Source organism: Hyla sarda, chromosome 3, assembly GCF_029499605.1.
Source record: "Hyla sarda isolate aHylSar1 chromosome 3, aHylSar1.hap1, whole genome shotgun sequence".
NCBI lineage: Eukaryota > Metazoa > Chordata > Amphibia > Anura > Hylidae > Hyla > Hyla sarda.
In genome coordinates, this window is record NC_079191.1 from 358553006 (window position 1) to 358697184 (window position 144179).

The following is a 144179-nucleotide window of genomic DNA, read 5'->3' on the forward strand; positions in this document are numbered from 1 at the left end:
TACACAACTTTCTTCAGGACATATAGCAGCTGATAAGTACTGAAAGGCTTACGATTTTTAAAGGGTACCTTTCATCAAAAAAACTTTAGATATATTATAGATTAATGTATGCAGAATAACTTTTCAATAGCAGGTTATTAAAAAATATGCTTCTTTCTATTTAATTTTCCACTTTGAAAAAATGACCACTAGAGGTCTCCCTACCAGTCCTTTTTTTTATAGATTTCAGACTCATGCAGGAGTCCTAAATCTCAGACTGCAGCCGGGACACAGACAAGCGCAACATTGCTCCCTGGCAGTAAGCAGTGCTGAGTTTGTCTGTGTCCCGGCTGCAGTCTGAGATTTAGGACTCCAACATGAGTCTGAAATCTATAAAAAAGGACTGGTAGGGAGACCCCTAGTGGTCATTTTTTCAAAGTGGAAAATTAAATAGAAAGAAGCATATTTTTTAATAACATGCTATTGGAAAGTTATTCTGCATACATTAATCTATAATATATCAAAAGTTTTTTTGATGAGAGGTACCCTTTAAATAAAAGTTAATTACAAAGCTGTATAACTATCTGGCACCAGTTGATTTTAAAACATGTTTTTTTGAGTACCTCTTTATATCTGAAGCATATTCATTTCTGCAGATGATTTGTTGCAGAATCTAAATGAATCTTTGTTGTTGCAAAATCTGCCAACTGCAGATTTTAAATACATTCCATTTTCTTTTTACATTTACATATTCCATATTAATATCCACAGTGGCAAATCGGCAATAAATCTGAATCAAAATCTAGTATGAATTTGACGCAGATTTGCCTGCAGAAACGCTACATATCTTCAGCTGTGGAGAACCCCAGTGTAGTGTAACCCTCACGTGTGGCCGTACTTTTAAGGGGTTGTCCTCTAATCTCTTAAGAAACTACAGCTCCCAGCATACCCTGAGAGCCGCACACCTTCAGAGCATTCTGGGAGATGTAGTTTGCCTAAACGGGACTGTAGATGCTGCGACAATTAAATCCAGGATGGAGCTGTCAGCATTTGATTTCTACTCACATCTGCAGATCAACTGTTTGATTTTCTAAGTAGCTCAAAGTAAATCCCACTGGTAAACCCTAGGCACCCCAGCCCAAATCTATCTATCTGTCTGTCTGTCTGTCTAAATTAGAAAAAGAGCAGCACAAGTCCCAACTAAAAACTAAACGGGTGCATGTAGACCTTCCAGCTCTGGTCAGTGGCTGATATATATATACAGTGGTCCCTCAACATACGATGGTAATCCGTTCCAAATGAACCATCGTATGTTGAGGGATCCGTGCAATGTAAAGTATAGGACAGTGGTCTACAACCTGCGGACCTCCAGATGTTGCAAAACTACAACACCCAGCATGCCCGGACAGCCAACGGCTGTCCGGGCATGCTGGGAGTTGTAGTTTTGCAACATCTGGAGGTCCGCAGGTTGAAGACCACTGGTATAGGAAGTTGTACTCACCTGTCCCCGCCGCTCCGGACTAATCACCGCTCGTCACCGCTGCCCTGGATGTTGCCCTCCATTGCTGTCGCCGCGTCCCCAGGGTGTCCCCGACGCTCCGGTAAGGCCTCTGCTTCCCTGGCATCCTCGCTCTCCGTCGCCGCCATCACGTCGCTATGCATGCCGCTCCTATTGGATGACGGGACGGTGTGCGCAGCGACGTGATGACGACGATGAAGAGTGCCGACGATGCAGGGGATCCCGAAGAGGACGCGCCGGAGCCCCGAGGACAGGTAAGTGATCATCAGTGGACCACACGGGGCACCGTAAACGGCTATCCGGTGGCAGCTGAAGCAGTCTGCGCTGCCGGATAGCCGTTTATGCGATGACCCCGACATACAAAAGCAGCGTATGTTGATGCTGCCTTCAACATGCGATGGCCTCTCAGAGGCCATCGTATGTTGAAATGATCGTATGTCGGGGCCATCGTAGGTCGGGGGGTCACTGTACAGATGTGGAAATCTCTCCACAGCACTCCAGTGTAGTGAAAAAAGTGTTGTTTATTCCTTAGAACAATTGTCTTCAGAAGGCAATGTTTCCACTGGCTCACACAGTCTTTCTCAAGCCCTGGGCAAGCCAGTTGAACAGACACTTTTTCTATGGATTAAACAACACTTTTTCACTACACCTGAGTGCTGTGGAGAGATTTCAGTTGCTCTATCTATCTATCTAAATACAAGAAGATAACTGCGGCACTCCAAAATAGTGATTCAAGTGAGTAGCGTTTATTCCATCCAGACATGGTATAATTAAATACAACAAAAATGTCCCTGGAGGTTTCAGGGCAAACTGATACTTAACAACCTTTAAGGGGTTGCCCCCTATCTGGGAAAACCCTTTACTAGAACCCCCCTTTCTAAAATATAACCTTTATTGGTATTTGGGTAAAATTGTAATACCCCACATAAAAGTTAAAAATTCCAGCGGGTCTGGTATAATGTGTAAACCAGTATCAGTTCTACACTTAGATGGGATATATGGGTCCAAGTATGTGTTTATTTTTTTTTGTGCGCTGCCTGTCCAACACACATTAACTGTTGGTACCCATTCCCTATACTATCGGTAACCTCCGCTGATTTAAAACCTAACAACTACTAGCCTACCTGACGTTTCGCTGAATGGATCAGCTTTGTCAAGGGTAGCATTTGCCTCGCTACCCTTGACAAAGCTGATCCGTTCAGCGAAACGTCGGGGAGGCTAGTAGCTGTTAGGTTGTACCAATGTACAATAATAAAAAAAAACATAAAAAATCACTTACAGAGGCGGGGTATGGGCGGGCGCTGCATGCTATTGTAAACGCACATGCCGACAGGAAGTGGCGAGGAGGACGTGCGAGCCTGGGAGGCGCAAGTGGAAGCGCATCAGGCTTGTTCAGGCGCACATCAGAGATAAATGCTGTGTGGCCATGTCAAATAAGGGAAAGTGCGCATGTCCGTGGTAAGGTACGCATGCACACATAAGTTGCGAGGTAGTAGAGGCCATATTAGAGATGGTGTTGTACTGTATATGGCATACAATACATGAAACATGTTATATATATGAAACATGTAATGTGGTTCAGTATCACTATTGCATCGATGTTCACTTTGATCACTGTTATACATATATGTTATGATGTATATGTAAATATATTCTATAATTAATTGATGACATCACTTCCTATGCCTTATAAAATGTATCACTTGCACTATTGACTTTGATTAAGAAAGGCTGCATTGTAGCAGCTGAAACGTTGTCATGTGTTTCTGGATGGAATAAACACTACCTACTTGAATCACTATTTTGGAGTGCCGCAGTTATCTTCTTGTATTTGTGTTCATCTATAGTGGCCCATAACCAGGGATTTCCGCTCTGACGTGCACCCTGCTTCTCCTTACCTTTGGGAGTGCTGCTGCCTTCTTTTGTTTTGTATCAATCTATCAATCTATTTATTTACCTATTCAGTGAAAAAGTCTTGTGAAGTTATTAAACAATGTTTAGCACTGTTTTGGCTGCAGTCTTTTTCATGCAGTGGGCAGTCAAAACGTTCCTAAACATTCACAAGACCTTTTCACTGAATTTGGAGTGCTGCTGGATTCTTTTTACAGTTTTCTACCACAGCCCGTGATCTGGGCTGAATATCCTGCGTGCACTCACTCATCATCTTACCAACCTACAAGGTTGAGCAGCTGATGTTGAATGCAGCACTCCAATATTATTGAAAAACAGTATAAAAAAGGTTTTATTCCACAGCTGTTTACATTATGATGGAATAAAACCTTCTTCACAGTTTTTTTTTAACCAATATTGGAGTGTTGCAGTCAGCTTGATTTTTTTGTATCCTACGGTCACTGTTTGTGGACCTTACCCTTATTTTTGCCTGCACCCATTCTTCTTTAGGTTCACACGGCCGGAATGTCTGCATGGAAAATCTCTGTGTGGACGCTGCAGTGACTGCAGGCGCCAGCATAACATGCCAGCACTAAGACTGCATGGAAATGACCCGTCTCATAGATGACAATGTGTTCTGTGCAGAGTCTGCAGAAAGAATGGACAGGTTCCTTCTTTCTGCAGACAATGAAATTGTAATATCAATGCCAGAAACATCTGGCTCGAAAATTCCGCCATGTGCACAGTGCAGCAGAAGCCCATTGAATACAAAGGGACTCTGCTGCTCCGGAATCTCTGACAGAATTCCAATGCAGAAATTCTGGACGTGTGAACATGGCCTCAGTCTCCTTGGAGGAACTCCACCCTGAAAGAGTGCTGCTGAATTGATATTATCTATCTATCTATCTATCTATCTATCTATCTATTTCTTTCTCTTTCATATCTATCTATCCATCTATCTCTCATCTATTTCTATGTATATTGCTCTCTCTCTCTCTGTATATACATACACATAATTATCGACCCACTCAGAGTATAAGGAATGATAATCATGAACCAGCTGTATAATCTGCGTTTGCTACAATTCATATACAGTACAGAAAAAAACCAAAGCACTATGGACGACTATAGCGGTAATTACACAGTAATCATCATCTCATCATTTCATCCACTAATTACCTTAATTGCTTGCCAAATTTGTTAATTTTTTTAATGTGCCTTGCACTGGCCGGTGACATAGTTGAATGCAGTGATTGTAGGTAGGCTTTCCTCCTGATTCCGACTTTAACATTCGCTAACAAGCTGTAATTATATCCAATCGCTTTGTGTTTACACCAGGTAAATGACGACTCTGCCGCAAACGCCGAACCTTGTGTATCTGTGTCTAATTGTCCCTGAGTCAATATTGACACCACACAAAAACTCTCATCTTTTCTATTGCACTTCACCTCGGCAGCCAGAGGATGGCAGCGTAGACCACATTATGGCGATGGACGGGCACATTCTCTAGACACATTAAACCGTCTATTACGTGCACGGCTTGGACAACGAGCCCTATGAAACTCATCCACTTTTATTTCTAAAGCTACTTATTCCACTGCACAATGCAAATATGAAATGATACGTAGAGGTTGGCGGTTCTCACAAAGTGCAGCACTAGCAAGGACAATGTTTTCGTTGTCTGTCTTTCTGCTTTCTCGTGGGGTATGTTTTGCCTTCCACTCAATGATACACTTCATCAGGGGATAATATAGATACCTAATCAGTTACTATTCATGGATCTGCAAGGATGGGTGGGGGGTAATGACTGGAAATGGAGCATGCAGAACACTTACCAACATGGGGGAGGGGTATTTGTGTGCATACATACTAATAGCCTCCTTTCACCTTATAAAAGGGCCTAACTTATTATAACTGGTGGTTCTCAAATACTTATAGAGGGGATACACAGATTTCAGGGGATTCTATACTTTTTATAATGGTGGCTCATATACAGTGGTCCCTCAATTTACAATATTAATTGGTGCCAGGACAACCATTGTATGTTGAAACCATTGTATGTTGAGACCATAACTCTATGCAAACCTGGTAATTGGTTCTGAAGCCCCAAAATGTCATCCAAAAATAGGAAAAAGTGAGAATTAAAGAAAGATAAGTAGATAACTAATATAGATAAAGCAAATCCTTACATATAAAAGTAAGAAAGATCTGCTGGGAGCTGTAAACCACTGTCTATGTCAGTGTTTCCCAAGTAGGGAGCCTGCAGCTGTTGCAAAACTACAACTCCCAGCATGTCCGGACAGCCTTTGGCTGTCCGGGCATGCTGGGAGTTGTAGTTTTGCAACAGCTGGAGGCTCCCTGCTTGGGAAACACTGGTCTATGTAGAGGACAGGAGATTCTTCAGGATCCTGTACAATACATGCAATGTCCTAAAAAAGTAACATGGAGTCGCCCTCACCTGGTGTCCAAAGAAGCAGGTAACCCTGTACTGTAGGGGGCGCTACCAGACATCAGTCAGTGCATGCACTTCAGTAATACAGGGGTTTTACCAGTAAATTGCCCATTCTGATTGGTCAGATCTTCCGGCCATTGACACGTTTCACAGATCTGGACTGTCCGTAACATTGTATGTTGAGTCTGGTTTCAACTTACAATGGTCCAGAAAAGACCGTTGTATGTTTAAACTATTGTATGTTGAGGCCATTGTAAGTTGAGGGATCACTGTAACCTCTAAATGGGGTGTATGTTTGCAATATCTTAAAAATTGAGCTTTAAATGTATATTTTAGTGAGAAAACATTTACAGTTTATATATATATATATATATATATATATATATATATGGTAGCCTATGTGGATGTGATACATTTACTGCATTTATTGCATCCCCTGTAGCAGTGTTTCCTTCTCCCAGCATGCTGGGAAGTGTAGTTTTGCAACAGCCGGAGGGTGGGAATCACTGCCCTATAGGTTTCTATGGGGTATATGCAATATACCTATAGGTATATGCAATAAAACACTGCTTCTTTTTGTCACTAGGACATGGCATCTCTGGTCGAACCTCTGAAACCCTGATCAATTTTGAAAATAAAAGGACAGCAGCACTGATGCCCATTCATAGTGTAACAGATAAATGGGTCTGTCTGCAGTTCCCTGCACAGCCACTGGGAGTGCTGCTGTGAAGAAAAAAAACTTCAAGGATCACTTCTTTCTTAGGATCACTAGGGGTCCCAGAAGTCATTGCTTAGTGACATGATATCTAAAAAAAAATAAAACTTGGGTTGAAGGCTACAGAGCCTTTTGATGCAAAACAGAAGGGATGTATTTAAAAAATAATAATAATTGTCCACTTTGGATGACTATTCACAATAATGCAGTAAATTAAGGATTAAGGATCTGAGGAACACCCGTGGTCCTGTAGAGCCTGATGAACTCCTTGCAGCTCTTTTCTGCCTCCAGTAGGTGGCACCAGAGCTAGCTCCCTTTCTTCTGCAGGATAGCCTTTTTGCATGTTTTTTCCCAGTAGAGCTTTTAAGGCTCCACACACCTGTTTGGTGCTCTCCCCAAAGAGAAACTCCATAAGGAATACCAATAGGTGACTCCTAATAGCACAAGAAAGGGGGTGACCAAAGTGGACAACACTTTTTATTGTACATGGATCTTTTCGGTTAATATTATTACAGCTGACATGTATTGAAGCATATATATAGGGGTGGGCAGTTTTATAATTACAATTGCACAACCCTTCTTGTTCAATTTGTGCAAAAAATTGTGTTATCTCACTTGCAATATATTTTTTTTTATGTGTTGTAGACACTTTTTGCCCTATGTTTGACAAGGGCACTAAGTATTGAGAAAGATTTGTGGCTTTGTAGAAATACATTTTGTATACCATTCTGGCAATGGTATGCCAACTAATAGTTGGGCTAAACTTAGACTAGGCATTCTATAGGCTGTTCATCTAAATCAGAACTGAGTATCAGGCTATATTTGTAAATTCCCCCCATAGTCTGTAGAACCATATAGGATTACAGAATTACGGATTGCAAAAAAAATTACAATGTTGAATACAAGTTGGGCTGAGAGCTGCACTACAGGACATAGACTGGGGGAGGTGTTCTCAAATACTGATACAGAAGGTAAATGGGACATCTTTAAATCAACTCTAAATAACTATACAGCTAAATATATACCAAAGGGGAACAAATATAAACGATTAAAACTAAATCCTACATGGCTGACAAATTATGTTAAAAGAGCAATAAACAACAAAAAAATAGCCTTCAAAAAATACAAATCTGATGGGTCAGCTATAACATTTAAACAGTACAAAGAGCTTAATAAAATCTGTAAAAATGTAATAAAAACAGCAAAAATTCAAAATGAGAGACAGGTGGCCAAAGAAAGCAAAACTAATCCTAAATATTTTTTTAGATATATAAATGCAAAAAAAACCAAGGACAGAGCATGTAGGACCCCTTAATAATGATAATGGGGAGGTTGTCACGGGCGATCAAGAGAAGGCGGAGCTACTGAATGGGTTCTTTAGTTCTGTATATACTATGGAAGAAGGAGCTGACATTGGCCAGGTCAGTGCTGGTAACACATCATGTAATGTACTGAACTGGCTTAATGTAGAGATGGTACAATGTAAGTTAAGTAAAGTAAATGTAAGCAAATCCCCAGGGCCGGATGGACTACACCCAAGAGTTCTTAGAGAGGTAAGTTCAGTAATATCTGTACCCCTGTTCATGATATTTAGAGATTCTCTGGTGTCTGGTATTGTGCCAAGGGACTGGCGCAAGGCGAATGTGGTGCCAATCTTTAAGAAGGGCTCTAGGTCTTCGCCAGGCAATTATAGACCGGTAAGTCTAACGTGCATTGTGGGTAAATTGTTTGAAGGACTTATAAGGGATTACATACAGGAATACATAGGGGATAATAGTATTATAATTGATAGCCAGCATGGGTTTACTAAGGATAGAAGTTGTCAAACCAATCTAATTTGATTTTATGAAGAGGTGAGTAGAAGCCTTGACAGAGGAATGGCTGTGGATATAGTGTTTCTGGATTTTGCCAAAGCGTTTGATACTGTCCCTCATAGACGTCTGACAGGTAAGTTAAGGTCTTTGGGTTTGGAAATTTTAGTTTGTAACTGTATTGAACACTGGCTTATGGATCGTACCCAGAGAGTGGTGGTCAATGATTCGTACTCTGATCGGTCCCCGGTAATTAGTGGAGTACCCCAAGGTTCTGTACTGGGACCGCTGTTGTTTAATTTATTTATCAATGATATAGAGGATGACATTAACAGCTCTGTTTCTATCTTTGCAGATGACACCAAGCTTTGTAGCACGGTACAGTCTATAGAGGATGTGCATAAGTTACAAGATGACTTGGATAGACTAAGTGTCTGGGCATCCACTTGGCAAATGAGGTTCAATGTGGATAAATGTAAAGTTATGCATCTGGGTACTAATAACCTGCATGCATCGTATGTCTTAGGGGGGATTAAACTGGCAGAGTCACTGGTAGAGAAGGATCTGGGTGTACTTGTAGATCACAGACTACAGAATAGCATGCAATGTCAGGCTGCTGCTTCCAAAGCCGGCAGGATATTGTCATGTATCAAAAGAGGCATGGACTCAAGGGACAGGGACATAATACTCCCCCTTTATAAAGCATTGGTACGGCCTCACCTGGAATATGCTGTTCAGTTTTGGGCACCAGTCCTTAAAAGGGACACTGCGGAGTTGGAAAGGGTGCAGAGACGTGCTACTAAACTAATATGGGGCATGGAACATCTTAGCTATGAGGAGCGATTAAAGGAGTTACAATTGTTTAGTCTTGAGAAGAGACGTTTAAGGGAGGATATGATAAACATATATAAGTATATAAATGGCCCATACAAAAAATATGGAGAAAACTGTTCCAGGTTAAACCCCCCCCAAAGGACGAGGGGGCACTCCCTCCGTCTGGAGAAGAAAATGTTTAGTCTAAAGGGGCGACACGCCTTCTTTACCATAAGAACTGTGAACTTATGGAACAGTCTACCTCAGGAACTGGTCACAGCAGGAACATTTAACAGCTTTAAAACAGGATTAGATACATTCCTGGAACAAAATAACATTAATGCTTATGAAGAAATATAAAATCCCATCCCTTTCCCAATATCGCTCCACACCCCTACCCTTCAATTCCCTGGTTGAACTTGATGGACGTATGTCTTTTTTCAACCGTACTAACTATGTAACTATGTATGTAACTATGTAATATCCCGAGAGATATATTTAGTTTAGGTCATTCCATGTATGCTATGTATTATATTCTCATTTATGAAGAAAACAGTATTAAAGGGGTTATCCAGCATAAGGTGATTTTAGTACGTACCTGGCAGGCAGTAATGGACATGCTTAGGAATGATCTGCGCTTGTCTTGGGGCTAAATGGCTATGCTGTGAGATTACCATAATACTGTGGCTAGCCATTTGTGAACTAGTATTTCCTGTTTGACTTTTCTTTTTCTTTTTCTGACTACAATCCCACAATTCCATCTTCCTCCCTCCCACACATCAGCCACCCCACCCATTGAAACATAAATGAGCTGCAGACCTGTGGTTTTCAATCAGAGGGCCTACAGCTGTTGCATTAGTTGCAGACTGATCCCTCCACCCATTGCAACCTGGGAAAAATCTGAGACAACAGTCATTTTGTATGCTGGTAAAAATAAATATTGGGATGAAAATCACAGAATAATTGTGAGAAAACCATCACACACAGGTACAGACACTATATTATGAACTAAAATAACTATACAACCCCTGTAGCATAGTCAAATAAAAAAAATTCCTGTAATACCCCTTTAAAAGTAACTAGCTGATAATATAGGTCCCGGATTGAGAAATTTAGAAAATAAGGTAACCATATAGTATTGTATATTCGTGTACTCGTGTACTTTCAGAATTCCCCCTAGAACATATATGGTACCAGTTAAAGTGCGCCTGTGATTTAATAAAATGTTTGACTGTTTGATTGTCCTAGAGACATGTAAACAATTTTGGTTGAGGCTGTGCACTTCATTTCCCAGCTCATTGCAATCCCCGTCTAGTGGTAGGAGACAGGCTCCATTATAGGTCTATGTTACCCATCTCATAAAACTCTATGGAGATTGCAGCAAGCCAGGGAGTGATGCATACATCTGCATGTTCTAATGATCGGTGGGGGTCTAAATAGCCAGACCCAGACCGATCCAATATTTTCTTTCTGCCAACTATCTTTAGATGCTATAGCACAACATTGGTGCCATTTTTCAATCAACATGGTCACCATTAAAACAATTTACCAACCAAACAGGTTTGAGGAGTGAAGGCAAGGAATTGAGGTCACTAGAGCTATAAGACAAACAGTGTATGCATGAGGATCTAGACCAGAGCATTCAGATGCATTTACATAAGGAGTGTGTGGGGGAAGTAAGGGTGCAAAATAAGTCATTTCTTTTCTAAAAGGAGAAATCATTTTCAAACTGTATGTCTGTATGTCTGTATGCTTAGTATGGTTCCTCAAGTGGAGCTGAGTAGACTGTAAACCAGTAGTGAATGGAGGGTTAAAAAGAATGGTTGGGTGGCGTAGATACGTTTATTGGAATAGTTAAAGGGAGATATTAGGATTGTTTTTTTTGGATCAAGTAAGGGCTTGCAATTAGGCTGGGGCAAATACATATGACTCAATGGCCGCCCACTGCAGATTTTCTATATATTGTATATTTAAATTGATATCATACCTAGCAATATTCTGACAATAAGGATTATTTTGCAAGAACACCAATATAATTTCTTGGCTGTTAAAAGATATTGATGGCTACTAATATAATATTCATTATTTAGAGGAAAATCTATTTATCTATCTATCTACAAATTCCAAAAGAACAGCTCAACTACTACTGTAAAAAAAATGCTGATGGTGTTGCAGGTGGATGAGCCTTGGTTAGGGGCTCTGCATCTATCTATCTATCTATCTTCTATCTATCTATCTATCTATCTATCTATCTCTCATCTATCTATCTATCTATCTATCTACAGGTGTAGGTAGAAATGCAGGATGGCACTATCAGGAATAAAGGTAGCTCATGGGTTAACTCCTCACAGGTCACTAGCATGTAGATGTCTGTGCAGCAATGGAACACTATCAATAGAGTCGGCGAAGTGCTGGAAAAAAGTATCAAACAGATATGTATCAATAAGTGGTAATGCCAGAATACAAAGAATCTCCGCACTCACGCATAGACCGCGACTCGATGCTCCTAGTTAGAGACGCCAAAGGACCCGGGTGTCATACCATGCATCTCCACGGAGGAAGCGCACACGGTCGCGAAATTGCCGGTAATCGCCTCGCTATCTGAGCGCTATGCATGGTCTGACACCTGGGTCCTTTGGCGTCTCTAACTAGGAGCATCGAGTCGCAGTCTATGCGGTGAGTGTGGAGATTCTATCTATCTCTCATCTATCTATCTATTTATCTATCTATCTCATATCTATCTATCTCATATCTATCTATCTCATATCTATCTATTTATCTATCTATCTCATATCTATCTATCTATCTCATATCTATCTATCTCTCATCTATCTATTTATCTATCTATCTCATATCTATCTATCTATCTCACATCTATCTATCTATTATCTATCTATCTCTCATCTATCTATCTATTATCTATCTATCTATCTATTATCTATCTATCTCTCATCTATCTATCTAATCTATCTATCAACGTCAGTGTTTTGTCCGAGTGGGTCACTGAGTCATAAAGTAGGTCACAAGATAAGCGCTTTTCTTGTGACCTACTTTATGACTCAGTGACCCACTCGGACAAAACACTGACGTTGACCGTGGTCTACACATAGCTTAATACATCAGACTGGCTGACACCTACTAACCCAGTGTGCTAATGCTGCAATAACATCATTAATATCATTTGTCTGTATATATGCATTGTTTTCTCTAATACCATTATCTTATGTACCCTATTGTTGTCTCCTCTTACTCTCTGATGAGCCCTTGCAACCAATGGGTGAAACGCGTTGGCAAGAGAGGTTCGCCACTTCACTGTGTATATGTATATAATTTAATCGCATTGTACTGATTTCCTCACCCCCATTCCACACAGTGATAGGACCCCCCCCCCCATCTAGGCAGAGTTGTCAAGCGTAGGTACTCCCCTGTACCCCTTTTCCCATCCCAGCACCTTAGTGGTATGCATTAATATAATTTGTTCTGTACTATTTTATTGTTTTGAAGTGAAAGCTAAGTTTTACTATATTGAGAGCCTAATTGGTGACTTTCTACTTATAGTCACTAATAAAGCTTTATTGGAGATTTGCATGTTTACAAATTCATTTTAACATGTTTAGCAGTGGTCAAGGAAGTTTGTTTATATGAATAGCAAAGATACTAAGAGTCATAATAATAACTTACATTTTATAACTTACATTCATTATCCGGTTCCTCTATCACTACATGTTTTCTGCTATTTCTGCTATACTAGATGAGAGCTGTAAGCGATGTTATGGTTCATTCTGTTAAACAAGAGATGGTAATATCCAAAATTGAGTGTTAAGCAGGATTTAATAACTATGTGTAATGTTCTACAAAATCTTCTCCGCTGCAAAAAACAGAGGAGAGTGTTTAATATGCACTAAAACTGCACACAAAGCTAAATTGTCCTGTCCTTGAGAATCCGGCAGCCAGAATATGAAGAAACATAACTGGTCCCTATTATCCTGTGTGCATTGTCTTGGTGTTCTTGCTGAGCTCTTTTGGCTGTTTGATTTGGGCGTTTTAGGACATTATTTATGCCATAATGATATCTGTGTAGAACATCCATCATTTTCAGCAACTTCAAAGCCATTTTCGAAATAACTGACTGCCAAAATACTGTGATTGCTGTGCGTTATCGAGGAACTAAAGTGTACATATATTTAGTTACTATATGGCATCCTGTAATACATGACTATATATTCGGGAAGGCCACTGCGGCAGGAGAAGAAGACGGGGAAATATGTGTGTTTTTACATTATTTTGTGAAATAAACAGTTTATATAATGTATCATTTCTATCAAGTCTTTAATGTTTCATCTAACTAATGAAATAAATATATGACATTATTTATGGTATACATATTATTATTATTATTAATAACAATTCTATTGGTGTTAATATTATTATGATATAACAATACTATTTTTATTTATTATTATTATTAATAACAATACTATTGGTGTTAATATTATTATGATATAACAATACTATTTTTATTTATTATTATTATTAATAACAATACTATTGGTGTTAATATTATTATGATATAACAATACTATTGTTATTTATTTATTATTATTATTATTATTATTAATAACAATACTATTGGTGTTAATATTATTATGATATAACAATACTATTGTTATTTTATTATTATTATTATTATTATTATTATTATTATTACTACTGTAATTATGATCTACCCCACATTTCCCAAGATCTAAAGGCTGAATCTTAAGTCTAAGAACTAAGTCATCTAAGAACAACATACAGTATATTGTATGGCATGCTGTAATGAATGAACACATACTGTGTAAGGTCAGGAGTGCAGCACTGAGATAGAAAGACAAAATAACTAAATATATTATTGACTGACATAAAGACATTTACTTGAACCCCTTTACTTATTTGTTGTTCCAGTTAAATCCAATTAGGAAACTAGACACATTATCACACACACAAATACACACACATACACATGTAAATTATTATTGCTACTACTACTATTTCTTAAATATTTTATTATGATAGACAATGTTTTTTAGTTTTGACAAATTCATTGAGGTTTTTCTTTTTAGGCTTTTTTTAATCTCCAGCATATGGTGTAATACACATTAATTGAGTAATTAATTAATTCATTTCAATGATTATAGGAATAAAAACAAATATATTTACTTCAACTTTATGAGCTAAAAATAAATCTTTTTCTTCCTTTCTCTTTATTATTCTTTTTTTATACTTTATACTTTATACTTTCTTTTTTCTCTTTATTATTTTAACTTTGCCCACAAGATAGTTATGTAAATGTTCTAAATGAAAAACAAAAATTAAGATTTTTCTTTAGGAATCTGCTCTGTTTGAACAATGGGATACTGAATTATTTTGATTGTATTGTTTATAAACATGTACAGTATATAAGTAGTCAGTTAAGATAAAAAAAGATACATTTATATTCAATAGAGACACTTAATTAACAATTCTTGAATTAGAGAAAAGCGAAAACCTTATGTTTTGAGCAAAAAAATAAAATAAAAATAATTTATGATATTAATATAATAAAATGTGATCAATATTAAAGTAGATAAATTTTTTTTTATAAATGTAAAGAGGTTTTCCTGAATTGATGTTTTCCTAGTCTTCTGTTAGTCTTTGTATTTCCTTCTAGTAAAGACAAGTCCTCCCAGCATATGATTGTAGTACCCAATCACTGGCCACATCGATGACCATGATCCATTGTGAACAGAACTGAGAGATGAGTAAATAACAAATCATGTGAACATTTTTTAATACTTTTGAAGACCCTTTTAACTAACCATTTTGTGATGCTTTAAAATTAGTGCAAAACCTTTATTTAAGCCAAGTGTGCAGGATTTTACTTAACGTATTCTGAAATCTACTGTATTATGTAGTCCTTAAAAATAAAATAAAACACGTTCTAATAAAAACAAGCAAGAAATAAAACAAACAAATAAAACTTAAGCTTTGAAATCCTGTTTTTGTACATCTTACTTATTCTCTACTTATTGACCTTATAATTTTATATAAACAAAACAATCCCATTGTAAATCGGCACTTAGCAGTATGTTGGATTGCACAATATTTTACATGATGAAGCTGCTGAAAAATAAGGAGAACTCTAGGTATGGCTGACGCTTTAATTTGTCAGAAGTTCATTGTCTGTAACACTTTCAGGGTGTTCAACTGAGGGGCCATATGCTGAAGTAAAGGTCTGTGTTATAATTCTTGCCAATATTCTGCAGTGATAAAGAAACAAAGAGGCACAATTCTTTACAATGCTATAGGAATGAATTCCCAGATGACCTAGAAATGGTAATAACTGAGGGTGGAAATAAATCCAGATGCAGAGTTAATCTAGGTTGGTAATTATAAGGTTCTCTATGGACTATCCCTATATCTATCTATTAAAGGAGAACTGGGAGAGGGCATTGTGCCACCAATCCCGGTAGAGCTTGGTTAAGTGATAAACCGTCATTTCTAGAAAGGTGAAATGGTGCAGGAAGTAAAGAGCAGTGGTGGGCTCTAATGTGCTTAACAAAAATCTGACATTACATACCCTATAAAAGCGTCATAAAGGTTACAAATCTCAAAGCTGGTGGGAGAGCTTGTGAGTTGCACTTTTGTATAGCAGCCAAGAGGTGTCAGCTCTTTAGAAAGTAATTCTATCTATCTCTTGTCTGTCTACACATCTAAGAAATACAAAAAAGTTCCCGGTACACCAAATAAGTAACATCAATCAATCTATAAATAATAATAATTTTACCCATATATACTGAACCTTTGTCAAGCAGTGTGTTTCAAGATGTACCTCTACATATCTATGTTCTGTCTATATATCTAGCTCATATTTAATATCTATTTATCTAGCTATCTCTCCATTCATTCTAATACATTTTTACCACATTAGAAATGATAATATCACAAGTCTAGCTTAATTGGAACCTATGAAGTGCCAGATTACAGTAAATTATTGGAGTCTCATAGAAGACAATCCCTACATTCACCATAGACATCCTCTATAAATTATAATGGATAGCTGCTGGAAATGATGGCTTTTGCTCTACAGGAATTGGTATGATCACATTTGCATAGTTGCCTATTTGCTATGATGTGTTTGGTTCGCGGGGAAGATGTGTTTGGTTGGACATTTTTTATAACAATATTAACTGATCATAAAAAAGTCTTAGCAGCGAGATCGCTTAAAATGAACTTGAGGGCTATTTTAGCTAAATGGATTCCTTTACTTGAATATCTCTGCTCAGTGTTTTACTTCTGGTCGTTCTATGTGACGTCTACCAGAAACAATCATCAATATTTCTGGATTACTGGATGTTACACTGACTAAAATAAGGTGAAATATCACCTGGTTATTTATTTTATGAATCAATTGCTAAACTTTTTTTTAGCTTTTTGATTAATTATGAACTAGGGATGATATTTATTTCTTCCTATTTTGTTTCCTATGCTTTTGGAAGCTCAATGATATAAGATACAAGAGAAAAAATATATATAAAATTTTTTAATATTTTCTTTTATTTTCTTCAGTTTTAAAAGTATATTTAGATCAGCAAAGAAGAGGAAAGTCATCATTTATGTAAATTCTTCGTTGGTATTGTCAGTATATTTGGTATAATTGAACATACCCAGATGGAATATGAGTAAGGAATATGGAGACATTGACTACAATTGAGGGTCAAATCTGATCTTCTGACAGAATTTGCTTATTCAGCAATTATTTGGACAAGTATCAAAACAAAAGGGTTTGTTTGATTTTTAAATGGTGGAACAACACAGGAAATTATCCCATTGTTTTTCAAGAACTGGTTCCAAGGAAACTCAAACAAAAGCACTCAATAGTAAACTAGAAGAGCCATTGTCTGTTAAAGTGTTTACTAATAGACAAGGGGACTTAGTATTGGGATTCCTGTGAGAATATCAATATATATATAGTTCAACAGAGATGTCAATCACAATGATAAAAAATGTTGATATGTAGCGTTTTTTTGTATGCAGGTGTGTACTAAATGAGTATAGTGCCCAGGGTATCCGCATAGAGATATTTTTTCCAGGTAGAGTGATCCAGAGGTCAAGGGGTGGTCAACCAATAACGTAGGCTGAGAGCGCCACCCATAAGACAACAGTGGAATTAAAATGACATGGCATAAGTAATCTTTATTTAAGGCAGATTTTAAAATGCCCAATTAACAGAAGACACACGCAAACCACGCCTTGTAAAGGAAAAGCCAACTTGGTGGAAAAGAAGATATAAGAAGAGAAAAAGGAGGGAGAGATTTCCTGCTGAGATCCAGTCCATTCTGATGTCATAGGAAAGAGGGCCATTCAAGGGAGACAGAGACCTTACTACACCAATACCTAATTCATCAGCGGTAAATATTGATCTAAAAAACACCTTTGGAAATTTTAGTTTTTCATTTTGAAAATACTATATGTTAAATAAGATGACTTAATTGACTTGTCATCTCAAGTCTAGTATAGATTTTGTATCTAGTTTCTTAAACTGCAGCATAGAAAATAAATGTAACTGTTCATGGGAAGTATATCATTTCTTTAACCCCTTAAGGACGCAGGGTTTTTCAGTTTTTGTATTTTCGTTTTTTCCTCCTTACCTTTTAAAAATCATAACTCTTTCAATTTTCCACCAAAAAATCCCTATTATGGCTTATTTTTTGCATCACCAATTCTACTTTGCAGTGACATTATTTTATGCAAAAGTCCATGGCGGAATGGAAAAAAAAATCATTGTGCGACAAAATCGAAGAAAAAACATCATTTTGTAATTTTTGGGGGCTTCCGTTTCTACGCAGTGCATATTTTGGTAAAAATGACACCTTCTCTTTATTCTGTAGGTCCATACGGTTAAAATGATACCCTACTTATATAGGCTTAATTTTGTCGTACTTCTGGAAAAAATCATAACTACATGCAGGAAAATTTCTAAGTTTAAAAATGTTCTCTTCTGACCCCTATTACTTTTATTATTTTCCATGTACAGGGCGGTATGAGGGCTCATTTTTTGCGCCGTGATCTGAAGTTTTTATTGGTACCATTTTTGTTTTGATCGGACTTTTTGATCACTTTTTATTCATTTTTTTTTTGGTATAAAAAGTGACCAAAAATATGCTTTTTTGGACTTTGGAATTTTTTTACGTGTACGCCATTGACCGTGCGGTATAATTAATTATATATTTAGTTCGGACATTTACGCACGTGGCGATACCACATATGTTTATTTTTTATTTTCATTTACACTGTTTTATTTTTTTAATGGGAAAAGGGGGGTGATTCAAACTTTTATTAGGGTAGGGGTTTATTAACACTTTTTGTAACTTTTTTTTTGCAGTGTTATAGCTCCCATAGGGACTTATAACATTACATACACTGATCTTTTACATAGATCACTGGCATGTATTAACACGCCTGTGATCAGTGTTATCGGCGCTTGACTGCTCCTGCCTGGATCTCGGGCACGGAGCAGTCATTCGCCGATCGGACACCGAGGAGGCAGGTAGGGTCCCTCCCGGTGTCCTGTAAGCTGTTCGGGACGCCGCGATTTCACTGCGGCGGTCCCGAACAGCCCGACTGAGCAGCCAGGATAGTTTCACTTTCGCTTCAGACGCGGCGGTCAGCTTTGATCGCCGCGTCTGAAGGGTTAATACAAGGCATCACCGCGATCGGTGATGTCCTGTATTAGCCGCGGGTTCCGGCCGTTGATGGCCGCAGGGACTGACACGATATGCCGCGGCATATCGCGGGAGCCGGCGGAGGACGTAAATATACGTCCTTCGTCGTTAAGGAGTTAAACATAGCATATTTTATTGACTATATGTTTTCAGAAGTGATTTATGATATTTGCACTTAAACGAGGCCGTCATTTTCAAAAACTTTTTATATAATGTAGAAAACATTAAATGTGTATTTGTAATATACATTGGTTAAAAATGTGAGCAGTGATCCCTCAACTTACAATAGTTTCAACATACAATGGTCTTTTCTGGACCACTGTAACTTGAAACCAGACTCAACATCCAATGCTACGGACAGTCCAGATCTGTGACACTTGTCAATGGCTGGAAGATCTGATCAATCAGAATGGACATTCACTGTTAAAACCCCTGTATTACTGAAATGCATGCACTGAAATTCTGTCTGGTTGCGCCCCCTACAGTACAGGGAGTTATTACATGTTCTGCACTACTCTTTATACTTTTTAAGGACACTGGGGGAGATTCATCAAAACCTGTGCAGAGGAAAAGCCAACCAGCCGCCCATAGCAACCAATCAGATCGCTTATTTCATTTTTGACAGGGCCTTTGAGGACAAGCAGGGCTCTATACACTGAGGACAAGCAGGGCTCTGTACACTGAGGACAAGAAGGGCTCTGTACACTGAGGACAAGCAGGGCTCTGTACACTGAGGACAAGCAGGGCTCTGTACACTGAGGACAAGCAGGGCTCTGTACACTGAGGACAAGCAGGGCTCTGTACACTGAGGAGAAGCAGGGCTCTGTACACTGAAGACAAGCAGGGCTCTGTACACTGAGGACAAGCAGGGCTCTGTACACTGAGGACAAGCAGGGCTCTGTACACTGAGGACAAGCAGGGCTCTGTACACTGAGAACAAGCAGGGCTCTGTACACTGAGGACAAGCAGAGCTCTGTACACTGAGGACAAGCGGGGCTCTGTACACTGAGGACAAGTGGGGCTCTGTACACTGAGGACAAGCAGGACTCTGTACACTGAGGACAAGCGGGGCTCTGTACGCTGAGGACAAGCGGGGCTCTGTACGCTGAGGAAAAGCAGGGCTCTGTACGCTGAGGACAAGCAGGGCTCTGTGCAGTGAAGACAAGCAGAATGTGAAAAAGACAAAAAACAACAAGGTGCGCTCCTAGTGTGGATGGTATAGCAGAGTGGCTTCAATGTGCACAAAAATTGAAGGCTTACCAAATCATGTTGTGCTAAGAGCACAACACCTCAGTAGGCATATAGACTCGCAGGAAGAAATGGAGGTCAGCAGCCACGGTTTCATTTCCAGGTTCCTCTCGGTCGCTGGATGGGCAATGAAAAGTGGTGGATAAAATCCAGGAAAACAGGAATTACCATACGGCGCTTTTACACCTTGGATAGATGCAGGCAACAGTCCATATGGCAGGTTAATTCTTTATTGTGCAACTTCAAGTTTCGAGCTCGTGCTGAGCTCTTCGTCAGGCATATGATCAATAACATTAAAAACAGGTGATTTAAAAGCCCGGGGAAGGAACATCTTCCGGGTCACCAGGTCATTAGAATCAATTAATTCAATTCAATACCATGTTTAAACTTAATAGAATTTCACAAATATCAATGTACATGTGAAACATAGGTTAAACTTGATTACATGTGTACGGCAGACCTTAAAATAAGGGGCTTTAAAAACACTATATAGCGCTGCTACCCCCATAAGTTGCCCACGCCAGCCACCTCTGGAGTTCATTCATCCAGAGGTGGCTGGCGTGGGCAATTTACGGGGGTAGCAGCGCTATATAGTGTTTTTAAAGCCCCTTAAGTTTTGCAACTTCTGGAGGTCCGCAGGTTGAAGATCACTGTTGGATGCAGAATCTTTTTTTTCTAGATTTTGCACCTTGCAATGCCTGTTGTACTGTTCACACAGAGGCATATACACAGTGTAGGGTCCGTCCCAGAATGAGGTCACCTTACCGTGGTTTGGACTGTCCACGCTATTTGGCGCCAAATTTGCAAGCTTAGTACCTCATATTTTCATAGTTTCATATCTTCATTTATTGCATTACAGCTGTATAGCTTTTCATGTTCTATCTATATACTCATGTTTCATCTATATCTTTGTGCTAGCAGTGTGCTGCTGTATTCTCCTGTTGCTGTATATTTAGCCCAGCAGCTTGCACTTGCAGGCCAGGTTTTTACAATAGTTTGGATCAATAGTGCTGGCCAATTCATCCTTTGGTTGTATTACACATACGGGGGAGTGGCTACCTCCATGTTGGCTCCTGCACCACACCCACCTCTATTAGGTGTATATAAGGTGCCTTGGATGTTTCAGACCTTGCAATGCCTGTTGTACTGTTCACACAGAGGCATATACACAGTGTAGGGTCCGTCCCAGAATGAGGTCACCTTACCGTGGTGGGACGGTCCACGCTATTTGGCGCCAAATTTGCAAGCTAAGTACCTCATATTTTCATAGTTTCATATCTTCATTTATTGCATTACAGCTGTATAGCTTTTCATGTTCTATCTATATACTCATGTTTTATCTATATACTCATGTTTCATCTATATCTTTGTGCTAGCAGTGTGCTGCTGTATTCTCCTGTTGCTATATATATATATATATATATATATATATATATATTTAAAATTATGTATTAACTGTGTTGTCAACTGGATGTAGACTTGGGAGGAAGTGATTTCATGAGTTATCAGTGTCCGATTTCATTGGCATCTAATAATTCATAAATTCATAATCCCTGACAGCATGTGAAGTGAAAACTCTATAAAAAAAATTACAGCAGCGTCTACCCACTTCAAAGCAATTAACAGCTCAAAAGAAGCAATAAGGAAAAGTAATATTGTTTCTTATGAGAAGTACTAATTAAAAATAACATTAATGCAGAAACAAAACAAGACAATTTTCAAGGCAGCATCCTTGTTGGGGATGTTGCAATAGTCAGCCCAATAAAACTTACTGGAATGATTAGGTTTTCACTATGTGTTATCAGAACTTATTGTGCAAACTTATATACGTTGTGATGATTATGTTTACATACATACTATATATATATATATATATATACATACACACATATATCTATTATCATCATCATGCATATGAGTTTTAAAAATGAGTTCTGATTTTAGCTTTTTTTCTTCCATAATGCAATGAAGTCCAAAGCAAAATACCATTAGTAGATATACAACTTCTAAGGCTAGGTTCACACCACGATTTCTGCCTCTAAGGCACAGATACATAGATAAAATCTCAAAATGACATGCTGTCAATTGTCCATGCTCGGACAGGCACAGGCCCCTTTCATTTTAGATGCCGGATTGTAGTCAGCTAGTGACTACTTACAGGTCATTTTCGGAAAGTGTCCAATTTTGTCTTGGACTGAGAAGTGCTGCAAACCACATTTCTGCAAACTTTTCTATGCTCAAAAAAAGGAACCCAACGTAGTCACAAGGGGGGGGGGGGGGTGGACATTTATCACTGCTTGCTAATTTTTTTAGTTATTTTTTTTACTTTTTTATTTTGCTTATGTGCGACTTATCAACTGGTTTCAGCCTGTTGATAAATTTCATTCATGTAAGCAATTTTATTTTTTTTGCTTTGGTAGTGACTTTTTCTGCTCCATGTCTGAGCTGGAGTAAATTTTGTAGGTTTAGTAATTTTCATGTGATGTGACTTTTTTGCGACTTTCGCCCTGCATCTCTGACCACTGTAAGTCAAAAATCACTTTTTGCTTTGGTAAGCAAGCTTCTTTTTTTTTGCTTAGGGCACTGCACAATCAAAAGTCGCACAAAAACAGAGTAGTCACATGTAACTTTTTTTGCGGCAATTTTAAGCAAAAAAACCTACTAAATGCTTTGTTAAATGTCCCCTATGGTGACTATGCCTGGGACATTGAAATGAATGGGGCGCATGCCTGTCCGAGCATGCACAGGTTGACATGTCATTTTGACATTTACCCAACATATTTGTGCCTTCAGGCACAAATCGTAGTGTGATCGAGGCCTAAGTTGGCTTTTCAGTAAGGAATAAATAATACCTTTAGACAAATGGCAGACCTTTAAGAGTGAAAATACATTGCGGCAGCCAATCACCGCACAAGTTTGCCAGCAAACTTCACCCCTTTTTTTGAGTTTGCACTTTCTTCTATATGTCAGTTTTAGTTGCACAAACCTTTTCATATTGTCACTAGTCACTATGTGATGAATTAGCGTGTTTTTTCAATGCCCTTTTGCACAATACATTTTGCTGTGTGGTTGTTATGCCACCTATTCAGTGGAGTGAAGTTGTGTAAACATTTTGCGTTGGATATAATTAATGTGTCTAGAAAACCCACATGACTTAAACCCTGCCTCCTTTTTTGGCCTAAAACTAAATATTTTGAGCATGGGGAAAACGGGCAAAAAAATGGCAGAAAATATTTAATAGCCTAAAAAGTCAAAGACAGGAAAAATAGTGCACAATGCATCAGAAAACTGGCGCAAAATGCTTGAAAAATTCCCCCAAAAACGTTTTCTAATCCTAGACAACCATTTTAATGATCATTTGGGAGCAAAGATGGTGGGGAGTGTGGGGCACATGATAAGAAATTATTCATATGGTACCCAGCTATTTATATTGATGAATTATTTTGCATAAATAATACCTGTTTGACAATGGGGAAGATTTACTGAGCACATCCATGCATACATGCCGCGTCCTACTGGACAGCTTTGAGAAGTGGAGTTGTAAAGTGCGCCAGATTTATTAACAGTGTGCGCCATTTTTTGGTGCAAAATTTGTTGTAAAGTGAACCAGCCAAGGGGTGACGTATGGAAGAGAAAAGTATTGAGCAAGACGGCCAACATTTATCACAAGACATGCACCTCTATCGTCAGTTTCTGCCTTTCTCATGGGGGTTTAGTCTAAGTTTAGTATTAATAAATCTTCCCGATTATGTAAAGCAATAATTTCCTTCATGTTCTTATCCATCATAACAACTTCTTCTAATCCAGCAGATGGCGCATGGAATCCTTCCCTAAATTCAGTTTATCACCCGGAGGATACAGCGTCACACATGACCTTTGGACCACGACTAATAGTCTTTTAAAAGACAACAGCTCAGCCAAAAGCGTGTCACTCTAAAGCAAACACCGGTTCTGCCTTTTAGTCATGGTGAGTTTTAGCTGTTGTCCATCTCCTGTAAGTGGAATTAATCTTATCATTTGGAAGGAGAAAGTTTTGTTTAATTTGATCCAAACAGTTAACAGCGACCTTCTCCTGAATACATGTCCTTTTCGTAACATTTATTGTACTCTCATAGATCAAAGCAACACTGCAAACTATGGAACGCATTTCCAATAATATAAGTGTACATAAAATAATCTTCTAAAACTTCTCACTCCTGTCGTTTGATATGACTTGCTGTGATATTCTTATGTGTTGCCTCTTGTTCTTTTTAGCAATGCAAATCTACTGAATTATTTTAACTCTGATATTTATCAATCTTCATAGGGGACGCAGCCCTAAAGAGTTAAATGATAAACCCAGCTCGGGGCTATGTATTTGGTTGAATCGAAGCAGCTACACTTTAGGTATAAAGACTAATGTTCTGGAGGTCAGCTAAGTTTAAAAAGGAGAGTTTATATATTCACCAATTCATGAACGCTTTATCCCTGTGACTGGATATAATCTTGATAGGCTGCATTTACAAATCTATCAGCGGCTTTGTAAGATATTCACTTCTGAAGTGACCAACTGCTCCAATATTTCTGGCCAATGTGTGTAAGAGATTATAGCTGATTGCAGTGGAGATGCATAATGCATTAACTCATCCATCATTCCTGCCCGCGCTCCATTTCTATTTCAACTATTGGCAGCATTTTTTATGTTTCTTACATTCTCACTTTTCATCAAATATTCTTACAAATAAGAAATGAAGATTAATTGTTTTTTTGTTTTCTTTTTTTTAATTGAAAGCTAGATATAGAATGCCATAAGCATCTCAAATATTCAAATAGGATAAATGGTCAATGTTGTTATTAATAATTATTATAATATTTGTTAGCAACTTAACAAAACATCTATCTATTTACTCTATCTATATATTTATATATTTATTTATTTATCTATCTATCTCATTACTTTCTATCATCTATCTATCTATCTAGTTACTCTATATATCTATTTATTTAAAGGGGTTATCCAGGAAAAAACTTTTTTTGCATATATCAACTGGCTCCAGAAAGTTAAACAGATTTGTAAATGACTTCTATTAAAAAATCTTAATCCTTTCAGTACTTATGAGCTTCTGAAGTTAAGGTTGTTCTTTTCTGTCTAAGTCCTCTCTGATGACACCTGTCTCGGGAAACGCCCAGTTTAGAAGCAAATTCCCATAGCAAACCTCTTCTAAACTGGGCGTTTCCCGAGACACGTGTCATCAGAGAGCACTTAGACAGAAAAGAACAACCTTAACTTCAGAAGCTCATAAGTACTGAAAGGATTAAGATTTTTTAATAGAAGTAATTTACAAATCTGTTAAAATATATAAAAAAGTTTTTTCCTGGAATACCCCTTTAACTATCTCACTTCTATCACTAACTTCTATCTTTCTTTCTCTCTCTTTTAACCTCTCTATAATCTATCTATCTATTTATCCATCCATCTATCTATCTAAATGCTGAAAGTGACAGTAATAAAATGTACATCCTCAAGTCAGTGAATTGTTCTTGTTTTATTTTGACAGAATCCATTACTTTACCTTGGGGTGTTACTACTTGCTTCACACGCATTTACCTTTATTCAGGTAGGTTTCTCATTATGATTTTTAGTATTATTATGCATAACAAGTCAGCACCTTTCTAGATTGTATAGTAGGATGTTGTACATTTACAAGAAGCAGATTTTAACCCAGTTGGGCTAGTTTCACATCCACGTTTAGAGCCTCCATCAACAATACCATCATTTTTTGGTCATACTTTAATGGAAGCCTGACAGTAAGTATACTGTAAGTTAGTAGTCACCAAACTGTTGACCTCCAGGTGTTGCAAAACCAGAACTCCCAGTATGCTTGGACAGCCAACTCCGGGCATGCTGGTATTTCTGGTCTTGCAAAGTCTTGCGGTCAACAGTTTTGAGATCCCTGCTGTAAGTCAATGAAGTCTGTAGTGGAACATGAATCTGGCACAACATCAAGACAGAATTACTACTGGAGAGATGTTGCTAGCTCTGGTGGTCTAAGGCATTGCCCAATATCTTGGTTGTCTAGGTTGACGGTGGTGTTACCACCTGGTGATCTAAGGTAATAATTTTATTAGGGTAATTATGTATTGGGGGTAAGGCTAAGTTTCCACTTGGTTTTTGGAAATCTGCCACTGCAGTTTTTGAGCCAAAGCCAGAAGTGTATTCAAAGGGAATGGGAAATATAAAGGAAGGACTTACACTTCTCCTCCATTATGGATCCACTTCTGACTTTGGCTCAAAAACTGCAGTGGCAGTTTTCCAAAAACTGCCAGAAAAAACCCAAGTGGAAACTTAGCCTAAAAGTAACAAATAGAATATATCGTAAGTATTTAGGGGGTTAAAACTTTGTTTTCCCTGGTGGTCTTTGGCCATTATGAGCATTCTGATGGTTTACTTATATCCACCAACTCCAGCAATGTTGTTTGCAGTGTCCTGACAGAACGCTCATAGCGATATGCATATGATGTTCAGCTTTACCCACTGAAAACAAAACAATCCAATGCACATTAAGCATCCTTGGGCTAAGTTCAGGCAATGGATTTTTCCTTGAGAAAATGGGTCTGTGGGAGAAATCTGAAGCTTACCCTTGGTTCTCTGACATGGATTCTTAGCTTCTTTGCTGCACATTTGATGTATGATCTGGTAATGGATTAGCTCTATTCAATACCTAAAAGGTTTAAATTAGGAATCCATGTGGAATCTACAACTGTGACCTTTTTTCCATGTTGCGGATTTAAAAACTATAGTTAAGTAAGACACAGATTCCCAAACTCTCCCCACAAAGTGGAATATAGTGGCTTAAATGGGTATTCCAGTGTCCTGAACAGAAAAGAAAGCGATACTTACCTACCCCAAGTCCTACTGAACTTCCCTTTCAGCTAATCCATTCAGCTAATCTTCCCCCATGCACATCTCTTCTGCCTGATTCTGAGACAAGTCAGAGCTGCTTGCCTAGCCAATTACTGCCCATGATTATACTCTGTTCCTGCCAGTGGTTGTCTTAATGGGCAGGTCCTGCTCAAACCTCTCACCTTGAAAGCAGGTAGAAGACAGGAGAATCAGGGACCAGAAGGAGCTAAACGGGAGCTATACCAGGAGCTGTGGGGGACTAAGTATAGCTCATACCTCTTTGATATATAATACTTTCCTATTGGATTTTAGGCATAAACTGTGTGCAGTATGCTTCTAAGCTCCCCCTATTGGTGAATGGAGGCACAAGAAATTTAACATTTAACTCTAAATTTACGCAAGGGATTTGGAGCCCTGTATCAGAAAAATAGAGCTATGAAATATTATAAGCTATATTTAGAAATACACAAAGTATAGGTAGAGGAAAATTCCCACACCACTTCTCCCTACACTCTGGTCGATGGCTGGATCACTTTGAAGCAAGCGCACACACATGCAGTTCCTGTATGCTGAAAACCTCCAGTGCTATAGCGCTACAAGGTAACAGTCAGCATAATCCAATCCATAATAGAAATAAAGCGAAGCACTCACCAGGTATCTCTTGCTTCAGACATCTTCTTTATTAGTACATACAGTACATCGGGTTAAGAAAACGGGGTGCGGACAGGTACTAAGTATGTGTGAGGGGTTATTGGGGGGAGAGACGGACCGTTGCGCACACGTAGCGCTTGTTTTAATAAAGTTGCGCACACATAGCGCTTGTACTGAATAAATGTGTACACACACTAATATAGAAGAAGTCTGATGCAATAGATATCTGGTGAGTACTTTGCTTTATTTCTATTATGAATTGAATTATGTTTAGAAATAATTGAGAACAGAATATTTAAAGGGGTACTCCGGCCGTAAGACATCTTATCCCCTATGGGGTCTCCCCGCAATCTCGGATGGAGCACCCACCTGTGGGAGCTGCACGCAGCGCTGCAGCCTCAAAGTCTACCGGATCATGACTACGGGGCCAGAGTATCGTGACGTTACGACTCTGCCCCAGGCCCCCTCCCATAGATTTGCATTGCAGGGCGTGACTACTCACGGGGGTATAGTCGTGACGTCACAATACTCTGGCCCTGTAGTCGTGACCCGGAAGACTTGGAGGCTGCAGCGCTGTGTACAGCTCTGACAGAAGGGTGCTACATGTGAGATTGCGGGGGTCCCCAGCGACTGTACCCCCACCATCAGACATCTTATCCCCTATGCTTTGGATAGGGGATAAGATGTCTTAGGGCCGGAGAACCCCTTTAATCAAGAAATAACATTTACAAAAAATGGACTTTCACTTTAAATTACAAAAATTATGTTGATTTGCAAAAATCAATATCCGTGTCAACGGCAGCGGAAATTCTGAATTCCCAGCAGTCTTTACCACCGCTTCCCAATTGCTCAATGCTTTAAACTTGAGAAAATGCGATCTGTACCCTCCAACATTTTGCACATCTAAGCGCCATCTCCTCACATGTTTGTATACAAACTTCACACATCACTACCTGGAGATCAATTATAGACATGGAAGTGTTTTCCCGGCCACAAAATGATTTATTTTGCATGTATATATATTTTTTTGAAGAACTTATAATTATTTTTGCATTCATAGGGAGAATTAGAAAGTTGAATTGAACAAAGATTAAATGCCTAAAGGAACTTCAAGGCAAAAAATGGAAGAAGGAAAATCAATTTTCCCAGCCAGAGAGATTTATATAGCTTTCTTTGTTATTTCAATCAATAGTTCTGTTCCTGTGAATAGCTGAATAATCACTTTTTTGTATAGTGTTGGTATACATGTGGACTGAGTCAGTGAACCTTCAGTTGCAGCACTTTTGATCATTAACAGATTTTTGCTGTTATCCTGATTTCTCTACATCTGTGAAGTTTAGTTACAGCTTGGAGCCGAGCAATTATTACATGCTGTGTGTCCAGCATGCCTAGCTAAAATAAATTGATTCTTCAAATACACATTTCCATTAAAAAAAGCATATGAAATGTAAAGCACAATAGATCTTGTAAAATGAGCATGAACCCCCTGGTAGGATGTCTTGGAGTAAAATGCGTTCAGTGACGTGATTATGTTCACAGGGGATCCCACTGATGTTGGCTTTTATGGTTTCTGCTATCTTCACAATTTAACATTGAGCTGATATTTTCAACTTTAATTATGAAAAAGAAAGTTTTTTCCTCTTTAGTGCTGTGTACAGTCAAGTATTTTTATGTCATATGGTATGATCCACTCGTATTAGAAATCTTAATTGATCAGTGCTGCTTCTTGGCTGTATCAGGGATGTGTTGTTGGATAGTTACGTTCTATAATATATGGAAAACTTAGAATTTCCTTGGGTAGCATATATGTGGGGGAATCTCTTCGTGAGATTTAGCAGTCCGAAAAAGTAGCAGGTGTCCCTAAGATCTTAAATTGAATAAATTCTAAAGCATCTAGCTCCAATCTGGGGCATGTGGCTGAGGCTTCAACGGTATAAAAGCCAGATCCAAATAACATTTTTTCTATCACTTGAAACTTCAAAAAATTGGATCAAGTCAGTACAGTATGAATGTGCAAGGCCTCCTGTTTAATGACATGCCGGCTATCACAAACTTAAAGGTGCAGAATCACTGAGCTGAGAGACCTAGGTTTATTAGGTTTGTTCCCTGTTGCATGCCCCAGTGCTTGGGAGACCAATGACGAACTGGAGGGACAGCAAGAGGTGCACAGAGGCGAACCTCTGCACGAATAGATCATCAGATTAGAAGAATGTAGTGAAGTGATCTATTTTGTACCACAAGTTAAACTGGATAACATGTGATAAGCCTTGGGTGTTAAATAGTGTCTACACAATCCATCAGAAGGTGCTTGCATGATATTAAACTACGAGCCAGACGTACATCTACAGGTCTTTCGTTGACCTCACTCCTTTGCTCTCAAAGGCTGTAATGGGGCAGACCAAGATGGCAATGGAGGCTGGAATGGAGGTCTATTCTCTTCAGCGTTAAGTCCTACTTTTGTCTTAGACACAGTGATAGCCGAAGCTGGCGATCACGTGGGCAATGCCATAAAGAGCCCTTGACAAGGAACGGTCACACTGGTCCTACTCCTGAGATTATGGTGTAAAGAGGCATAATGTATGGTAGCTAGACTTTTCTAGTCTTCATTCTAGCTTTATTCCAAGTGCGCCAACAGCTAGGCGTTACATTGATTTGGTTGTGGAAAGAGTAGTACAGCCCAGTGTCCCAGAAGCCTTTTTTTTAAGACATGTACTACCATGCCCTGCATTGTCTCCGGACTTGTCTCCCATTCAGCAAATGTCATTAGTTGGCAATTGCAAGGAGAGCTGCCAGCAGCTGATGTTGATTTAGGAGTGCAAATAAAATTCATATATATTAACAGTCACAGTCCCTCGGGCTTGGGCTACATGGTGTCTCTGGTTGTGACACCGGTTGTGTGGCCATAGATCAACAAGTTGCTCTGCTGCTTTGCAGCTATTGAAAATAAATAGGGTAGTATCATAATGACCCAGACATTCTTGGATGGATTTCTGGTGATCACTCGCAGGTCTTAAAGTGACTCTATTTACATTCAATAGTTGATCTTTGGCCATACGATCTGCACCATAGCCAAAATCACTGTGTAGCCAGAACCTAAAGGTCATTAAAGTCCCTATTGGCATTCCTTTCCACTTTATCTGACACTGAGCAGAGAGAGATGCAACTGTATGCTCGACAGTGCAGAGATTATTGTGTGAGAGATTATTACAATAGGACCCATGCATTACACTTGTTTGACAATCATATTGCTCCAACATACAATTGTATCTCTCCATGTCAGATAGGACAGGTGAGTATGCCTGTTTTTTTTTTTAACAGCCCCAATCTAATTTGTGGGTTATAGCTATCAATGCAACTCAGTCTTATTCACTTGAACAGGTTGAGCTTTAATATAACATACTGTTAAAAAAAATCCCACTGTTTTTAACCTCATACAACCCCACATTTTCCAGATTATTACACTGATGTGGAATCAGACTAGCTGTCAGTCATGTTACCATGGAAGTGCATAGTGCAGGTAACATTAGGTGTATACAGTTTAATTTATATATTCCATCCATACCTTCACCCACCACTACTACTGCTGCCTGGATTTTTGTATAGGAGATGCAGTTCAGCCGCATTCTCTCTAGAATAAAGTTGAACTACAATACCAGATAAACCTATCAGCTAAAGCAAGCATCTCTTATCATGCGGAAATTTGTGGGTTACATTACTCGACACTTGTCTCGAAATGGAAGAGCTGAACCTACATTTTATTACATAATATTGAAAGGAGTATCTCTGTATTGCTGACTTGGCATGGAAATCACTGCCATTACTGATCATGAAGACGACCAAAAACTTGACATGTCTCCTGTTTACTGGCTAACACATGAAGAAGTCAGTGCATGACCTGGAGCCCCTTCCTCTTACAGCTGCTGTCCAGCCTACCCCTTGTCCCAGTTGAGCAGTTTTAGATAATTTGGTAATAATCCCCTGGGATAATGGCTTAGTGTGATTACACATGTCTGTGACCATCAATATTAAATTCAGTAGTCACAGGTCACATACTGGCTTTTGAGTGTTAATCGCCTTTGTTCTATTGTGCCCTTTGACCTGGAGGTGAGGGTGTGTGTACCCGTGGCACAGCTTGGTGAGATGACCTGGAGACCCAATTAATAGTATAATTATGCAGAATATTGTTGTGTATGGGTGTTGAGTATTAGCATACACAGGCTATGGAGGATGTGCAGCAATTATGTGGAGAGGAAGGTGTGTGATTTCCATTCGGACTGGAAAGGCATCCTATGTATTAAGTGTGTGCCTTGTCAATCAAGGATTCCTAGGGAAAACATTTGGCTGTTAGACTTTCCTTTGGGACAACATGTTATTGATAGAATGTCCAATTATGTTTGTGGCAAACAAATGCTATAAACCAGTAATTGTTCCTATGAGCAAGTATGGAACGTGTTGGTAAAAAACTATTCATAATGATGAGAAATGGATGTTAGTATTATCTTCTGTATAGTGATGACATAGTTTGCAGTGCAATTCATTCCCTGGCCTATTACATATTATAATTTAATTTCACTAGCACAAATAGACACATCTACTCATGTTCCACAGTCAATTCCTATTTTCTTGCACACTCACCAATAAGCGATAAGCTAGTTGGGATATTGATACAGACTTTTATTTCTATCTAGTGAGTAGTGCATTGATAAACTTGTGTTCACATGTGGGACTCCGAAGATTGTTCACATTTTTATTTGTAAATACACAGTTTTGTTATTATAGGATGATATTCTTATTCAGTAATATTGTTTTCCAATGTATACACTGCATCATTTGATATGATTTCAGATCTGCACCATAGCCCCCATAGATATTTGGTATAAACTGGTCTATCCAAACATGCAGAAAATGTGATAAAAATGGTTCACACGGCCTATTAAAGCATTACTAGTGTTTTGGCCGGTGGCAGGATACGGCTGAAACTAAGAGCAATATACCATTGCCCAAAACTACCGCTGATACTCACATTATCAGACACACTGCCTGATGTTCCATATCGTCTATGGGACTTCTGGGATGGAAATTCAGGTAGTCCATTTGATAATATGAGTATCGGCGCTAGTCTCGGGCAACAGGATAGTGCTTTCATTTTCACTCGTATCCTGCTGTTGGCCAAAAACATAGTACCGTATTTTTCGCCATATAAGACGCACTTTTTCTTCCCCAAAACTGGGGGGGGGTAAGTTGGTGCGTCTTATAAGGGGAATACACAACTATCGCGGCGGTCCCTGCGGCCATCAATGGCTGGGACCCGCGGCTAATACAGGACATCACCCATCGCGGTGATGCCCTGTATTAACCCTTCAGATGCGGTGATCTAAGCTGACCGCCGCGTCTGAAGCGAAAATAACACTAACCCGGCTGTTCGGGACCGCTGCGGTGAAATCGCGGCGTCCCGAACAGCTTACAGGACACCGGGAGGGACCTTACCTGCTTCCTCGGTGTCTGCTCCGTGCCGGGATCCCCTGCATGGCCGGCGCTCTCCTTCATCGTCATCACGTCGTCATCACGTCGTCCCGTCATCCAATAGGAGCGGCGTGCATAGTGACGTTATGGCGGCGACGGAGAGCGAGGATACCGGGAAGCAGAGACGTTCCAGAGCGACGGGGACACCCCGGGGACGCGGTGACAGCGATGGAGGGCGACATCCAGGGCAGCGGTAACGAGCGGTGACGAATCCAGAGTGGCGGGTATACGTGAGTACTACCTCCTATACCAGTGGTCTTCAACCTGCAGACCTCCAGATGTTGCAAAACTACAACTCCCAGCATGCCTGGACAGGCAACGGCTGTCCGGGCATCCTGGGAGTTGTAGTTTTGCAACATCTGAAGGTCCGCAGGTTGAAGATCACTGTCCTGTACTTTACATTGTATTTGGTTCAGAATCTTTATTTTCTAGATTTTTATCCTATAAAATTAGGTGCGTCTTATATGCCGGAGCGTCTTATATGACAAAAAATACGGTAATTGCTACAAGTGGCTCAGTGGCCAGACATGCTGGCCACATGCTCACTTCTATCCCGCCGCCCCGTGCTGTCTCCGGCACGGGCCGCACTGCTGTCTCCTTACCGGGTCCTGTTCTGTCAAATCTGGAAGGAAAAAAATCACTACTACCGTATATACTCGAGTATAGGCCGAGTTTTTCAGCACGATTTTTCGTGCTGAAAACACCCCCCTCGGCTTATACTCGAGTGAACTCACCCACCCGCAGTGGTCTTCAACCTGCGGACCTCCAGAGGTTTCAAAACTACAACTCCCAGCAAGCCCGGGCAGCCATCGGCTGTCCGGGCTTGCTGGGAGTTGTAGTTTTGAAACCTCCGGAGGTCCGCAGGTTGAAGACCACTGCGGCCTTCAACATCATCCAGCCCCCTCTCACCCCCTTTAGTTCTGAGTACTCACCTCCGCTCGGCGCTGGTCCGGTCCTGCAGGACTGTCCGGTGAGGAGGTGGTCCAGTGGGATAGTGTTCCGGGCTGCTATCTTCACCGGGGAGGCCTCTTCTAAGCGCTTCGGGCCCGGCCTCAGAATAGTCACGTTGCCGTGACAACGACGCAGAGGTGCGTTCATTGCCAACGTAATTCTGCGTCATTGTCAAGGCAACGCCTCTATTCCGGGCCGGAAGCGCGGAGAAGAGGCGCCCCCGGTGAAGATAGCAGCCCGGACCACCTCCTCACCGGACCACCTCCTCACCGGACAGCCCTGCAGGACCGGACCAGCGCCGAGCGGAGGTGAGTACTCAGAACTAAAGGGGGTGAGAGGGGGCTGGATGATGTTGAAGGCCGCAGTGGTCTTCAACCTGCGGACCTCCGGAGGTTTCAAAACTACAACTCCCAGCAAGCCCGGACAGCCGATGGCTGCCCGGGCTTGCTGGGAGTTGTAGTTTTGAAACCTCTGGAGGTCCGCAGGTTGAAGACCACTGAGGGCGAATGATGAGAAGAGGATGATGAAGGGGGGGTGTGGGGATGATGAAGGGGGGTGGGGATGATGAAGGGGGGGTGTGGGATGATAAGGGGATGATGAAGGGGGGATGTGTGGGATGATGACAAGGGGATGATGAAGGGGGGATGTGTGGGATGATAAGGGGATGATGAAGGGGGGATGTGTGGGATGATGACAAGGGGATGATGAAGGGGGGATGTGTGGGATGATAAGGGGATGATGAAGGGGGGATGTGTGGGATGATAAGAGGATGATGAAGGGGGGATGTGTGGGATGATGACAAGGGGATGATGATGAGGATGTTAATGACGGGTCTGGATGATGACAGGGGGGGATGAGGTATTTCCCACCCTAGGCTTATACTCGAGTCAATAACTTTTCCTGGGATTTTGGGTTGAAATTAGGGGTCTCGGCTTATACTCGGGTCGGCTTATACTCGAGTATATACGGTAGTTTTCCAAAGAGAAGACCCTCCCAAAAAACAACTCTCCATTATGGTTAAAGGGGTACTTCGATGTAATTTTTTTCTTCTTTTTATTAACTGGTGCCAGAAAGTTAAACAGCTTTGTAAATAACTTCTATTAAAAAGTCTTTACTTTACCAGTACTTTTTAGCAGCTGTATGCTACAGAGGAAATTCTTTTTCTTTTTTGTCTTGTCCACAGTGCTCTCTGCTGACACCTCTGGAAGGGTAAAGGTTTTTTAATGGTAGTCATTTACAAAGCTGTTTAACTTTCTGGCACCAGTTGATTTAAAAAAAATAATAATTCCACCGGAGTACACCTTTAACCATAATGGAGAGTTGTTTTTTGGGGGGATCTTCTCTTTGGAAAACTAGTGGTGATTTTTTCTCTCCAGATTTGAGTACCTTAAAGGGGTATTCTGGCTTTATACATCTTATCCCCTATCCAAAGGATAGGGTATAAGATGTATAATTGCAGGGGTCCCACCGAAGGGGACCCCAGTGATCTCGGTGCAGCCCCCGACATTCTGTGCCGGGCGTTGCCTCCGAGACGGGGATGTGATGTCACTCCACGCCCCCTCCATTCATGTCTATGGGAGGGGGCGTGATGGCCGTCACGCCCTCTCCCATAGACATGAATGGAAGGGGCGTGGCTAAGAAGTCACGTCCTTGTCTCGTCCCCATCTCGGCCATCAGGCCCCCTCCCATAGACATGAATGGAGGGGGCGTGGCTAAGAAGTCACGTCCTCGTCTCATCCCCATCTCGGCCATCAGGCCCCCTCCCATAGACATGAATGGAAGGGGCGGTGACGTGACGTCACTAGGGGGCATGGCCGTGATGTCACGTCCATGTCTCAGAGGCAGAATGCCGGTGGCTGCACCGAGATAGCGAGGGTCCCCAGCGGCAGGATAAAGCTGGAATACCCATTTAATATCACTTTTCCTTATGTTCTTTTACAATTTTAGATGCTGCCTCCCTTCAATATAGCACTGTTCTTGATTCATAAAGACAACACCAGTACTACAATGACACTTAGGCTAGGTTCACGCTCCATAAGCAGTGTCTATTAGACATCTAAATCTGGTGGAGCCCCCGACGCACAAGCCTGATGCATCACTATGATAGAAGCCACTAGGTGGCATCCATCATACATAGGGTCGCATGTAAAAAAAATGTTTACGGGATCCATCTGGATGTAATAGTGCAGTAGTTTATTCAATGTTACAAACTCTGATGTTTATGTCCTGAGCAGAGGCCAAAAAGACACAATTTTGGCCTCTGTTAAGTGAATGGGGCTCTATGTATCCATTCACCACGTTTGCTGGGACTATACCGGTACTTGTGCTGAACAGAGGATGCTAGATTATTGCTAAACACATTGTGAACCTAACCTCATAAAGGCAGTAACAAGAATTCAATATTATTATATGTGTCGGGCTGTGGAAAACTGGTTAACAATCACTTTTCGTTTTTTGGACAAAATACTCTTTCTTAGGAACCATGCACACAGTGATATTGATGCTCGGTTCCACCACGGTTATATGGAGCTGTATTTCAGCAGTCATAGACTTCAATGGATCCTACTGTAATTCTACATGTCTCTGATTTAAACAAGAAGTGGTGAATATTTTATTCCTATAAATACAAATATAAATAGTCTGTCTTTGTTTTATTACTAATGTGACTTCATAAGACTCTCTACAGGCACCAAAAAGAGAAAAATGTTGACAACAGAAACTATTTATTAATTTTTTTACTTTTTATTCATTTCTCTTGCTGTAGTCTCTGTAACCATTACTTTTTAAATTTGTTTTTCATTGGTTTAATAACCTTACAGCAGAGTCTAAACACAATGATGGATTTTTCTCTATTTAATTGTAATAATATTTTGTTAGTGTGTCAAGGTTGCAATTTTCCTATCATGTAAATTGTAGGGTAAATCATCTGCTAAAGGAAAGTTAGTTAGCAAATGTAAAAATGCTTTCAGACTAACAAAGAATAAATGTAAATTTCATTGGCGTAATGTTCGGTAAATTCACTGTGGGATCATAAAGTTATCTTTACTGTATATTTAACTTATCACCAGTGACCTTAGGATGGTAGTATACTATTATCTAAAAGCTGTGTAATGGATACATCAGCAATAATCAGCATAAAGAACGCCTATTTTATCACGTACAGCGTATATTATATCCATTGCGGTAGTAGAATATAATACACCGAATTACTCTGACAAGCTCCTATACAACATTACTCTACATTGGGGTGTTGACATATAACATCCCTGATCCTTATTTCATTATGTCACATGGTGGCTCAGAGGTTGGCATTGTTGCCATGATGATCCGGGGTTTAAATGGGATCAGAAGCGACATCTACATAGAATTTGCATGTTTTTCCTTGTGATTTGGTGTTCCAGTTGCCATAAAAGCAATAGGACATATGAGGCGAATTTAATAATGTGTTCAGTTTGGGAAGAATTTAAAGTTTCACTCTGACTTCAAACATTTATAGCATATTCACAAGATGATAGTAAGGAATCCCAACAATAGGGACATATATTGGGGAACAGGGGGATCCTTTAACAACTTTCTCAAACCAAGGCAACCAAGCATAAAAAGCAGATAGGTAGCTGCACGTATAAGTGGTTTTCTACATTGAAGACCATATGAGATACCGAAACAGCCAAATATGTGTCTCCTTCCGCAGAGGGCTCCTGTTCCCTTAATAACTGTGAATATGAGAGATGAATATGCCTTAAGTGGGAATACCCTCTTTAAGATCATAACTCAAATAAGTTTCCTGTTGAAAAATGCAATAGTTATTCAGTAATGGACTATTTCTGCAAGAAATTCATACCTTCTGCAGAAAACAAAAAAATTGTTCTGAGGCAAGAATTATTAAGCTGCATTCACATCTCGTTTTTACACTACGGGTGCCGGATTCGACTGGGGGAGGGGAAAATGGGCTTTCCCGTACCCCAGCCGGACCAGCGCTGAACTCCATTCACTTTAATGATCTGAGCGGAGTCAAACGGTGACTCCGGTCGGCTCATTTTTGACCTGTATCCAGTTTTGTGACCGGACCTAAAACCGTAGTATACTACGGTTTTAGGTCCGGTCACAAAACTGGATACAGGTCAAAAATGAGCCGACCGGAGTCACCGTTTGACTCTGATTGACTCATTAAAGTGAATGGAGTTCAGCGCTGGTCCGGCTGGGTTATGGTAGAGCCCGGTTTGCCCCTCCCCCAGATTCGGCACCCGTAGTGTAAAAACGAGATGTGAATGCAGCCTTACACATACTTTTTGAATTTTCTCATGAGGGACATTCTCTAGATAACTATTAAAACCTCAAAAATGATTTGTCACTTGACATTATTTTAGCAGGTTACATAGTTACATATTTTGTAAGGCTTAAAAAAAGACAAGAGACCATTGAGCTCAATTAAGTTCACATGGCCGTCTGTCCCCGTTTTTTTTATCCCCTGTTCTTGCAGGCTGTAAACGGATTCAAAACGGTTTAAAAAAAATCCATTAAGATCATGTCAATGGCATTTTTTTACAATCCGTTTACATCCGTTTGCACCCGTCTGCGCTCATTTCTGGTTTTTTTACGGTATAAAAAACGATACATGCAGTATTTTTTCTTCCGTCACAAAAAAACGGAAGAAAAAACGGATACAGTAAATTTAACATTGAAGTCTATGGAAAATGGATGAGCCTTTAATCTCATCCGTTTGCATCTGTTTTTTTCAATCTGTTTTTTGATCCGTTTTAACTTTGAGCATGCTCGGAACAAAAAAAATTATATTTTTTTGGCTTATTAACTGAACAAAAATGGATACAAACGGATACAAACGGGTAACATCCGTTTGCATCTGTTATTGTCCGTTTTTTTAAGTCCGTTTTTAATTTTGACGGGAGAAGTACGGAACAGGTCTAGACGGCTGTGTGAATGCAGCCTAAGCTAAAACCAGGGGATCCAGAGGAAGAAAACCCTATGAGGCGGATGTCAATTTTCCAATTAACAGAGAAAATCTTTCTTCCCGACTCCAATATGGCAAGCAGAATAAATCCCTGGATCAACGTTCTATCCCCATAAATCTAGTATCCATAACCTGTAAGATTATAGTTAAACAGAAAAACATCCAGACCTCCCTTGAACTCGTATATTGAGTCAGACATCACAACATCATGTGGTAGAGAGTTCCATAGACTCACTGCTCTTACAGTAAAGAATCTCTGTCTGTGATGATGGTGAAACCTTCTTTTCCCTAGACGTAGAGGATGCCCACTTGTCATGGTTACCGCCCTAGGTCTAAAAAGATGACTGGATCTCTGTACTGTCCATTCATATATTTGTACATTGTGATCAAATCCCCCTAAGACGTATTTTCTCTAAACTAAATAACCCCAGCTTGATAACCTGTCTTCGTACTGTAATCCTACCATACCATTAATTATTTTTGTCGCCATCCTTAGCACCCCCTCCAGTTCGGCCATGTCCTTTTCATATACAGGTTCCCAATATTGGACACAAGAGGACCCCTGAGGAAGTCCCATCGGTGACGGAACGCGTGGGGTCTTTTCTGTGTGGACATGGGCTGATTGAGTTATTTCTCCTCCACCTGGGGTCTGCTTTTCCAGTTATTGCACTTCATCTTTGATGGTTTGATTTTGTTGTTTATTTCCCCCTCTATGCCTGTTCATTATATTTGTATTATTTATATCTGGCCTTAGGAGTTACTATGCACACTGGATCTGTTCATTCCTTAACTGTCATTTATTTTGCTATCATTTTGTTGTGAGTGTAAGGAGGAATCTTTATTTTCACCCATGTCCTGTGGTGGCCACTATTGGCCCCACTGTTGTAGTGTGGCTCTTCGGAGCTTTTTTAAGATTGTGTTGTTCCATATCATTTATCTTGATTGTTGTTATAATAAAGCTATTACATTTTTCAGTACTTGTCTAGGGTGTGCATCCTTTTATGGCATTTCTGGTTGCTTTTTTCGTCTTCATGTTTTTGTATGCCGGATAGCACCCCTTTTTGATATCTCATGGTATTAGCTTGAGCCCCCCTTCACTTTTGTTTAGTGGAACCAATATTGGACACAATACTCCATATGTGGTCTGATTAGTGATTTATACAGAGGCAAAACTATGTTCCTGTCCCGAGCCTCTATGCCTCTCTTGATACATCTCATGACTTTGTTAGCCTTTGCAGCAGCTGCCTGGCACTGATCACTAAAGTTAAGCTTACTGTTCACCAGTACCCCCAAGTCCTTTGGTAGAAGTTTTACCCAATGCCTTGTTATATATTTATAAGTTTTGCTTTTACTGTCCAAGTACACATGTGGTGTCCCGGTACCGTATGGTGGTCCCCAAAGTCAGAGTTAATTTGTTCCAGTGGGCTCCACGTTTGCCTAAATGGACATTCGGGGATGAACCAGAGTTGATTCAATATATGCATGCTGTTCTTCAACCCCTGCCTGGGAAGCCACTACCACCGGTTCCCACAGTGCAGAGGGAAAGTGCCCGTCGAGAAGAACTTTATTCCCCCAAGCATGTTCATCTGCCCTGTGAGGAGAGGATCCGCTACCAACAAAATACAAAATAATTGAAAGCACTCTTTATTCGCATGTGGGACTGTCCCCGAGAAGGGGAGAAGCCTTTAGAGCGCCGACGTGCCACGGTGGCCAAGTTCGACAAGGTCAGAGGTTATGGTACCCTCATTGATTGCCAAACTGGCTATACCATTCTTGTAAACCGTCGAGCTGAAAAGCCTTACATCGACAAGAAGTTCCATTCACTGGAGGTGGGTGAAATAGTTGAATATACACCTTACAGGGTCTCCGAGGAGAGTTGGCTGCTGCAGTCACCAGACCCGCAGCTCCTACCCAGCTTCCATTCCAGTACTACCCCTCCAACAATTGGAAGGCGGATCCCTTTTAGCTAAGGCCGAAATGGCCTGCTCCTGTTGCTTCCACTGATGAGCCTACAGAGAAGGAAACTCTACAGCAGCAACCGGATACTTCTACCTTCAGCAAAGTGCCCAGGCCTACTCCTGCCAAGAAGGTGAGACCTAAACTGCGGGCACCAACAATAGTGCCGTGGCCTACTCCTACTGAGGAGGTTTGGCCGGACCAACCGGCACCAACCATTCTACCACGGGCATCTTCAGCAGCGGCCATTAATTATATGGTCAATGTTAACCCTACAGTGACCCACTCTACCTTCTCAAATGTGGTGTGGGACACCAACTTCAATCCCTTGCCCAGTTCTGAAGTCAAGAGGGGCAGGGGTTCTGCAAGAGGAGTTGGACGACGAAAGAGCTTCTTTTAAAGGGTTAACCTTCCTGCTTGATCTTAATTTGATTTTGCCTTAGTTTTGTCTTCACAGACTGTTGGAATTGTTTAAGGAAGCACCTAGCAGTTATTCCTGCAACCGCCAAATTTGTGCCTGACCCGTGGGTCAAGAGACTCCAAGCCCTTAGGAGATTCGCAAGTGTATGCCCGGCCAAATGTGGTAGCCGTGTCCTATGGACTCCTAGTGCAGGTGGACTGATGATCCTTGCGCGTCTATTTAAATGTACATAGTCTAATAATAATGTATTATTTCCTTGCCTAATTGTACTTATCAGGTGAATGCACCTGAAACTTGTTGTAATTCTAATAAATGTTATTTTCAGGTCGAATCAAATGTAAATGGTTCTTGTACACAAAAAATTTCACTCTGTACACGTGTACACAAAATATCAGGTGTTATAGTAGTTGTAAGTGGGTGGCTCTCTCAGCTCCACTGTCACGATGCCGGCTGGCAGGAGGTGGATCCTCTGTGCCAGAGAGGGATTGGCGTGGACCGTGCTAGTGGACCGGTTCTAAGTCACTACTGGTTTTCACCAGAGCCCGCCGCAAAGCGGGATGGTCTTGCTGCGGCGGTAGTGACCAGGTCGTATCCACTAGCAACGGCTCAACCTCTCTGACTGCTGAAGATAGGCGCGGTACAAGGGAGTAGACAGAAGCAAGGTCGGACGTAGCAGAAGGTCGGGGCAGGCAGCAAGGATCGTAGTCAGGGGCAACGGCAGGAGGTCTGGAACACAGGCTAGGAACACACAAGGAAACGCTTTCACTGGCACAATGGCAACAAGATCCGGCGAGGGAGTGCAGGGGAAGTGAGGTATAAATAGGGAGTGCACAGGTGAACACACTGATTAGAACCACTGCGCCAATCAGCGGCGCAGTGGCCCTTTAAATCGCAGAGACCCGGCGCGCGCGCGCCCTAGGGAGCGGGGCCGCGCGCGCCGGGACAGGACCGACGGAGAGCGAGTCAGGTACGGGAGCCGGGGTGCGCATCGCGAGCGGGCGCCACCCGCATCGCGAATCGCATCCCGGCTGGAGGCGGTATCGCAGCGCACCCGGTCAGTGGATCTGACCGGGGCGCTGCAGAAACGAGAGTGTAGCGAGCGCTCCGGGGAGGAGCGGGGACCCGGAGCGCTCGGCGTAACAGTACCCCCCCCCTTGGGTCTCCCCCTCTTCTTAGAGCCTGGGAACCTGAGGAGCAGACTTTTGTCTAGGATGTTGTCCTCAGGTTCCCAGGATCTCTCTTCAGGTCCACAGCCCTCCCAATCCACCAAAAAGAACCTTTTTCCTCTGACCGTCTTGGAGGCCAGTATCTCCTTCACTGAGAAGACGTCAGAAGAACCGGAAACAGGAGTGGCAGAAACAAGCTTGGGAGAGAAACGGTTGATGATGAGTGGTTTAAGAAGAGAGACATGAAAGGCATTAGGAATACGAAGAGAAGGAGGAAGAAGAAGTTTGTAAGAGACAGGATTAATTTGGCACAAGACTTTGAAAGGACCAAGATAGCGTGGTCCCAGTTTGTAACTGGGGACACGAAAGCGGACATATTTAGCGGAGAGCCATACCTTGTCTCCGGGAGCAAAAATGGGGGGAGCTCTTCTTTTCTTATCGGCAAACTTTTTCATGCGAGATGAAGCCTGTAAAAGAGAATTTTGGGTCTCTTTCCATATGGTGGAAAGATCACGAGTCACTTCATCTACAGCGGGCAAACCAGAGGACAAGGGAATAGGGAGGGGGGGAAGAGGGTGACGGCCGTACACCACGAAAAATGGGGATTTAGCAGAAGATTCAGAGACTCTGAAGTTATACGAGAATTCGGCCCATGGTAGAAGATCTGCCCAGTCGTCCTGGCGGGAGGAAACAAAATGCCGTAAATAATCACCCAGGACCTGGTTAATTCTTTCTACTTGCCCATTGGATTGAGGATGATAAGCAGAAGAAAAGTTTAATTTAATCTTGAGTTGTTTACAGAGGGCCCTCCAGAATTTAGACACGAATTGGACGCCTCTATCCGATACGATCTGCGTGGGCAACCCGTGAAGACGAAAAACGTGTACAAAAAATTGTTTAGCCAACTGAGGCGCTGAAGGAAGACCAGGAAGAGGAATAAAATGTGCCATCTTGGAAAATCGATCAACGACCACCCAAACAACAGTGTTGCCACGGGATGGGGGTAAGTCTGTAATAAAGTCCATACCAATCAGAGACCAAGGCTGTTCGGGGACAGGCAGAGGGTGAAGGAGACCAGCAGGCTTCTGGCGAGGAGTCTTGTCCCGGGCACAGACAGTGCAGGCCCGCACAAAATCAACAACATCCGTCTCCAGAGTCGGCCACCAATAGAAACGAGAGATGAGTTGCACGGATTTCTTGATGCCCGCATGGCCTGCGAGATGGGAGGAGTGACCCCATTTGAGGATTCCGAGGCGTTGGCGAGGAGAGACGAAGGTCTTCCCTGGAGGCGTTTGCCTGATGGAGGCTGGAGAAGTGGAGATCAGGCAGTCAGGAGGAATGATGTGTTGCGGAGAGAGCTCTACTTCCGAGGCATCCGAGGAACGAGAGAGAGCATCGGCCCTGATGTTCTTATCGGCAGGGCGAAAGTGAATTTCAAAATTAAACCGTGCAAAGAACAGAGACCACCTGGCCTGGCGAGGATTCAGCCGTTGGGCAGACTGGAGATAGGAGAGATTCTTGTGATCGGTGTAAATAATAACTGGAAATTTAGATCCCTCCAGCAGATGCCTCCATTCCTCAAGTGCTAATTTAATGGCCAGTAGCTCTCGATCCCCGATGGAGTAGTTCCTCTCCGCCGGAGAGAAGGTCCTAGAAAAAAAACCACAAGTAACAGCATGCCCGGAAGAATTTTTTTGTAGAAGGACCGCTCCAGCTCCTACTGAGGAGGCATCAACCTCCAATAGGAAGGGTTTAGATGGGTCAGGTCTGGAGAGCACGGGAGCTGAAGAAAAGGCAGACTTGAGCTGTTTAAAGGCGTCTTCCGCTTGAGGAGGCCATGACTTAGGATTGGCATTCTTTTTGGTTAAAGCCACGATAGGAGCCACAATGGTGGAAAAATGTGGAATAAATTGTCTGTAATAATTGGCGAACCCCAAAAAACGTTGGATAGCACGGAGTCCGGAGGGGCGTGGCCAATCTAAGACGGCAGAGAGTTTGTCTGGATCCATTTGTAGTCCCTGGCCAGAGACCAAGTATCCTAGGAAAGGAAGAGATTGACATTCAAACAGACATTTCTCCATTTTGGCATAAAGTTGATTGTCACGAAGTCTCTGAAGAACCATGCGGACATGCTGGCGGTGTTCTTCTAGGTTGGCAGAAAAAATCAGGATATCATCCAGATACACAACAACACAGGAATATAAGAGATCACGAAAAATTTCATTAACAAAGTCTTGGAAGACGGCAGGGGCGTTGCACAGGCCAAAGGGCATGATCAGATACTCAAAGTGTCCATCTCTAGTGTTAAATGACGTTTTCCATTCATCCCCCTCTCTGATGCGGATGAGATTATAAGCACCTCTTAAGTCCAGTTTGGTAAAGATGTGGGCACCTTGGAGGCGATCAAAGAGTTCGGAGATGAGAGGTAGAGGGTAGCGGTTCTTTACCGTGATTTTATTAAGACCGCGGTAGTCAATGCAAGGACGTAGGGAGCCATCTTTTTTGGACACAAAGAAAAATCCGGCTCCGGCAGGAGAGGAGGATTTGCGGATAAAGCTCTTTTTTAAATTTTCCTGGATGTACTCAGACATAGCAAGAGTCTCTGGGGCAGAGAGAGGATAAATTCTGCCCCGGGGTGGAGTGGTGCCCGGGAGGAGGTCAATAGGACAGTCATAAGGCCTGTGAGGAGGTAGAGTCTCAGCTTGTTTTTTGCAAAAAACATCCGCAAAGTCCATATAGGCCTTAGGGAGACCGGTTACAGGGGGAACCACAGGGTCACGGCAAGGAGTACTGGTAACCGGTTTAAGGCAGTCCTTGAAACAAGAGGGGCCCCAACTCTTGATCTCCCCTGTGGACCAATCCAGGGTTGGGGAATGGTGTTGAAGCCAGGGTAGTCCAAGGAGAATTTCGGAAGTGCAATTGGAGAGGACCAAAAACTAAATTTTTTCGTGGTGAGGTCCAATGCACATTAGGAGGGGTTCCGTGCGGTAACGCACGGCACAGTCCAATCTTTCATTGTTAACGCAATTGATGTAGAGAGGTCTGGCGAGACTGGTCACTGGGATGTTGAACCTGTTGATGAGAGAGGCCAAAATAAAGTTTCCTGCAGATCCGGAGTCCAAGAAGGCCTTAGTGGAGAAGGAGAAGGTAGAGGCAGATATCCGCACAGGCACAGTAAGACGTGGAGAAGCAGAGTTGACATCAAGGACTGTTTCACCTTTGTGCGGAGTCAGCGTACGTCTTTCCAGGCGGGGAGGACGGATAGGACAATCCTTCAGGAAGTGCTCGGTACCGGCACAGTACAGGCAGAGATTCTCCATGCGGCGTCGTGTCCTCTCTTGAGGTGTCAGGCGAGAGCGGTCAACTTGCATAGCCTCCACGGCGGGAGGCACAGGAACGGATTGCAGAGGACCAGAGGAGAGAGGAGCCGGGGAGAAAAAACGCCTCGTGCGGACAAAGTCCATATCCTGGCGGAGCTCCTGACGCCTTTCGGAAAAACGCATGTCAATGCGAGTGGCAAGATGAATGAGTTCATGAAGATTAGCAGGAATTTCTCGTGCGGCCAGAACATCTTTAATGTTGCTGGATAGGCCTTTTTTAAAGGTCGCGCAGAGGGCCTCATTATTCCAGGATAGTTCAGAAGCAAGAGTACGGAATTGTATGGCGTACTCGCCAACGGAAGAATTACCCTGGACCAGGTTCAGCAGGGCAGTCTCAGCAGAGGAGGCTCGGGCAGGTTCCTCAAAGACACTACGAAATTCCGAGAAGAAGGAGTGTACAGAGGCAGTGACGGGGTCATTGCGGTCCCAGAGCGGTGTGGCCCATGACAGAGCTTTTCCAGACAGAAGGCTGACTACGAAAGCCACCTTAGACCTTTCAGTAGGAAACTGGTCCGACATCATCTCCAAGTGCAGGGAACATTGTGAAAGAAAGCCACGGCAAAACTTAGAGTCCCCATGAAATTTATCCGGCAAGGATAGTCGTAGGCCTGAGGCGGCCACTCGCTGCGGAGGAGGTGCAGGAGCTGGCGGAGGAGATGATTGCTGAAGCTGTGGTAGTAGCTGCTGTAGCATCACGGTCAGTTGAGACAGCTCGTGGCCTTGTTGCGCTATCTGTTGTGAGTGCTGGCGACCACCGTGGTGAGGTCAGCGACATCTGGCAGAGGTACTTCAGCGGGATCCATGGCCGGATCTACTGTCACGATGCCGGCTGGCAGGAGGTGGATCCTCTGTGCCAGAGAGGGATTGGCGTGGACCGTGCTAGTGGACCGGTTCTAAGTCACTACTGGTTTTCACCAGAGCCCGCCGCAAAGCGGGATGGTCTTGCTGCGGCGGTAGTGACCAGGTCGTATCCACTAGCAACGGCTCAACCTCTCTGACTGCTGAAGATAGGCGCGGTACAAGGGAGTAGACAGAAGCAAGGTCGGACGTAGCAGAAGGTCGGGGCAGGCAGCAAGGATCGTAGTCAGGGGCAACGGCAGGAGGTCTGGAACACAGGCTAGGAACACACAAGGAAACGCTTTCACTGGCACAATGGCAACAAGATCCGGCGAGGGAGTGCAGGGGAAGTGAGGTATAAATAGGGAGTGCACAGGTGAACACACTGATTAGAACCACTGCGCCAATCAGCGGCGCAGTGGCCCTTTAAATCGCAGAGACCCGGCGCGCGCGCGCCCTAGGGAGCGGGGCCGTGCGCGCCGGGACAGGACCGACGGAGAGCGAGTCAGGTACGGGAGCCGGGGTGCGCATCGCGAGCGGGCGCCACCCGCATCGCGAATCGCATCCCGGCTGGAGGCGGTATCGCAGCGCACCCGGTCAGTGGATCTGACCGGGGCGCTGCAGAAACGAGAGTGTAGCGAGCGCTCCGGGGAGGAGCGGGGACCCGGAGCGCTCGGCGTAACATCCACTGAGAGTAACATTCCTGTCACCCATCACTAACACGTTCTCAAAGGTCTACTCAGGGTAACCTACCCCTCAGGTACAAAGACTGACTCTTCAAATAATTCATGTACACATAGTACATTAAATAGTCACTTTAGTGTAACTACTTCCCTCTAACTTAATACACTAAACAAACAAGAAATATCTCATATTCTAAGTAACCAAAGAAACAAAACTTTAAGGGATTGTAGCCTATGTCATTATTCAATTCCTGCTACTGTTGTGTACACTAACTTTGTTCTCTTTACGTGTTCAGGATGCTCTTCCTGCCAGAAGGTGCTCCTGTAAGCCTAAGTATATACACATATTCATAAAGGTAACCCGGGTAAGGTTTATCTGTTGAGTTCTAGGGATAAGTGTGTGTAGCCAATGGACCCTAGTAGCTAGTTATTGGTAGATAGCCACAGGCAAGCCAATATAACTCCAGTGTACTAGACAGGTAACAAATGTCAAGTGAGATTCCTAATATGTTATATAATGTTTCTAGTCAGTCAAAAGAATGTCATCCTGTTACTAAATTCGTGAACAGCATAATCCTGTTTGTGAGTTTATCAGTACTCTTGTCTGTACATAAAAGAGTATATAAAGTTTGTTTAGAAAAATAATAAAAATCTAATATATAGTAAATAACAAAAATTCTTCAGAGCTCAAGGACTCTTATCATATGCAAAGACTCTTTTGTTGCGTTCATACAGCCTGAATAATGGACATTTGAAAAGACTATGCACAGGACTGTTAAAAAACAATTGTTGCACTTCGTCCCTCAGCCTTAGGGGACAGACGTCGAGGTCGACTTATCTTAAGTAAGGGGGTTTGTGGTGTCCCGGTACCGTATGGTATACCGTACCTTGTATGGTGGTCCCCAAAGTCAGAGTTGCTTCGTTCCAGTGGTGTCCTCCTGGTGGGATAGCCCCTAGTCGCCTCTTCCTTCTTCAATTTTATGATGTTTACATGTATATGTAATTATATATTTAAGGTTGAATATAGTGTCGCAGGACCTTAGGTGACATGATCAATGTTAATTCTATTAAGGTATGTTGAAGGACCTTACTAGGTCACGTGTGTGGTTACATGTCTAGACCATAATTCCTTGTAAAGTGAATGACAGATGGTATGGACCAATGAGGTCGAGGCCAGCCCCTACCCATATAAGGGAGCTGCCAACCAATCCTCGCTCTCTTGTTCCTGTACAGCAAAGCAGTAACAGCTCTCTTGGGTTCCGGACTAGTGGAGAGAGAAGAGATCCGTGCAACTTCCAAAGACAAGCTTAGGCCTGAAGCCTGCCAGCCTCAGCCTGAAGTTAATCGTGAGTTACGATACCTATCCCAGCTAAAGCTAGCGTGACTGCTGGACCTAAACTCAATCCCCTAAATCCAGCGGAACAGCGCATATAAATCTCCTGAGCTTAAGACTCTCACGGACCCAAGCAACTGTCAGGATCCCAATAGACTCTTGTACAAAGACTGTTCCTGTTTAATGTTGCATAAAAGCTGCAGTAAAAGTTCCGACTGTTTTCTGAAAACCTACGGTTGTGGACATTCATTTATTATACCTCCCTATCGTTCTTGGGACGGGTGGTGATAGGATAAGTATATACAGAGGAAACCTCACCCTGGCGTCACGAGTGATAAGGGTTAAACAAGCACCCTTTAGTTACCGGACAGCTACACACCATATACCCTACAACCCCAGGCTACCACACATAACTTTACATGTATCCACTTTAACCCCTTAAGGACTCAGCGTTTTTCCGTTTTTGCATTTTAATTTTTTCCTCATCACCTTCTAAAAATCATAACGCTTTCAATTCTGCACATGAAATTCCATATGATGGCTTATTTTTTTGCCAATTCTACTTTGCAGTGACATTAGTCATTTTATCAAAAAATCCACGGCAAAACGGGAAAAAAATTAATTGTGCGACAAAATTGACGAGAAAATTTCATTTTGTAACTTTTGGGGGCTTCCGTTTCTACGCAGTGCATTTTTTGGTAAAAATGACACCATATCTTTATTCTGTAGGTCCATATGGTTAAAATGATACCCTACATATATAGGTTTGATTTTGTCCTACGTCTGAAAAAAATCATAACTACATGCAGAAAAATGAATACTAAAATTGTCATCTTCTGACCCCTATAACTTTTTTATTCTTCCACGTACGGGCCGGTATGAGGGCTTTTTTGCACCATGTTCTGAAGTTTTTATCTGTACCATTTTTTCATTCATCTGACTTTTTGATCGCTTTTTATAAATTTTTTTATGATATAAAAAGAGACCAAAAATACGCTATTTTGTACTTTGGAATTTTTTTGCACATACGCCATTGACCGTGCAGTTTAATTAACAATATCTTTTTATAGTTCGGACATTTGTTTATTTGTATATTTATTTACACAGTTTTTTTTTTTATGGGAAAAGGGGGGTGATTCAAACTTTTATTAGGGAAGGGGTTAAATGACCTTTGTTAACTTTTTTTTTCACTTTTTTTTTGCAGTGTTATAGCTCTTTTAGGGGGTGATCTTTTACCCTGATCCCTGCAAAGCCATAACTTTGCATGGATCAGCGAGTTAGGGGCTCGATTGCTCAAGCCTGTAGCTCAGGCTTGGAGCAATCAAACACCGATCGGACGCGATGGAGCAAGGTAAGGGGGTCTCCACTCGCGTCCTAGCTGATCGGGACATCGCGATTTTATCGCGATAGTCCCGATCATCCCGACTGAGCTGCGGGGAAGCGATTACTTTCATTTTCAGTGCGGCGATCAAAGTTGATCGCCGTGCTGAAAATGAAAGTAAACGCTGAAGGGTTAATAGCGTGTGGCACAACGATCGGTGCCGCATGCTATAAGCCCAGGGTCCCGGCTATAAATAGCAGCCGGGACTGACCCGGTGTTTTAAACACCGGGACTGGGCACAGGGCGTACATGTATGCCCTGCGTCCTTAAGAGATTAAATTTAATTTGCCATGTCTGTGCCCAAGCCTCCAGCTTCCCCAGATCCCTCTATAATATGATATTATGCTCCTCTTTGGGGATCACTTTACCCATTTTATTGGCATCTGCAAATATTGAAATTTGAAAAACTACAGAGGAAAAACTACTTTGTAATTCCTCTACAAGATCATTTATAAACATATTGAAAAGCAGTGGACCCAGTACTGACCCCTGTGGTACCCCACTTGTAACTGTCACCCAACCAGAGTAAGTTCTATTCACACTCACCCTCTGCTTCCTGTTACTGAGCCAGTAACTAACCCATGTACATATATCCTCCCCCAGTCCCAGCATCCTCATTTTATGTACTAACCTTTTGTTGTGGCATGGTATCAAACACATTCCTGCCTTAATGCCAGGTCCCGCCTTCATTGTGCAAAGCCAATAATGAACATATTAGCAATGCCAGCTAATAAAGGGTCTATCTACGGAACCTGACCACAGATGCTGGTAAATTATACTTCATTTTAATCTGGTTAACCCACACTATAACCCTTTGTATTGAGTTTAATGTGGGTGAACCAGCTGTCAGTTATGCTTTCAGCTTACGGCCTAAGTCTCTGAAATAATTTATAAGGACACTCCACCTATCTTTAACTTTGTCATTGTGCCATGACTGCTGGGTCTACTCCAGCCCCTCCCAGTAATTTGTCAATCCCAATGTGCCTAACTTGAGCACCAGTAGGACAACACACTGTTCAATGATCTCGGTCTTTGTGACAGATTTCCCTGTCCCCCACTACCAGCACCAGTCTGGCCTGCCCTGCGCTCCTCCTTACTGGGGCAGACACCCCTTGCTGTCAGAGGCAGTGTCTTGCTTCAGCAGTGCTAACTCTGAACTAACATCCCCCTTATTTACCAACTGGGCAAACTTTTTGGGGTGTACCAGATCAGGGCTAGCCTCCCTGATCCTTATCCCTTTACCTCACCTTCTTTCACATATTTAGCTACCTCTCTTCCCTGCACTTCCATATTACAATTCCAACCCCCCCCCCCCCCCCACTCTGCCGCAGAAACTGCTCACTTAGTGTACAGCAGACTCCTCTCCATTTTATCCCTGCCTCTCAATGTTGCAAGTTGATTCAAGATCACATTTCACACAGGAATTTGCCCCCCTCAAACAACTGTTAAGGGAATACATAGCACAAGATGTACTTTTACCTATGGGGATATGAGAACCAAAAACACAGTTGTCTGTAGAGACTGGTGTAAATAATTATAAGTGACTCTTTTAAACTCCCAGGAACGAAGTCATTGAAAGGTACAATACTTTATAAGAATACTTGACATTAAAGACCAGTATCGAGAATGGTCCTTGTTCCATGTATTTATTGGGCCCTTGGAGAAAGGAAGTCCTGATATGATGGATGCCAGAACCTGTGCAGTACTCTATTTTATAGGGGAACTAGGTTCTTACTAACCAAGGGTATAGAGAATTGGTCATGAATTCATGAACTGGGACAGAGGGGGGATACAAACACCAAACACACTTCTCTCTGAGGTGGCAATTTGATTAAAGCTACATGGCCCTCTTTCTATATGCATACCCCTGGCATTTGGTCATGCATATGTAATATTATAAAGACATATGGAGAGAATAGTATTGAACACAGATAAGATTATCCATTATGTGAACTGCGCATCATGAAATCAACACCCAGATAAAAATGTAAGACATCTAATGCCAACTGCACATAGTATGATATTAAAAGTACATTCTACTCTGCTTTATAAAAGTGCTTCAGGATACCTTCTGACACACATAAAACACATATAGATTATGAACTTAAAGACTTAATAATCAGAGTGTGTACCCAAGATAAGAATTACTTATCATTAGTTTTTATTAGGCAGCAATTGTTCAGTTCAATAAAATGTAAAGTACAAAAGCAGATATCCTTTTTTGGTGTTTAAGGTGCAAGTGACAACATAAATGTAAGGTTTGAATTATCTAAAAAAAAATCAAGTTGGTCAAATTGTTTGTTACATTTAACTATAAAATCATGTTCATTAGCCATGGTTCCTTTTAGTGGTAATAATAAAAAAAAATATTCACAATAACATTGTTCTAAAGGAAATCTAGAGAGAGGGAGGGAGGCGCCTCATGTGTGGGATCAGCAGGTCTTGTTAGTGGGGGAAGGGGAAGGTAATTCCCAAGCCGCCTACCAGAGTTGGTTGTACGCCCACACACAACAAGGTAAAGCATAGAATGAATATATGTATTGGTCCGCTGCAGCCCTCCTGGGTAGAAGTAGAATCAAAACAGAATGACCATAAATTCAGGAGTTAGTCCGGCGCAGAGAGGAACCATCAGGGAGCCAGATAAAATCAATGGATTTATTAGATGCAACGCGTTTCGCTGCGCAGCAAAACGCGTTGCATCTAATAAATCCATTGATTTTATCTGGCTCCCTGATGGTTCCTCTCTGCGCCGGACTAACTCCTGAATTTACGGTCATTCTGTTTTGATTTTTTAAGGGGTACTCCACCCCTAGACATCTTATCCCCTATCCAAAGGATAGGGGATAAGATGTCTGATCACACAGGTCCCACAGCTTGGACCCCCGTGATCTCTGTGCAGCACTTAGCATTAGTTTAAAATGCTGGGTGCGGTGGGTGTGACGTCACGGCCATGCCCTCATAATGTCACTCCACGCCACTCAATGCAAGTCTATGGGAGGGGGCCTGGTGGCCACCACGCCCCCTCCCATAGACTTGCATTGAGGGGGCGGGGCATCACAAGGGGCATGTCCATGATGTCACGAACCCCACCCCCCGCTCCAAGTGTTTGGAATTTTTTTTCCAAACGCTGGGGCAACGGAGTACCCCTTTAACCCCTTAAGGACTCAGCCCATTTTGGCCTTAAGGACTCAGACAATTTAATTTTTACGTTTTCATTTTTTCCTCCTCGCCTTCTAAAAATCATGACTCTTTTATATTTTCATCCACAGACTAGTATGAGGGCTTGTTTTTTGCGCGACCAGTTGTCCTTTGTAATGACATAACTCATTATGCCATAAAATGTATGGCGCAACCAAAAAACACTATTTTTGTGGGGAAATTAAAACGAAAAACGCAATTTTGCTAATTTTGGAAGGTTTCGTTTTCACGCCGTACAATTTACGGTAAAAATGACATGTATTCTGAGGGTCAATACGATTAAAATGATACCCATTATTACATACTTTTATATTATTGTTGCGCTTAAACAAAAACACAAACTTTTTAACCAAATTAGTACGTTTATAATCCCTTTATTTTGATGACCTATAACTTTTTTATTTTTTCGTATAAGCGGCGGTATGGGGGCTCATTTTTTGCGCCATGATCTGTACTTTTTTTTGATACCACATTTGCATATAAAAAACTTTTAATACATTTTTTATAATTTTTTTTTTAATAAAATGTATTAAAAAAGTAGGAATTTTGGACTTTTTTTTTTTCGTTCATGCCGTTAACCGTACGGGATCATTAACATTTTATTTTAATAGTTCGGACATTTACGCACGCGGCGATACCAAATATGTCTCTAAAAAAAATTTTTTACGCTTTTTGGGGGTAAAATAGGAAAAAACGGACGTTTTACTTTTTTATTGGGGGAGGGGATTTTTCACTTTTTTTTTACTTTTACTTTCACATTTTTTTTTACATTTTTTTTTACACTTGAATAGTCCCCATAGGGGACTATTCATAGCAATACCATGATTGCTAATACTGATCTGTTCTATGTATAGGACATAGAACAGATCAGTATTATCGGTCATCTCCTGCTCTGGTCTGCTCGATCACAGACCAGAGCAGGAGACGCCGGGAGCCGCACGGAGGAAGGAGAGGGGACCTCCATGCGGCGTTATGAATGATCGGATCCCCGCAGCAGCGCTGCGGGCGATCCGATCATTCATTCAAATTGCGCACTGCCGCAGATGCCGGGATCTGTATTGATCCCGGCACCTGAGGGGTTAATGGCGGACGCCCGCGAGATCACGGGCGTCGGCCATTGCCGGCGGGTCCCTGGCTGCGATCAGCAGCCGGGATCAGCCTCGCATGACACGGGCATCGCTCCGATGCCCGCGGTTATGCTTAGGACGTAAATGTACGTCCTGGTGCGTTAAGTACCACCGCACCAGGACGTACATTTATGTCCTGCGTCCTTAAGGGGTTAAGGGTACGGTCTCTCTTGCCCCCATATAAACTTGCATCGGGAAACAGGCTGCAGGCTTGCAAACCAATCCACCCTTTTGACCACACCCTAAGGGTCAGTTTACACTTCCTTATTTTTGCTGGCCACTGACCTCATTAGGTAGCAAAATTTACTGCAGCAAATCTGCAGCAAAAAATAAGAACGTGTGTACTGAGCCTAGGGTGTATTTACATGTACAGTATCCTTCACATATTTGATGCTGCAGATTTTATTCTGTAGATTTCAATTTAAATCTGCAGCATAAAATCTGCAGTTTATAAATATGTAACATCAATTATGTGCCAGATACTTTATGTGTAAATAGACCCTTAAGGGGTGTTTTGGTCAATTTGATTGGTGATCAATTTAAATGTTTTTGTTTAGAATATATTTTTAAGTTCATTTATTATTTTAGTACATTTAGTAAATATGTTAGTCTTTAGATCTACTCTTGAGAACAGAATTAATGCAGTACCTTACTATAACTCAGAACAGTTCTGTTTTTAAGAAACCTAACTTTATGAAAACTCAAAAATAGAGACGCTTTCATATTATGTTAGAATAATGTTTATTTTAGTTGTATTTTTGCTTTTGATATTAAGTATTATTTCCATATTTTGGCTATCTTATAATCATTTTAACATGGTTTTAAAAGATGTAAAAATCAGTCCAGAATTTTAGCCAACTTCCAAAGCAGGGTGATAGGAGTACTGGTATAGGCGAAATATTGTGCCTGCACAGGACGGACTCGGCATAACTAATTACCAGGCGTGAGGCGGTGAGTCTGTGCCAATCTTTTACAAACTATGATGAAGCACCAAGTGAAAAAAAAGCAATTTCATGCTTCATTCTGTCATTAATTCTCTCTTGTATCCTTCGAGGCACTAGACGCCTTTGTTTAAGTTTGGGATAATAGAAGGTTTAAGTTTTGATTCCTGTCAAATAAGTCATGGGAGAGAACAACAGGGACCCTGTTTGTTGTTTGTTTTTGTGCATATTACTGTAAAGATAAATAAGTGAGCATTACAGGTGATTCCTTTTCTTGGCAATAAGGTATAGGGCTTCCATTAGGCCCTATCAAATGCATTAAGCTGGAAGTCAAAGCCCTCCGATTTCGGCTTGCTGCTTGTCTATGCCAGAAGACAATCAACCCATAAGGGTCATTTTCTGCATGAACTAACCTTTTCCTCTCTTAAGGTTTGAAGCCTTTGTTGGCAATGAGATGCTCAGTGGGAACATTAAATTAACACTTCATATTCGTGGCTGTAAATTTACTGGCAGGCTGAAGGAAAGTCAAGGAAAACAAACACTCCATCATTTCTGCTTCATTTAGCTTGTGAATGGGGACACTCTCACCTGCAGAGAAAAGAGGTCAGGGCAGACTGGGATAATTTTAATCAGACTCTCAGACTGGTCTTTAGTTGTAGTGGATTGAGTTGCATTCTGTGTTTAACGGAAAGGTGAGACTGAGGTGAGAGCAAGCAAATAGATAATAAGTACTCAGCGGAATATTTAAAAGGGCTCGTTGCAGTAACCAAGGCAAAGAGTCACACTCTAATCGGTTGTCAAGGAAACCGGAAGGTCTTAAAGATTGTTAATTTTAATCGCCGGTAGAAGGAAATGTGTTGTCATCTTAATAAGGGTGTCTGATTTGTATAAATCCACTAGAATAGAGAAGGGAAGTTTCTCTTTCGTGGAAGGTAAATAATGATGACAGATGTCTCCGCTTTTCATTAAATGAGTCCTCTCCTTTATTGTACACAAGCAATTGTACGCACTGAATTGTTCACTCTGTTAAATCTATTATAGGGAAAGTTCTATAGACTTTGTAAAATCTTTTCCCCTTTTAATAACTTTACATCCACTCAACATTTGTCTAATACACAACAAATGGATATTGTTGGCCAAATACTACATCGTTGTATTTGTTGTGTTACTTCAAGAAGCATGCTTTGATCCTTTAGCTCCCTAGAAACTTGCCGTAGTATATTACTTCTTGATATTTGTCCTGAACAATGAAAGATAGGCAGATAAAAGTATAAGTAAAAATATAGAATAAATGTTACAGTAAGGCATTATATATATATATATATATATATAATACCAAAAATGGGACCTCGAAGTATGAAATGCTTCAAATCTCCCATATTTCCTAGGAGTTCCGTGCAATGCTAAATAGCAAAGCGACAAAGTATAAATTACTCCCATCAGTGACATTTTTGTTAGTAAGGTTTTAAGATAGTTTGGCCTTGGGCATGGCCGGACATAAAGTAAAGCCCCAATCTGGTCATTTTGTTCCTTCCGACTTTATTGTTTTGAGAGGAGCCTCAACCATGGGGATGATTCCTCCCTGAACTGGGAACAAGGACGCAAACCTTAGAAGTAGGAAAGTGGGAGAACTGGGACAGTACCTGGAGGTTCAAGATAGGGGAGAGTTAGGTCCATGGATCAGTATTAATCATGTTTCCATAATTTGCCTTAATAGTAATTGCTGTTCTATATAATTCCTAGGTGTTATGTACAATGCTTAGGAAAAGTATATAAAAAATTCAAATAAAACCAAATGTTTCATACTTTGCTCAACACCATCTGGCATCCTATAGATTCGTTATGGACAGGTAGTGCAATTAAGGTAATAGCAAAACTATGCGAATTTCCATGTAGATGTCAGACTAAAGATTGGCTACAGAGATAGCCCTAAGCTGGCAACAAATATTAAAATGCTTGTTTAATAGACATGATGATGGAGGTATGTATGTGTCTTCACTAGTGGGGAAAGCCATTGTCAAACAGGTCTTCTATTGACTTCTACCCTAAAAACTGCCCAATCCTTCTCTTCACCAATATCATGTTAGAAGAGAGTTGGAAGACCACCATACACATTAAATAGTCATTTGATCCCACCTAAATCGGTGGATTTTACTGACAATAATATAATGTGTATGTCCAGGTTTACATAGCAAGCCCATTGACTGTAGTTGCTCTCATATATTACTTGATTTGTCCTGTGGTGGCGCTACATGGAAATTGAGCACAGTTACAGTGAGGTGCCAGGACCCCCTTTAGGCTACATAGTGTAAAACAAGTTTTTTTTTTTGCAAAAATATGTCCCTACAATTGAGTTAAAAAACTGCTACATTTATGCACAATAATGTGTTGTACTGAAAAAAGTCATAATTCCAAACAGCCATTAAAATAATGAGTGTGCTAATAAGAAATAATGACATGAAAAACAAAATCCGACTTGAAAATGGGAAAAGTGCCATAAAAAATGTGAAAAAAAGGAAAGCAATTTCCACATCTTAAATTTTTTTTCTAGAAAAACGGTCATATTTTTTTTTACGGCTCTCAATATGACCAAAAATACACTGGCCCTCATTTACAAAGACTGGAGTGTCGGTTAGGTTTTTCTTCTCAGTGTACTCGTCTTTTTTTTTTTCCTTGTGATTTACTAATCTGTCACATGTGTCGTTTTTTTTTGTGTCGCACGATATTAAATTCTGTCGTACGGGAATAAAAAGTGTCGCACTGGAAAAAAAAAAAATAAACCAAATAAATAAAGTAAAGTTACTCTGCACAAGGATTTAACTTTACATTCATGATTGTTAATGGGTTAACAACCCAAAAGTTTAAAAAAAATATATATATAAATTAATAAATATATATATATATATAAAAAAATCTATTACATAATTTAATCATAAAAGCGTTGAGGGGTTAAAAATGCTTTTAAAGTATAAAACAAGTAATTTAATCATGAACCACAATGGTCAGCTGTCCCTTCCTCAGAAACACTCAATTTTTCCATTTTCACTCGACCCCTGGGCTGTGATTTCACAATTATTCCGAGTGATTTTTCCATTTTGTCAGGTTAACGCCCATTTTTGAGTAAACCACGCCCATTTTGTAGGTTAAATTAAACTCTCCGAGTGTTTTTGAAAATGTACGTTGTGCGCCTAAATTTTGGGCGCAGATTTGGTCGCACGCGGGATGCTACCAAATTTTGGGCGCAATAACCGAGAAAAACTGTCAGTTCTCCTTTAGTAAATGAGGGTCACCGTGTGATTATAGCCTTAAGATGTTCCACCACATTCTCTGATGTACTGCATATTATAGTATATTTGAAAGTATATATGCAAAGTTTCTGGTGCAGTTTCCTGCTGGAATCCCATCTGTGAAACTTCACTGCTTGCCTATGCTAATAATAACATAAGCTTATTACAACTGAATAAGAAACTATTATATCTTCTCAATAAGAAGATAGATTTGTTAAACTAATCCATTCTTCAAGATGTTCCTGTATTTTCAGACAAATAGTGTGTAACAAATTGTCTTGCACCAAGCTATAGCAGACAGCTTCTGGTCCTGAGTACTGTGCTTCAGGGATGACCTTCTGCACCATTTCCTCGCATTCATCTTATTGTGTACCTTCTATTACAAAGAAAATAATCTCAGTCACTCCATAGGCAGCTGTAAATGCATATTAGGCTATGTTTTCATCATGTTTTCACCATATGCTTGGGGTATACATTGCCAAACAGTGAAAAAAAAAAAGCTTGCCAATGTACACCGCAACGTACTGGATGGATGCATTGATTTTAATAGACGGACATAGTCAACTAGTGAATATGTTCAGTCCAGTTTTCAAACATATACTTTCATTTTGAGGGACTCAATAGTGTGGTCTTCTATGCCCCAAGATGAGGAGTTGTGAGGAGCCCTTTAGAGGAGCTAGTGGCAGCTCGAAAGGAACCATTTTGAACAATAGGGAGCAAGTAGGAAACCTCTCCAGAACGCAACCTATATGAAGGTCTCCAACATTTTCAAAATGTATTTTGTGTTATGGATTTTTAGTCTGCCATACATTTTAATGCAGTTCTGGGTATATATATATATATATATATATATATATATATACAGTGACCCCCGACCTACAATGGCATGTTGAAGGCAGCATCAACATTCGATGCTTTTGTATGTCGGGGCCATCGCATAAACGGCTATCCGGCAGCGCAGACTTCTTCAGCTGCCACCGGATAGACGTTTACGGTGCCCCGTGTGCTCCGCTGATGATCACTTACCTGTCCTTGGGGCTCCGGAGCGTCCTCTTCAGGATCCCCTGCATCGTCGGCCTTTCCATCGTCATCATCACGTCGCTGCGCACGCCGTCCCATCACCCAATGGGAGCGGCATACGTAGCGATGTGATGGCGGTGACGTAGAGTGGCGACGGAGAGCGAGGATGCCAGGGAAGCAGAGGCCTTGCCGGAGCGTCGGGGACACCCCGGGGATGCGGCGACAGCGATGGAAGGCGACATCCACGGCAGCGGTGACGAGCGGTGACAGTCCGGAGCGGCGGGGACAGGTGAGTATAACCTCCAATACCAGTGGTCTTCAACCTGCGGACCTCCAGATGTTGCAAAACTACAACTCCCGGCATGCTGGGTGTTGTAGTTTTGCAACAGCCGGAGGTCCGCAGGTTGTAGACCACTGTCCTATACTTTACATTGCACGGATCCCTCAACATACATAGTTACATAGTTAGTACGGTCAAAAAAAGACATATGTCCATCAAGTTCAACCAGGGAATTGAAGGGTAGGGGTGTGGCGCGATATTGGGGAAGGGATGGGATTTTATATTTCTGCATAAGCATTAATGTTATTTTGTTCCAGGAATGTATCTAATCCTGTTTTAAAGCTGCTAATTTTTCCTGCTGTGACCAGTTCCTGAGGTAGACTGTTCCATAAGTTCACAGTTCTTATGGTAAAGAAGGCGTGTCGCCCCTTTAGACTAAACCTTTTCTTCTCCAGACGGAGGGAGTGCCCCCTCGTCCTTTGGGGGGGTTTAACCTGGAACAGTTTTTCCCCATATTTTTTTTATGGGCCATTAATATACTTATATACGTTTATCATATCCCCCCTTAAACGTCTCTTCTCAAGACTAAACAATTGTAACTCCTTTAATCGCTCCTCATAGCTAAGATGTTCCATGCCCCATATTAGTTTAGTCGCGCGTCTCTGCACCCTTTCCAACTCCGCAGTGTCCCTTTTATGGACAGGTGACCAAAACTGAACAGCATATTCCAGGTGAGGCCGTACCAATGCTTTATAAAGGGGGAGTATTATGTCCCTGTCCCTCGAGTCCATGCCTCTTTTGATACATGACAATATCCTGCCGGCTTTGGAAGCAGCAGCCTGACATTGCATGCTATTCTGTAGTCTGTGATCTACAAGTACACCCAGATCCTTCGCTACCAGTGACTCTGCCAGTTTAATCCCCCCTAAGACATATGATGCATGCAGGTTATTAGTACCCAGATGCATAACTTTACATTTATCCACATTGAACCTCATTTGCCAAGTGGATGCCCAGACACTTAGTCTATCCAAGTCATCTTGTAACTTATGCACATCCTCTATAGACTGTACCGTGCTACAAAGCTTGGTGTCATTTGCAAAGATAGAAACAGAGCTGTTAATACCATCCTCTATATCATTGATAAATAAATTAAACAACAGCGGTCCCAGTACTGAACCTTGGGGTACACCACTAATAACCGGGGACCAATCAGAGTACGAATCATTGACCACCACTCTGGGTACGATCCATGAGCCAGTGTTCAATCCAGTTACAAACTAAAATTTCCAAACCCAAAGACCTTAACTTACCTGTCAGACGTCTGTGAGGGACAGTATCAAATGCTTTTGCAAAATCCAGAAACACTATATCCACAGCCATTCCTCTGTCAAGGCTTCTACTCACCTCTTCATAAAAGCAAATTAGATTGGTTTGACAACTTCTATCCTTAGTAAACCCATGCTGGCTATCACTTATAATACTATTATCCCCTATGTATTCCTGTATGTAATCCCTTATAAGTCCTTATGATGGTTTTAACAAACGATGGTCCATTTGGAACGGATTACCATCATACGTTGAGGGACCACTGTATATATATATATGCAGTATATGGCTCTCAACATACGTGAACATTTTTGAAAACCCTAGTGGCACAGTGGTGAAGTGAGGGAAGGTCTTCTCCTGACCACTTGTGGCCCCACAAGCATCTGGTATCACAAATCTCAGGGTGTAAATAAAGAGAATCAAATCATTGTCACCATCCTTACATCAGTTGTCACAACAAACCCCAATGTGTTTCTATCATTCTTCTCAGACTCTAATTCTGAGGTAGCAACAGTAATAGGGACTGTGTGTCCCGGAGAAGCATTATCACCAGTGACAGCTCACACCTCAGACAATGATCATTTCTTAAGGGGTTCAGAACTATTTAAAGGGGTACTCCACTGCCCAGTGTTCAGAACATTTGGTTCCAAAAGCCCATTTAGTTCCGCCACGCCCCCGCAATGCAAGTCTATGGGAGGGGGCGTACGCCCCCTCCCATAGACTTGCATTGAGGTGGCGTGGTCGTGACATCACGACCACGCACCGAGCTTTGGGAACTAAATGGTCTGAAAGCTGGGGCAGTGGAGTACCCCTTTAAGCTGCCTCAGCAGGACTCTTTACTTGTTATCCCACTTCCCATAACTAAACTATTGAACACTTGATCATGGACTATGAGTGTGCAGGACTGCACTCAATAAGCCAGAGGGAAATTTAAGGAGGGGGGTTACCCTTTGTCTATTGTCAATTTATGTCCCCCCTATCTGTTTCCTTGGTCTAGGTAAGGATTTACAAGCCAGAATTTCTGCATGGTATTCTGCATGAATTTATAGCCAATAAACTTCAATAGGATTCCGCACAGGAGAATTTTCGCTGCAGGAATTCCATTGAAATGAATGGGCTATAAATTCATGCAGAATTTTCATGCAGAATTCCATGCAGACATTCTGCCATGTGGACATAGGCTTAGTGTTTTCCCCTCTGAGAATGTCCCATTTGTGTTAGAGATATAGTTGAGGGCAGCTAAAGGGGTATTCCAGGAAAAAATTTTTTTATATACATATATATCAACTGGCTCCAGAAAGTTAAACAGATTTGTAAATTACTTCTATTAAAAAATCTTAATCCTTCTAATAATTATCAGCTGTTGAAGTTGAGTTGTTCTTTTCTGGTTGGCAACAGTGCTCTCTGCTGACATCTCTGCTTGTCTCGGGAACTGCGCAGAGTAGAAGAGGTTTGCTATGGGGATTTGCTTCTACTCTGGACAGTTCCCGAGACACGTGCCATCAGAGAGCAAAAAAGCAACTCAACTTCAGCAGCTCATAAGTACTGAAAGGATTAATATTTTTTTAATAGAAGTAATTTACAAATCTGTTTAACTTTCTAGAGCCAGTTGATATATATAAAAAAGTTTTTTCCTGGATAACCCCTTTAAAAGAATTAGAGTCCCTGGTGGCACAGTGAGGGGTAAAATCCTGAGTGACATCGTTATGTCAGGCAGCTTTATTGATTCTTGCCTTCATGGTCTCCAAGATTGGCAGAAGAAGGGGTACTCCGCCCCTAGACATCTTATCCCCTATCCAAAGGATAGGGGATAAGATGTTTGATCACGGGCCGCCACACGCCCTCCCATAGACTTGCATCAGGGGGGCGGACCGTGACATCATGAGGGCCAGGGCCGTGACATCACGATTCTTTGATTTTGTTAAGGATTCCCATTAGGGAATAGTGTTGCCATAAAGTGGTGTACTAGGTCTGGAACAATATTTAGTTATATGGAGCATGTTAAAATAGCATCCATGTAATTGTCAGGACTCAGGTTTCCCAGCAGAACAGATTCATACACTTGCCATTTTCCTTCTTCCAATGTATAAATTTGCTGTTCACTTCTCTAGTATATCCCACCTCTTGACAAGGGCCAATGTGCCAAGATGAATGCTATTCGCTTTATCAGTGGTCCTAGTGTTATGGCTGGTCAGTGTATACTGTACTTATTTCTGTTTAATTTCTGATCTATTTAGTTCCAATATTTGCCTTACGTTGGGATTTTTTTTTCTTACAATTAGTTGTTATATTTTCTTTGTGTAATAGCCAATCAAAATATCTTAACTATTATTCTTCTCAGTCATATTTTTTTTTTGTTTTATACCCAGAATTTCTTATTCAGTTTTTTTTTATATTTTGTTTTCTAAGATGTGCTTTGTTTTACTTATTTTACATTTTTTAGTATGTGGTGTGGTGTATATATATATATATATATATATATATATATATATATATATATATATTTATTTATTTTTTCCTTTCTGTAAGTTTGGTGTATTAACTGCATATAAGAAACATGCTTTATGTGATTCACAAAAAAAAACAAAAACAACACAATTCTTTAATTCTATTTATTTTTACTGTAAATTACTGTCTGCCTAATGTACATTATAGGTACTCTTAACTGATAGATCATCTAATATACAAAGCACTGTGAATACTAAGGAATTATTGTTTATAAGACTATACATTACACACAAATGACTAATATAGAGTTGTTACCAATAATAATTATTATGTAATGTGTCTTTTCTCGACTCTATCTCCTTAACTTCCTATTAATCTTAGATAAGAGATCAGTGAATCTGTGCGGGTACCAAACCCTTCAACCAACTGGTCAGTTTATTCCATACAAATGTTCACACATGATGCCTCAGATCTGCATATGAACAATCCTATTAGACTAAAATATAGGCAATTGCATATGCAAATCTGTCTCTTCTAAATCTCTATTCATGTTTGGCATTAAAATTTATCCCTCTAATTTGCTTTACAAAATGTTCTTTAACTACGTTGTACTTCTGTGGAGATTGGTGAATTGTCTACATCTGTCATAAATATATCTGCCAAAATCAATATCATCCCAGAGCTATGTTATGTGAAATAATTTAATGCTATTTTGTTATTTAGAGAAAAATGTGCACAATATTAAGTTTGTGAGCTAACATGATTTTGTGATGGCAAAACAACATGGTAGCTTTTTGGTTCGAATAATTCCTGACAAACTAGATTTCAGTTTCACCAAAATGTGTTTAATATATTTTTTTTTACCTTTTGACTCACATCCTATTTTTATTACCTGCCCCCAAAAATAAGAAAAGTTCAATAAAAAAATCAGTGTTAAAATTATAAAAAATTAAAAACTATATATTCAATTTTAAAGTTTTTGAATCGAGAAAAGATATCAAGATTGTATTAAACACTTTTGTGACTATTAGTAAACATAAATAATTTGATTTATGTGGCTTTACCGTGCATATTATCCTTGTAGTGTGGCATTACTGTTTACTGCCTCTGAGCTGTGACCTCACTGTGGGACATCACTGGGCTTATTATACCTGTACTGGGACATCACTGGGCTTATTATACCTGTACTGGGACATCACTGGGCTTATTATACCTGTACTGGGACATCACTGGGCTTATTATACATGTACTGGGACATCACTGGGCTTATTATACCTGTACTGGGACATCACTGGGCTTATTATACCTGTACTGGGACATCACTGGGCTTATTATACCTGTACTGGAACATCACTGGGCTTATTATACCTGTACTGGGACATCACTGGGCTTATTATACCTGTACTGGGACATCACTGGGCTTATTATACCTGTACTGGGACATCACTGGGCTTATTATACCTGTACTGGGACATCACTGGGCTTATTATACCTGTACTGGGACATCACTGGGCTTATTATACCTGTACTGGGACATCACTGGGCTTATTATACCTGTACTGGGACATCACTGGGCTTATTATACATGTACTGGGACATCACTGGGCTTATTATACCTGTACTGGGACATCACTGGGCTTATTATACCTGTACTGGGACATCACTGGGCTTATTATACCTGTACTGGGACATCACTGGGCTTATTATACCTGTACTGGGACATCACTGGGCTTATTATACCTGTACTGGGACATCACTGGGCTTATTATACCTGTACTGGGACATCACTGGGCTTATTATACCTGTACTGGGACATCACTGGGCTTATTATACCTGTACTGGGACATCACTGGGCTTATTATACCTGTACTGGGACATCACTGGGCTTATTATACCTGTACTGGGACATCACTGGGCTTATTATACCTGTACTGGGACATCACTGGGCTTATTATACCTGTACTGGGACATCACTGGGCTTATTATACCTGTACTGGGACATCACTGGGCTTATTATACCTGTACTGGGACATCACTGGGCTTATTATACCTGTACTGGGACATCACTGGGCTTATTATACCTGTACTGGGACATCACTGGGCTTATTATACCTGTACTGGGATATCACTGGGCTTATTATACCTGTACTGGGACATCACTGGGCTTATTATACCTGTACTGGGACATCACTGGGCTTATTATACCTGTACTGGGACATCACTGGGCTTATTATACCTGTACTGGGACATCACTGGGCTTATTACTCCCATTTTGTGACATCACTGTGTTTACTACTCCTGTTCTGTGACATCATTGTTTATTACTCCCATTTTGTGACATCACTGTGTTTACTACTATTGTTCTGTGACATCATTGTTTATTACTCCCATTTTGTGACACCACTGTGTTTACTACTATTGTTCTGTGACATCATTGTTTATTACTCCCATTTTGTGACATCACTGTGTTTACTACTATTGTTCTGTGACATCATTGTTTATTACTCCCATTTTGTGACACCACTGTGTTTATTACACCTGTTCTGTGACATCATTGTTTATTACTCTCATTTTGCGACATCACTGTGTTTACTGCTCCTGTTCTGTGACATCGTTGTTTATTGCTCCCATTTTGTGACATCACTGTGTTTACTGCTCCTGTTCTGTGACATCATTGTTTATTACTCCCATTTTGTGACATCACTGTGTTTACTGCTCCTGTTCTGTGACATCATTGTTTATTACTCTCATTTTGCGACATCACTGTGTTTATTACACCTGTTCTGTGACATCATTGTTTATTACTCTCATTTTGCGACATCACTGTGTTTACTGCTCCTGTTCTGTGACATCATTGTTTATTACTCCCATTTTGTGACATCACTGTGTTTACTACTCCTGTTCTGTGACATCATTGTTTATTACTCCCATTTTGTGACATCACTGTGTTTATTACACCTGTACTGTGACATCATTGTTTATTACTCCCATTTTGTGACTTCACTGTGTTTACTACTCCTGTGCTGTGACATCATTGTTTATTACTCCCATTTTGTGACATCACTGTGTTTACTACTCCTGTGCTGTGACATCATTGTATTTATTGTCCATGTTGTGCCATTACTTTGTTTATTTTTGTACTTTGACATTATTGTGTGTATTATCCCTGTACTGTGACATCACTGTGTGTATTATCTGTGTACAAGAAACAAAACGAATGTAAGTTTGTATCCTGGTATAACCATCACTGCCACATAATTAACAGAATGACTATGAACTATTATACAAAAACATGTAATAATTTGTGCCCATGTGTACGAAGCGACTGAGCATTATTGTATCATATAACAATTATTTGCATCAGTTATGCTATTTTATTGATCATATTTAAATGTGCTTTAAAAAAATCTTTTTATTCATATTTTATATTTAGAGATTTATTGCACACTATTTATTACTAATATTTATTTATTTATAATTTTTTTTTTTTTTTGGGCTGTGGGAGAGTTGAGTTGCTACTGTGTTGAAATGAGCCTACCAGGTGGTCCCTGAAAGTAGACACACTGTGTCAAGTAAACTGAAAGGCCGGAGCTCTTTGCAGTTCACTGGCTGCTGTAGAGCCTGGCAAATGTTGCATGCTGTGGGGGGTGGCCCTGATGTAGCTATTGAGGTCCCAGGGAATTCTGTGTCAGGCTTGGTTTACTACAATCAGAGTAGTGATTAGATTTCTTTTGATCGCAGGGTTAGTGTTCATCCTATCAAGGGACTAGAAGAGATGGGATACATATTAATGTCTTGCAGTGGGCCCACATAATTTCCCAGAGGGTCACAAGGTCAGGTTTGTATTTAGTTAGCTGTAATGATCTCGTTAGGGATCTGAATGGACCACCGTCCAAGCCCTTTCAGGCCTATGAACGTGCCTCCCCTTCCCCCTTCTTTCCCTACCTTGTGTGGGCTTACACAGGACATGAACTGTGATTAATGGACTTCCAGTGCTTAATAATTTGCAAAACAGTATTAAACAAGGAGAGTTGAGGACAATTGGAATTGGACACAGGAGGGGCAGGAGGTTGTTGTAAACAGAACCGGTACAATCCCAGCGCATGGAATTAACTAAGATGGTTGCATACAATGGCACAGCTGGCCGCTGGCAGGGAGCCAGCGCAGGGATAAAGCCCCATTGCTGTGTCCAGGTGGTCAGACTGAGCCGGGCCTTTTAACTTTGCACGTCTTGAAACAAAAATGGCAAGGGGGAAAAAGACTACACTTGCAGTGGGAAAAAAACACAATGGGAAGCCATTGAGCACAAGAAAGAAAGAGATTATGAAGCAAAGAAAGTGACAAGCCGATAATAGAAAACACGTTCAATAGTAGTAATCCTTGACATACAGGCAGAAATATGAATACTTTCTTCTAGAATTTAGATGAACTTTCACTTCAATGGTGAAATAAGAGTAGATGTTTAAGTTGGTCTTCACTGAAGAGAAAAAAAAGATTTAAAAAAAAAGATTCAAGTTCATGGTGTTGACCCGGCCAAGAAGCCTTCACAGACAGCCAACACCGATAAACAAGTAAACAGGAGCTGCACAAGTGGCCCCGGTCTTGTGTGCGCTTTTTGTTCGATGTGTCTGGCTGCCAACATGATTTATGGATGGAGTTGTGCTCAGTTGTATAGAATTCGACATGGGTTCTCTTTATAAAGAAGGCACATCCTAAGACAAGAAAGCTTCTATGCTTGCAATGCATGCTTGGAAATTTATTCCGAAACAGGGAAAAATTGAAGGTTCAGAAGAAGTTCAGTCAAGTCATGTGTATTCAGAAATGGCCTTAAAATCCAATTTATAATATTATTATATTATTGTACATTATCTCTATTGCAGAAACATATTATATGGAGTTGTACGATGATAGACGCTATTCTCATCAATTGCTGATATCATTTCTCTATTTCAGACACACACTTGGGCCAACTTTTTAGGGAGACATTGAGCAGTATGTTTTTGGGGGGTTTGGGAAGAATTAGCCTAGGGAAACCATAGGGAGGATAACTTAAACTTTTATAACTAGGTGTTGACAAGATGATGATTCCATTAGCATATTGCTCCTTCGTTGTACCATTGTCTATTTCAGAGTTTTCCAACCAGTGTGCCTCCAGCCAATGGCTATCCAGGCATGCTGGGAGTTGTAGTTTTGCAACAGCTGGAGGTACACTGTCTGGGACACACTGGCCTCTTTGGCTTCTTATAATTTAGGAGATTTCATCTACACTGTTCAAATAAATAAAGGTAACACCAAGATAACACATCCTAGATGAATGAACTAATCGTATGAAATTCTTCGGTCTTTACATAGTTGAATTTGCTAACAACAAAATTACACAAAAATTATCAATGGAAATCAAATGTATCAACCCATGGAGGTCTGAATATGGAGTCACACTCAAAATCAAAGTGGAAAACCCCACTACAGGCTGATCCAACTTTGATGTAATGTCCTTAAAACAAGTCGAAATGAGTCTCAATAGTGTGTGTAGCCTCCACGTGCCCGTGTGACCTCCCTACAATGCCTGGGCATGCTCCTGATGAGGTGGTGGATGGTCTCCTGAGGGATGTCCTCTCAGACCTGGACTAAAGCATCTGCCAACTCCTGGACAGTCTGTGGTGCATGGAGTGAGACATGATGTCCCAGATGTGCTCAATCGGATTTAGGTCTTGGGAACGGGTGGGCCAGTCCATAGCATCAATGCCTTCCTATTGCAGGAACTGCTGACACACTCCAGCCACATGAGGTCTAGCATTGTCTTGCATTAGGAGGAACCCAGGGCCCACCGCACCAGGATATGATCTCACAAGGGGTCTGAGGATCTCATCTCGGTACCTAATGGCAGTCAGGCTACCTCTGGCAAGCACAGGGAGGGCTGTGCGGCCCTCCAAAGAAATGCCACCCCACACCACTACTGACCCACTGCCAAACCGGTCATGCTGGAGGATGATGCAGGCAGCAGAACGTTCTCCACAGCATTTCCAGACTCTGTAACGTCTGTCACATGTGCTCAGTGTGAACCTGCTTTCATCTGTGAAGAGCATAGGGTGCCAGTGGCGAATTTGCCAATCTTGATGTTCTCTGGCAAATGCCAAACGTCCTGCACGGTGTTGGGCTGTAAGTACAACCCCCATCTATGGACGTCAGGCCCTCATACCACCCTCATGGAGTTGTAGGCCTCCTCCACGTTGGCCTCCTCCACGCCTCCTAATGTACTGGCCTGACTCCTGTTAGTGCCTCCATGCTCTGGACACTATGCTGACAGACACAGCAAACCTTCTTGCCACAGCTTGCATTGATGTGCCATCCTGGATGAGCTGAACTACCCGAGCTACTTGTGGGGGTTGTAGACTCCGTCTCATGCTACCACTAGAATGAAAGCACCGCCAGCACTCAAAAATGACCAAAACATCAGCCAGGAAGCATAGAAACTGAGAAGTGATCTGTGGTCACCACCTGCAGAACCAACTATTCCTTTATTGGGGGTGTCTTGCTAATTGCCTATAATTTCCACATGTTGTCTGTTCCATTTGCACAACAACATGTGAAATTGATTGTCAATCAGTGTTGCTTCCTGAGTGGACAGTGGGATTTCATAGAAGTGTGATTGACTTGGAGTTACATTGTGTTGTTTAAGTGTTCCCTTTATTTGCTTGAGCAGTGTAGACCAATGTGAATTTGAATGAACAGTTTGCTGTATGGCAGACTTAATTGCCCATACTACACTTACGCACAAACAACAGCAGGGGGTGACATTTCAGTTTTCCTAACACTTATTTCAAAGCACATTTCTGAAATCTGCTCACGTTGTAATTTTTTTTTTTAACTTTGCAGTGGTCATGTATTTATCAAATGCGATAGTTGCTATTTATGAAGAAAAAAAGTTGCATCTCCATTTAAAAGTCACATATGTATTCCAGGTCCAACCTGGCTTACAGAAAGTGCATACGTGTAACACTCACGTTTCTGAAGACAGGAACCCAGGTGGATGTGGATCCGCTGGACCTGTGTGGCAGATGACTCAGACTGTACCAGGGAGTGGAGTCTAAGGTGCCGCTGGTTTTCACTAGAGCCCGCCGCAAAGCGGGATGGACTTGCTGCGGCAGGCGGCACCCAGTTCGCTACCCCTGGCACGGCTCGACCACACAGGCGGCTGAGGAGATGTGAGGCACTGGAGGGATAAGGCAACTCGTAGTCTGGATAGCAGAAGGTCAGGGCAGGCGGCACAGTAGCGTAGTCAAAGCGAAGCAGGAGTTCAGTAGGCAGGCGGCAGAGGAGCAAGGTCAAGTCACAAGAGTAAGAGATCTGATACACGGCAAGGCAATTACGCTTTCTCAAAGGCACAAGGCAACAAAGATCCGGCAGGGAACTGAGGAGGGTGGAGGAATTTATAAATGAGCCACAGGTGGATTACACTAATGAGCGTACCGGCCCTTTAAATCTTAAAGGTCCGGTGCGCACGCGCCCTAGGGGATGGGGACACATGTGCCGGAGCAGAGAGGCTGAGGCAGGAGAAACACCCGGAGAGTGACGGACTGGGGCTTGCATGCAGGCGCGTCCCGCGATACGAGTCCCAGCCCCGTCGGCAGCAGAAGGTAAGGGGAACCATGCGCTCATGGCCAGCGTGTGTGGCTGGAGCGCATTACGTAACAATACGTTTGCAGAAAAGGACATTAACACCCACTTTAACAACTGTTCTTGTTCTGCATCATTAAACAAAGCCGCTACATTAATGTTAATTATAGAAAAAAATTATTTAATAACTAATAACTCTACAAATTTTAAGGTTGAAAATGCACACTGCACACCTTGTTCATTTAAGGACACGTACATGCTGCCATACCCACTACATTTTAAAATGAATGTTGTGTTAAAATAGAATAAGGCACAAAATAATTGTGTAAGAACTTTTACAGACTACATAAATAACCCATATGTGGCTCTAAAATTTTTCCTTTAAAAAAAAAAGAAACATCCATAGTATTACAGCTTCATGCACATTTTGGGGTGGGTAATGTACCGAGCCATTTTTTTTCCCCCGGCTTCACTATAGTTTATGTGCCTGTTGCTGCTGCGCTGTCTTCTTCCTGTCTTCTTCAACGCAAGACTCCGCCCACCAACATCCTAAATGGGGGCTTAAAATTAAACAAAAAAGCCTCCAGAGTACGGATATTCATGGTGCGGCATAGTATGTTTTTAATATTTTCTTTATTTCTGAGGAGGGTGGATGGATTGTTGCGGGATAGTTGGAGTGCAGCTATTCAGTGCCAGGCCGGCCAGTCAGGGTGTCACCCGATGCGGGACGCGCACCCCCTCCCCGTCACTCCCCAGCAACGCTACTGGTAACAAAGGGTAGATAAAGAACTTCGGCTATTAACATAAGGGAAAACTTTTCTGCTTTAAAAAATTGCTTTTGTAAGCCGGTTTCGCGGGTTTTGCTTACGTTCGATTTATTTATCAAGGTCACGCAACTATTTGATAAATAGGTCGCATGTAAGCATAAGTAAGTAAAAAATAAATTGTCATATAAAAGCCATAAGTTTGAAAAGAATGGTAAATTTCCTTCTTAATTCTCATTTTCCAATCCTGCCTTGGCAGGCCTGGGGTCGTGAAAAGCTGCAGAGTTCTGTAAACTGCGACAAAGTGTTTTTGTCTGTTTCACACTCTCAGAGTCTTCATTTCTATCATAATGTTGGCCTCTTAATCGGCAAGTTGTGGTAAAATGTAATATTTATATTATAGCAGGATACATTTGTTTATTGTAATAATGCTGCCATGATTCTTGTAATATAGGTTGCTATCCCTAAAGGTGTATCTAACGCCGAGCGCTCCGGGTCCCGCGGCTTCCCCGGAGCGCTCGCGGCGTTCGGCTTGTAGCAGCGCTCCGGTCACTGTCCCTGACCGGGAGCGCTGTCCCCCTGCCTGAGGCGGGGATCCGATACGCGTGGCGGTATGTCAAGTCACTTACCAGTCGGGTCCTGCTGTGTCTTCCTCTCGGCACACGCGGCCCCGCTCCTTCCTCCCCTTGCCGGATCTTGTTGCCTAGTGCCTATTGAAAGCGTTTCCAGTGTATCCTTTGCCTGTGTTTCCAGAACCTTTGCTGTTGCCCCTGACTACGAAACTTGCCGCCTGCCCGGACCTTCTGCTACGTCTGACCTTGCTTTGCCTCGTCCTATTGTACCGCGCCATCTCAGCCGCCAGAGAGGTTGAGTCGCTATCGGGTGGAACGACCTGGGGGTTACCTGCCGCAGCAAGTCCATCCCGCTTTGCGGCGGGCTCTGGTGAATACTAGTAACCCCTTAGACTCCGTTCCCCTGGTACGGCCCATGCCATCACCTCTCTGGTGCAGAGGATCCACCTCCAGTGTCCTCATCATCCGCCAGCCAGGATCCTGACAGTAGATCCGGCCATGGATTACGCTGAGGTGCCGCTACCTAGCCTTGGAGACCTCACCTCCGTTGTGGCCCAACAGTCTCAACAAGTAGTCCAACAAGGACATCAGTTGTCACAACTGACTGCAATGGTTCAGCAACTCCTGCCTCTACAGCCATCTTCTCAGCCAGCTCCTCAACCTCAAGCTGCTGCTTTCAGCACCAGAGTCCGTCTTTCTCTTCCGGATAAGTTTGACAGGGACTCTAAGTTGTGCCGTGGCTTCCTAACCCAGTGTTCTCTGCACTTGGAGCTGTTGGCTGACCAATTTCCTACGGAACGGTCAAAGGTGGCATTCGTGGTCAGCTTACTCTCTGGAAAGGCATTGTCTTGGGCCACTCCGCTTTGGGACCGCAACGATCCTGCCACCGTTTCAGTCCAGACCTTCTTTTCAGAAGTACGTTCTGTCTTTGAGGAACCATCCCGGGTTTCTTCAGCCGAGACGGCTTTGTTGAACCTAGTCCAAGGAAACTCTACAGTGGGTGATTACGCCATTCAGTTTCGAACTCTTGCCTCAGAATTAGCCTGGAATAATGAGGCTTTCTGCGCGACCTTCAAGAAAAGTTTATCCAGCCACGTCAAAGATGTTCTGGCCGCACGAGAGATACCCTCAACCCTGTTTGAACTAATCCTTTTGGCCACCCGCATTGACATGCGTTTTTCAGAAAGGCGACAGGAGCTATGCCAAGAAAAGGGTCTTGTTCACACCAGGCGGTGTCCCCGCCTAACTCCTCTCTTTAAGCATCCGCTGCAACTTGTTACTGTGCCTTCCGCCGAGGAGGCTATGCATGTGGATCTGTCTCGCCTGACCCAACAAGAGAGGACTCGCCGTAGGAATGAGAACCTTTGCCTTTACTGTGCGAGCTCCGAGCATTTCCTAATGTCATCTCATTTCCAAAAATCATCTCTATGCTAAGATTGAAAAATGTCTCTTTGAACGTAGCAGTCTACCTTTCCTGGGTTACATAGTGTCCAGCCAAGGCCTTCAAATGAACCCTGACAAGCTTTCTGCGGTCCTGGATTGGCCACGCCCCTCTGGTCTGCGAGCTATCCAACGCTTCCTCGGGTTCGCTAACTACTATCGTCAATTTATTCCCCACTTCTCCACCATCGTTGCACCTATTTTAGCATTGGCCAAGAAAGACGTGAATCTGAGGTCCTGGCCACCAATAGCTGAGGAAGCCTTTAACCTTCTCAAGGCTGCCTTCGCTTCTGCACCTGTTCTCTCCAGACCTGATCCTTCGAGACCTTTTATCCTCGAAGTGGACGCTTCTTCTGTCGGCGCCGGTGCCGTTTTAACTCAAAAAAACACTACTGGAAAAAAATCACACTTCTCTCCTGCAGAAAAAACTTTCTCTCCTGCAGAAAAAAATTATTCGATTGGAGATCGTGAACTTTTAGCAATTAATAGCCATCTTTTGGAAGGCTCCCTGCATCCCATCATCATTTTCATGGATCATAAAAATTTATCGTATCTCCAGACTGCCCAGCGATTAAATCCTCGCCAAGCTAAATGGTCATTATTTTTTGCCCGCTTCAATTTTGAAATTCATTTACGTCCAGCCGACAAGAACATCAGGGCTGACGCACTATCACGTTCCACCGATGTCTCCGAATCTGAAGCCCCTCCACAGCACATCATACCTCCTGAGTGTCTCATCTCCTCCGCTCCAACTACTCTTGTGCAAGTTCCTCCAGGGAAGACCTTTTGTACCTCCACGCCTTCTCCTCAAAATTTTTAAATGGGGTCACTTTTCTCTTCTGGCCGGACATGCTGGTGTCAAGAAGTCGGTGCAGTTGATTTCCAGACACTATTGGTGGCCTTCCTTGGAGAAGGATGTGACTGATTTTGTTCGGGCTTGTACTACCTGTGCCCGTGACAAGACTCCACGCCAGAAGCCGGCAGGTCTTCTCCTTCCTTTACCTGTACCTGAACAGCCATGGTCCCATATTGCTATGGACTTCATCACCGATCTGCCACCATCCTGCAATAATACAGTCATCTGGGTTGTCGTTGATCGTTTTTCTAAAATGGCTCATTTTGTTCCACTGCCGGGTCTTCCTTCTGCGCCACAATTGGCGAAACATTTTTTTCTTCATATTTTTCGCTTCCACGGGCTTCCCACGCACATCGTCTCAGACAGAGGCATCCAATTTGTTTCAAAATTTTGGAGGGCACTCTGCACTCAATTAAAGATCAAACTAAATTTTTCTTCTGCTTACCACCCTCAGTCCAATGGACAAGTGGAGAGAGTGAACCAGATCCTTGGTGACTACCTGCGACAATTTGTCTCCTCCCGCCAAGACGATTGGGTCGACCTGTTACCCTGGGCTGAATTCTCGTACAATTTCAAAAACTCTGAGTCATCCGCCAAGTCTCCATTCTTTGTGGTGTACAGCCGTCACCCGCTTCCCCCCCTCCCCATTCCCTCTTCATCTGAAGTTACTGTCTTAGATGAATTGACCCTGGACTTCTCTATCTGGAAAGAGACTCAAAAGTCGCTCTCACTGGCCTCTTCTCGCATGAAGAAACATGCGGATAAGAAGAGAAGAACTCCTCCTGTCTTTGCCCCTGGTGACAAAGTATGGCTCTCTGCCAAATATATTCGGTTTCGTGTCCCTAGCTACAAGCTGGTTCCTCGTTACCTCGGGCCATTTAGAGTCAAAAGTCACTGGCTCCTGTCACTGGGTCCTCTGACGTCTTCTCGGTAAAAGAAATCCTCGCCTCCAAGGTCGTCAGAGGTAAAAAAAAAAATCTTGTTGACTGGGAGAATTGTGGCCCCGAAGAGAGGTCTTGGGAGCCCGAGGACAATATCCTCGACAAGGAGCTCATCCATAGGTTCCTGGGCTCCTCTTCCTCCCCTTGCCGGATCTTGTTGCCTAGTGCCTAGTGAAAGCGTTTCCAGTGTATCCTTTGCCTGTGTTTCCAGAACCTTTGCTGTTACCCCTGACCTTGCTTTGCCTCGTCCTATTGTACCGCGCCATCTCAGTCGAGCCCTGCTTGTCCTCAGTGTACAGAGCCCTACTTGTCCTCAGTGTACAGAGCCCTGCTTGTCCTCAGTGCACAGAGCCCTGTTTGTCCTCAGTGTACAGAGCCCTGTTTGTCCTCAGTGTACAGAGCCCTGCTTGACTTCAGTGTACAGAGCCCTGCTTGTCCTCAGTGAACAAAACCCTGCTTGTTCTCAGTGCACAGAGCCCTGGTTGTCCTCAGTGAACAGAGCCCTGCTTGTCCTCACTTCACAGAGCCCTGCTTGTCCTCAGTGTACAGAGCCCTGTTTGTCCTCAGTGTACAGAGCCCTGCTTGACTTCAGTGTACAGAGCCCTGCTTGTCCTCAGTGTACAGAGTCCTGCTTGTCCTCGGTGTACAGAGCCCTGCTTGTCCTCAGTGCACAGAGCTCTGCTTGTCCACCCACACTTCCTGTATTTGGTCTCCTCACAGAGACACACAGGCAATAGCTGCAGGGACAAAAATATATACATGTTTTACCAATGAATATTACAAATATACATATATTGTTATTATCTACATTATAAAAAACTTTTGCTAATGACAGGGACACTTTAGGCATTAGATCCTGCTGGAACCATTGTACCAAGTGCACCCAATATACCCTATGATTTAAGATAGGGTGTCTCAGGGTTTCTTCCTAACGGCACAAATGTATAACAGAACTACTAACCAATTTTTAACCCTATTTTCAACTTCTTTGAATGGAAGAAATATTGGATGTGTTCTTTTTTATTAAAATTTCCAATATTGCCAGAAAAAAGATCAATAACAGTGTAATGACACTTGTAGTGTGCACACAAATACTAAATGTCATGCATAGCATAGTCTAACAGCGCTATTATGGCAACAATGAACATTAAAACATAAACAACCTGACAGGTTTCACTCCATAGAGCTTCCTCAGAGGTCTGCTTGCCATTAGCCCAGACCACTGAGGAAGCTCTAATGAGTAAACTATATCAGGGGGGCAATGGGTGTTTATGTATTAAAGTTCATTGTTGCCAGAATAGCGCTGTTGGACTGCAGCCAGTGGTGTTTTGTGCTGTTTACAATACAGTGTGGCCCCATGCATGACATTTAGAGGGTAGTTATTAAGGCTCCCCCACCAGCGCACAGGCTCGCTGGATTTATGTATGGGCAGATGCCCCTACATAAATTCAGCAATCTTGTGTGGTCATGCTGAAATCTCAGAGCTAGCAGAGATTTCAATAGCAGGTTATGCAATAAATTTGCAGAGGGGGCGGGCATGCCCCTATCACCCACATCCACATCCCCATTCTGCTAGGCCACACTCCTTGTGTGAGCACTTGCAAAAAAGTAAACTAATCGCTCCACATCTGCAGCTAGCGCAGAGATTGTGCAATTATTAGCCATTTTCACCAAGACAAAAAAAAAAAATATTGCACATGCTAACTACCCCCTCAGTCTTTATTTGCATGCTGCATATAGGTGCCATCATACTGTTTGTTATTGATCTTTTTTTTCTGACAATATTGGTAATTTTAATAGAAAGTGCACAATCAATATTTCTTTAAAAGGCTCTATTAAGAGTTATGTTTTAGTTAGGGGATTAATAGTAGGGTTTTTGTGACCTTTGGGCATTTGTGATATCACCAGAAATACCCAAGCACTGTATCTGGGTATCTCCGGCACTCCTATTGACAATGAATGGAGTATGTGCGACTAACCACTTTATTCAGTAGGAAGAGTCAGATTCCTGTTTTGCATATCACCTGGGTTGGACCAAAGGGAATATATGTTCTTAGAGGCTGAATACTACATTCATCAAAGTTATGATTTAGGACTTCCAAGTCCAATGTTGGACGTTTAGTCTGGTTCACAGATAATACTTTTGTCAATATTTAGGGGGAGGTTTATCAGAACCTGTCCAGAGGAAAATATTTCTTCTTTCATTTTTCAGAGGCCTTTTCAGAAAGAAAGAGATCTGATTGGCTGTTATAGGCAACTCAGCAACTTTTTATCTGGACAAGTTAGGATAAATCTCCCCATTAGTCTTTAATTTGATCAGTATTTTTAGCCCAAACCAGAAGTAGAACGCTCACAAACATGAAGGGGGAGATCTATCAAAACCTGTGCAAAGGAAAAGTTGCCCAGTTGCCCATAGCAACCAATCAGATCGCTTCTTTCATTTTGCAGAGGCCTTGTTAAAAAGGAAATTTGGTTGCTATAGGCAACTCAGCAACTTTTCCTCTGGACAGGTTTTGATAAATCTCCCCCAAAGTGTGATGGAAAGATTTGCAACTTGTTCTGTGTTTTGGACTCACTCCAGGTTTTGACATAGATACTGTTCAAATTCTGACCATAATACTACTTGTGAGCACAGACTAAGGCTAGATACACACAAACACATACAGTATTTGTTGCTGTCTTTTTAGCTGTAAATGGCTGAAAAAATGGACCAAAAGCAAAAGATGGGTAACACTCCAGCCGTTCTGTCCGTCTGTGAGCACACCCCCTCTTCCTGTCTTGGTGGCTCCGGGACTCGCTATGCAGGACTCGCCTGCATGCGAGCCCCGGGCATCCACTCACCTCTCTTGGTCCCTCCCCCCGGCCTTTCATCTGCTCTGCATCGCTTGCGCACGCTTCCTCTTTCCTTAGGGCGTGCTAGATTTAAAGGGCAAGTATGCCCTTAATTGGTTCCCTGCTGGGTGGAACCTATATTAGTCTGGCACCTCCCCATCATGGTGCCAGATCTTTGTGCTTACTGCCCTAGAGAAAGCTTTACTGTGAGTGTGCCATATTAGGGTTTCTGACCTTCAGCTTGTGACCTGACTTTGCTCCTTTGCCGCCTGTCTCCTGACCTTGTGCCTGTGACCCGACTATGCTTATTTGCTGCCTGCCTTCTGACCCTTGTTATGTCTGACCACACTTATTTCTCTGTGCCAAGTTACATCTGGGCAACCTGTGTGGACGGATTGTGCCAGGGGTAGCGACCTGGGTGCCGTTTGCTGCAGCAAGACCATCCCGCTTTACGGCGGGCTCTGGGGAAAACCAGCTGCACCTTAGTCTCAGCTCCCTGGTGCGGTTCAGCCATTGTCCACACAGGACTTCGGATCCACTTCTCAGCCGTTTACGGTAAGACCGTTACAGTAAGATCCGGCCATGGATCCAGCCCAGGTTTCTCTACCAAGTGTTGCCGACCTCTCTACAATTGTGGCTCAACAGTCTGCACAGATAGAACAGCAAGCACTGCAGATGTCTCAGCTTTCTGAACTGGTGCAGCAACTCCTAGCTTCACAACAGCCTCAACCACTGCCGTCAGAACCCTCCGCTTCTCCTGAACCTGATGCATCAGTTGGCTCCAAAATTCATCTGTCTCTGCCTACTAAATATGATGGTGATCCGAAGTTGTGCAGGGGCTTCATAATTCAGTGTTCCATGCACAAGTGTTCCATGCACTTAGAAATCCAAGCGGACCAGTTTCCTACTGAGCGTGCCAAAGTGGTATTTGTCATCAGCCTTCTTTCTGGAAAAGCCTTGGCCTGGGCTACCCCTCTGTGGGACCACAATGACCAGTTGTCCTCTAATCTCTTGACTTTCCTTGCTGAATTCTGTAATGTATTTGAGGAACCGGCATGGGCATATTCTGCGGAGACTGCCTTACTTAATCTCTCTCAAGGAAATTCTTTGGTGGGAGAATACGCAGTACAATTCCACATCTTGGCCTCCGAACTGGCCTGGAACAATGAGGATTAGTGGGCTACTTTTAAAAACTGTCTCTCTAGTAGGATCAAGGATGCCTTGGCGGCTCGAGATCTTCCATTCTCCCTGACTGATCTCATTAATCTTGACACTCGACTTGATGTGAGGTTCTTTGAGAGGCAAGAGGAGCTACGGTGTGAGAGAGAACCACTCCGCTCACAACGTTTTCCCATTTTGCTCCCATATTTCAACGCCCTCTACAACTCTCTCCTACTCCACCTGCAGAAGAGCCCATACAGGTGGACCGCATTAGACTTTCTTCACAAGAAAGAACCCCACGATGCAATGAGAACTTATGCCTTTACTGTGCCAGTCCTGATCACTTCCTTAAAGAGTGTACTCTTCGTCCTCAGTGTCCGGGATAAGCTCGCACCTAGGGCTCGTAAGAGAGGCGTTCCTGGGTGTGAATAGTACCTCTCCATGTTCGACCATGCCTGTTCAAGTTCAAACTCCTACAAAGTCTTCATTCTTTGCTTCTGCCTTTCTAGACTCTGGTTCCGTGGGGAAATTTATTGACGCTACCCTGGCCCAAAAGCATTGGTTGCCGGTGTCTTGGCTTGACAATCCTCTGTATATCTCTTCAGTTAATGGAGAGAACCTACGGGTATGGTCCTCTATCGTATTGAACCTCTTACTATGCAAGTGTTGCATAAGGAAAGGATACAGTTCTTTGTGCTTCCACATTGTACTTCTGAACTCCTTCTAGGACTTCCCTGGCTTCAGCGTTATTCTCCTCAATTTGATTGGAATTCTGGAGAAGTTTCTCGTTGGGGAACTTATTGTCAAGGTCACTGTCTGGAGCCCTTTCTGCCTAAGTCAATTTCATCACCACTCATTAAGTCGAGCATACCTTCCCCTTATCGTGACTTTGCTGATGTGTTCTGCGGAAAACAAGCAGAGACTCTTCCACCACATCGCCCTTATGATTGTCCCATTGATCTTCAACCAGGTACTACACCTCCTTGGGGAAAAATGTATCTGCTGTCTGTTCCAGAGACACAAGCTATGGGAAAATATATTCAAGAAAACCTACAAAAGGGTTTTGTTTGGAAATCCACCTCTCCTGCCAGAGCTGGATCCAACCTTTGTTGGAAGGATGATTCTCTTCGTCATTGCATTGACTATCGAGGACTAAATAAAATTACAATCAAAAATCGCTACCCTTTGCCCTTGATGTCAGAACTCTTTTATCATCTACATGGAGCCAGAATCTTCACTAAATTAGATCTCCGAGGAGCATACAACTTAATTTCATTCGTGAAGGTGATGAATGGATGTTACGCCGAGCGCTCCGGGTCCCCGCTCCTCCCCGGAGCGCTCGCCACATCCTCGCTACTGCAGCGCCCCGGTCAGATCCACTGACCGGGTGCGCTGCGATACCGCCTCCAGCCGGGATGCGATTCGCGATGCGGGTGGCGCCCGCTCGCGATGCGCACCCCGGCTCCCGTACCTGACTCGCTCTCCGTCGGTCCTGTCCCGGCGCGCGCGGCCTCGCTCCCTAGGGCGCGCGCGCGCCGGGTCTCTGCGATTTAAAGGGCCACTGCGCCACTGATTGGCGCAGTTGTTCTAATTAGTGTGTTCAGCTGTGCGCTCCCTATGTATACCACACTTCCCCTGCACTCCCTCGCCGGATCTTGTTGCCATTGTGCCAGTGAAAGCGTTTCCTAGTGTGTTCCTAGCCTGTGTTCCAGACCTCCTGCCGTTGCCCCTGACTACGATCCTTGCTGCCTGCCCCGACCTTCTGCTACGTCCGACCTTGCTCTTGTCTACTCCCTTGTACCGCGCCTATCTTCAGCAGTCAGAGAGGTTGAGCCGTTGCTAGTGGATACGACCTGGTTACTACCGCCGCTGCAAGACCATCCCGCTTTGCGGCGGGCTCTGGTGAATACCAGTAGTAACTTAGAACCGGTCCACTAGCACGGTCCACGCCAATCCCTCTCTGGCACAGAGGATCCACCTCCTGCCAGCCGAATCGTGACAATGGAAAAAGGCATTTAACACTCGAGATGGCCATTTTGAGAACCTAGTGATGCCAATCGGTCTCTGCAATGCCCCAGCAGTCTTCCAATAATTTGTTAATGATATATTTTTCATGATTTATTGTATACCTGCGTGGTGGTCTACCTGGACAATATCCTGGTCTTCTCTTCCAAATCTAAAACTTCATCGTGTTCATGTCTGCCAAGTCCTGCAGCGTCTACTGGAGAATCCTCTTTTTGCCAAGCTGGAGAAATGTTTCTTTGAGAGAACGAGCCTTCATTTTTTGGGTTACATAGTCTCCCATCTAGGCCTTCGGATGGATCCTGCTAAGCTTTCTACTGTTTTGGATTGACCAAGTCCTTCTTCGCCACTGCGGGAGTGCGCGCCACCGGTAATTTTTCTTGAAGTCACACAATAGTGAGTACACTCCATATGGAGTATTCCTTCCCTACAGGTGGATTTAACTTAGGGAATACTGAATGGGGTTGTGTTTCTCTTGTTTTGCAGGGCAGCCAATCGGAGGTGGTTAAGTGAGTAAGCAATGCAATGCTGACTTATAAACAAGATCAGCTTCATATGGCCACTTGTCTACATATATGTTCTTTTCTTTTACAGGAAAGGCCTCTGTTGGTGCTGGACTTCAAGTAACATAATCATATGGTCCTTTTATTTAAAAAGAAAATCCTATTTTGATATATCTAAGTACCATAGCTAAGAGGCTGCCGCGTGTTGTGTATGGTTACATGCTGCAGCCCCTTGACTTAGTCCGGTCAGTTGGTACATACCCTGACGGTCTATATTTTTTATTGACTCCTATGTCAATATCTCCCCTGATGACACCGCCGTAACAGGCGATAGAAACGCGTTGGGAGACTCAGTCGCCATCATTGGATGACTGAAGGAGTAACTATTTGCTGGGTGACCCCAAGTGATTTGTCACATCAGCTAGATTGTGCCTTGATGTAGCACACTTTGTTCATGGTTGGATGTGCCTGTATTACAGTATAGCACTCCTAGCTTGGATATAATTATATTTGCTTTTAGCAGTTATAATTTGGATTAAAGATTATTGAGTACATGCACGGAATGGCACTGATTGTACTTTCTACTTTTATTGAGTATATATTAAAAGTGATGTTTTAAGCCACCTCTATTCACTGGTGTTGGTCAGTTGGTGATTATTAGTTACATTGATACTTGGCTAAGAGGTTTATTAAATCGGTCGTGTACAGGACCTTATTGGTGTGCAATTTATGTCAAAAAGAACAATAACAGCAAAAAATTGTCTCCCGAGGATTGAGAGGCTTTTTCTCAGTTAAAGTCTGCCTTCGCTACTGCTCCTCTACTCTCAAGACCTGATGCTGGAAAACCATTCTGTTTGGAGGTATCATCCAACGCATCATCTGTAGGAGCTTACCCAAAAGTCCTCTAAAGGAAAAAAACATTACTTGTGGTTATTTTTCCAAGACCCTTTCTCCTGCGGAGAGAAACTATTCTATTGGTGACTTTGAACTCCTCACCATTAAACTTGCCGTGGAAGAAGGGTGTCATCTTTTAGGTGGCTCTACACAGCCTATCAGCATTTTTACTGACATTTATTTTTTTATTGATATTTACAAACTGCACAATGTCTGAATCCCCGTCAAGCAAGATGGTCACTCTCCTTCTCTCGATTCAACTTCATCATTCATTTTCTTCCTGCAGAGAAAAATTTTAGAGCCGATGCTCTTTCTCCATCCTCTGATGTTTTTGGTCAGGCTATCACTCCTCGTCATATCATTCCTCCTGAGTGCCTTATTACTGCGGCTCCAGCTTCTCTTCTTCAAGTCCAACCTGGGAAGATGTTCGCACCTCTTTGTCTCAGACATCGTGCCTGTGACCTGACTTTGCTCCTTTTCTGCCTGCCTCCTGACCTTTTGCCTGTGACCCGACTACGTTTCTTTGCTGCCTGCCTTCTGACCCATGCTATGTCTTACTACACTTCATTCTATGTGCCAAGTTACATCTGGGAAACCTGTGTGGACGGATCATGCCAGGGGTAGCAACCTGGGTGCTGCCTGCCGCAGCAAGAAAACCAGCGGCACCTTAGACTCGGCTCCCTGGTGCGGTTCAGCCATTGTCCACACAGGACAGCAGATCCACTTCTCAGCCGTTTACAGTAAGACGGGTAACACCGTACAGCTGTAAGAGGAATGATTAAAACCGCTTACCAGACAGGATTGTTTGAACACATACACAACAATGGATTGCGTGTAAGTGTTGGAGGGGATCCGGTCTGCAGCCTTCCTGCACAAAATCAATGTACCAGAAAAACTTCAAAACAAAGGAATGTTCAGGAATTCAGATAGGGCTGACCGGGAGCAGGACATCAACGTTGATACAGGTAAGTGAGTTTATTGTCCAACATGCAAAGCGTTTCACTGCGCATGCACAGCAAAATGCGTTGCACATTGGTCAATGAACTCACTTACCTGTGTCACCGTTGATGTCCTACTCCTGGTCAACACTGTCTGAATTCCTGAATATTCCTTTGCTTTAAAGTTTTTCTGGTACATTGTCAAACATGGAAGCTAAATACATACTAATGTCAACGCAATAGAAAGCAAAGTAATCGACTAATTCCTGCATTAATCGATGCAAATGTTGCCCACAGTCAGACTAGATTTTAGGACCATAGTGCTGCAAGGCTTCAGAGCTTACCAGTGATCACATGTACTGCCCATATGCATATGAAATACAATTACTATGACAACTATTGATATAATAGAATTTTTTATTTAATGACTTTATTCTTTTTTTTTATCAGTGCAATTAGGAGGTAAAAAAAAACACAGAAACAGAGTGTGACAATTTGTAATAGACAGTGTACAATGTTCTAAGAGCCATACATTGTCCGTGGGTCTAAAGTCTTGGATGTGATACAGCCTTGATGTACAGAGAGGGTCACAGGGTTGCTCTGAGATTAATTGCTTGTCACAAGTTTGATGCCTGAACACTGAAGAGAAAATAGGTTAAAGTCTGCTGCCATTGAGTACTTGATAATATTAGACTTCCCTCTGTCATATCTGTATCTATCTTTAACAGTGTGTGTTTGAGGATAATAGAGAGATTTGAGTGAAATATACTGGTTAAGTAGAAGAAAAAGTGATATCTAATTTTCCAAACAATGTAACACATCAAAGGGACAGTTTGAGTGACATCGCACACACTGAAGAACTTTTCCAATATGTTTCTATAGGATGATTGCATCCAGCTAAACTACATACAGAAGTTTTTGTTATATACTTTCACTGCTGAACTTTTTACATCCAAATCTATTTGTTCTTCTCTGTTAAAAAAAAAGTGCATACTTAACTGGGTAAATTCGTATATCTCTGAAACAGTGAGGCGTATCAATAGAATGAAAACAGCATTGGGATCAGAGCACGAGAGGCTATAGAAAAGTAAAAAATAGTCTTTTCTTTTTAATACAGATAAGGCTGGGTTCACATATGTCCGGCATAGATGAACTCAGCCTAAATCTTAATGCAACTGATGCCGCAACTAATGATAACATTCATCAATTGTCATTAGTTTTAAGGCATTCAACGTCCATTGTTTCTGGTGCTGGACAGGGCAACGCAACAAGCTGCGTTCTCCTGTCCGGTGCTGTCTGGTGTGTCCAACCATCCGGCTGGATGATTGTGAACTGTCCCCATCAAATGAATGGGATCAGTTCTAGCATCAGTTTCCCTTCAGTGCACGCCAGAGGGAAACTGTGCCAGACAACTGGTATATGTGAACCAAGCCTTACAGGTCTTTTTAAACAAGAAAAATCTTACCAGAATGTATGTATTTCAGAAGCAAACCCTATGACTTATATCAAGAACAAAGTCTAGCTCATGGGAATTATTTGCCATCCTTCATGGTTTAACTTTGAGGTTGGGGTGGCACTTTGGCTCCCAGTTATATTTTTGTATGCTAGTCAGCCAATTTCCGAACCCCAATATCTTTGGAATAAGATGAACCAAATATAGAGGCACGTGTCTCATCATAAATTTGGCACGGTTTTACCACCAGAGACTGATATCTGTGCCAGATTTTGTTTTTGTAATTAATAATAAATGTCATCTCCCTCCTTAGTAACCCTATCTACTTTCCATGCCACTTTTCAATAAGGGTAAGTAGCAAACAAGGTATAACATTTTTTTTGTTCAAGTATGGCATTTTTGTGACTTTCTATGCCACAAAAGTTACACAAAGCTATTAACAATTTGTTCTACATGCAGGCAGCTGATTTAAGAATTGGTCCTTTATTAATGTTTTATTCAAGGCCATGGACCTATATAAAAAAAGAGAGTACTAAAATGTATGCACTGTTAATAAGGCTTTCAGTATGGTCATGCACTATAAATACTAATACAATATCCGTAGTTAGTTGGTTACTCTCTTGAAAAGTCATATGAAATAAAGCCTGTTCATTCTGCTTGTGCACGTTGTTAGGAGGGACAATAAAGGTTCTCTCATGAGGCGCCGTGTACGCCACTAAATGTCACAAAAGGCTATAGACTTTGAGCTTCCAATTAGAACAAATCCCATTAAAAACATATTCAGTGTATCTAATTTAGTTATGGATTGCTAACTGCATGGGTGAGACATGAAGCTGTGAAAGACAGGGCAAGAGATGGAGGGGACAGCAACAACCTATTTGTTTAAACATTTTGAAACAAATGGCACTTGTACGTGGAATGGTTAAATAGATTGTAAATGAGGGGACGCTTTAGATGCGGTTTATTGCCTTTTACTATTTCTAACAAATGACAAATGCCTGCAGTTCATCGGGTTCTGCATTCTAAGTGGAATATCAATGAAGATATTTTTATTTAAATGTAAATGAATATTATAGCAAAGCAAAGAAATAACATTTTTAAATAAAAATGTTATATATATATATATATATATATATATATATATATCTTTCTCCTCAAGGAAACAGCAGCAAACACGAACTCCAGGTATAGTGCAGGTTACTGTTACGCCGAGCGCTCCGGGTCCCCGTTCCTCCCCGGAGCGCTCGCCTCATCCTCGTTGCTGCAGTGCCCCGGTCAGATCCACTGACCGGGTGCGCTGCGGTACCGCCTCCAGCCGGGATGCGATTCGCGATGCGGGTGGCGCCCGCTCGCGATGCGCACCCCGGCTCCCGTACCTGACTCGCTCTCCGTCGGTCCTGTCCCGGCGCGCGCGGCCCCGCTCCCTAGGGCGCGCGCGCGCGCCGGGTCTCTGCGATTTAAAGGGCCAGTGCACCAATGATGGTGCCTGGTCCAATCTTCCCAATTACCTTGATTAGTTTCCACCTGTGCACTCCCTACTTATACCTCACTTCCCCTGCACTCCCTGGCCGGATCTTGTTGCCCTTGTGCCTAGTGAAAGCGTTCCCTTGTTTGTTCCTAGCCCGTGTTCCAGACCTCCTGCCGTTGCCCCTGACTACGATCCTTGCTGCCTGCCCCGACCTTCTGCTACGTCCGACCTTGCTTCTGTCTACTCCCTTGTACCGCGCCTATCTTCAGCAGTCAGAGAGGTTGAGCCGTTGCTAGTGGATACGACCTGGTCACTACCGCCGCAGCAAGACCATCCCGCTTTGCGGCGGGCTCTGGTGAAAACCAGTAGTGACTTAGAACCGGTCCACTAGCACGGTCCACGCCAATCCCTCTCTGGCACAGAGGATCCACCTCCTGCCAGCCGGGATCGTGACAGTTACTAAGTCTTTTATTGCATCAGAGCATAAAGTGCGAAGTTTCGACTAACAAGCCTTTTTCGAGCATAGTACAAAAATACAAACATCCATCTTAAATAGATAACAAAGTGACAGGTGGAAATACAAGGGCACACAATGTGGTAATAAACAATAAGCCAACCTCCTGTATATCATTGGTTGGAGGGGTGACCATGTGCTATGACAACTGCCAAACATGTAAACAAATGTTCAATCTCATCCATCCCCGCTGTTAAGTGTTAACCAAGTTGGGATGTCACAAAGGGGGGGACTCCGTATCACTACTAATCACATCTGATGTGTTGTAACTCACCCTGGATGCCGCGATCGCAGAGAAGTCCACGCTCCATGTCTGTGTTTGTAAACATTAGATCTACGGCTGCGCGGCCAGTCTCTGCGCAATCACGTGAATCCAACAGCTGATCGTCTGCAGGGAACTCATCTGCGCATGCGCAAACACTTCGGGCACTGCGCAGCCAGTTCACATACTCGTCTAAAATAGAGGATCCTCCTGCGGATGCGCCTGAGTATCGCGCACAGCGCAGCTGTCCCGATACAGACAGAGGGGGTCGGCTGATACACAATATCAGCCGAAACCCAAAGTAACTCTGTCAGGATATAGAATGGGATCCTGTGACTACAGTCGTGTGAACAGAAATCAATAGGAATCGGTGAATATGTTCATGCGTGTAGTAGTCGTCTGGGAAGTCCCCCATAATGTGTTCATCCAAATGGTTTCAAACAGTGCATATAATAGATGATCTAAAAAAAAAAAAAATAGAAAAAGAGTATAATTAAAATCAACACGTCACACTTTATGCTCTGATGCAATAAAAGACTTTGTAGCCTGCACTATACCTAGACTTCGTATTTGGTGCTGTTTCCTTGAGGAGAGAGTTGTACGTGGATCCAGGATGGCACACTGGGGGACACTTTGCGCCGCACTTGAAGCCATCCTGTGCTGAAATTTTCCACAGTGTTTATATATATATATATATATATATATATATATATATATATATATGCAAAATCATAGACTGTTGCAGAAGCTTGTATTTTGTAGAGACAAGCTTTTAGGAGCCCTCCTTTTTTTCAAGTCTAGAGCTGGAGGGTCATAGCCTTCATCCTTATGTATGTAGTCTATGATCCTATATCTGGCCAATTTATGGCCCAACTTAGGGTGCAATTGTGGTAACCCAATACGGAATGATGTGGCCCCGTACTTTCATTCTTCCCTGTAAGGCAGAGTCCCTGCATGTCCCCAGGATCCCCCTTATAGTATCATCATAATGTATATATGTTTGTATTATAAAAGTGTACTGTTTCTTTAATGTTTGTACCACATGGTTGTTACCCAGGAGGCACTAGTGACCAGGTGACCTCCCAAGTGACCTATGGGCTCCTTGCACAGCCCCCCTATATAACCAGGGGAGGGGCTGCAATCTCTCTCTTAGCACATTGCTATTTCTGCTGAGGTCCAGTGCTGTCAAGTTGTTCCAGTGTCTGTGTACAGAGCATTGGAGGCCCCAAGCCTAAAGTCCTGCCTAAAGCCTGCGAGGCCCCCCTGTGTCACTGGTCACCTACCTGGGATATTTGGCTGGACTGCAAAGACTATTCCACCTGTCTTGTCTCAGTAAAACTGCCGTTATCCTTAATCTGGCATTGGTTTCACTGCCATGCCTAAGGGTATGTTCACACTACGGAATTCCCCACGTGAACTTAACATTAGTGTGAATGAGACTCCGCGAGACTCGTTCACACTGCGGAATTTCAGCGGCGGACAATTCCGCCGCTGAAATTGTTCCACGCAAAGAAAGAACATGTTCATTCTTCGCGCGGAAGTCCGTGAGCACTGCATAGCCGTCATTGGTGACAGCGCAGTGCCGCGCGGTCCTTTCGCCACCGGCTGCCAGTCTGAATCTCCGCTCGCTGAATTCAGCGAGCGGAGATTCCATTCACACTCTGTAGTGTGAACATACCCTAACCCAGGATCAGTGGTATTATCTTTGGGTGGTTAAGGCTAAACCATGCCCTGGCGTCACAACAAGAAGGGGTTAATACCATCTGCCCCTTGAGCCATAACATCTGCTCTCCATCTACCCTGCATTGCACCCCGACTCCACACAATCACACGCTTGTAACTGGCAGAAAGTTTCCCTTTCCCGTTGCAGGAAATCCGCTGTGAGTTAGGCTTGGTTCACATATTTCAGGCATCTGGCACAGTTTCCCTCTGGCGTGCCCCGGAGAGAAACTGATGCTAGAACTAATCTTATTCATTTGAATGGGACAGTTCACAATCATCCAGCATCGACACCGGATGGTTGGACACACCGGAGAGCACTGGACGGGGAAAGCAGCTTGCTCCGTTCCCCTGCCCGCCGTGCAGAAACAATGTACTTGTCATCAGATGTGGTATAAGTTGCGTTGAGTTCACCTATGCAGGATCTTTGACATATGTGAACCCAGCCGTACACTACTATTTACTTCAACGGGTCCGCTGACAGTCCGCAAATCTGAGACTATTGTGGGCTGTCTGTGGACCCATGCAAGTAAATGGGAGCATAACTCACAGTGGATTTCCCACAGCGGAAAACCTGCTGCTAGTTACGAGTTTCTGAACGCATTCTTAGTGTGAATTCTCCACATCTGTTGTTTTAACCCCTGCATATTTGTGATATGTGAGGTGTGTTTTCTGCTTATGAGCTTAAAAATGCTTCCGACTTTAAAAAGGAAGGACTCCTAAAAACTGGTCTAAAAAAATAAAATAAAAAATACCGTTAGAGTTATGCTGCAAAATTCTATGATTTTGCATCTGCATCACTTTACTAATGTGGCTACTCCAAACTACTATACATAGATATAAAATAGCGGGAATGGTGGGCATCAGTGATTCTGCTGATGTCCACTATTAACCCTTTAAAGGCCATAATCAATACTGATCATGGTACGCCCTCGGTGTTTGGTGCTTAACCCCTTAAGGACCCTTGACGTACGCGTACGTCATGACACCCTGGTACTTAAGGACCCATGACGTACGCGTACGTCATGGAGAATTCCGGCCCCTGCCGCGCACCAGGCGGGGATCGGACCGGGATGCCTGCTGAAATCATTCAGCAGGCATCCTGTGCAAACGCCCAGGGGGGTCATCAGCCCCCCCCCACCATGTCGGCGATTGCGGCAAATCACAAGTGAATTCACACTTGCGATTTGCGCGATTCCGGGTCATTACGGGTCTATAGTGACCCGGTGACCCGGAATATAAGGGGGAGCGCGGTTGTCTAAGACACCCACAACCCCCCTGAAGGCATAGGAGTGAGGTGGCAAGGGTGCCACCCCTCCCATCCCTGCTATTGGTGGTCTAGACTCGACCACCAATAGCAGATTGGGGGCGGGGGGTTAACTATCGTTTTCCCCGTCCTGCCCACCCCACCCACAATAGGCAGGGCAGGACGGGGAAACGATGGGGACCGGCACCGAAGATCCACTTACCGATCCGGGCGGGTGACAGAGGCTGCGGGCGACGGAGATCGGCGGGCCGCGATGACATGTGGCTGGATCCGATGGAAGTCGGTGAGTTGCCTAGCAACATCTGGAGGGCTACAGTTTGAGATCACTATATAGTGGTCCCTAAACTGTAGCCCTCCAGATCTTGCAAAACTACAACTCCTAGCATGCCCAAACAACTGTTTGCTGTCAGGGCATGCTGGGAATTGTAGTTTTGCAACAGCTGGAGGACCACAGGTTGGAGATCACCTTGCAGTGTTCTCTAAAACTGTAGCCCTCCAGATGTAGCAAAACTGCAAATCCCAGCATGTCCGAACAGCAATCAGCTGTCTCGGCATGCTGGGAGTTGTAGTTGCGTACCTCCAGCTATTGCATAACTACATCTCCCAGCATGCCCTTCAGCGATCAGTACATTATGGGAGTTGTAGCTTTGCAACAGCTGGAGGCACACTGGTTGGAAAATACTGAGTTAGGTCACAGAACCTAACTGAAGGTTTTCCAACCAGTGTGTCTCCAGCTGTTGCAAAAGTACAACTCCCAGCATGCACGGTCTGTCAGTACATGCTGCGAGTTGTAGTTTTGAAACAGCTGTACATTCACACGGGCAGGCTTACACTAAGTTTCCTGCTTCAAGTTTGGGCTGCGGCAAATTTTTGACCGCAGCACAAACTCCTAGCGGGAAACTCACCGTAACACGCCAGTGCGAATGTACCCTAAAAGCCCTACACTACACTACACTACACTAACACATAATAAAGGGTAAAACACTACATATACACCCCCTTACACTGTCCCCCCCCCCAATAAAAATGAAAAACGTATTGTGTGGCAGTGTTTCCAAAACAGAGCCTCCAGCTGTTGCAAAACAAAAACTCCCAGCATTTCCAGACAGCCACTGACTGTCCAGGCATGCTGGGAATTTAGCAACAGCTGGAGGCACGCTGTTTGGGAATCACTGGCGTAGAATACCGCAACAGAAGAATGCAGCAGCACACTGCCAGCACAAAGATATAGGTGCAACATGAATATGCAGTTAAAACATGGAAAGCTATACAGCTATGGTGTAATAGATGCAAATGTGAAACTATGAAATAGTGAGGCACTTAGCTCGCAAATTTGTCTCCGCCGGTGGTCAAATAGCTTGGACCGTCCCACCGCGATAAGGTGGCCTCCTTGGGACGGACCCTACACTGTGAATATGCCTCTGTGTGAACAGTTCAGTAAGCATGGCAGGGTCTGGAACATCCAAGACACCTTATATACACCTGATAGAGGTGGGTGGGGTGCAGGAGCCAACATGGAGGTAGCCACTCCCCCGTATGTGCAATACAGACAAAGAATAAGTCAGCCAGCACTTTAGTTGATACCAAACTATTATATGGACCTGGCCTACCGGTGCACGCTACTAGGCTAGATATACAGCAACAGAAGAATGCAGCAGCACACTGCCAGCACAAGGATATAGATGAAACATGAACATGCAGATAAAACATGGAGAGCTATAGAGCTATGGTGTAATAGATGCAAATGTGAAACTATGAGATAGTGAGGCACTTAGCTCGCAAATTTGTCTCCGCCGGCGGTCAAATAGCTTGGAAACTACAAATATTTTGGAAACTACACCCCTCACAGAATTTAATTAGGGGTACAGTGAGCATTTACGCCCCACAGGGGTCTAGCAGATTTTTGGAACAGTGGTCCGTTAAAATGAAAAATGTAATTTTTCATTTGCACAGCCCACTGTTCCAAAGATCTGTCAAATGCCAGTGGGGTGTAAATGCTCACTGCACCCCTAATTAAATTCTGTGAGGGGTGTAGTTTCCAAAATAGGGTCACATGTGGGGGGTCCACTGTTCTGGCACCACGGGGGGCTTTGTAAATGCACATGGTCCCTGACTTCCATTCCAAAAATTTTTTTCCCAAAAGCTCAATGGCGCTCCTTCTCTTCTGAGCATTGTAGTGCGCCAGCAGAGCACTTGACGTCCACACATGGGGTATTTCCATATTTGGGGTTTCAAATTTTGGGGGGCATTTTGTCCTATTACCCCTTGAAAAAATGTAAAATTTGAGGGAATACTAGCATTTTAGTGAAAAAACAAACAAACATTTTCACATCCAACTTTAAGGAAAAGTCGTCAAACACCTGTGGGGTGTTAAGGCTCACAGGACCCCTTGTTATGTGCCTTGAGGGGTGTAGTTTCCAAAATAGTATGCTATGTGTTTTTTTTTGCTGTTCTGGCACCATAGGGGCTTCCGAAATGTGACATGCCCCCCAAAAACCATTTCAGAAAAACTCACTCTCCAAAATCCCACTGTCGCTCCTTCCCTTCTGAGCCCTCTACTGCGCCCGCCGAACACTTGACATACACATATACACGTATTTTCTTACTCGAGAGAAATTGGGTTACACATTTTAGGAAGATTTCTCTCCTTTTACCCCTTGTAAAAATTCAATAACTGGGTCTACAAGAACATGCGAGTGTAAAAAATGAAGATTTTGATTTTTTTTTCCTTCAATTTGCTGCTATTCCTGTGAAACACCTAAAAGGTTAACAAACCTTTTGAATGTCATTTTGAATACTTTGAGGGGTGCAGTTTTTATAATGGGGTAATTTGTGGGGTATTTCTAAAAAGAAGGCCCTTCAAATCCACTTGTCCCTGAAAAATTTTGATTTTGAAAATTTTGTGAAAAATTGGAAAATTGCTGCTATACTTTGAAGCCCTCTGATGTCTTCCAAAAGTAAAAACATGTCAACTTTATGATGGAAACATAAAGTAGACATATTGTATATGTGAATCAATATATAATTTATTTGGAATATTCATTTTCCTTATAAGCAGAGAGCTTCAAAGTTAAAAAAAAATGCTAAATTTTTAATTTTTTCATCAAATTTTGGAATTTTTCACCAAGAAATGATGCAAGTATCGACAAAATTTTACCACTAACAAGTAGAATATGTCACGAAAAAACAATCACGGAATCAGAATGAAAGGTAAAAGCATCCCAGAGTTATTCATGTTTAAAGTGACAGCGGTCAGATGTGCAAAAAATGGCCGTGTCCTACAGTGAGAATTGGCTGGGTCCTTAAGTGGTTAAGGACTGAGGGCATACATGTATGCCCTTGTCCCATAATTGTTTTTAACCCCTTAACAACCACGGACATAAATGTACATCCTGGTGCAGCGGTACTTCGCGCACATGGATGTCCATTTTTATCCTGCACATGACCGCGAGCATCGGAACGATGATCGGGTCATGTGCGGCAGGTCCTGGCTGCTGATATCAGCCAGGGACCTGCCAGTTATGATTTTTTCCAGAAGTACGACAAAATCAAACCGATATAAGTAGGGTATTATTTTAATCATATGGACCTACAGAATAAAGATCAGGTGTAATGTTTACTGAAAAATTTACTGCATAGAAACGGAAGCCCCCAAAACGTACAAAATGGCGTTTTTTCTTCAATTTCGTCGCACAATGATTTTTTTTCCGTTTCGCTGTAGATTTTTGGGTAAAATGACTTATGTCATTACAAAGTAGAATTGGTGGCGCAAAAAAGAAGTCATCATCAAAAACGAAAGTGCAAAAACCGAAAAACCCTCAGTCCTTAAGGGGTTAAAAGGGCTGGGCATATACTTTAGAGTACAGGCACTGTACTCTAAAAATAGTATTCAACATACTGCACCCAGTGCCCTCTGTGCCATACATGCCACACAGCCAACACTTAAACTGGTACTACAGCGTTTAGACATCTTATCCCCTATCCAAAGGATAGGGGATAAGATTCCTGATCGCTGGGGTCCCGCCACTGGGGACCCCCGTGATCTTGCACGCCGTACCCCATTTAAAATCAGTCCCCGTTGCGTGTTCGCTCTGGGTCTGATTACTGTCGATCACGGGGCCGGAGCATTGTGACGTCAAAGCTCTGCCCCGTGTGACGTCCCACTCCGCCCCCTCAATGCAAGCCTATGGGAAAGAATTACCAAAATGTAGTTACCAATACATATTTTTAGTCTTTAGTTTTTAAGTCTCAACCAGATATGATTCTAACACTAGTTCTTTAATGTGTGGTGATATTTTTTGTATGTGCTATTTAAAGATGTAATTGTGGAGCCCGAATTTTAGTAGCTTTCAGCGGGATCATGCTTTACTGCCCATTTTGTGTGACTGCATTAACCATCTATTATTCATAGAACGATTGGGAATCATAGTTCTATTATTTAATCTGCATTATTTATATGGAAAATTCTACTTTATATGTACATATTCCTATTCAGTATTTCAGCACTGAGGTTACACTGAGATTTATTTTGCGTGAATGCCAAAATGAGTGATCTGTATAGCTGTCTCTCAAATATTCATATCTATCCCTTGGTAAATAAATGTTCTCCTCCATATTAAGCATTTATTGAAATACAGAGTAATGCATTAACAAGCCTGGTGTAAAGGACAGTGTTACATAGAACCTATTTTATTTCCATCCTTGCGCCTAAGGATTTAGACAAGGAACTTGACACTGTCTGTGAGGCAGGTGCATGGAAATGAAATCACTATGCATGAGGATATTTATTAAATGTGTTACATTTAGAAACCAGGGCAAAGCCAACAACAGTCCACCAATAATGAATCTGAATGAAGTAGAGCTTATATTTTTCCAGTTGCCTACCTGTTATTGTATGTGTTAGTGCATTATTGTTAGTGCATTATTGTACAATATTACAGTCTGTACAGGCATAACATTTAAGCCACCTGCATTTTGTGTAGGTCTTCTTTGTATCACCAAAACAGCTCTGGCATAGACTTCTTAAGACCCATATCTTTTTAAAGCAATTTTGGCTTCATTATGTCTCCTGTGGGATTGGATGAAATAGATTGACCATCACGCCTCAAAAGTAAGACTTAGATGCCCATAACCCTTTTGCTGGTTGACTGGTTTTCCTTCCTTGGATCCATTTCAGTAGGTACTAACAAGTTTATTCACCACAGAAGACCTATTGTTTTAGAGATGTTCTAATATCGTTGTCTAGCCCGTCACAGTTTGACCCTTGCCAAAGTCATCCATTTTCTCAGGTTCCAATACATCATCTTGAAGAACTGACTGTTCACGATCTGCTTAATATATCCCATTCCTCAACATGGGCCATTTTCACAATATAATCAATATCATTCACTTCACCTGTCAGTGGTTTTATGGTTATGACTGATCAGTAAATGTAGTTCTTGTCCTGTTCCCAGCAGGAGGCCATAAAAGGCAATGAATTTTGGGTCAACACTTCACCTTTAATTTAAAAAGTATTTAAAGTTAAGCTGTCATCAGTATCACCCACAGTAACCTGTCATACAGGCTTGTAGTGCGGGTGATACTGATCAAAATGATGCCAACGACGTCCCGAACCGTCCAGCTGTCCCAATGTAATACCTCGTTTTCTGTATATTTAAATTAGGTCCTTGGGGCATGGGCGGAGCTACGACCCGAGCTCCGGGCACTTAGACGTAATCTTCGAAGGGCGGAGTGCTCCACCCAGCTCATGCATTTTCATGATCCCCCCTCCCTGCTAGAGCGACCGTGTTCCTGGGTACACCCGGCCACTCTAGCAGGGAATTGGATTATGAATATACATGAGCCGGGCATATCACCTGCAGTATACGCCTGTATGACAGGTTAGTGTAGGTGATACTGATGACAGATTTCCTTTAAACTAAAGAGGCCACAGGAGTCATGTGTATCAGACAGGATGGTTTACAGAGATATATCCAGAAAATGTGGTGGCTTTGGAGTTGTTATACTGTACTATATGTACACAAAAATCAATGGGGCAGCACTCCAAAGTCCAAACAAAGTGAAAAGATTTATTATCTCATGTCACAGCAATCACGTTTCAGCTTCTCTATGAAGCCTTTATCAAGGCTTTGATAAAGGCTTCATAAAAATGTTGAAATGTTGCCATTGCTGTGACATTAGACAATACATTTTTGCACTTTGTTTGGACTTTGGAGTGCTGCCCCATTGATTTTTGTCGATATCTACTGGGACTCTGATCAGGTCTTGGGTGCTGGGTGCCCATTACATTGGACTGACAAACAGTGCTGCAATCCGTATATATATATATATATATATATATATATATATAAAAGTCGAGTTGCTGCAACACACTTATGGTGAAAAGAGTAGCTTTTATTCCAAACCAAACGTGTAAAAAATGCAACGTTTCAGCTGCCCATGCAGCCTTTTTCAAGCATGGGCTTGAAAAAGGCTGCATGGGCAGCTGAAAAGTTGCTACAGCAACTCGACTTTTTTTTGGATGTATCAAGATGCTTTTGACCAGGGCCAGGACTGCTTGCACCTGTTCACTTAACCTGTGAAGTGCTGTTCCATCTCCATTTTTTCTGTATGTATATATCAGTGGTTCTTAACCTGGGTTCGATCGAACCCCAGGGGTTCGGTGAGTCAGTCCCAGGGGTTTGGCGGAGGAGGTCGCAACAGGACAGGCAATCCAAGCAATTGCTTGGGGCCCCGAGCAGAACTCCCTGCGGCCCCGCGTTAAATTTAAAAACGCAGGGCCACTGGGACATCACTGACGTCCCGTGCGTGCGCCCATGGAAACGAAGGCGCCGGGGACCGGAGGATAGAGAAGGAGGAAGACGCACGCTGGCTAGCTTGGTAAGTGACCAGCGGCACGTCATCTTCGGTGCTCCGACCACCGGTCCCGAGACCTACTGCTATAGCCGGAGCGGTGGTCGGAGCACTGAGTGGGCAGTACACAGGCAAACAGCCTCCAGCCATACACTGTATATGGCTGGAGGCTGTATGTCTGTGGGGGAACACTGCCTACATCAGTGGTCTTCAACCTCTGGACCTCCAGATGTTGCAAAACTACAATTCCCAGCATGCTCGGACAGTTGTTGGCTGTCTGGGCATGCTGGGAATTGTAATTTTGCAACATCTGGAGGTCCGCAGGTTGAAGACCATTAGCCTACATAATGTGGGGGAACACTGCCTGCCTAATGTGGGGGAACACTGCCTGCCTAATGTGGAGGAACACTGCCTGCCTAATGTGGGGGAACACTGCCTGCCTAATGTGGGGGAACACTGCCTGCCTAATGTGGGGAACACTGCCTGCCTAATGTGGGGGAACTCTGTCTGTCTAATGTGGGGGAACACTGCCTGCCTAATGTGGGGAACTCTGTCTGCCTAATGTGGGGGAACTCTGTCTGCCTAATGTGGGGGAACTGTCTGCCTAATGTGGGGGAACTCTGTCTGCCTAATGTTGGGGAACTGTCTGCCTAATGTGGGGGAACACTGCCTGCCTAATGTGGGGGAACACTGCCATTGTTGCGAAAATGACATGAGAGTGGCACTTGCCAAGGTAAAGCCGCGCATTTCTGAACTGGTCTCTGAAAGACAACAGTAGAAGTCACACTGATTTGCAGTAAATATTCATTATGTTTTTGGTTTTGTTCTTTATTCTTAATGGTTTTGTTCATTTTGTGCACCTATGTATAAATATATACTTAAATATATACCTCCTATGTTTTGAATTTGAAAAAATCATATTTTATTTTTCCAATTAAGAGGGGTTCGGTGAATGCGCATATGAAACTGGTGGGGTTCAGTACCTCCAACAAGGTTAAGAATCACTGATATATATATATATATATATATATACATATATATTTCCCGGGAGTACCCCTTTAATCTGAAGGAAACCTGACCCATTTTTACAGCACTGGATATTTTGTAGCTCTGCTGTTTAAACACCATTAAAATAAAATAGATCTACTATTAAAATGTAACGTTATATTGCAGCGCTGAAACATTAATACATTTCAGATGGTGTCGTGAAATCCCACATTTTAATAGGTCATTATAAAAGTCTTCCTCGAATACTATAAACATTTCCTTAAGGAATCAGCTTTTCTATGAAGTTTTAATTTTCAGGACCAAGGTTAGCAACTGAAGAGAGAAATGGGATTCTTCAGGCAACAAAAGTAGCAACATTCAGAGAAAATAAGTTCGTAGAATTTAAAGTCTCAGTAGGCAAAAGATGAGTCAACACTTATTCCCCATCTCCCAGGGGGGCAACTCCTCAGCGGAGCTGGTAGCATAGCCCAGTGTTAACACTACAGTTGTAAAACTTAATGCTGAAAGCTTATCTTATCTGCATAGCGTTTTTCAAACTGTTCATATAGATTTATTTTGATTCTTATCGCATATCTAATTACATCCTAAACAGCTCGTTTCCCTGGTTGCCATTTCTTATAAGATATTAGAGTTATCTGGCAGATGCAGCCTGCTCAGCCTCAGAAATCTTAAAAAAAAAAAATAATAATTTTGCTTGTTTTTTTATCTGGTGGAATGGATTTTAGTGTTCTACAGTTGGATTAGTATACTGCTGTTTCTAAGGTCACGCTTCCCAGATGTTAAACTTGGATGTTAGTAATAGGTTATAGCAAGAAATGTATAAAAGGCACATACAAATGAATGTGTTTCATGTACATTTTTTTTTAGTTGAGTAAAGAAGATTGGTAATATTGTTTGTTATCGCCTTAACAAGGTTTCACTGATTTTTGCTGTTAAATTAAAAAAAAAATCTATATATATATTTTTAATTTGCTACTAGAGATGGGCAAATTTACAGTAAATTCGATTCGTCACGAACTTCTCGGCTCGGCAGCTGACGACTTATCCTGCATAAATTAGTTCAGCTTTCAGGCGCTCCGGTGGGCTGGAAAAGGTGGATACAGTCCTAGGAAAGAGTCTCCTAGGACTGTATCCACCTTTTCCAGCCCACCGGAGCACCTGAAAGCTGAACTAATTTATGCAGGATAAGCCATCAACTGCCGAGCCGAGAAGTTCGTGACAAATCGAATTTACTGTAAATTCGGTCATCTCTATTTGCTACCATGCTTAAAGGCTTGTTCTATCATTAAAGGGGTACTCCGCCGAAAAACAAATCCAAAGAATAGGGGATAAGACATCTGATTGCAGGGGTCCCACCACTGGGGACCCCCGTGATCTCCAGCGCGGCACCCCAGTCATCCGTGCACGGAGTTCTGGATGGGCCACTGACAACCTGGAGATCGCAGGGGGCCCACTGCTTTACATTGCGGATAAGATGTTTTTCGGCAGAGTACCCCTTTAAGACTTATTCCTTATGCACAGCAAAGGAAATAAATGTAATTGACATGGGGCTGAGTGCTGAGGCCTCTGTGACCACTGCTCTATTCCGATGGTGGCCAGTTGTTCCCAAGAATAAAGAGGGCCCCAGAAGCTGCCCCCCCCCTGTTATCATACACTTATCCACTATGTTGTGAATAGGGGATAAGCCATAATGGTAGGACGACCCCTTTAACCACTATGACCTTTGGTTGCATACCTTTGTTAAAAATATAGACAATAATTACTTAATAAAGTTTTTTTTGGTCATTTTGACTTAAAGGTCTCTGACAGTAAAATTTATTTTCAACTGTCTAATAAACGAAGAGATATTGGTAAATAAAGTTGTCCTTCTGCTTCTGAAATAAACAGCCTGCTTTGTCCACTTCATTTCCACACCTCCTGTTGGTGTACATCCTGTAATGGACTTCCTGTTCATGCTGTACACTTTAGTATTGAGTCAACTATATCTCCCTTTTTCTATGTACCAGGCCCCCCCCCCCCCCCAATTTCTAAATCTCCCATACCAGTTGGGTAGAAAAGTACATCTGCCTGGTTTTCCATGCAGTCTATGTAAACTTTAAAGAACTCCTCTGCATACTTATAGCTACCATATGTATTTGTTAAAGGGGTACTCCATTTCCGCCCTTAGACATCTTATCCATCTCTCCTGGAGCACATCTGTCATCTGGTGCACAGAGCTTCGCTTCGTGCCTCATGACTGGCTATGCAGGGGCCGGAAGATCGTGACTTCACAGCCCACCCCCTCTTGACATCACACCCCACCCACTTAAAGGGGTACTCCGCCCCTAGACATCTTATCCCCAATCCAAAGGATAGGGGATAAGATGTCATACCATGGGGGTCCCTAACATTCTCCTCTCCTGCTGCACCCCCGTACATCAGCAGCCTGGAGCTATGCTTTCTCCGTGGCTGATGACGGGTGATACAGGGGATGGGGTATCGTGACATCATGGCCCCACCCCCTCATGATGTCATGGCCATGCCCCCTCAATGCCATGGCCATGCCCCCTCAAGTCTATGGGATGGGGCGGGGTGGCTGTCACGCCCCCTCCCATAGGCTTGGATTGAAGGGGTGGGGCATGACATCACAAGGGGCAGAGCAGTGACATCGCAATACCTTGTCCCCTGTATTGCCCATCATAATCCACAGAGCAAACATAACTCCAGGCTGCTGATGTACAGGGGTGCCACAGGAGAGATTGCGGGGGTCCCCAGCGGCGGGACCCCCGCGGTCAGACATCTTATGCCCTATCCTTTGGATAGGGGATAAGATGTCTAGGGGTGGGGTACCCCTTTAATGCAAGTGTATGGGAGGGGGCATGGCGGCCATCACCCCCCCTCCCATAGACTTGCATTAAGTAGCCAGAGCATGACGGCACAATAACTTTTTTTTAAAGAAGCCATCAGGGAATCAAATGAAATTGCCAGAGAAAGTATTGGCCAGCCATGCATTTCAGTCACCTCTACATTGAAAATGTCACATTATATGTCAAATAAAGTGTTCTTGCTTAGCAACTCTCCGCTTTGACAACTAGACATGGGCCATTTGGACAGGCAACAGTGTACAGCAGCTAGGTGGAAGCAAATTGAGTATGTTCCCCAACAAAAGGGTGCTGGGTTGGTAAGGGCACCAACAAACCATTTTGCACTGGCAGGTTATTTGGATACATTGTTGGGACAGCTTTGTTGAAATACCTATTGAGAACGGTTGATGATCCAGGAATTTATTCTGCGGCCACTACAGATAAAATAGTAGCATTACATGGTTACAAGTAGAGATGAGCGAATCGAAGCTGAAAAACCCGAATTTGTTATGAATTTCAGGAAATATTCGATTTGCAAAGAATGCGAATATGGCTGTGATTTTATTGCGCAAATCGCTTCATTTAACTCTAAAATGGAGGATCCATGTGTCAGTACATGGGGCAAGGAATGCTGGGAATGCGGGAAGGCAAGATGGGAAGGGAAGTTGGCGGGATGACCCTGAATCACATGCAGGATGCAGCCTATCAGCAGCCAGTCACCCCTGTTATGTCACAGCCCTATATAATCGGCAGCCATATTACGGCCAGTCACTTCATCACAATACACTGCAGAAGGATCATAGGACGCACAGCCTGTGTATGTGTGTTACAGCAGAGAAAAGCACATTCCAGCAGCGTTTAACATCCTCCTAGTCACATCAGCGTTCTCGTGGACAGAGAGCATTGTTTTTTTTCACTGAAAGGACTTTTACTGCAGCTGCAGGCATTATCCTCCCAGTAACTTTCTTTGGCATAGTAGGGGATGATAGCTGTGTGTTGCCTCATACATTTCAACAAACTGCCTCAACTTCATAAACCTTAGCAGAGGAGGTAGGAATACATTTTCAGCGCAATTCAGTGTCTTTGTTCCACAAAAAATCATCTGCTGGTTGTACTAGTCTGTAGACGTATAATACACAGCAGGCCATTCCTAATAGTCTTTGACAGAGTGCAATTGTGTGTTTAGTAGAAAGTAGAGTAGATCAGCTCACCAGCTGTATATCTCGTCCACGACATGACAGGTGCACGGCAACACCAAAATTCAGGAAGAGAAACAGGTAGCCAGCGTGGAATAAGTAGAAATTCCCATTTATTGAATAAAAATGATAACACAGGTCAGCAAACAAACATAACGCGTTTCAGGCGTGTACCGCCCTTAGTCATATAACAAATGTATGACCATCTCTCTTATATATAGTGGAGAAGTGATCCGGAACAGGTGAAACAGCCACCTCCCACGGATCACTTAACCCCTTACAAACCACAATGCAAGAAAGAATTATACACATATATAAATATGCAAAAAATCTAAAAAAGATGATAAAGATTCACGTCTTAAACAGTAGTACATAAATAATTTAAATAGTTAAATAAAGCCACATAATCAAGGCATTTATATTCATAAACTGGTACAAAAATGACATGTATGATGAACGAACAGGCTATAGGTAGGTATATTAATGGTGTGAAGGAGAAAGTCCCAGTATAGAAAATATACATATAGAAAAAATAGGTAATCAGCATGCTTGACAAAGGCTACACTATAGCCGAAACGTTGCATTGTTGATGACCTAAATAAAGACCACAGCCTTTTTGAAATTGGGAGTCTGCATACTTTTTGCTGTGACCTATACCAATTGGATGTTCTATATCTGGACTGGTTATCCGGATGGTCACGGGCATAAGAGCAGGGACTAGTGCTGTCTTCCTCCTTGGACGTATAGAAAAAATAGATAACGGACATGCTATATTTAAAAAAAGTATCATATTCTTAAATCAATAATGTAACAGCATGTCCTGTCTTCTATTTAGACCCCCCGGATGACGGGTTGCAAGGATCATAATCCAGTATATTTCTCATAACAGTAACTTCTGTTTATGGTCACCACCTCTGCGTGGAACTTTTTCTATACCCTGGATTCGTAATGTAGATGTACTTTCTAAGTGTTTCGAATGTGCCGAAACCGCCGAGACATGACCTGAAATAAAGTGGGGCACATCAGACAGATGCTTTCTTATTCTTACTTTTAAAGGCGTCGTAGTGCAACCTACATATTGAATCCGATATTCAGTACATGAAATTAAATATACACATGTTGTGTTGCAATTAATGTACTGTTTGATGGTAAAGGAATTTCCTGTAGTGTATGACACAAAATCAGTACTTAAAAATAGCAGTTTTGTTGTTTTCCTTTTTATGAAGTTGAACAAATTTTTCATGTCTGGATGATTTGGGTGTGATTAACTGATGTCTATCTTTTTTGCTCACTAAATTGGTTGCATGTTCTATAGTCCACATGGGGTAACCCCTAGCAACCAGACGCTCACTCATATCCTTCATTTCCCTTAAAAATCAGAGGTGTCTGAACAATTTCTGCGGGCACGAATTGCTTCACCAACAGGAAGGTTCTTAATCACATGAAAAGGGTGACATGATTTTGCATGCAGCGTTGAATTAACTGCTGTTTCTTTTCTATAGGTAGTCTTTATAATTTTGTTAGTATCAATATCACCTTTTAGTGTCAGATCAAGGAAAGTCCCCCTTTCATTGTGATGTTGAACCGTAAACTGCAGGTTGTCTGAATTAGAATTTAAGTATGTGGAAAAAGACATAACCTGCTGCTCACCCGAGGACCAGATGAACAGCAGGTCATCTATATATCAACCATAGTGGGAGATAAACTGTGCAAAGGGATTATTATCCGGAAAAAAAAATTAAATTTCCCACCAGCTCATATAAATATTCACAAGTGATGGGGAAAATTTTGCCCCCATCGCCGCCCCCGTGACTTGCAGATAATATTTATCATCAAACATAAAAAAGTTATGCGAAAGAAGATATTCAATAACTTGGATGATGTATATCTGCAAGTCACGGGGTAAGACGAATAAGTATATAGAAACCACTGCAATGCCACTTACGCTTTTCATGGGGGAATACTGAATATAGGGACGTAACATCCGCAGTTATCCAAGAAAAATCCTCACATCATTCTATCCCATCCATAATAAATAGTAAATGTTTGGTGTCCTGTTTGTGTCCTGGGATAGTGGGAATGAGGGGTTGAAGTAAACTGTCTACCCACGATGACATATTTTCATTCAAAGAACCAATACCAGCGACAATTGGTTGCATAGATGGAGGAAAAATGCATTTATGTACTTTTGGTAATGAATGAAAAATCAACATCGTGGGGTGAGAGACAAGTATGAAATCTGCCTCCTTCTGTGTTAAGAATCCCCGTTGAACACCAAAATAGATTGAAAATCTGCGGTGGGTTTGCCCGAGAGGGGTCTACAGGTATTACCATCCGATAAAAGTGAAGACCCCTGTCGAGCAACACCACCACACCCCCCTTATCCGCTTTCCTAATAATCAAATCACTCATGTCCCGCAATTCCTGTAGAGCAATACTTTCAGACTTAGTTAAATTATGATGTATATGTTTGTTTTTTTCTGGATAAAGTAACAAGTTCCCGTTCTACTGATTCTTGAAAAATATTAAGAGTGGGAGTGTGTGACATAATTGGATAAAACAATGGATTCTGGGTCTCAAAGCAAGGTGGACGGGGCTCAGACAAAACCCCATCCCTCATGCCCTGTAGCCCGGAAGATTAGCATAAATCAGCAAATTTAAATCCAAAAACTTGAGATGAACACATATTAGATGAAGATTCAACATTCAAACATTCACGTCATCATCAACAGTAACACAATCAACGGGATGATCAATACTGAAAATTTTTTTTTGAATAACAATGTCCTGTACAAATTTGTTAGTGTCGAAAACAAATCAAATTCTTTAGTGGGAGAAAACGAAAGTCCCCGTGATAACACAGATATATGGTCACCTGATAATATCTTGGCCGACTGTTTGAAAATTGGTATAGTCCTGGCTACTTCTTCTTGCGATAATGCCGGGGCCCTTGCTTCTTTGGGACGGTGTTTCCATCCCGCTTGTCGTTTTTTCCTTGACGTGAACCAGAGCGGGTGCGGACTGATGGCGTAGCTGGTGAGGTAGTGTGTTCAGGTGTGTTTCATGATGAGGTGGGCTGGTCAGATCCTTCCACAGCAGAGTCAGAAGTATTTCTTCCCATTCTTTTATAAAGTCATCATTGTAGACAGTAGTGGAAAATTTTCTGATTCTTAGCCCACAAGGAATCAATTTTTGCTCCAAATATTTAAGTAAGGTTCATCTGGTCCTCGGGTGAGCAGCAGGTTACGTCTTTTTCCACATACTTAAATTCTAATTCAGACAACCTGCAGTTTACGGTTCAACATCACAATGAAAGGGTGACTTTCCTTGATCTGACACTAAAAGGTGATATTGATACTAACAAAATTATAACTACTACCTATAGAAAAGAAACAGCAGTTAATTCAACGCTGCATGCAAAATCATGTCACCCTTTTCATGTGATTGAGAACCTTCCTGTTGGTGAAGCAATTCGTGCCCACAGAAATTGTTCAGACACCTCTGATTTTTTAAGGGAAATTAACGATATGAGTGAGTGTCTGGTTGCTAGGGGTTACCCCATGTGGACTATAGAACGCGCAACCAATTTAGTGAGCAAAAAAGATAGACATCAGTTAAGCACACCCAAATCATCCAGACATGGATATGGTCTCCTCATGCTTCAGCCATCTCCAGACTGTGCCATTCAGCCACTACATGGTCTCCTCCTACTGATGCCACTTCCAGGCTCTGTCATTGTGCTGCCATGTGACATGTGACTCCTTGTTAGATTTGGTCCTTAGTGTCCCGGGCCCCGGCGTGTGGGTACAAAAACTTGGGAGTTAAAAGTTCAATTTCAAAATCCTCAATTTCTATTTAAAAATCATAAATTTCAATGGACTCCTCATGCTTCTGCCAACTCCAGGCTGTGCCATTCAGACACTATATCGTCTCCTCATGCTTCAGCCAACTCCAGGCTGTGTCATTCAGGCAATATATGGTTTACTGATGCTGCTGGACCTGGGTCTGGGAATAAAAATGTTGTTATGGTAGCATAAGCTACCCAAAATCTTCGGTTAAAATTTCAGAATTCATCTTTTAATCTTAGGGATTGTAAAGCCCTAGTGTCTACTCATGCTGCTGCCAACTCCTGGCTGTGCCATTCAGACACTATATGGTCTCCTCATGCTTCAGCCAACTCCAGGCTGTGTCATTCAGGCAATATATGGTTTACTTGTGCTGCTGGGCCTGGGAATACAAAATTTGTTATGGTAGCACTAGCTACTCAAAATCTTCGGTTTAAATTTCAGAATTCATATTTTAATCTTAGGGATTGTGAAGCCTTAGTGTCTACTCATGCTGCTGCCAACTCCTGGCTGTGCCATTCAGACACTATATGGTCTCATCATGCTTTAGCCAACTCCAGGCTGTGTCATTCAGGCAATATATGGTTTACTGATGCTGCTGGGCTTGGGTCTGGGAATAAAAATTTTGTAATGGTAGCACTAGCTACCCAAAATCTTTGGTTTAAATTTCAGAATTTATCTTTTATTCCTAGGGATTGTGAAGCTCTAGTGTCTACTCATGCTGCTGCCAACTTTTGGCTGTGCCATTCAGACACTATATGGTCTCCTCATGCTTCAGCCAACTCCAGGCTGTGTCATTCAGGCAATATATGGTTTACTGATGCTGCTGGGCCTGGGTCTGGGAATAAAAATGTTGTTATGGTAGCACTAGCTACCCAAAATCTTCAGTTTAAATTTCAGATTTCATCTTTTAATCTTAGGGATTGTGAAGCCCTAGTGTCTACTCATGCTGCTGCCAACTCCTGGCTGTGCCATTCAGACACTATATGGTCTCCTCATGCTTCAGCCAACTCCAGGCTGTGTCATTCAGGCAATATATGGTTTACTGATGCTGCTGGGCCTGGGTCTGGGAATAAAAATGCTGTTTTGGTAGCACAAGCTACCCAAAATCTTCAGTTATAATTTCAGAATTCATCTTTTAATCTTAGGGATTGTAAAGCCCTAGTGTCTACTCATGCTGCTGCCAACTCCGGGCTGTGCCATTCAGACACTATATGGTCTCCTCATGCTTCAGCCAACTCCAGGCTGTGTCATTCAGGCAATATATGGTTTACTGATGCTACTGGGCTTGGGTCTGGGAATAAAAATTTTGTTATGGTAGCACAAGCTACCCAAAATCTTCGGTTATAATTTCAGAATTAATCTTTTAATCTTAGGGATTGTAAAGCCCTAGTGTCTACTCATGCTGCTGCCAACTCCGGGCTGTGCCATTCAGACACTATATGGTCTCCTCATGCTTTAGCCAACTCCAGGCTGTGTCATTCAGCCAATATATGGTTTACTGATGCTGCTGGGTCTGGGTCTGGGAATAAAAATGTTGCTATGGTAGCACAAGCTACCCAAAATCTTCGGTTAAAATTTCAAAATTCATCTTTTAATCTTAGGGATTGTGAAGCCCTAGTGTCCACTCATGCTGCTGCCAGCTCCAGGATGTGTCATTCAGACACCATATGGTCTCCTCATGCTGCTAACACCTCCACACTGTGTCATTCAGCCAATATTTGGTCTCCACATGCTGTCAACACCTCCAGGCTTTGTCATTCAGCCACTATATCGTCTCCTAGTACTGATGTTACCTCCAGGCTCTGTCATTGTGCCTTCTGAAAGCGATGCCTGTAATCTGCATGTCATACTGAATAACAGTATTATTTCACTACCCCAGCACACTCCACATGCGTGTTAGAACATAGCAAAGTGTTCTACACCCCCTATTGAGGCTCTCTGTAGGCCAGAAATAGCCTAGCCAGAAATTGGGATCGAACCAAATTTTTTTGAAAAATTCGGGGGATTGGTCCGAATCGAATTTTTCAAAAGTTCGAATTTTTTCCCCCCCAGAATTAGAAAAATAGCTCTGTTTGTCTATTTCTGGATATCCACTTTAATAAATGGCAAGTCATGCATGACACACATTGGCGAGAATGAGAGCAACTACTTGATAGTGTCCCTCCTATTTGGCTTAAGGAGGAGGGCTTTCCTCGATGAAGTCTATATACCCCACGAGGACATATAGACAGGGATTATTCCAGGTCATTCTCTAATATCGTAAAATATTCTATTATATCATGCCACATACTGTATAATATTTTTAATGCAAAGAAAAAGTAAAATGTACCTGAAAACCTGTCCCATTGTGCCAGAATGACATTGTGCTGCTGAAAGAAATGTAATAAGCTGCTGTGATCTGTGGGGTTAAACCCATCGCCTGTGAAACACAGAAACAATTATCTTTTTTTTTTCCTCCCCTCTCTCACAGGAAGGACCGAGCTCTCTCTCAGTTTACGCCCTACGGTTGGGACCGGGAGAAGAAATAGTCACATCATTGTTTAAATTTGTGCAGGAAAAGAATCTAAGAGCGCCGTTTGTTATTACTTGTGTGGGCAGCGTCACCAAAGCAACACTTAGACTGGCTAATTCAGATGCGCAGAATACCAATGAGGTACCTGACAGGTCCAATGATGTACTGGCTCAGTTTAAGTCATGCATAGATATAGCAAGATGGCTGTGGAGTGTTTCTAGAGAAGTGTACTGTTCCTAATTATGTAATTATAAGGCTTAGGTGCCAAACTACAAGCTGTTGCCGAAATCTGTTCGTTCTGTCTTCCTCAAGAAATGCAGAGAATGAGATGCATTTCCCCTGAAGGTATCCTGTCATCTTTAATTTGATATAATCTTTAATTAAACACATTGGCAATGCTGAAATGGTAAAATATGTAGGGTATTTCTTATGTCACAGAGGAGATACCTCTCCTAGCATAGGCTCAATTACCAGGCATACATTTGCCTTCTGAGCTCAGACTGCTGGATAGAATAACAATAACATGGCCCTAGAAGAGAAGAACACTACCTTCATGTCTTCATAATATGGTGTCATTCAAAATATGTGGAAATTAGTAATTAATAGGTTTATGGTTATGGGATAACTTCTGTCTATCCACATTAAATGCCAAGTTTTGGAAATGGTAAATGGAAAGAGTAATATGCATTGCCCGAAACATGTGGCAAAATATTTTGATAAAATCACTCTACCCAAATCCCTCTTATAAATACTCTGGTCACACTGCCAATATCTCTGCCAAGAGACATGCCCCATGATTTAATTGTGTATGTATATATATGTATATATATATATATATATATATATATATATATATATATATATTTAACTAACTAAAGAAAACACTACCTGTATTATTCTGCTGTATTTTGGGAGATTTTATAGGGGTTCTTAGACATTAAAATATTCAATTTACACTGCCAAATTATGGAAAATGGGTAGTCTCATCGTTAAAAGTTATTCCCATTTACAGGATAGGGGATAACTAGCAGATCGGTGTGGTTAGGACCGTTGGGTGTCTCTCTGATCCTAAAAATGAAGGGTAATTGTGCTCAGAATGAATGAAGCAGTCCAATGCTCTTAACCCCATCAATCCACTAGGTATCCCCTAACCTTTGAATGTGGGATGACTTTTGATAATGGAAATGTCTCTTAAATTTTTTCAGTTCAATCATTGAAAGAAACAAAAATAAAAAATAAAGTTCCCTGGGGAGAATTATCAAAACCTGTGCCCATGTGCCCTTTCATTTTTTCATTTTGCAGAGGCCTTTTTTTAAATTAAAGAAGTGATCTGATTGGTTGCTATGGGCAACTGGTCAACATGTCCTCTGAACAGCTTTTGATAAATCTCCCCAGGGTGTGGGTAGCTATTGCTATTACATACTTTTTATAGTACACCCTAGTGTTTTTTCATTGCCCTCTAAGAATGTCCACCAAGTGTGTTTAGTAAAATCGCACAGCAATACATGGCAGAGGAGTAGTATGCCAGTGTGGGGAGGTCTTCACACCCATATACAAATTCCAGAAGATGATCACACATTCTCATTATGGGATATTGAGTGAAGATTGATGGAGGGGGAATAGATTTTTTTTAATTTTAGTACAAGGCCACAACATTACAAAACATGAAAAAATGAAAGGGTCCTAAGTCGTGCACTGTATATTTTATTGATAATTTTGTGTGGTGCAGTTGATTCACAAACTGGAGTCAATAAATGGCCTATTTAGGCTTAGTGGATGGATTAAAGATGCCACACTCATCTTCTCACTTGTGTGCTCTCATACCTTTTCAGGAAGAAATATAGCAATGCACAGTTTTTCCTTTCTCTGTATGTATCACATATATAACTGTGTGCATTACTTCTGTCTTTCAGATAATACATTTAAAAGAGCGATTTGAAATAGTGTCCTTAGTAGGAACCTTAAATGAACAAGCACACCTCCACATCTCCCTTTCTGACAAGGATGGGAAGACCATCGGTGGCCATGCTATGGGGGATCTGGAAGTCTTCACTACAGCTGAAATAGTGATTGGAGAGCTTAGTGACCTTCAATTCACTCGGGAGATGGATGAACGCACAGGCTTCCCAGAGCTTGTCATTAGGCCTCGTTCAGAAAATACTACCTCTGCCTAGCTTCTAAATTATGTCCCATTTTTTTGTTCAAAACAAGAGAATGAGATAAATTTGTCTCGGAGCATGTCTTTACGTTGCTCTTTGCATTATTGTATTGATTGCAGCCATTTGATCACGCACAACATAATCAGTCATGTAGGAAATACACACAGCAGAATCATCTCGGTAAATTCTTTAAATGTCTCGTCATTAATTTCTGCTGTTTATCAGCATGAGTTGCATTTAATGTTCAGGGATTTTTCTTTTCTCGTCAGCCTTGGCTAAAATGTTCTACAGGGATTTTTACGAGACTGATTGGCCCAGAGACAGTATAGGACGGTAACAATGGCCCGGGGGCTAATGAATGTGCTGTTTGCTCATCTTTACACGGTTCCTGTAACACTAATTGGGAGGGACAGCTCAAGCAAGCACAGAGGAGCGGTTATGTGTTCTGCGTGACATGGATGTAGAGCAGATGCCTGCTTCTCCACTGTACCCTTTACTTTCACATATATTTCTTCAATAAATAGAAAATGTTTTATAAATTATTTTTGAAATCATTTTGTGATATTACAAAATATTTAAAAAAATATAACACATGCATGCAAGGTATATAAATTATATATAGCTATTGTCATTGAGTAGGGACAGTATTTGCTTACAACAGAAGATACATTTCATTATTTGGTCTTTATAATCCAACTAGCTGAGTAGCCGATGCTGCCCGATTTTTCCTACCTTATCCTTGTGGGGGAGGAAAAGCAACAAAGGAGGAAACTTTTATCCTCATATCCTGTCCTTAAATCCTGATCCCATATCCCCTCCTCATATCCCAACCCCAATTCCCCTCCTTATATTCTGACCTCATATCCTGTCCTTAAATCCTGATCCAATATCTCCTCCTTATATCCCGACCCTAAATCCCGTCTTCATATTCCAACCTTATATCCTGTCCTTATATTTTGTCCTCATATCTCGACATCATATCCCGACCTCATATCCCATCTCTATATCCCTTCCTCATATCCTGTCCCCATATCTAATCCTCATATCCCGACCTCATATCCAGTCCCCATATCCCATCCCAATATCCCGTCCTCATATCCCGACCTCATATCCTGTCCCAATATTCTGTCCTCATATCTAATCCTCATTTCTAATCCTCATATCCTGTCCTCAGGTGGGGTTGAGTTGTGGTAAAGATATTGTAAGCTGAAAATAAAAGGAGTGTGGCTTAAAGGGTGGGCGTGTCTTTGTAAGATGGGATATGGCATGCGGGGAGGGTGTGGCTTGCCAGTGACTGACATATTCACCAGGAGATGCAGACCGGAGCTTATGGAGTAAGGCACCAGAATTCCTATATACTTGCAGGGGACTTGAAACAAAAACCCCATCCTTCACATATGGGGGTAGGTTAGGGGTTAATATAACTATTATATATATATATATATATATATATATATATATATATATATATAATATTTTTTTTTTACATAAGTAACATGTGAAAAAGTTTAGCAAAATATCTCCAGCCGTACTAAAGCTATGCTGAAACATACATTTCCCATATATTTGCATTAAACTTTAAACAAAAACCTTGACCGCAAATGAGAGTAGGTTAGAGTTAAATTAACTATTCTATATTTTTTTGTGGACATATAAGTAACATGTGACGAGTATTATCGAAATATCTCCAGGTGTTTGGAAGTTACGCAGTAACATATATTTCCCATAGACTTGCATGGGACTTTAAACAAAAAACCCGACCCTCGCAAATTGGTAGGGTTATGATAAGGGTTAAATCATCCTATGTTTGTTGTTGACATATAAGTAACATGTGTGCCAAGTTTCATGTAAATATCTTTAGCCATTTGGAAGGGTTGCTGGAACATACACACACACATACACACATACATACACACACACATACATACATACACACATTGGCCCTGATTTACTATTGTAGACCCGACATTTTTTGTCGGGTTGTGCGTCAGATTCTGCACCAGAATTTGCGCCAGAATGGAAAAAAAAACAACAAAAAACCATTTTCACTAAACTACAGCATATTTACTAAGGTTTCCACAGAAAATGTGGTGGACTTCAGCTGAGGAAAACCCTACAGATCAGAGCCTGTGTAAAACAACGCAAAATGTAGGAAAAAGTGCAAAATGTAGGGAAACCTTATTAAATACCGTGGAAAAAAATTGTAGGGAATTAAAACTCACAAAAACAACACTCCACTCTTAGTAAATTAGGGCCATTGAGTTATATATATATATATATATTATATATATATATATATATATATATATATATATATATGTGTGCACAATATACTTACCGCTCGCATTTGGAGCTATTCTCTTATGGTATTCCTACCCCACATGACATTGTTCAGAATGGCTTCATTTCATGTCAGGCCACAGTAACCAGCTGCTGGACGCTGCACTGACGTGTCCATATGATGTCATTGCTGCCAGGGGTTACCTCTCACAGCCAACTGGTGTTGTGGTACAGGATCAGATGTCGGGGTTCATCAATATTAACAGGAAGTGATACATAACCTGGAGACCTGAGTCATAGGAATAACATCAAATTTTAAAAAATTAATACAAAATCTCCACACTTAGACTGTGGCCATCAGGTCTTCTTTACTTTATGACACAAAATTACAATAACAGAAAATTTTTTGCTTCATGGAAAATCTCTCAAACTAAGATTTTTTTTTTTCTCATTAATGGCATACATTTTTCCAGGTAGAGATAAAATATGAAATTATCTGAAAAAAAAATCTAGAAAATGGTTGCACCTCCTGAGATCTTTGAGACATGGACTTCACTAATAAAACTAATATTCTACATTACACTGGTTCCAACTTTGCAGAACTTGTCATGGACAATTTATATATTTTAAAACACTTCCACCATACGTTTTACCTTAATTGTTGGCCATGTCATTTAGTCAATATGCGTTCCCTGAAGAAAAGTTGAATCACTTTTTTCTCTTTGACACAATATTTGGCATTATCACAAAAATGACTTCATCATCACCAAAGCTATTTTCTTTTGATGGAAAGAGAAAAGTGTCTAATTTTTATGACCACCTATGCATTGACTGTTGAGGTGGGGGTCGCCATTTTGCTTGGACCAACTGACATGCAACCCCATATGATTAACGAGTGGGGAAATGTACTATCAATAAAAATGTAAAGCTTTTTCAGGTTATATTTATATGTTTCCTTAGAACATTGCCAGGCATTTAATCCAATATAAATTCTTTGGCTAATGCAGATTAGGGATGTGTCACTGTGTATAACTTTCATCTAATCCTACACACTCTCAGTTCACTTTTCTTTAGCGCACTGTAACTTTGTTTCTATCTATTTAGATGTTAGCTCTGATTTTCCTTTTAATTAACTAATTTTCTACAGTTCCATAACAAACATTTATCTCATTTATTTCCAACCATTTGTTATTCATTTGTTTTCTCGTGCATTTTCTATTTTCTGTTTTCTATCCTGAGACTTTGAAGTCTTCCTTGATCTGCCAATATTTTTTCCTTTATAACTTTCCTACTTTTTTATACTTGTCTCCCATTTTACACATTGCTAACTGGGAACAACCAACATCTTTTTCCTCACTAGGCGCTGGATTTCAATCTCGATAGAGTTATACAATAGTTTAAATAAAACAGGTGCTAAACATGTGTTGGTATTTCTTTCAGACATACAGTACATAAACTGCTCAAAAAATAAAGGGAACACTTAAACAACACAATTTAACTCCAAGTCAATCACACTTCTGTGAAATCACACTGTCCACTCAGGAAGAAACACTGATTGACAATCAATTTCACATGCTGTTGTGCAAATGGAACAGACAACAGGTGGAAATTATAGGCAATTAGCAAGACACCCCAATAAAGGAGTGGTGGTGACCACAGAACACTTCTCAATTCCTATGCTTCCTGGCTGATGTTTTGGTCACTTTTGAATGCTGGCAGTGCTTTCACTCTAGTGGTAGCATGAGACGGAGTCTACAACCCACACAAGTGGCTCAGGTAGTGCAGGTCATCCAGGATGTCACATCAATGTGAGCTGTGGCAAGAAGGTTTGCTGTGTCTGTCAGCGTAGTGGTGTCCAGAGCATGGAGGCGCTACCAGGAGACAGGCCAGTACATCAGGAGACGTGGAGGAGGCCGTAGGAGGGCAACAACCCAGAAGCAGGACCTCTACCTCCACCTTTGTGCAAGGAGGAGCAGGAGGAGCACTGCCAGAGCCCTGCAAAATGACCTCCAGCAGGCCACAAATGTGCATGTGTACACTCAAATGGTCAGAAACAGACTCCATGAGGGTGGTATGAGGGCTCGAATTCAACAGGTGGGGTTGTGCTTACAGCCCAACACTGTGCAGGACGTTTGGCATTTGCCAGAGAACACCAAGATTGGCAAATAAGCCACTGGTGCCCTGTGCTCTTCACAGATGAAAGCAGGTTCACACTGACCACATGGGACAGAGATGCCTGGAGATGCCGTGGAGAACGTTCTGCTGCCTGCAACATCCTCCAGCATGACCGTTTTGGCGGTGGGTCTGTAATGGTGTGGGGTAGCAGAGGTAGCCTGACTACCATTAGGTACCGAGATCCTCAGACACCTTGTGAGACCAAATGGTGGTGCGGTTGGCCCTGGATTCCTCCTAATGCAGGACAATGCTAGATCTCATGTGGCTGGAGTGTGTCAGCAGTGTCTGCAAGAGGAAGGCATTGATGCTATGGACTGGCCTGCCTGTTCCACAGACCTGAATCCGATTGAACACATCTGGGACATCATGTCTCGCTCCATCCACCACAGACTGTCCAGGAGTTGGCGGATGCTTTAGTCCAGGTCTGGGAGGACTGCCCTTTAGGAGACCATCCACCACCTCATCAGGAGCATGCCCAGGCATTGTAGGGAGGTCATACAGGCACGTGGAGGCCACACACACTACTAGCCTCATGTTGACTTGTTTTAAGGACACTACATTAAAGTTGGATCAGCCTCTAGTGTGGTTTTCCCCTTTGATTTAGAGTGCAACTCCATATCTAGAGCTCCATGGGTTGATAAATTTGATTTCCATTGATCATTTTTGTGTGATTTTGTTGTCACCACATTCATCTATGTAAAAACGAAAGTATTTCATATGATTAGTACATTCATTCATTCAGATCTAGATCTAAGATGTGTTATCTTAGTGTTCCCTTCATTTTTTTGAGCAGTTTATTACTTTAGCTGGGAAAACATATGTCAATAATTAAAATGAATTCCTTTTAATTGTTTAAGGAATGTTTAACCTCTTCAGGACACAGGGCGTATGGATACGCCCTGCATTCCGAGTCCTTAAGAACCGAGGGCGTATCCATACGCCTGTGGGAAATCCGGTCCCCACCGCTAGCCGGTTGGGGACCGGAGCCGGATGCCTGCTGAAATCATTCAGCAGGCACCCTGGCACATCGCCCAGGGGGGTCCTGAGACCCCCCCATGTCGGCGATCGGAGAAAATCGCATGTCAATTCAGACATGCGATTTTCTCCAATTCCGGGCTGATCGGGTCTCTGGTGGCCCGATCACCCGGAAAATAGGGCTGATCGGAGCTGTCAGCAACAGCCCCGATCAGCCTAAAGGATAGGAGTGAGGTCGCAAAGCTGCGATCTCCTCCTATCCCCTGCAATTACTCAGAACGGAGTTCTGACCAATGGCAGCGCAGGACAGGGGGTTGCCATGGCAACCCCCGTTCTGCCTGCCCCTGGATGTTGCGGGGCTCTGGGAAGAAGATGGAGGCCGTACCTGCAGGAGAAGATGCCTGGGGACCTGGGATCTTCGCTGGAGCCTGCTGGATCTTTGCTCAGGTAGGGAATCGACATTGGGGGGGAATTGAAAGTGAAAGTAAATCGATCTCGATCTTTACTGTGACAACCACTAGGGGGGGCCAAACTGCAACTCCCAGCATGTCCAGACAGCCAAAGGCTGTCTGGGCATGCTGGGAGTTGTAGTTTTGCAACATCTGGAGGGTCACAGTTTGGAGACCACTGTTACAGTGGTGCCCAAACAGTAGCCCTCCAGATGTTGCCAAACTACAACTCTCAGCATGCCTCGACTGCCCAGGCATGCTGGGAGTTGTAGTTCTGTAACATCTGTCCCTTCAGATTTAGCAATTTTCATGACATTTTTGAAAATTGCTGCTCTACTTTGAAGCCAACATAAAGTGGACATATTGTATTTGTGAAGAAAAATAAAATTTATTGTGAATATCCATTTTCCTTACAATTAGACAGCTTCAAAGTTAGAAAAATGCAGAATTTTCAAAATTTTCATGACATTTTGGGATTTTTCACCAAAAAAGGATGCAATTAACGCCGAAAATTTACCACCAAAATAAAGTAGAATATGTCACACAAAAAACAATCTCAGAATCAGAATATTCGGTAAAAGCGTTTTCGCGTTATTAATTCGTAAAGTGACGGTGGTCAGTATTGCGAAAAAGGGCTGCGTCCTTAAGGTGAAAAAGGGCTGCGTTCTTAAGCGGTTAATGAAGCCAGAATATTCAGATATTAAACAAGTGTTTTGTGTGAAACAGGGGTTTTGTGTGAAATTTGTGAACATCCTCTAAATGTAGTGATGACTAGGGGTTGTATATTACTTTCTCTCACTTTTTTTGCATAAATGAAAAAACAATAATGTATAACAAAAACTCTACATAGCTAATTCTACAGAGCTGTCACCACTTTAAGTTCCCAGTATTTCCGTTTTCTAAGGCACACGGTACAAAGGCTATTACTCACATGCAGGAGGTGGAAACAAGCAGCAATAAAACATGAAAATTCTAGGCACTTGTAAAGATTGGCTCCACCCTGTGGCTCCACCCTCAGCTCACCAGCAGAATGTTGAAAATCTAACAGTATGTCTGTGAAGCGGCTTTTAACCCCTACTTGGTGCTGTACAGTATGTGAACTCATCCAACAGATACCCTTTAAGTTAATATTATTTGCAGATCTATCTGTTTTAATAATAGTCAAAAGACAGAATTAATAAAATAACAAATTGACATTATTCATGACTTGCAAGAACAGTTAATGTAAGCAGACAATGTTTTATATTTAATTGATATCATATATTGGGACAAAATATTGACAGCAATTTATTAATGTTCTGTATTCATCAACACAGACAAGGTAAACTGTTTATTATGATGAATATAGAGATCAGAAAAATGTATTCTAAACGCCACTAAACAATCCAGATTTCTGAACAATCTACAGTATTTTATCCATTGAAACAAAAGTGACACTACATCATAAAGCAGCTTTTTTACTGTAGTGCACAGTTGTAGAGGACGCATTCCACTCTGGCTGCTATGGAACTGAATGTCAAGAAACTCATTTTAGTGACAATCGATCATAGTTAATATATCTGGAAAAAAGAGGCACAAGTTCACCGAGTTCAATCCTCTTTACACAACCATGCAGTCTTATGTTAATCCATGGAAGGTAAGGAAAGTGGCACAAAAGCCAATTGGTTCGGAAGCCATAAAATTAGGATGGTAAAGTCTCGGGGACAGTAACTCCCTGTGGTTGAATGAATTAAATGCTGTTCTTGTTTCTTCCTAGCTTTTCCTTTTGAAGAGTGTTGTATGTATTTTACTGCACCATGACATAGCGGGAATGCGGGCACTGTCACCAGTATAATGCTGTATTGTATTGTTGTGCTTTGACTTGACTTGGATACCGAGAGTCCATTAATCAGTATTAGATTAGAAAGTATACATAAAGGAATTGGTTAATTGTTATGCTAGACATATATTAAGATGCAATGGAATTAACCTCCAGACGTGCCAACAAAGAAAGGTTTAAATATTGAAATGACTTAGGGCACATTTGCATGGCTGTTATTTCAGTCTGTAAAAAAAAAAAAAAAATTGTTCCCATAGAGAAAAGCAGGAAATGCACATTTTACTGTATTTTTCATATACTAATAAATAAAAAGCTCTGGAAGTATAAAATATAATATTTACATTTAAAATCCTATCCAGTGAGGACTATAAACCGATATTTCTCTTGAGAGCAAAGACGTAGAAAACATAAACGAAGATATACAGTATATGATCGGAGACAGAGGTACATTAAGAGTCAGTGGGCAATGTATTCATCATATGTGGCTGCACTTTTTCTGTTTGTATCAATTTGGTGTTATTAGTGATGGATTCCAACAATTTTATACTCGACACCTAAAGGGCCCTTTTTTGCTTGAAACATGCTCAAATGTGAAAGTATGATATGTTATCTACAAGCCTTATATTTAAAGGGGTACTCCGCTGCCCTGTGTCGGAAGCTCCGCTTGCAGCGTCCGGAAGTTTATTGTTCAGAACGCTGTGTGCGGGATTCCGTGTTCAGGGCCGCCGCTCGTGACGTCACGCCCACCCCCTTCGTGATGGACACTGCGCCCCCTTCCCACAGACTTTCGCTGAGGGGGCGGGCGTGATGTCACGAAGGGGGCGGGCGTGACGTCATGAGGGGTGGCCCTGAACATGGAAGCCCGCACACAGCGTTCGGAACAATAAATTCCGGACGCTGCGAGCGGAGCTTCCGACACAGGCCAGCAGAGTACCCCTTTAAGAGTATATCCCTTGCCTTACCAGTGAAGAGATTTGGTGTTAGCATTATGATTAGAAATGATGACACGAGAATCAGTTTTTCTGCAGTTATTTTTATTCTTTGCCTTGGCACAAAAGGATGCGGCTTAAATGGCACACTGTGTTCCAAACTTTGATGCACATTTTTGGACTACAAGTAATTCACAATGATCTAAACTTAGAGAAGACAATCAAAAGATGCATCAGATTTTTCAAACAGCCTGAACCACCATCTAGTCTAAGTCAACACTGTCTAAGGGTACCATCACAGATATCTGATCATCCGGCTTAGTTTTCCTTCTGGTGATGGTCATTTGAATGGGACAGTTCAGGTTTATCAGACTCCTCAATTGTGATGCCGGACAGGCTGGATGGGAAAACGCATATGGCAGCCTTGACCTGCCTGCAGAAATAACTGGGCACCGGACAATAGATAGACAACTGTTGCACTTTACCATTAGTAGTTGCCAGCACACTGGTTGGGAAACACTGGAAACACAGTATGAAGGGGAATATTGTTGAGGTATTGTATTGATTGATATTGAGGTATTGTATTGATATTGTTGAGATTTTCAGGGCTCTGTTCTCAAGCATGGGGTGCTATTTGTATGGATAGGCTCCCGATTTTATATCATTGGACAGATTTATGATGTGAATCATGAGTTTCCTTTAGGTGCTCAGATCAGTCTAGGTCTGCTAATGTATCGGCGATGAATCTCCCTGGATAGAGAACTAATTCTATTACTAAATGAGAAGTAAAGAAACTTCCATTTAAAGAGACAAAGAAAAGCAGTGTAGAAATATCAGTAACAATTAAAATGGAAATCATTGTATAGCTGGATGCGGTAGAGCTGTCATCTTTATGGAGTTATCTAGGATTAGAAAAAATACAGTATTTTTCGCCCTAGAGGACGCACCGGCATATAAAACGCACCCAATTTTAAAGGTGCAAAATCTAGAAAAAAAATAATCTGAACCCAACAGTGATCTTCAACCTGCAGACCTCCAGATGTTGCAAAACATGCTGGGAGTTGTAGTTTTGCAACATCTGGAGGTCAGCAGGTTGAAGGCCACTGGATAGGAGGTAATACTTACGTGTCCCCGCTGCTCCGGACCCGTCACCGCTGCCCTGGATGTCGCTCCATCGCTGCTGCTGCATCCCCGGGGTGTCCCCGACGCTCCGGACGTCTTCTACCACGGGATCCACGCTCTCCGCCGCCGTCATCACGTCGCCGTCATCACGTCGCTACGCACGCCGCTACTATTGGATGACGGGATGGCGTGCGCGACGACGTGATGACGTCGAAGGAGAGCGCCGGCCCTGCAGTGGATCCCGGCATGGAGCAGACACCGAGGAGGCAGGTAAGGTCCCTCCCGGTGTCCTGTAAGCTGTTCGGGATGCTGTGATTTCACCGCAGCGGTCCCGAACAGCCCGACTGAGCAGCCGAGTTACTGTCACTTTCCCTTCAGATGTGGCGGTCAGCTTTGATCGCCGCGTCTGAAGGGTTAATACAGGGCATCACCGCGATCGGTGATGTCCTGTATTTGCCGCAGTCCCGGCCGTTGATGGCCTCAGAAACCGCCGCGATAGGTGTGTGTATTCGCTGTACAAGACGCACCAACTTTTCCCCCAGTTTTGGGGAAGAAAAAGTGCGTCTTATACGGTATCTGCTTTCTTTTAGAAGTTGGACCAGATTGTGTCTGGCATTACACTACCATGCGGGTAAAAGAGTGGTGCTGTTTGTGGAATAATGCAGCTATGTTTTTTTTAATCCTGGATAATCCTGATAAAGAAAAAATCCATGTCATGTTTTATAGAGAAAGATACATTGTAGGAGTTCAGCAGGCATACTTAGATCACAATCGCATGGAGCTAAATTTCCTGAAAACAATAAAGCAAAAAATGTACACCCTTACTCAACTCTTTTTTTATCTTTGCATTTCGACAGCAAAATGTTACCAAGTGGAATAGCTCTTTAATCCTGTTCCTTCCATACTTAGTAATAGAGAAACATGGCCATGTTAAACTAAATTGTTTCTCCACTACACAAGAAAATAAGAAACTGTTGTGTGTGCCTCTTCGTAGCTCTTGGGTAGAATGACTTGTTGTACCCTGAAAGCTTTTAAGAAACAGTGCCGTACAGGGCAAAAACAATGGCCCCTTCACTTTTGCATGAATGCTTTCTGTTATTTTACACACGTCCGGCAGTCATCTATTATGTCCTTCTGACATCTGCAAGGCTTGATTGTTTATAATGCTTTCAGGGCACTCGGCTAGAATGAAAATGCTGTAAACCTTGTTGGTTATTACTAAACAAACAGTCTGCATTGTTTTTGTAGGACAGTGCCATCAACCTGTGGCAACACAGAGGAGGTGGCGGGTGGGGGCACAATGCACTGTATGTCACGGCTAATCTATAACCAAGGGCATCAGTATCGTCCATCAGATTATTTTGTATGGCTTATCTAGAACTCATTAGTATATCATCATTTGTTTGTTTACTGATCTATAAAGCCAGATCGGAAACACAAAATCCTATATGAATGCCCCTCTATCTTTTTACATTACGGCTCCTCTCCATCTCTAAAATAATACAATTCTTTTTAGTGTTTGCTTAAGTGTCCACTTAACATGATGAATTAATTTCGGATTTATTATCCAACACCAGCCAAGAGAATTGTTTAGTATGCATGTCCATGTAACATGCAGTTTTTAATTTTGCAACATAATTTAGAGGCCGTTAATAGACATTATAAATAGCCACTTGTATGCTGTACTTTATCTGTATTTAAAAATAAGGATAGAGAACTGAGCAAATTAACATTATTACATTGTGGATGAAATGTTATTTTGTAGAATATTTCACTGTTAATTGTTACATTAAAAGAGAAAACAGGAATATTTATCTACCCAAGTCTGAGGGTATTTTTAAGAAAATAACAAAAGAAAATATTAAGAATCACAAAAAGTTGTGTTCAAATAGAAACACATGAAAGTTCATGTACAGTCAAAAAAAATTAGCTAGTTAAAGGGGAATTCTGCTTTTATCATGTTAAAGGGGTACTCCGGTGCTAAGACATCTTATCCCCTATCCAAAGGATAGGGGATAAGATGCCTGATCGCGGGGGTCCCGCCGCTGGGGACCCCCATGATCTTGCACGTAGCACCCCGTTACAATCAGTCCCCGGAGCACGTTCGCTCCAGGTCTGATTATTGGCGATCAATGGGGCTGGAGCATTGTGACGTTGTGGCCCCGCAACCATGTGACGTCACGCTCCGCCCCCTCAATGCAAGCCTATGGCAGCTATCACGCCCCCTCCCATAGGCCTGCATTGAGGGGGTGGAGCGTGATGTCACTCAGGGGTAGGGCCATGAAGTCACAATGCTCTGGCCCCCGTGATCGCCAGTAAGCAGACCCGGAGCGAACGTGCTCCGGGGACTGATTGTAACGGGGTGCTGCGTGCAAGATCACGGGGGTCCCCAGTGGCTGGACCCACACGATCAGGCATCTTATCCGATATGCTTTGGATAGGGGATAAGATGTCTTAGTGCCAGAGTACCCCTTTAATCAGAGCAGTTGAGCAGTTTGATCCTTAAGAACTGAGTTTAAGCAGACAGCCTATCCAGCACTTCAAAAAATTACCATCATGTTACACTTTGCTTGAAAGTTGAATAAAAAGAGTGTTTTTATGGCAGATGAAAAGTGGAGCAGAGGCCTAATTCAGAAGGGCCACAGTAAAGAATAAGAACTGGGGAAGGGAATGTGTAAGAATCTTGTTGCCTAGCCAATGGACATAGCCAGTGGCAGGAGCTACAGCTGCCTGCCAAAACATGGTACTGTAACTGTGGGTAGTAGTGGTGTACCTACCATAGAGACAAGGTAGGCCACTACTATGGGGCCTGGCAGCAAGGGGGCCCAGTCAAGGACCAAATGGCCCACTCCCAATGCTATGTTTGTATTCTAAAAAGTTTTTCCTAAATAAGTTTTTGTATGGTACTAAAAAGAAATATTGGATAAAGTGCAAATTAACTCAATCCCATTGTGACGTGTCATATGTTGTATGAATATGCCCACCCCCAATGCACCTGACCCCTGGGATTATAATGTGGGCATTTGGGCAGCCATGCAAACTTCTTATTTTATAATCTGTTCGCTAGCCAGGGACTTCAGGTCATTTGTCCTGGTTCCCCAGGCCATCGAGCAGCACTTTTTTGTAGGCCACAGACAGCTGCAGGCTGTGGTCTACACCTGGAGGGAGGAATGACCTCTGCAAAGGTACAGGCGGTGATGTCACTTGTCATCTCTACCTGCACCAGAGCAGGAGTAAAAGGGGTGGAGCTACTAGGCAAATTGGGAAGTCTACTCGCTTTCTTAAGGGGGGCTACCTGGCTAATTTGGGAAACTAACTGACTACTAGTTGGTTCTAACCTGGGAACTACCTGCCTACGAGGGGGGGGGGGTAAACTGGGGCTACCTAGCTATCATGGGGGATACCTGTGTACTGGGGAGAACTGCTTGCCTAATAGGAAGGGACTACCTGCCCACCGGAGTGGCTAATGGTCTACTGGGTGGGGGGGGTACTGGGGGGGGGATACATATCTACTGGGGAGACATACCTGCCTTTGAGGAGACATACCTGCCTAATGGGGGGGGGCATATCTGCATAATGGAAGAACTATCTACTTACAGACATACTAAACTAATGGGTAAACTACTCAGGTGCTGTAGGAGATATTCTAAATGGCACGCCTATGTACTTAATGGGGGTCCTACTTACCTACTCACTTTTACTGTGAGGAGCACTAAGAAGGGCATTGTTACCATTTGAGAACTGTGAAGGGGAGTTTATATAGAGGTGAAGAGGGTGCTGGAGTTTGAAATCTAAGATTTTTGTGCAGCAAAATCTGCAGGACCGAGTCATGAGTGGGTAAAGCATTATGGTGGTGTTCTGCTGCTTGCGTTTTTTCATTGGCCAGCCTAGTTTTTCACACACAGAAAATACTGCACATTATTGATGGCTCTGGCTCCGCCTCCTTTGCAGTCCACATGCACAGCTGGGGGGCAATTCTGATTTTTGCTATGGGACTCCATGAATTCAATGTACATCCCTGAGAAGCATCTTGATTTCCTGAACCTTAGATACAGAAACATATACATTAACAAAACATCTAGTCAGTAGGTGTATTCTAAAACCTTGCGCCAGCATTGGGCGGGCTGCAGTCCTCTCTTGCTGCATAAGTGCTGGTGGTTCATTACATTATGCACCAATAGGATTTTTTTTTCAGGTTTTTACACTGATATAGCTAACTCTCCACAGTATGGAGATCAGTCATGTCTCCCTTTTCCTCCTACATAAAATATTATTCATAGGAAGTCTGAAGGACACCTTATTGAACTAATAACATAGGAAACTCCATTGTTTTTTCAGAGTTTCTCTTTAATCAATTCCTTTAAATATGCGTTAGCTTCATCATTCCCATAAAACATTTACATTATTATCACACAGAACACTACTCTGTTTTCTCTCATTTACATAGAACTCTGAATTTTATACTCCAACACTTCATACGATATCCACTTTTATGTTGTCTAGCCGATACATGTAAAATATTGCAATGTATTTATTTCCCTCTTTCACATTAATTAAACAATTAATTTTTGAAAGAGCTCCGCGTTAATAAGTAACCATGACGATGGCACAGAACAGTTTATTCCTACTTCAAGAAAATGGAAATACACATAATTCATCCTGTGTTCCTCCATTCATATACTGCATTTATAATGCAATTTTTTCCCCAAAGATTTACATTTTAACTACATGACGTCCTCCAGCAGAACAAAAGCGATATGTATATATTAAAATATCAGCCGTCGCATCTATAGATTACAGTTTGCATGCTGAAATTGGCTGATTGTACGGAGCTGCGTCCAATTTGTTATCATTCAGATGGTTTATTGAAATGCTAGAGGTCAACCCTTTGTCCCTAAATGAGTTCTGCTAAAAATGCATTTCTCCAGTACTCGTGTGACTTGCTATGATGTCTTCTGAGAAGGGAGGGGGAAAAAAAGACGTAGCAGGAGCGTCTCGCATTAATTTTGTTTTTGTTAAATATGGATATCTACTCACAGTTAGTTAAACATTTTCAAATAAAATTAGCAGCGAGAAACTCGGGGGCCAGCTTTGGGTTTCTTATCTAGAATTTTTTCTTTCAGTAAGAGAATGCTCCTCTGTGAGTATGCATTATCTAATATATTCAGCCCTCACTCGCTGCTTCTTTTCCCAGATGAAGATGGGCCTAATTGAGGTGGCGCTTTCATGTTTGTAGAGCACTTGAGCATCTTTGTACAAACGCATCTAGAGCCTTCTCATTTGTCTGGAGTATGTTTTAGATGTCTAAATATTATTTACTTTAAACTCTAAATCAAAAGTTAATGTAATTATTGTATATGAAACACAAGGCAGTAGGAGTATGTGTTTAGTCTTTATACTTAGTTTATGCATATTGGTTGTTGTTTGGTACACTACTCCTGTTTGGATAGACTTTTAATACTTCTTTTATACTTTTATAGTTTGAATAAATTCCTGGTTTAGATGCGCTTTGCTGATTGATAGACTGTCATAGACATTTTTGACCTTCTAAGCTCAACTTCACACTATAGAATTTCAAAGCAGAATTTAACTCAGAAATTCCGGTCCAACACGATCCTATTGCTGGCATTGGGATCCCACTGCACACTGTACATTACGGAATGTCCGCTATATGGCAAGGTATGTGTGGTCCTAGTGCCAACGTGCTTAGTCGGCCCTGGGTGCACTGCATTGTTTGATCAGAAATTTACGTATTGTGCACCTAGTCTTAAAGACTGCCCATATGTGTTTCTACGGCATTTACTAAGGGGCTAGGCTGCTGTCCTTTTATGGGGACTGATTTCCACTGGTTTATATTGTGCCAAACTACTAAAACTCATCTGATGGACCAAGAGAAAATCATAATGGCGCTTTTACCGCTTGGTGAATAGTGTAAATGTGAAATACAAAAAAATAAAGACAACCGCATCTTCCTCCAAAAATAAAATAATAGTACTCAATAAGTTGAACCCAAAAATGGTACTCAAAAAAAAAAAATTATCCAGCTACCTTGTTGAAGGTTATTGTAAGTGAAACAGCTCCTCTCTGTAATAATCGCAAAGCTGTTCTTCTCTTTTTAGTTTAGGGGGAAATTGTCTAAAATTTTGTTAATTGGGAATGCTCCATTAGGGCTTGAAAGCCAGATATATGTCAGGCTACATTTACATCTCGTTTTTTTTCACATAAAGTTGACTCAACCATATGTATTTTAATACCCAATGCTTTTTGCATTAAGTTCAACGTTATAAAATACGTTTCCTTTTTTTTTTTATAACATCAGGAAGGAACTGGACAGACCAGTGCCTGGAATCGTAGTAGACTGCGGTTTTGCGCACAGGAAAAAAAACATACATGAACAAAACCGCACGCAACTCGATACATGATGTGATGTGAATACACCTTTACACAGTAACATACTAATACTGTTGATTTTTATAAAGAAGCCTATGGAAAAATCACATCACAAAAATTCGCATAATCACAACATGAGGAGAAGTGAGAAGATGTGGAAGAAGGAAATGTGAGGAGTAACCTTAGCTTTTCATTTTATTTTATTAATTCAGATGAAAGGGAAAGGGTCCCTCCCCACACTATTTAGTTATGTAAAAATTTGTAAAAATTAAAAAATTAAAAAAATTTTGGCATGCATTTTAAGTGTTTTTTATGTTATTCCTTTCTAAGCATTTTAGGTAACTTTATTTTTATTTTTTTCTGATAAGCTTTTTAAAACATGCTTTATTTCTGGTGATTTTCATGTCCTATAGAGGAGCCTATAGAAAATATTTAAAGGGGTACTCCGGGGGAAAACATTTTTTATTTCATTTTTTTAAATTAACTGGTGCCAGAAAGTTAAACAGATTTGTAAAGTACCCTCTGTAGCCGTGCACCCCTCCCCTTTTTCACACAAGGTATTTTAAATTGATAATGGATCCAGCATGTCACCCAGTCAGAGGCTGTATGCCCAGCAGAGGTGAGTGAAATGAGTGTTAGGCTCATAATGTGTGTTAGGGTCCCATCCGAAATGAGGCCACCTCCGCGTGGTGGATGGGGGGACACGTTTTGATCAAAAAGTGCACTAAGAGCCTCCATTTTGACCAAGTGTGCTGCTGTAATCTTCTTTTTTGTATACTCTGTACTTGCCACAGCAGCATGCACCTGTGTATTAGGTAGTTGTGCTGGCTCTTTTTCATTTCTTTTTGTAGATTTGTAAAGTACTTCTATTAAAAAATCGTAATCCTTCCAGTACTTATCAGCTGCTGTATACTACAGAGGAAGTTATTTTCTTTTTGAATTTCCTTTCTGTGTGACCACAGTGCTCTCTGCTGACCCCTCTGTCCATGTCTGGAACTGTCCAGAGCAGGATAGGTTTGCAATGGGGATTTGCTCCTACTCTGAACAGTTCCTAAAATGGACATAGGTGTCAGCAAAGAGCACTGTGGTCAGAGAGAAAAGAAATTCAAAAAGAAAAGAACTTCCTGGGAGCATGTAGCAAGCTGATAAGTACTGGAAGGATTAAGATTTTAAATAGAAGTCATTTACAAATCTGTTTACCTTTCTGGGACCAGTTGATATAAAAAATATATGTTTTCCACCAGAGTACCCCTTTAACCTGTTGGGGATGGAGGGCATACCTGTACGCCCTTCGTCCGCTCCCTTTCTATAACGCGGGGCCACGCTGCGGCATCCCGAACAGCTGTAGGACAGCAAAGGGTCCCCTACCTTCCTCCTTGCTTTCCGATCGCCGAATGACTGCTCAGTGCCTGAGATACAGGCATGAGCAGTCAAGCGGCAGAATCATTGATCAATGGTTTCCTATGAGAAACCATTGATCAATGTAAAAGATCAGTGTGTGCAGTGTTATAGCCCCTATGGGAGCTATAATATTGCCAAAAAAAGGCGAAAAAAACTAAGTTAATAAAGATCATTTAACCCCTTCCCTAATAAATATTTGAATGACCCCCTTTTCGCATAAAAAAACAGTGTAAATAAAAATAAACATATGTTATTTCGCCGCATGCAGAAATGTTCGAATTATTAATAAAACCGCACAGTCAATGGTGTATGCACGAAAATTTTTTCCAAAAGTCCAAAATAGCGTATTTTTGGTCACTTTTTATATCATGAAAAAAATGAATTAAAAGCTATCCAAAAGTCCTATCAAAAAATGGTACCGCTAAAAACTTCAGATCACTGCGCAAAAAATTACTCCATACTGCCCCGTACACGGAAAAATAAAAAAGTTATAGGGGTCAGAAGATGACAATTTTAAATGTATACATTTGCCTGCGTGTAGTTATGTATCATTTTAATTGTATGGACCTAAAGAATAAAGAGAAGGTGTAATTTTTACCAAAAATTGTACTACGTAGAAACGGAAGACCCAAAAGTTACAAAATGGTGTTTTTTTCTTCAATTTTGTCGCACAATGATTTTTTTTTAGTCGCACAATGAATTCGCCGTAGATTTTTTGGTCATTACAAAGTAGAATTGGTGGCGCAAAAAATAAGCCATAATATGGATTTTTAGGTGCAAAATTGAAAGGGTTATGATATTTGAAAGGTAAAGAGGAAAAAACGAAAGTGCAAAAACGGAAAAACCCTCCGTCCCCAAGGGGTTAAGGAAAAATGCAATACCAACAGCATGCAACATTTTATTTTATATTTGACTATAAACCTTAAATAGGACCTTCTTTTAAGAGCATTTACTATTGTTAAACAACATAGAATCATTATTTGACGGTTCATTTTTGTGCACTTCCTTTTTCTAAGGTAAGTAGATTTACAGTTTGACAATTTAGAGAATGATCAGATAGGGGCAAACTTAAAGTGTACCTATTAAATCACAGAAAGAAATAATGCTTATATATGTTACTCACTAAGTCATGCAGATGCTTTACATATCTTTTATTGTGGCTAGCTTATGTATTTGGCTCACAAATTCCTTTGCTCTGCTGTTCACACATTATGACATCCTCTACTCAGAAGAAGGCATGTCCAAGGCAAGCACGGAGCCCACCCTCACTCTCCATGCAATTACTTCCTCCCTGAGTCTGCTCTGCAGTGCTAGGCCTCTTCATTCATCACTATAGGCTGCTCTGTAACCCCCTCCTCTCTGGTTTCATGCTACAGCCTGATAGGACAGGAGTGAGCACAGGAGAGTTCTAGTCCCACCCTTACTTACTGGACTTTGTCTCTGGCTGTGCTTCAGCTTGGACAAAGATAATGCAGCAGCCAGACGGGACAATGTTCTGGATGGTATGGAGTCCCCTAGTGGTGTCTTTTATAAGCTATGATTTCTATAAAAAGGAGATTGAAGTATATTTTCCATTTGATGAAGTATATCAGAAAGGTTAATGTTTTGCCAAAATGTACAACATATAAAAAGTTTTTTTATTCTGATGTGCCAAGTTAAGTGAATAATAGGTGGTAAGCATGATATTACAGCAAGTAGGTGTGTATTAGGCATACAGGCCTCTCAGTGTAAAAACATTCTTACCCTCTGACTGTATAATCCTGCCCATCACCTAATATCATGTTAAAGGGGTACTCCGGTCCGGTGGAAAACTTTTTTTCTTTTATATCAACTGGTGCCAGAAAGTTAAATAGATTTGTTAATTAATCCTATAAAAAAAATCTTAATCCTTCCAGTACTTATCAGCAGCTGAATACTACTGAGGAAATTATTTTCTTTTTGGAACACAGGGCTCTCTGCTGACATCACGAGCACAGTGCTCTCTGCTGACATCTCTGTCCATTTTAAGAACTGTCCAGAAAATCCCCATAGCAAACATATGCTGCTCTGGACAATTCCTAAAGTGGACAGAGATGTCAGCAGAGAGCACTGTGTTAGTGATGTCAGCAGAGAGCTCTGTGTTCCAAAAAGAAAATAATTTCTTCTGTAATATTCAGCAGCTAATAAGTACTGACAGGATTTAAATTTTTTAATAGAAGTAATTTACAAATCTGTTTAACTTTCTGGCACTAGTTGATTTAAAAAAAAAAAGTTTTCTGCCTAAGTACCCCTTTAATAAAATGATGATTATCTGCAGTCTCAGACATGCTAAAAACAAATTGGAATCGAAGATAGAAGCATATTAAGAAATTGTGAAAAGGAGTTTCCATGTTTTATTTGTGTTTAAAAAAGCCGCCACTGAGTGTCTCCCTACTTGTCCAGAGCACTTTTCCCCCCATCTCTTGCAGAGACTCAGGACTCCTACCGGCCTGGCAGAAGTTCAGAATCAGGAAATGCAGTCTGAAGTGCTTGAGAGGTGTGTGTGCAACCTTAACCAAGCATAGCTTATCTCACACTGAACTGCTCTGGGCTGTGTGTAGCAGAGTGAGGGAGAAAGTTCTCCCCTGTATGGCTTCAGAACAGAAAATGCTGAGCAATATCAAGGTAGAAAACTAAAAAAATAATTAAAATAAAGGGGGTGGTTTATCATGATGAGGGCAGTGAACTGGGAGGATTATAAAATTTAACAAGATCAGGACAGGTACTCTTTAATTAGCTTTTCTGGAGTCCTGAATGGTATATGTATAGTGACACATCCCTTGCACTTGCATTGCTGTTTAGCTAGGCAGATTTGGCATTTACAAGTCTGAAGCTGAGGGACAGCCCATCAGCTTTCAAATAAAAATGGATAAATAAATAAATTTTGACCAGTATGACAGAAAAGGACATCTAAAAGACATGTATTTACTGATGATTTTAAAAAATAATAATAGGAAGAATAAATTCTACAAGAAAATATGTTATTTTTGACAAATCTAAATTAAATGGAGTTTGTGTGGTCATTTCACAGAAATAAATGGAGTAAGAAAGAAATTTAATCATTTGGATATTTATTTTTAATTTCCCAAATATAACAACAACATTTTTTTTTTTTACGATGACAACTCAAATATGAAGAAACAGTTTAAGCTATATATGCAATCAGAAGAAGGTTATTTCGTTCTTAAAAAGTTATTTGTGCTCAATTTACTGACTAAATAATATATTCCCCACCCAAGTGCCTGCAAATAACTGATTTTAATGAGCACTTACCGTGTTAAAATGAATTGTAGGTTGATTCAGAATATGAGAAGTAAATTGCTAATATGGCTTGAAGGTAACTAGTTTTTGCTCCAACTCCTGAATGTCCGCAAATGACCTCAATTGTCTTGAAATAATATTTAACTTAATAGCTTTAAACTTTGTGACAATAATAAAGTGATTAATTTAAATTTACAGTTTATGTTGTTTTGGTTTATTTTACATATGGCCGAATTTTAATTTTCAGCCATTATTACTTGTGGTAACTTTTCTGGTAATCGGTTGAAATGGTAAAGTGAGGGTGGGGAAAAGTTTAAAGATGTTATCCAACATATAGTGACTTTAGTGTTTAAGTGTCATACAGTAATAGACATACTTACTAGGGATCTCTGCTTGTGTTGGTGGTAAATGGTTGTGTCTTGTGTCCCCCATCATGCTTCTGGCTTGTTTTTGGAAACTCGCTACCTGCTGTTAGACTATAATCCCCAGGATCCTTTGTTTTAAGGTGGAAGGGGACTTATATCCCTCCCACTCATGGGTCCTCCCACTCATTGCAGCACAGGATAACCGGACACACAAGCTGTGGATATGTGTGATGATGAATGGATGCACATGTACACTGGTAACATCATCAGGGGGGCTGACTTCACACAACAGACAATGACGCCAAGCCCCATTTTAGCTCCTGATTTGTGATGTATTGTCTTGTCCTCTTCTGACCCCTATAACTTTTTTATTTTTTCGCATATGGGGGCTATACGAGGGCTCATTTTTTGCGCAGTTGTCTGTAGTTTTTATCTGTACCATATTTGTTTTTATGGGACTTTTTGATCGCTTTTTATTAGTCTTTTTAGAGTATACAAAATTACAACAAATACGCAATTTTGGACCTATACGCCATTGACTGTGTGGTTTAATTAATGTTATAATTTTTATAGTTTGGATATTCACGCATATGGCAAAACCACATATGTTTATTTTTATTATGTTTACATATTTTTTATATGGAATTTGGGAAAAGGGGGGGGTGATTTAAACTTTTAGTATTTTTTTACATTTTTTTACGCCATTGCATACACTGTTCAATGCTATGCCCTAGCAGAGCATTGAACAGTGTTATCCTTAGATGTTAAAGAAGGGAGGCTCTACCACACTAGTATATAAGCGGGTGCTACTTACAGTGAAAGAAACTGAACTACATACACTACAAGAATAGGCTAACATGGAGGAAAGTGCATACCACTATAATAAATACAAATCTGATATTTTATTGCACATGTAATTATCCAAAACAACACATCTTTAATGCTTGACACTAATAACATAGGAAGCATTTAAAATCATTAAAATCTGCTCGCTAGGAGCATAGCACAACCCTAGAGATTGGCCATGAACCCCCTCCCTCAGGAAGTGACCCCATCCTCAATAACACACTGTATAGCCACTACCATTATGGTGTGACAATATAAGTAATAAATATGTCCCTATACCTATATTATGAAAATATCCACTATATAAATAGATAGTACCAGTCACATAATACATAAATACAATGAATAAGATACTTAGGCAAGAGACAGAGATAGCTAATGGATAGCTGGTGTATGCGCAGTGGTGGTAGATACTTTAATATGCGCCGATGGGTGAGAATGCGCATGTGCAGTGATGAAGTGGCATTTAGCCGGCTAAGTATTGTGTGTGACTGATGTGCGCAAGCCCGAATTATCGATATCTCGTGATATTTGACAGAATCACTGGTTGACCAATGGGTGAGGAACACTAGCGACCACGTGACTGAGACTAGGTTCCCACATCTCGCGGCATCTGATATTATGATAGGAATTATATCGGAAGTAACATAGCACGCGTGTGCACGCCGCGATAGCCATGGATCAATGTGTGAGGGGGAGATCACCTGCCAGGTATTATAGTAATTAAGTTGTATATTTATATACAGTGTGGGGACCATTATATCACAACACCACTGAGGAAGTTGCTCGGTGATGGAACATGTGGGGTTCCAGCATGACTCCATCCATTGCGTACCTCCATTACTTTCACCAGTTTGGATCTCCATCTCTGTCTCTTGCCTAAGTATCTTATTCATTGTATTTATGTATTATGTGACTGGTACCCCTATAGGAGCTATAATATTGCATTAAAAAAGTGTAAAAAAAATCATTAACCCTTTCAATTATCCCTTCCCCTAATAAAAGTTTGAATCACCCGGCATTTCCAAGAATAAAAAAAACACAGTGTAAATAAAAATAAAAATAAACATGTGGTATCGCCGCGTGTGGAAATGTCCGAATTATAAAAATATACCGCTTTTTAAACCGCACGTTCAATGGCGTACACGCAAGTCCAAAATAGCGCATTTTTGATCACTTTTTATACCACAAAAAAGTGAATAAAAAGTGATCAAAAAGTCTGATCATAACAGGGTCAGAAGATTACCATTTTAAATGTATAAATTTTCCTGCATGTATTCATGATTTTTTTCTGAAGTGATACAAAATCAAACCTATACAAGTAGGTTGTCATTTTAACCGTATGGACCTATAGAATAAAGATAAGGTGTCATTTTTGCTAAAAAATGTACTGCGTAAAAACAGAAGCCCCCAAAACTTACAAAATAGTGTTTTTTCATCAATTTTGTCGCACATTGATTTTTTTCCCGTTTCACCATAGATTTTTGGGTAAAATGACTAATGTCATTACAAAGTAGAATTAGTGATGCAAAAAATAAGCCATCATATAGAATTTCAGATGGAAATTTTAAAGAGTTATGATTTTCTAAAGTTAAGGAGGAAAAATTGAAAATGAAAAAACGGAAAAAGCCTGGGTCTTCTATGTTTCTAAGTAAAAAATATTTCCTGTGTGAACAAAATTCCATTGTGGCCTTTTTCGCTTCTTTTTCCTCTCTGAACAATTGGAGTAGTTGCACTTGTAGAAGGCTGGCTAATATCTGTATTGCATGAAAAAGTTTTCGGGCATCTCAGCCTGGAACAGATAGGTTAATTTGGGTCACATCTAGAGATATAAAATTTTAACAAATTTAGAAGCTATATTTTTATGTGAAAAAAAAAGAAAATTTTTGGAAAAAATGTAGAGTTGAGTAATTTTATAAATTTAAAGTCACTTAAATGTTGGATGATCATTGTCACGATGCCGGCTGGCAGGTAGTGGATCCTCTGTGTCAGAGAGGGATTAGCGAGGACCGCGCTAGTGGACCGGTTCTAAGTCACTACTGGTTTTCACCAGAGCCCGCCGCAAAGCGGGATGGTCTTGCTGCGGCGGTTGTGACCAGGTCGTATCCACTAGCAACGGCTCACCTCTCTGACTGCTGATGACAGGCGCGATACAAGGGAGTAGACAGAAGCAAGGTCGGACGTAGCAGAAGGTCGGGGGCAGGCGGCAAGGTTCGTAGTCAGGGTGGATAGCAGAAGTACTGGTACACAGGCTTTAGACACACAAAACGCTTTCACTAGGCACAAGGGCAACAAGATCCGGCAAGGGAGTGCAAGGGAGGAGACTAGATATAGCCAGGGAACAGGTGGGAGCCAATTAAGCTAATTGGGCCAGGCACCAATCATTGGTGCACTGGCCCTTTAAGTCTCAGGGAGCTGGCGCGCGCGCGCCCTAGAGAGCGGAGCCGCGCGCGCCAGCACACGACAGCAGGGGACGGGAACGGGTAAGTGACCTGGGATGCGATTCACGAGCGGGGCGCGTCCCGCTGTGCGAATCGCATCCCCAACGGCCATGACAGAGCAGCGCTCCCGGTCAGCGGGACTGACCGGGGAGCTGCAGGGAGAAAGACGCCGTGAGCGCTCCGGGGAGGAGCGGGGACCCGGAGCGCTAGGCGTAACAGTACCCCCCCCCCTTAGGTCTCCCCTTTTTTTTGTCCGGTGACTGCCTCCCCTGGGATGAGGACACCGGGAAGGAATGGATGGTTTCCTCAATGGCAGGCAGTACAGCAGGAGTAGGAATGGGGAGGGAGGGCAGAGGGTGAAGCTTGGCACGGGGCAGGGAGACACAAGGACGGGAGCCAAGAAGGGACACAGAGGCTTGCCTGATGGGACTGGGAGGGGGGGAGAGGCATTTCCTGTGGCAGGCAGAGTCCTTAATGACCTTAGGGGGACCGGATACAGGAGGAACCACAGGGTCACGGCAGGGAGTACTGGGAGCCGGTTTAAGGCAGTCCTTGGAACAAGAGGGACCCCAACTCTTGATCTCCCCAGTGGACCAGTCCAGGGTTGGGGAATGGTGTTGAAGCCAGGGTAGTCCAAGGAGAATTTCGGAAGTGCAATTGGGAAGGACCAAAAATACAATTTTCTCGTGATGAGGTCCGATGCACATTAGGAGGGGCTCCGTGCGGTAACGCACGGTGCAATCCAACCTGGCTCCGTTGACCGCGGAAATATGGAGTGGCTTGACAAGACGGGTCACCGGAATGCGGAACTTATTCACCAAGGACTCCCGAACAAAATTCCCAGAGGCACCAGAGTCCAGGCAGGCCACGGCTGAGAGGGAAGAGCTGGCTGAAGTAGAAATCCGGACAGGCACCGTGAGACGTGGAGAAGCCGACTTAGCATCAAGAGACGCCACACCCACGAGAGCTGGGTGCGAGCGTGCGTTACCCAGACGTGGAGGACGGACAGGGCAATCCACCAAAAAGTGTTCGGTACTGGCACAGTACAGACAAAGATTCTCTTCCTTACGGCGATTCCTCTCTTCCAGGGTCAGGCGAGACCGATCCACTTGCATGGCTTCCTCGGCGGGAGGCCTAGGCGCAGATTGCAATGGAGACTGTGGAAGAGGTGTCCAGAGATCGAAGTCTTTTTCCTGGCGGAGCTCTTGATGCCTCTCAGAAAAACGCATGTCAATGCGAGTGGCTAGATGAATGAGTTCATGCAGGTTAGCAGGAGTTTCTCGTGCGGCCAGAACATCTTTAATGTTGCTGGATAGGCCTTTTTTAAAGGTCGCGCAGAGGGCCTCATTATTCCAGGATAGTTCAGAAGCAAGGGTACGGAATTGTATGGCGTACTCGCCAACGGAAGAATTACCCTGGACCAGGTTCAGCAGGGCAGTCTCAGCAGAAGAGGCTCGGGCAGGTTCCTCGAAGACACTTCGAATTTCCGAGAAGAAGGAGTGTACAGAGGCGGTGACGGGGTCATTGCGGTCCCAGAGTGGTGTGGCCCATGACAGGGCTTTTCCAGAGAGAAGGCTGACTACGAAAGCCACCTTAGACCTTTCAGTGGGAAACTGGTCCGACATCATCTCCAAGTGCAGGGAACATTGCGAAAGAAAGCCACGGCAAAACTTAGAGTCCCCATTAAATTTGTCCGGCAAGGACAGGCGGAGGCTAGGAGTGGCCACTCGCTGCGGAGGAGGTGCAGGAGCTGGCGGAGGAGATGATTGCTGATGAAGTTGCGACTGAAGTTGGTGCACAATGGTGGACACTTCCGACAGCTGGTGGGTTAGATGGGCGATCTGTCGGGCTTGCTGGGCGACCACCGTGGTGATATCAGAGGCAACTGGCAGGGGAACCTCAGCGGGATCCATGGCCGGATCTACTGTCACGATGCCGGCTGGCAGGTAGTGGATCCTCTGTGTCAGAGAGGGATTAGCGAGGACCGCGCTAGTGGACCGGTTCTAAGTCACTACTGGTTTTCACCAGAGCCCGCCGCAAAGCGGGATGGTCTTGCTGCGGCGGTAGTGACCAGGTCGTATCCACTAGCAACGGCTCACCTCTCTGACTGCTGATGACAGGCGCGGTACAAGGGAGTAGACAGAAGCAAGGTCGGACGTAGCAGAAGGTCGGGGGCAGGCGGCAAGGTTCGTAGTCAGGGTGGATAGCAGAAGTACTGGTACACAGGCTTTAGACACACAAAACGCTTTCACTAGGCACAAGGGCAACAAGATCCGGCAAGGGAGTGCAAGGGAGGAGACTAGATATAGCCAGGGAACAGGTGGGAGCCAATTAAGCTAATTGGGCCAGGCACCAATCATTGGTGCACTGGCCCTTTAAGTCTCAGGGAGCTGGCGCGCGCGCGCCCTAGAGAGCGGAGCCGCGCGCGCCAGCACACGACAGCAGGGGACGGGAACGGGTAAGTGACCTGGGATGCGATTCGCGAGCGGGCGCGTCCCGCTGTGCGAATCGCATCCCCAACGGCCATGACAGAGCAGCGCTCCCGGTCAGCGGGACTGACCGGGGAGCTGCAGGGAGAAAGACGCCGTGAGCGCTCCGGGGAGGAGCGGGGACCCGGAGCGCTAGGCGTAACAATCATTTTACTCAAAGGAGGAAAACTGTTTAATAGTCAACCAGAATCACAAGATAGGCAAAGATTAGAGATGAGTGAATTTTAGAAAAATTTGATTCCGGTGATTCGCCAAATTTTCAGAAAAAAATTAGTTTGGTACAAATTAATTTGTGGCGAATTGCTAAACAGATATTGAAAACAGATATTTCTGGGCTGCAGAGAGCCTCAATAGGGGTGTAGAACACTTTGCCTTGGCGTAACATTCATAGTGTGCTGTATTAGTAAAATCAGTATGACATGCAGATTACAGGCGTCGCTATTAGAATCTCTGTTGCAGAGCGGCACAATGACACAGCCTGGAGGTGGCGGCAGCATGAGGAAACCATATAGTGGCAGAATGACACAGCCTGGAGGTGGCAGAAGCATGAGGAGACCATATAGTGGCTAAATGACACAGCCTGGAGGTGGCGGAAGCATGAGGAGTACATATGGTGGCAGAATGAGACAGCCTGGAAATGGCATCAGCATGAGGAGAACATATGGTGGCAGAATGAGACAGCCTGGAGCTGGCATTAGCATGAGGAGAATATATGGTGGAAAAATGAGACAGCCTGGAGCAGGCATCAGCATGAGGAGAACATATGGTGGCAAAATGAGACAGCCTGGAGCTGGCATCAGCATGAGGCGACCATATGGTGGCACAATGACAGAGCCTGGAGGTGGCAGCAGCAGCATGAGAGCCATGCCAACTGAGGATTGAGTCTGAGGATCTAACCGACTGTTGACTGGGGGTGTCGGATGTCACTTGCGATGAAGTGGATGTCCGAGTGAACCAATCACGGCTGCTGGGTTGCTGGTCAAGAGACGACTGCTAGCTGACATTGGGAGCTCAGACCACTCTCTGCGACCTCTGCCACTCCTCTGTGCATGATGCAAGTGCTGGTACTAGGCAGGAAAGGTACCAGGTTCTGTTGCGCAATCCACCACTCAGGCAACTTCTTGTGATAAAAAGTTAAATTTATTTAGCCAAAAACATAACGCATTGCGAAGGTTTAGACCCTCTTCATCAGATGTACAGGCAATGTATGACCATAGTTAAACAGAGCAGGTTTAAATGTGAAACAAGTGCGCCAAAAAGCTGCTAGGCTCCGCCCCCTAGTGGGCGTGGGGATTGTCTCACATACACAGAATCAAGCTAAGTTAAAAGATACTGTAAAATAGCATAAAATCATGCTGCAGTAACGTCAATACAATAAATACTATATATAGTTTAAAAAAAGAATGGTTATTAAATATGTTTGGAACATCAGAGTGTGTCTGTCGGTGTTCCGCTATCACTAGCGGAGCTGCCGGCAGTGTGCGCATGTGCGAACTCGGGAAGTTAATAATGATGACGGAAACCTAGTAACACAATGTAGCGACACGGCGTGCGTGCCGCTGGTACATTGTGTCAGCTTATAGAGAGTAAGTGGGCTGCGGGACACATTAACAGTGTCCCGCAGTGACCTTCCCAAGATGCCGTATACTACTGCAGCAGTGGAGTCGCTGTTTATTACACCCAAAAGTGTTCTCCGTCAATGCATTGATTTGGGCTTGTGGTGATTTGCTGCTGTCGAGCAGTATTTCTGTGCAAAGCAACTGCAATGAAACGCTCTCTCTGAAATAAAATGCTTAAGTGACTGGCTGCAAGATGGCTGCCGATTATATAGGGCTGGGGCATCACAGGGGTGGCTGGCTGCTGATAGGCTGCATGTGATTCAGGGTCATCCCGCCTACCCGCTTTGCCGCCTTCCCAGAGTTCCTTGCCCCATGTCCTCATATGTTGATCCACCATTTTAGATGCCCTGAAGCTTGGACCACACTAAATGGAGTTTAATGAAGCGATTGGTGCGATCGAATCAAATTTTTCCTGAAATTCGTAACAAATTCGCATTCGTCAGATTCGATTCACTCATCCCTACCCCTGAGCATTCCCATACCTCTCAGCAAATCACATGGTGGTTTCCAGTGACTTGTAATCCTTTGAGTAAATATTGTGCCTAGTACATTGAAGTCACAAGTGTACCCATGCTATAGGATTGGTGGAATCCACAATGTGCGGACTGCAAAAGCCTCACCGTGTAAACAAAGAAATCTGGATTTTTCCATCATTACCTATTATGTTGAAAATGCATTCACTTGATCTTATAGATTTTTTTTTTGCAATGCAGTTTCTCAAATTTTTCACTTTAGCATATCATGAATATAATCATAGGCGTGCGCAGCCTATTGCATTAGGGTGTGCACCCTAAAGCACAAACTCACGCTGCGCGCGTGCATATATATATATATATATATATATGTATATATATACACACACAGTTAGTATAGTTCCCCCACATTAGGTGCAGTATAGTTCCCCCACATTAGGTGCAGTATAAGTCCCGCCACATTAGGTGCAGTATGGTTCCCTCACATTAGGTGCAGTATAGTTCCCCCACATTAGGTGCAGTACAGTCCCCCCCACATTAGGTGCAGTACAGTTCCCGCACATTAGGTGCAGTATAAGTCCCACCACATTAGGTTGGCAGTATAAGTCCCCGCACATTAGGTTGGCAGTACAGTTCCCCCACATTAGGTTTGCAATACAGTTCCCCCACATTAGGTTGACAGTACAGTTCCCCCACATTAGGTGCAGTTCAGTTCCCCCACATTAGGTGCCACCTAATGTGGGGGAACTGTACTGCACCTAATGTGGGGGAACTGTACTGCACCTAATGAAGGGGAACTGTACTGCACCTAATGAGGGGGAACTGTACTGCACCTAATGTGGGGGAACTGTACTGCACCTAATGTGGGGGAACTGTACTGCACCTAATGTGGGGGAACTGTACTGCACCTAATGTGGGGGAACTGTACTGCACCAGTACAGTTCCCCTACATTGAGTGCAGTACAGTTCCCCCACATTATGTGCACTACAGTTCCCCTACATTATGTGCAGAACAGTTCCCCTACATTAGGTGCAGTATAGTTCCCCCACATTAGGTGCAGTATAGTTCCCCACGTTAGGTGCAGTATAGTTCCCCCACATTAGGTGCAGTATAGTTCCCCCCACATTAGGTTGGCAGTATAGTTCCCCACATTAGGTTGGCAGTATAGTTCCCCACATTAGGTGCGGTATAGTTCACCCACATTAGGTGCAGTATAAGTCCCCGCACATTAGGTTGGCAGTACAGTTTCCCCACATTAGGTGCAGTACAGTTTCCCCACATTAGGTTGGCAGTATAGTTCCCCCACATTAGGTTGGCAGTATAGTTCCCCACATTAGGTTGGCAGCATAGTTCCCCACATTAGGTGCAGTATAGTTCCCCCCACATTAGGTGCAGTACAGTTCCCCCACATTAGGTGCAGTACAGTTCCCCCACATTAGGTGCAGTACAGTTCCCCCACATTAGGTGCAGTACAGTTCCCCCACATTAGGCTGGCAGTATAGTTCCCCCACATTAGGTGCAGTATAGTTCCCCACATTAGGTGCAGTATAGTTCCCCCACATTAGGTGTAGTATAGTTCCCCACATTAGGTGCAGTATAGTTCCCCCACATTAGGTGCAGTATAGTTCCCCACATTAGGTGCAGTATAGTTCCCCACATTAGGTGCAGTATAGTTCCCCCACATTAGGTTGGCAGTATAGTTCCCCACATTAGATGCAGTATAGTTCCCACATTAGGTGCAGTATGTTCCCCCACATTAGGTGCGGTATAATTCGCCACATTAGGTGCAGTACAGTTCCCTACAAAAGCAAAATAGACATGGAGGCCACCAGCATCTGGGGGTGCTACCTTCCTACTGGCAGGAAGAGGGGGTTAATTTGAGGGTACTACCTTCTTACTGGGGGGGGGGTTAATCTGGGGGTACTACCATCCTACTGGGGGGGAGGGGGTTAATCTGGGGGTACTACCTGCCTACTCGGGGCCCCAGATTAACCCCCTCCCACCCTGTAGGAATGCAGTACCCCCCAGATTAACCCTATCCCCCCACCCTGTTAGAAGGTAGTACCGCCTGATGACCCCCTCCCCCCCAGTAGGATGGTAGTACCCCCCAGTTTAACCCCCTCTCCCCCCCTGAAGGAATGCAGTACCCCCCAGATTAACCCTATCCCCCCACCCTGTTAGAAGGTAGTATCCCCCTGATGACCCCCTCCCCCCCCAGTAGGATGGTAGTACCCCCCAGTTTAACCCCCTCTCCCCCCCTGTAGGAATGCAGTACCCCCCAGATTACCCCCTCCCCCCAGACCCAGTAGGCAGGTTGAAATAACATTCACTCACTCAGCGCGGTAATCCTGCGAACCGCGTACCGTCACATCACGCTCTGGGGCCGGCGTCCTTGAATACAGCGTGACGTCCTGATGGTCACGTGACGGCAGTAACGCGCCGTCACATGACCAGACCAACTGAAGGTGAGCCAGAGCGGAGCGGGGCGGGGCACAAACAGGAGTAGGAGGCAGCGCTGTGCGGTGCGCCTGACGGACAGGCGCACCGCACAGCGGGGGTCTGGGCTGGTATAGGACGGTCGGGCACAGATGGGGGGTGCTGCGGAGCGTCTTGGTGTCACCCGGTGCGGGCCGCACCCGGGTCGCAACGCCACTGGATTAGGGTGTGCCTGGGCACACCCGGCACACCCCGTGCGCACGCCTATGAAAATAATATGGTGATAAACTCTGTGACTAGAGAACTTTTATTGCTTGTGTAGGTTAAGGGACTGGAATTTGAACCAACTGTGATTTATGTGATGCACACAGAGCATAAGTTAAATGGAGGCTTTATATGAGCAAGAGTTAAAAACTTCTGTGCACTACATTGGAAAATTTTTAAGCATTTTTGGGTATAATGGAAAGTAATCAAATAACGCAAGCTTTTTTTTTATATATCCCCGCCACTGTATGTAAGTCTGTATTATTCTTCCCATCACAGATAATGTTTTACCCATCACAGATAATGTTCCCCTCATCACAGATAATGTTCTCCCCATCACGGATAATGTTCTCTCTATTACAGATAATATTCTCCCCATCACAGATAATGTTATGCCCAATCAAAGATAATGTTCTCTCCATCACAGACAATGTTATACCCAATCACAAATAATGTTCTCTCCATTACAAATTATGTTCTACCCATCACAGATATTGTCCTCTCCCCCATCACTGATAATGTTTGCTCCATCACAGGTAATGTATTCTCCAATCACAGATAATGTTATCCACCATCACAGATAATGTTCTCTCCATCACAAATATTGTTTTTTCCCCATCACAGATAATGTTCTCTGCCATCACAGATAATGTTCTCCCCTATCACAGATAATGTTCTCCCCATCACAGATACTATACTCCCCCATCACAGATAATGTTCTCTCCATCACAGATAATGTTCTACCCCATCACAGATAATGTTCTCCTCCATCACAAATAATGTTGTCCTCCCACCACAGATAATGTTGTCCCTCACCACAGATAATATTGTTCTCCACAACAGATAATGTT

At 42.4% G+C, this 144179-nt stretch overlaps 1 protein-coding gene across 2 annotated transcripts; it reads left to right on the forward strand.

The window, feature by feature from the left end:
• The first annotated feature begins 11769 nt into the window (after positions 1-11769).
• LOC130360818 (bifunctional protein GlmU-like) lies at positions 11770-111997 on the forward strand. 2 transcript variants are annotated; one of them, XR_008890809.1, is made up of 4 exons: positions 11770-11855; positions 25708-25767; positions 109375-109557; positions 111330-111997. XR_008890809.1 is itself a non-coding variant. In XM_056563381.1 (4 exons), the coding sequence occupies exons 1-4, from the start codon at positions 24135-24137 to the stop codon at positions 111588-111590; spliced, it is 507 nt and encodes a 168-aa protein (XP_056419356.1). In that variant the 5' UTR covers positions 24013-24134; the 3' UTR covers positions 111591-111997. The 2 variants fall into 2 exon arrangements, 1 of the variants encoding a protein (XP_056419356.1); XM_056563381.1 differs by lacking the exon at positions 11770-11855 and adding an exon at positions 24013-24137.
• The last annotated feature ends 32182 nt before the right edge of the window (positions 111998-144179 follow it).

What these genes read in the sequence shown, in the direction of transcription:
- LOC130360818 (XM_056563381.1), top strand. An exon ending in ACGCATTTACCTTTATTCAG is followed by an intron (nt 25,768 to 109,374) that starts GTAGGTTTCTCA and finishes CCTCTCTCACAG; the next exon opens with GAAGGACCGAGCTCTCTCTC. An exon ending in ATGCGCAGAATACCAATGAG is followed by an intron (nt 109,558 to 111,329) that starts GTACCTGACAGG and finishes TCTGTCTTTCAG; the next exon opens with ATAATACATTTAAAAGAGCG.